General features: G+C 35.6%; 2 protein-coding genes and 3 pseudogenes across 5 annotated transcripts; 1 reads left to right on the forward strand and 4 right to left on the reverse strand.

The window, feature by feature from the left end:
- The first annotated feature begins 5,597 nt into the window (after positions 1–5,597).
- Positions 5,598–6,011, forward strand: LOC119874420 (annotated as a pseudogene).
- A 2,815-nt stretch (positions 6,012–8,826) lies between these two features.
- On the reverse strand, positions 8,827–93,598 carry LOC119874467 (UDP-glucuronosyltransferase 2A1). Of its 4 annotated transcripts, XM_038556238.1 has the most exons (9): positions 93,577–93,598; positions 90,165–90,255; positions 53,408–54,161; positions 41,880–42,511; positions 18,869–19,017; positions 16,358–16,489; positions 13,732–13,819; positions 12,217–12,436; positions 8,827–10,391 (listed from the first exon to the last, which is right to left on the reverse strand). In XM_038556238.1, the coding sequence occupies exons 1-9, from the start codon at positions 93,577–93,579 to the stop codon at positions 10,112–10,114; spliced, it is 2,349 nt and encodes a 782-aa protein (XP_038412166.1). In that variant the 5' UTR covers positions 93,580–93,598; the 3' UTR covers positions 8,827–10,111. The 4 variants fall into 4 exon arrangements, with proteins under 4 accessions (XP_038412166.1, XP_038412164.1, XP_038412165.1 ...); XM_038556236.1 differs by lacking the exons at positions 41,880–42,511; positions 93,577–93,598 and having other exon boundaries at positions 8,840–10,391; positions 53,406–54,161; positions 90,165–90,794; XM_038556237.1 differs by lacking the exons at positions 41,880–42,511; positions 90,165–90,255; positions 93,577–93,598 and adding an exon at positions 57,147–57,268 and having other exon boundaries at positions 8,840–10,391; positions 53,406–54,161.
- Positions 66,730–67,248, reverse strand: LOC475164 (myosin regulatory light polypeptide 9 pseudogene; annotated as a pseudogene).
- LOC100684724 lies at positions 85,704–88,537 on the reverse strand (annotated as a pseudogene).
- Positions 93,599–100,266: 6,668 nt separating the features above from the next.
- On the reverse strand, positions 100,267–114,712 carry SULT1B1 (sulfotransferase family 1B member 1). Its single transcript, NM_001195835.1, is given in 7 exon segments — positions 100,267–100,492; positions 104,473–104,653; positions 108,454–108,548; positions 109,605–109,731; positions 111,790–111,887; positions 113,951–114,079; positions 114,565–114,712. Coding segments are annotated over 7 exon segments (891 nt in total). The 3' UTR covers positions 100,267–100,379.
- Between the last annotated feature and the right edge of the window lie 8,581 nt (positions 114,713–123,293).

Below are 123,293 nucleotides of genomic sequence, written 5' to 3' on the forward strand. Positions count from 1 at the left end.
AAGGTAGACTGGAGGCCAAGACTTGTATTTTTTACCTAAATCTATATAGTAATGTGTAGTGATTATTAAATTAATTAATTATAACAAATCAGTGCACTTAAATTCAAATCATGTCCAAATCTAAGAATTTTTGAAGTGAGTTCCTTTGAAACTAGATATTCAGTGAATTATATAATATATTCTATCTAATGTGAACCTTTGTTTGTTAGTTCATATCTGTGCATACTACTCAAAGATAGTTTAAGTGGAAGCCTGTCTGAGTTAAATGATTCAGATCATACTGAATCATTTAGGAATATTGCAAAAAAAAAAAAGCCATTTTTATCAGAAAAGGCAAGAAAATAAAAGAGAGAATAAATGTATATCAGGTAAGTAAAAAAAATCTCTCTTTTACTGCTAAGAAACAATTTTTTAGTTTTCTAATCACTTTTTTTAGATTTTTTATTCTTTGTGGAACTATCTCCAAGAAATATAAAGCATTCTAGGAAAATTTTCAATGACCAGTCACAATGAAACTTTCCAAATAGGATTTTCATCTTAAATTTATGAGAGAGACAAAAATGGTGAGGACTCTGTTTCAATAGGAATGATATAAGATTGAGTATAATTATCCCCAATTATCAATAATTTTTGGAGCAGATTCAGGAAATTAAATCTCTTTGTTATTCTTGTTGTTAATGTTAACATATTTCAGTTTATTACTGGTGTCAGTAAGTAGGTTATCTTACTCTTTGAATAAATACTATTTTTACCAAGAATATCAACAATTTCTTCCAATATGAAAACTTCTGCTACTGGACTTATATGTCATATCTAAATATGACAAACAATCCATCTTTCAGAGGATTAATTATTTTGCGTATGTGTTGTATTGTTTTGGGTATGAATTTAACAAGTATGAAGGTATCCTATGGGAAATGACTGGATAACTGTAAAGAGTAACCATGGCAAGAGATTTCTTGTCTCCATTCCCACTTAGTTTTTGATAACCAGTTCATTGCTATCACTTGCAGAGTTAAAATAGAAGACAGGGGTTTTCTAATGTATTCCTTTATTAATCTAGATTTCAGTTACATCTTTCTAATTTCTTCTGATAAGTTTAAAGTGAAAACAAAGTCTTTTAGCTAATGTTTCACTATAAAACAGTTCACCAAAATGAATATCATTAATCCTGGATCCAGAAGTAAAAGAAAACAGAAAGCATTGTATTTTTCATTCTTTCCAGAAGGGTCATTCTGTCTGTTAGTCCCGTTGTGTGAACAGATACATAGGAAGACAGAGCTAGAAGTTTCCCACAATATTTTTCCTTCATGCTTCCTACAGAGGCTCTTAAAGTGATCACAAAAGAAGCCGCAAGCAGTTCAGCCATCAGGTCTCCACAGGGCACCAGAGGATCTATAAGCATTGCTTTGTAGTCATTTTCCTGAAGTGTGACTGTAGATTATACTCTCATGAAGGACTTTTATTTTTTCAGTCATTTCAACAAAGAAATCTCTGTTTTATTGTTGACTGCCAGGATGTTTACTTTGGTAAGCCTTTAAGAACTAGGTCTATAAATTTTTATTTGAATTCTCAAATAATGTTTTGTTATCTGGTGAATGGCTTACCTTGAAGTTCAGGAGGGAAGGCTTCTTGTAGTCAACAAGGTGAGTATATGAAGGAGTCAACACTGTTATCTCATGGCCTCTCTCTGTGAGTTTGTTCAGAATTATCTTTACATTAAGCCAGTGTCTCGTGTCACATGACTACCACCAGAATCTTCCTGCAGAATTCATAATCAGAGCAGAAGAGCTGCAGCAGCAGAATTGTCATGGCCCACTTCTCAATTATCATGACAGCAGCACCCTTGCACGTTGTTCCGTAGAGGTCACAGTGTGTTGCTGCTGAAAGGAGAGATAAAATGGCAGTTTAGATATAGAACAAGTTAAAAATTAATTTTAAAGGGAAAAGTTTATTCATTGCATGCAAGTTTTATGTTCATTGAGAGAATAAAACAGGCAAAAATATCTGGGAAAAATTATTCCAAACTTCTAGAACTTAAAATACATGAAATAAAGATACATTTATTCTTTGGATTGGTAATGAGAGAAATGACATCCTAAAATTAATATTTCATACGCAGAACTACACACACACTCTGACACCCATTCCACCCTATGATCAAAGGTGCCAGGTAGTTTAAGTAAACATATTCCACATCTTTTTCCCAATGTGGAATAAAGACTGATTTGCTTAATTACATTTGGATATTTCAGGGAACATTTGATAAGAACGAAATATAAATATTTCAGGGTGTTAAGAATTCCAGAGGAAGAACACAATTATTCCTATAAGAAACTGTTAGAAACAACTTTACTGAGGCAGATAACACATGGGGTGAGATGAAGCTCTGGTAGGCTGTAGACAGAGTGTGGCAAAAAGGCAGAGTTCACAGTAAATAGAAAGATGGGAGCCATTCATGGATATTGAGATGGATATTGGGAAATTATTCCAGTGGATGTGGGTCTCAGATAAAGCTGTGGGCAGTGGGTTATAGAAGAAAGTTGTGTTGAAATAGGAGACATTAAGTTAGTCTCGAGCCATATACAATGAGTTTAGATTTTAATTTATATGCAAAAATTATTTGCTCAGGTTTTAAGGGGAGTCAGTCACAAGATCAAATTTTTCCTTTAGCAAACACTTCTGGCAGCTAAACATAAATTGGCATGTAAAGATAAGATTTTAAAAGAAGGGAAATGATTAAAAATGTGGATTAATAACTTAAACATGGGATCACAATAGCCTGAAACATAGACTGATAATAAGAGATGTTAGAAACACAGTTGAAATTTATATTTGCTGGGACACCTGGGTGGCTCAGTGGTTGAGCACCCGCCTCTGGCTCAGGTCATGATCCCAGGGTCCTGGTTTGAGTCCTGCATCGGGTTCCCCATGAGGAGCCACTTCTCCCTCTGCCTATGTCTCTGCCTTTCTCTCTGTGACTCTTATGAAAAAAATAAATAAAATTTAAAAAAAAGAAACTTGTACTTACTGACTAGATCTGTGACTAGAAAAAAAGTACTAGAGCAAAGATGTATGGTTTTGTAAAAATGGAAGAAGTGTGATTTCTGCCTAAATAACCAAAAGGCTGAAATGTCACTATGTAAAATATCATACGCAAACTCACAGCAGGTCTAGGATCAATATGATCTATTTCAGATTTTTTTTTCCTACAGTGATTGATTTAATAAGAAAACTCTATGCAAATGTTCATATGCCCCTTGGCTATTCAGATTTAGGTAGATGATAATGTTTCAAGATATGTAGTGGGTAATCTTTCACGTACTCATTTATCTGTCCCTCTATGTTAATAATTAATGTACATCACTGTAAATCCTTTTCTTTAACACATTCAATAAACAATTTCTACCCCTACTAAGTGAAAGTTTTGCCCGGAGTTATGATGGGTACTCAAACTGCACAAGCTTTTACATTAATAGATGAATTTGGAAGAGGTGAAGAGTATAATTTTTCTCCTCTTCCATCACTGAGACGACTGTGAAGAATCGTGAACCATTCTGTGTTATATGTACATGCTTCTGAACATCTGTGTGTATTGATGTGTGAAAAATGGAAGTAGAAAAAAAAACATGGAATGGGAGATTAGAGACCCATGATGTCATATCTCACTTTTTATGTCTAATAAACATTGATTCATTACTCCTGCAACAGCAACTCACAATTGAGGTTGGATTGCAATGATAACTTCACTGGGGGAAAGAAGAGGATATTCAGAATCTTGAAATAAAATTTCAAGCATCAATACATGTATTGCCATTAGCAGAAATCAAGAGCCCCCCCCAGGAACACTATTTTACCTTGCAAGTTTCTCAAAGAGATTTTACTCAGATGCTACAACCCAAGCAAAAGATGGCCCCTCTCATGGTCCCTAGTATTAGCTAACTACAATATTGTTACCTTATTTAACATAACCATCTTTTTCTTTCTCAAAACGGTTTCCTTCCCAAATCCCTAACATTCCACATTTCTTTCTTTTTTTTTTTTTTTTGAAAACTCAAAACGTGTTGTACACCTTTCTTTTTACTAAAAAAAAAAAGCAAAAAACAAACAAACAAAAAACCTACCATCATATTCACAAAGAACCAAATGATGTTTAGGTCTCTCATTTCTATAAAGTCTCCTTTATGTGTTGACCCTCAGTTTGTTTCTCTTGCTATTTTCTGAGGTTGAGACCTTGTGTTTTCCAAATGACTTCTCAAAACCTCCACCTAAATGTCACTTTGGCTCCTTGAAGCAAATAAATTCAAAAGAGAGCACAGTATACTAATCTCAAAGAAGTTGCTCCTCCAGTTGTTTCCTATTTCTGTAAAAGCTGACTCTGTTCAAATACACTCACAAGGTGGAAACCCTGGAGTCTCCCTTAATTCTTTCTCTTCCCTGAAGACATTCCTGTCACTGAACTTTTCCCTATGAGAACTTAATATTTAGTAGAAGCTCTTAAAGGACACATATCCAAATTTCTGTTGTTGGTAAATGAATTAAGAATAGCCGTGTTTACGGTAGACAGATGCAGAAAGACATAATGTCCTCAATATCATTTTGTAATTCCTTTGTCTGGATAATCCCTCAATGGCTGTAGCCATTGTTACAGCCCCACTCAAGGGTGTCTCTGAAACGCAGTGGTGGAGCAAAATCTTCCCAATGGGTAGAATATCAAGCATAGATCCAGGTCACTCCATTTTTGTGGGGAAAATGGTGACCTTCTTTGCAGACCTATAGATTCATAGGCAAAGACTAATGGATTGACTGGGTTGTCAAGGATTTGGGACTAACCAGAGGGAAGATTAAGGTAGATTATCATCTACCTAAATCTGAATAGCCAAGGGGCATATGAACATTTGCATAGAGTTTTCTTATTAAATCAGTCACTGTAGGTAAGAAGGTTTCAGGTAGAAGTATGTGAATAAACCTCTTGGTGTTTGCATGGATTATGAAGATACTCCCATTCTGTGGAAATTCCCTCCAGAAGTCATGTTCTACAGACAATTATCTCAATACAATAGTAAGGTGGTTTGGGAATGCTCGAGTGGTTCAGCCGGTTAAGCATCTGCCTTCAGCTCAGCTCAGGGCTCAAGGTCTGGGATGGAGCCCCCTGAGGGCTCAGTCAGTAGAGCATGAGACTTGTGTGTTCAAGCCTTCCTGAGCAGGGAGCCTGCTTCTCCCCCTCCCTCTGCCTCTGTCCCTCCCCATGCTTGTGCTCTCTCTCTCTGTCTCTGTCTCTCTCAAATAAATAAAATCTTTTTTAAAAATGATAAGATGGTTTGGATGATCAGTCCTGTGAATGTCGGTGTCTTTTCCAGACTTTCTGAATTTGATCTTAAGGCCCATGCACCAAGGAACAATGGAGACTGTGGTGGAATATGATGCACAGCATGGACTTCACCTCACCAGGGCTCATTTGGATACTCCAGCTGTTACATGCTCAGATTGTTAATAGCAGAGATCTTGCCCACCCTCTTCCCAATATGGTAAACTCTCAAGGGTTCTAGCCACAAAGTAGAAAAATTGCATTGGTCACCTTCCATCGTCGGTGATGCATGATTTTTCCTTCAGAAAAGTCGTTATCATTTCCAAATGACAGGCAGTTTACCTACGGAAAAGCAAGAGGCATCAAGACGGCCTATGAGCAGGTTCAGAAGGGGCCCCTGAAACTAAAAGGAGTCGCAGAGCTCGGTGTGACCAAGCGGAAGAAGAAAAAGAAGGACAAAGACAAGGCGAAACTCCTGAAAGTGATGGGAATGAGCAAAAAGAACGAGGAGGACTAGCAGCACGGCCTGGACAAGGGAACCCCAGCCCAGGCGGCCTTCAAGAAGATGCAGGAGAAGCAGCAAATGGAAAGAATCCTGAAGAAAGCATCCAAAACCCACAAGCAGAGAGTGGAGGACTTCAACAGACACCTGGACACCCTTACGGAGCATTATGACATCCCCACAGTCAGCTGGACGAAGTAGCCTCCCCACCCAGTGTATGCAGTGGCATCGAGGGGAATTGGAAGGCAACGTTAAGGTTCTGTTTGGTGCCTTTGGTATTTTCTAGAAACATTATTTTACACACACCCTTGCGTTTTCTGCTGGGACAGATGCTTTCCAAAGCAGCGTGCCCTCTTGCTGGAACTTGATTAAACTAAGACTGTTCTTTTACTCCATTTCAGTTTGTTGGTAGCATAGAAGGTAAACTTTTTTAGTTTGGACTGGAAATTTTGTACAGGTTTATTTAGAGATTAAGGTTATTTCTGTGTCACATACAGAAAAGTGCCTTTACGCCCCAGTTGCATCTCATTCCGACAGTCATCCAGGAGCTGTCTTTACCCGGAAGAAACGGACTCCAGAGGCTAAGGAGTTAATGCCAGCATGGACTCCAGTGGATAAGGAGCTAATGCCAGCACAGCCTGAGCTTACAGACCCCACGGGGCCTGCGGGGCCTGCGTGAGCTGTCCTCCCAAGCACCCTTTAGCTTGGGGCTTATTCTCTTCCTTCCAGAGCCTAGGGAATCCACTTAAACCTTCATGGCCTTCAGAATGCCTCCTCAGCCACCTGGTGTGTGAGACAATGCAGCCTGGGAAGCAGAACAACCGCCAAATGCAGGGATGTAGTGCATACCTTGTCCCTGTCTGAGCAGCCTGTGGCCCGCACGCAGTCTCTCCCCCTAGGGTCCCCATTCCAGACATGTCTAGAGGGTATCCCCGTGGCAGACTTCGTTAATCAAGCACAGCATCCCTTTGTAATGGGCCCAGACACAGCCTGCCTCACTACCCTCAACCCTAGGCTCTAAGCAATCCCCACGTTTATTCAGAGTTGGCACAGAACATGTAGCCTGCTTGGTGTTTCTGGCCTAAGTACACCTCAGGGGTGACAGGACCTGGGCAGAGCCCCAGCACCGAGAGTACAGTCAAAGGAGATGACGGAGGTCCTGGTGCTGGAGAGCCCTGACCTCTGAGGACCTGTGTTATACCCACGTGATGAGGATCAAACCATATATACTACTGGGAGGAAGACTGTTGACCTAGGTAGTGGCAGAGTAGTAAAGTCAAAAGAGAAAAACCACGTGTTGGGTTTGGGGCTGTCACGTATGAACAGAATAAAGCAAAAAATAATTATTAAAAAAAAATTTCCAAATGACAGATTTTCCCCCTCCCCTTCTCTGTATTATTTCTGCCAGATAACCAACTATGCACATGAACCCTAAAGGAATATCTTGGTGTTGATGTCAACATCGTGTATAACCAATTAAGGAAATTCAACAAAGCCTAATATTCATGGAGTTTACTGAGTTTTACCAAATTCTTCCTTAACTAATGAGAGTTTTTCAGGGTTTTAGCTGGGAGACAATATCCTATATATTTTATTTTATTTTATTTTATTTTATTTTTAATAAATTAATTTTTTATTGGTGTTCAATTTACCAACATACAGAATAACACCCGTATATATTTTAGAGGCTGTCTTAAATATGCAGTGTATGGGTCAGAGCATAACCTCATATATATGCCTTCTGTATTTTCGTTTGAAAACATGGGTTCAGATCTCAAGGCGTTGAAAGGGAGAATGAGTCCCCTAACAAGTATGCCTCACTATTGCCCTAGACAGGTTTGTTTTTCATTATTACCACTTGGAGTCAGGCAGTTTGGAGGTTACATTTATCATGGAAGGAAGGATTCCACCCAGGAATATAGCCAGGATATCAGATTCTTATTAGATTATTAACTGTGAATTACTTTGAGCTTGATAAGTTTGAGATCCTCTGCTTCAGAATTCGTTCAAAGAAGGCATTACTCTCTTGGCTGTGATCATGAATTCAAAATACTGAAGATTAATTAGGCTACTGACATTTATTTGGAGTGGATGAAGTTTTGGATCATCCTATCAGGTAAAGAACCCTAACCAGAGGAGATGCTCCCTGAGGCTTAAGGGAAACAGGGAAAGTTATTGAACAAAATAAGTAAAAGTATTAGCTGCCGCCTCCTGAATAGCTCCAAGGCCTGAAATGTAAGAGCTGTGTGTCTGTGCTCCAGGTAATGGGAATTGGTTTCTGCTCTTTAGGGATGAGTGTTTCCTCATCTGAGCAGTTTTTTGAGTGACTGTTAAGGAAAGTCCATTCTCACTGTATATGTATGTATGTGTTATTTTTTATCTGTTTATTATCCAAATAGGGATCCCTGGGTGGCGCAGCGGTTTGGTGCCTGCCTTTGACCCAGGGCGCGATCCTGGAGACCCGGGATCGAATCCCACGTCGGGCTCCCGGTACATGGAGCCTGCTTCTCCCTCTGCCTGTGTCTCTGCCTCTCTCTCTCTCTCTCTGTGACTATCATAAATACATAAAAAAATAAAAAAAATATATATATATATATGCTGCAGTTAGACCACTAATGCAGTGGTATCACTCAGGAATTTTTGCCTGCTGCCTTTGGATGTTATTTAGGCAAAGGAAGAAATCAGCAGGTAGTCAGCAGGGGAGGAGAAAGCAGGTGAACAGTGGCTATTGAGAAGAAACAAATCTCTATGTTGTGGGTGGCCACTCTCAGAAACCAAATGGGTGCCTGAATTGGGTGGTGCTCAACACCATGAATGGCTACCCCATCTCTCTTGGATCTTAAGCCACTTGCTATATTCCAATAGGAATAAACTGCATGGAGCAAGCATAAAGAGCTCCTCTCAGGACATAATCAAATTGTAAAAGTCAAAACACATCAACATGAACCACCTTTAAAAATACTAGCATTAAAAAAAAATAAAATAAATAAAAATACTAGCATTTAAGAAATACATCTTTAGCCTTCACAAAAAGATTTAAGAATTTATTTGCATTTTCAGGAATGTACATATTCAAAAGAAACACATATTCCCATATATCACATATCATGCATTTATTTTTAAATTGGAAGTAATTTTCAATATGCCATATTGAAATAAATATGAATTTCAAAAATTTCAGTAAGCCAACGGCTGTAATTTATCACCTCAATTATACACCAACTATTGAAATTAAAACTTTAATTAGAATATGTCATTAAGTGTATAAGGGATAAAGAAAGTGCAGTCTTTATTTGTTAAATTAATGCAAAGCTGATTCAAATATGAATTTTAATTAGTGTTTTGTGTCATAAGTATTTACTAAAACATACTCTTAGTCAAGCAGGTCTGCTAATATCTTACATCCTTGACATAATATTTAATTGATACATTTAAATTTGTAAGATATACAGACTGAAAAATAATATGATGGTCTTACATTCCAAGTAAATATTTGTTTTTGCTAGGGAACTAAATCTTTGATTATAAAGACTGATTACAGACTATGAGCATTAGTGATTTTACAATATAATAAATTGACATTTAAAGTTAATGTTATTACTTGTACTGTTAATTAAACATCTCACAAAAGTACTAATTTTTTTCCATATTTCTTAATAATTTCCTCAATAGATGACCTATTCACCTTTAACATACTGCTGACATTCTCTGTCCCTGAGGAAAAATAATGACTCAATTAATCTCTTTTGTTTGAGGGCAGTCCCCATACCCTTGTTTCAAAAATAGGTACACAGGAGTACTTGTTGATTATAGGCAGGAGCAAAGGCCATGATTATCTATGTATGAAATAGGGATTTGCAGACCTTCTCTAGTATGATGCACCGTTACAGTACTTATCAATTTAGGCTCTGACCCCAGCAACTTTGGGCAAACAGAAGTCCTTATTTTTATGAAAAAGAAACTTTGTGAGTTCCTCAGGATTCAGCATGTGGTCAGTCAGCATACTCTTAAGGTTAAGCATAATGAAAAATAATGATATTTTGACTAAAAGGATAATAAAATTATTAGTATCCTTGTGCCAGGAAAATGAGAGGAAAGGGTAAAGGCACCTGGGAAAAGACAAAGGAATACTGGGGCATGTTCACTAGTTAATGATCATGTTGAATTTTAGGCTTTACCTCTAGGCTAGAGCAGAAGAACGGGAATTTTGAAAATGAGATGGAGATACTGTGTTTTCATTAAGGTCACGGTGGTTAGACTGAACGGGATTGCCCATAGGCCTCTTCCCAGCTTAGAAAGATCTACTCCCTCTTTTTCTTCTTTCCTGCTTTATTAAATTTTCGACAAGAAAACAAACAACATTTTGTGACCAAGAATATAGCAGTCGCCACACAGGCCAGCAGAAACCCAATCACATCCAAGGAGTGGTACTGGAACCAGGTGAGGTCATGGGAGGCTGGCCGCAGGTGCTTGGCTCCTTTGTGGCGCATGACAAACTCAATCCAGAAGACTGCTCGGTCCAGGGGCTTTACAGGTTGATCATGGTGAATCCTCGATAATCTTGTAGCATTCTCTTTATAACTGGCAGGCAAAAATATAGAAATTAGAGCGTTTCTGTTTTCATTACAGGTAACATGTGATACACGTTATAGGTTATGTAAGCCAAAGGCCATAGATACACGGAGAAAAAAAATTCATTCTTGCTGAGACATAAACTTTGTTGGTTGTATAGCATCTTAAGAGTCAGGAAGGGAATATGTAGATGAAATATATTCTTAACAGAATGTGATGAAATGCAAACACAAAAAATGGACTAAGTTTATTGCAAATGTATGTCCTAATTTCTCCAAGGAGGAATTTTGAGATTGCGTAAAGTATAGTTTCCAGGGTTGTTCCAAAACCAAGACTGGGAGTAACCCAATATAGTGGGGAAACTCCCATAAGTAGGTTCACAAGCATGGTCTCTAATATCTGGCTATATATAATCATGATTATAGACAAGCTGATAATCAACATTCATAAACAATTTCTGCAGTGTCTAAGACCCTGGCACTGTGATAATTCCTCCAGTGCACACAGTTGTGTCTCTATGATGCAAAGGACAGTGTCTCTATTGACAATATCAAGGTTGGTAAAGATACTGGGATAATTTTGGAAATGGCAAGGACATGGACTTTGAGTTTTTTAGATGAATAGAAATATCTTGCTAGAATTAAACCCCCCTAATCATGTGGCATGACAGTAGCAATAGTTATATGGAGTTGACAACTCTAATCTCTCAAACAAAAATCGATAGAAGTATGTATTTGAAAGGCAAGTAATATCATCACCAACCATTTCTTGGTTGATGAGCCAGAATTAGTATATTTCCTTTGGGTTTTGTGTTAGAGATAAAAGTTTCGACCAGATGATGTGAAGATGGTAGAATATAAATGACTTGGGAAGAGATGTCCTAGTGTGATTTACATATTATTGGGATTGGAGAAGGAGAAATGTGGTTATTATTCACCAGTGAACACGGTATGCTAGATGCAGTAGGAGAGGATAATTCACTTATGTTCATTTTTGTGTGTGGTGAGAAAGAATATTCTCCAATCGGGTTGAAATGTTAGTAATATATATACAGCTTTTCACTTGAGATATTTTTTTTTTATTTTTTTAATTTATTATTTATTGGTGTTCAATTTGCCAACATATAGAATAACACCCAGTGCTCATCCCATTAAGTGCCCCCCTCAGTGCCCATCACCCAGTCACCACCACCCCCCGCCCACCTCCCTTTCTACCACCCCTTGTTCATTTCCCAGAGTTAGGAGTCTCTCATGTTCTGTCTCCCTCTCTGTTATTTCCCACTCACATTTTCTCCTTTCCTTCACTTGAGATTATATATACATATTTCATCAAAGAAGATTTGATTATATATATATATATAATCATAGTAATAAACAATATTTATAAAATTATTACCTACTCAGTATCTCTCCTCCCTGTGTATATGCATATATTGATCAATGGTATTGTAAGTGTTAATGATGGTTACTTTTGAATGATAGAGTTAATTATCACTTCCAATTTGGTACTTAGTTAATGGTTATAATATTTAAATAACCATATGTATGTGTGTTTATACAAACAAGCATATTGTTCAAAATATGTCTGAGAACTCACATCATTTAATGATTCATTCTGAAAAAAATATTAATAAAATATTTGAAGCACTAGTCTTTTACCCCATTTTCAGCAAATCACTTAGTGTTTAGAAAATGAAAAAATAAAGTGGTTTTGATATTGGTCATGTTATGATTGTTATTTGAAATAAATCAGTTACAAGGCATGAAACGCTGAATATTTCCAGGTGTGATGGGTAGCCTAATCCACGGTAGGCCTTTAAAGCAGTCGTACTTACGAAGGTTCATTAATGACTGTTCTCAGGGCATGGAGCAGATCTGCACTGGTCATTGTGTTGATGTTCACCTCCACAGCTGCTCCTTTGGCCTTCATGTGAGCGATGTTGTCAGGCTGATCAGCAAACATAGGCACTCCCACCATAGGAACCCCGTGATAAATAGCTTCATAGATCCCATTGGTTCCACCGTGAGTGATAAAAGCTTTTGTTTTGGGATGACCTAGTTTGGAATTGGGTGAGAAGTGGATGAGGATTTCATTGTCATGGGTTAACAGAATTGGAGAGAGAGGGAAAAGACTACAGGGGTAACTCAATGAAGAGAGCAGCAGTTTTCTACAAAAGCCAAGAGCACCTGGGCTATGCCTATCTCAGAAAACTATGATCCCAGGAAAGGAGGCAGTAGTTCCCTCTGCATTGTCTGCAAAGACTTTACTGAGGAGGAAATACCTGAACTGAGACTGAAACTTGAAAAGTGATGGGAGTCTCAACTGAAGATGCTCTTTTGTGAATCGAAGAAAGCACCGACTCTCTAAAATGAACTGCCAATTCTTGAATTATTTCTGCTTTAAGACGGCAAGTAAAATGTGACATTTGATTTTCTTTTTCTAGCTTGCTTTATTTATTTATTTATTTATTTATTTATTTATTTATTTATTTATTAAATTTTGTTTTAGATTCCAGTGTAGTTAACATACAATGTTGTATTAGTTTGGGGTGTACGATATAGTGATTCAACACCTCCATACACCACCCAGTACCCATCACAACAAGTGCACTCCCTAGTCCTCATCACCTATTTATCCTTGCCCCGTCCAATCAATTCCCCTCTGGGGACCAGCAGTTTGTTCCCTATAGTTAAGAGTCTATTTCTTGGTTTGTCTCCCTCTCTTTTTTACTTTTCCTTTGCTCATTTCTTCTTCTGTTGTTATTGTTTCTTAAATTCCTCATGTGAATGAAATCATATGGTATCTACCTTTCTCTGACTTAATTATTTCTCTTAGCACTATACTCCCCACTCTATCCATATCCTTGCATATGGCAAGGTTTCATTCTTTTTAAAACTGAACAATAGTCCTTTGTATTCACATACCACTTCTTCTTTATCCATTCAGCAATCGATGGGCACTTAAGCTGCTTTCATATCTTGGCTATTGTAAATAATGCTGCTATAAATATAGGGGTGCATGTATCTCTTTGAATTTGTTCTTTTGTATTCTTTGGGTAAACCTCCAGTAGTGTGATCACTGGATCATGGGGTAGTCCTATTTTTTACTTTTTGAGGAACCTCCATACTGTGTTCCAGAGTGGCTGCACCAGTTTGCATTCCCACCAGCAGTGCAAGAGAGGTCCTTTTTCTTCACATCTTCAGCAACATTTTTCGTTTTGTGTGTTTTTGATTTTAGCCTAAAACGTGACATTTTATCTATTAAATATTCATTGAATGTATTTGCTGCTAAATAGCCACTTTACTTGCCCATTATCCAACTGTACAGGTTTTCTTCCCCTCAGTCTTACCAAGAAGATCATTCTGGGGTATCCAGTCATAGAGCCGAGTATTGGTTCCCAACGTGGCTGGTTTGTTTCCTTTGTATCTCCATAAAACCTGTCAAAGACAGTGCTTTAATTTTGCAAGTAAAAACGCACAGTGAAGGCATCTTAGGGCTGTAGAATTATTTGTAAGTTAGGTAGCCCACCACTACTTTATGTGATAGTGAGAGAAGTGGACATAAGGGGTCGTTTGCAAACACAGAGATATAGGAGGACTGTTTACATTAACCCTGTCAAAGGGGCTTGTACTAATAGTTTATTAAGTATAGTTTCATCATTTTTGCATTTCTCACTTAAAAGTTTTGAGGTGTGACATTATAAGTGAAGAGATATTAAAAAAATAAAAAGACTAGTTTAATCAGAGCATGGGGGTTTTTAAATAGCATTGAAATGAACATGAAAACTGGTAATTTATTAATGTCATAAGGCCATCTTAACTCTCATGTTTCAAACATGTTTTCCAAAAATATACTTAGCTTTAAGTGTTTATTGTATGCTTGTTGAATGAGTGTATGCTTCTTCCCTGCTTCCCTCTCTTCTTCCTTCCATCCCTCTTTATCCTTCCTTCCTGCCTTCCTTCCTTCCTTCTTTCCTCTCTCTCTCCTCTTCTGTAGTGTTTGAGGGAGGAAGAGCTGGAGGTTTGCTTTATTTCACTATTTAATGAAATATCTTGTTAGGATGTTAACCTTTTGTCACATACTTTTGCAGGACGAGGAGCTCTGTAAAAACTAAGTTCAGATTAAATATTATAAAGGAATTTATTGTTATTTATTTTTTATTATTTATTTATGAGAGAGAGAGAGAGAGAGAGAGAGAGACAGCCAGAGGGAGAAGCAGGCTCCATGCACGGAGCCCGACATGGGACTCGATCCCTAGACTCCAGGATCACGCCCTGGGCTGAAGGTGGCGCTAAACCACTGGGCCCCCCAGGAATCCCAGGTAGTGAACTTTTTTTTTCAAGTTTTTAGTTTATTCAACAATTCAATACTTCATCCAGTAGTCATAATGGCAAGTGCAAGCCTTAATCCCCACTGCCTATTGAACTCATCCACCCACCCACATTTCCTCTAGTAACCATCAGTTTGTTCCCTTTAATTAAAGAGTCAGGGCAGCCGGGGGGCTCAGCGGTTTAGCGTCGCCTTCTGTCCAGGGCGTGATCCAGGAGACCCGAGATCGAGTCCCACGTTGGGTTCCCTGCATGGGGGCTGTTTCTCCCTCTGCCTGTGTCTCTGCCTCTCTTTCTGTGTGTATAAATAAATACAATCTTTTAAAAAAAAAGAGATTGTTTCTTGGTTTCTCTGTCTCTCCCTCTTTTTCCCCATATTCATTGGTTTTGTTTCTTAAATTCCACATACAAGTGAAATCATATGGTATTTGTCTTTCTTTGACTTATTTTGCTTAGCATTATATTCTCTAGCTCCTTCTATGTCTTTACGAAGGGCCAGATTTCATTCTTTTGTATGGCTGAAAAAAATATTCCATTGTATATGTATAACACATCTTTTTTTTTTTTCCAATTTTTATTTACATTTAGTTAGTTAACATACAGTGTGATGTTGGTTGCAGGAGTATAATTGAGTGATTCATCACTTAAATAATACCATGTCTTTATCCATTCATCTGTCCATGGACACTTGGGTTGCTTCCATTGTAAAGCTGCTATAAACATCGGGGATGTGTACCCCTTTGAATTAGTCTTTTGGCATTCTTTTGGTAAATACCCGGTAGCATGATTATTGGATCATAGCATAGTTCTATTTTTAACTTTTTGAGGAACCTCTATACTGTTTTCCAGATTGACTGCTCCAGTTTGCATTCCTGTCAGCCATGCAAAAGAGTGCATTTTTCTCCACATCCTTGGGTGGCAAAAAGTGCAGAAATAAATAGCAAAGACTTAACAGCCCTAATTAGTAAAGCTTACCATTATGGAGGTTTATATATTTTAACTAATATACAAACATAAAAAGTTCTAGGGTATTTCATGAAGAGGAATCTATAAAGAGTAGAAATCTAGAACTATAATGACAACAAACTTCAAGTTAATTGAATATAATAAATCAGAAAATATATATTGTTTGATAATAATATTAGGATTTTTAACTGTTTTTAACTGTAGAAATTTCAAGTTAGAAAGATTAGGCTTCCACTTTTAAACCAACTAGATATTGATATAGTCTCAATGAAACCTAGAAATATAAAGTATATCCTTGAGCATAATTCCTGTCTATTCTACGTACACTATCTCTCTTTTCCTGGACCTTGGCACTAACATACTTGACACTTAGGGGGAATAGTCAGTGCAGGTCATAAGATTTCACATAGTAAAAGATTTTTGGGATCTTAACATTGTCGTCTCTATTTCACTGAAAATAAATAATTGTATGAACAGATGTATTTCCATAGTAATTCAGACTTACTCAGAAAATGATTAAATGTGCCCCAGTATACTATTTAATGTTTTAAGAAATTTTTACCTGAAGGTGGTATCAGTTACACTCAGTGTTTCAGAGTTGATCTAGAAAGAGTCCTATTCATCACACTTTCTCTCCAATTGGCAGAGTGGCTATCCACCAGGCCCCAAAGTTGTACTGACCTTCTGTGGAATCTGGGCAAGAGCCGAGGCAATGAGATTGGCTTTTTCATCTGTGAGATTTTTGACCATTGACCCCAGAGAAAACACCACAACACCATCTTCACCTGAACTTTGGACAAATTCTTCCATTTCCTACAGTGATAAAATTATCTTTATTACAAATGTGCAGGATCACAGGGGAAAAAGATTTCACTTATACTTCTAAAATAGACAGTCATGAGAAGTATCCGAGATGTTAGACTGGTTCTACTTTTTGCCACAAAGAACCATCTAACATCTTTAAGAGGAAATAGGTTTCTGAAAACTATGACTTAAATATCTAATGAGTGATTACAAATAAAGGCATAAAACTGAACCATTATACAAAGTGAATAGGCAATAAGAGACATCTCTTCCCATGGCTTATGGAACTCTTATATTCAAGGCTTAATTTTATGAACCAGCAGGGATATTTGCAAACTCAAAAATATTCCATGTAAGGAAACCCAAAAAAGGGTCCTAACTAGACTTTTAAAATGTGCAGGTCAGTTTACATGCGTTAGATTATTAATAAATCAATCCAACTCTCTGTTAGGCCTTCAGGATATTTTTCTCATGTTTATTCTTTGCCTGATGAATTGGACTAAAAATGAATTTGTTTTAGAATTGACACATATAGCAATACAGTTTGTATGTATGTATTTATTTATTTATTTGTTTGTTTTTATTTATTTTTATTTATTTATTTATTTTTAAAGATTTTATTTATTTATTCATAAGAGACACACACACACAGAGAGGCAGACACACAGGCGGAGGGAGAAGCAGGCTCCATGCAGGGAGCCTGACGTGGGACTTGATCCCGGGACTCCAGGATCACTCCCTGGGCCGAAGGCAGGCACCAAGCCACTGAGCCCCCAGGGTTCCCCATTGCTTCTTTTCTGTGTATGCAGTCCCTGGCACAATTTTTTCATCAGAGATATAAGGTATGATGGTGTTCATATTGCCCAAATGTTTGTATTAATAATTGGGTTTGAAATGGAATAATCCCCTCACTTGTAAAACATGTCTGAGTTGTTTTTTGAAATTGTGTGTATGAAAAGTAAGAATGGCATGATGAATATAATAGTGTGTATATAATATAATATATTATAAATATAATATGTAATGATATAAATATAATATATCTTGTGAGCCAAGGAATATGTCCTGTCTCTTTCCATACTTTCTCTTCATATTGGTTTACTATCTGCTATAATAATACTCAATTGAGCTTACATGTAGCTATAACTTGACTGGTAAGAAAAGCATATTCAAAATCCTAAAATAAAATTTAAACTTAAATGTATATCTTACCCGAAACAGAAATCAAGAACTCTCCTGCTAATACTATTCAACTCAGTCTTCTACAGAGATTATGTTCACTCACCTACATCCTAGGCAAATGAGTCTCTACCTCCTCAATTCCTTGATAAAGGTAGTTATTGATAAAGATTGCTAAATACAATATTTTTATCATGCTTATCTATTATTCTCTATTACTTCTCATATTGTCTTCTTCCAGCATTTTTGACTGTCCACATTTATTTATTTATTTAGGTTGTGGTATACAATTTTCCTTTCATTTCAGAAAAACCTGACATCATGGTCTTAAAGAATGAATTCAGTTTGGGGGCACCTGTGTGGCTCATTGGTTGAGAATTTACCTTTGGCTCAGGTGATCACGGGGCCCTGGGATTGAGTCCTGCATCGGGTTCCCTGTAGGGAGCCTGCTTCTTTCTCTGTCTATGTCTCTGCCTCTCTCTGTGGGTTTCCCATGAACAAATAAATATTAAAAAAAGAATGAATTCAGTGTTTAGGTCTCTTAGTTCTGTGACTTCTTTATTTTGATGACTCCTAATCTGTTTCTGATGCTCTCTACTAAAACCTAGACCTTATATTATCCAAATGATTCCTCTAAGTATCCACCTGAATACTCTTTTGGTTCTTTAAAGTTAGTAGGTCCAAAATAAATTCATCATTATTATCGCAAAAAAAGTTTTTTCCATGAATTCTTTTTTATCTTGGTAATGATCGCTTTTATCCAGTAAGTGCTACCTGAGTCCACGTCTTCTGTCAACATTTTCTTCCTACTTACAAAATTCTGGAATCTACCTGAGGGTTCTCATGAAATCATTATCACTCTACCAGTCATTAACAGTCCCAATTCGTAACTCCATCATGTGTGTTAGGAAGACTATTGCAATCTTCTGGGGGATTTTCAAGTCCCTAGCTTCCTGTTACTTCAATTCAGTACCCAAACTGTAGACACACTGATATCATAACTTGCCCCTTGAATTGCTTTTCTTCAGCCAAAATATCAAAGTGAAGTCCAAAAAGGTAATTATCAGTCATGAGAGAACTTTATGACTTACAAAATAGACTTGGAGCAGAAAACAGCATATGTCTGTTATCAAGGAAGTATACTTTAAAGAAAACTCAGCATTATATATCATAAGATACGAAAGAAATCCTCCAATGTAATAGACCTACCTTAGGTAATGGTTTGGCAGGTTTACAGTGCAACCCTCCTACAAACTCAAAATTGGGTAAGTATGGGCGAGGAAATTCAAAATCCCAATATGTCCGGATTAGCCAAATTTCTGCTTTCCCCATAATCTCACATAATGTAGTGGGTCTTCCTGGAGGAAAAAAAAAAAAGTCAAGCGAAGGTTATCCGTATTTATGTTTGTTGGAATACAATCTACACTAATTTACTGACAAGTTATTAAGGAAAAAGATAAATCTGTCTCCTAGATTATTTATCACATCGGGATGTTAAAAGGAAGGGAAAATTAAAATGATAAGGAGGGAAAGAGAAAGAAAAGGAAGGAAGACAGGAAAAGAGAGGGAAAGAGGTGGAGAGAGGGAGGAAGGAAGGGAGACAGAGAAGAAGAGAGGGAGAGCAGGAGGGAGGAAAGAGAAGGTAAGAAAGAGAAGGATGAGAGATGAGAAGGAGGGTGGGTCAAGGATATTTGGGTAGGGAAAGTAATGTGCAAGTGTACTTTCACAAAAACAAATTCAATAAAAAACTTAACCACAACTCCATGTATGATAAATTTAATACTTCTTGCTTCTCTCCAGTTAAATGGCAGGTGATAGATTAGCCCCATTGTATCAACACAAATTCCCTCTCAATGGATCTTTAACTCCCAATTAGTATTGTATCTCTACCTTCCAGTCTGTTATAGTTCACTCATAATGAACTTCCAGCCTGTCTGCTTTACTCATAATGATAAAGAATCCCAGGAGCAGCCCGGGTGGCTCAGCGGTTTAGTGCCACCTTCAACCCAGGCCCTGATCCTGGAGACCCAGGATCGAGTCCTACATCAGGCTCCCTGCATGGAGCCTGCTTCTCCCTCTGCCTGTGTCTCTGCTTCTCTCTCTCTCTCTCTCTCTCTCTGTGTCTCTCATAAATAAATAAAATATTTTAAAAATCCCATCAGCATTTGTTTATCCTCCTAAATCAAATCCCATCACTTTCCACCACAATTGATTTGCCAATATTTCATTAGTAGGAATTCTCTGAATAATTCATACCCAATACAAACCCCTTTGGAATGTGAAATATACATGTACATATCATCAACATAAAACAATTATTTTGGTGTTACCTTTAAAAGACGTTTTTTGAAAGGGAGATTCTAAGTATGAATTTTAGAAGATCTGTAGAGAGGAGGAATGATTATTTGCAAGTGACCAAATCAACCGTATTTAGAAACAAACAAACAAACAAAAAACATGTTTTCCACCTAACCAAATAAAAATTCTTATGAGAATTTCCTTTCCTAAAGATTATAACCAAAATTGGTGATCATATATAACACAGACAGGAGAGCCTCTTTTTAGTCATTACTTTGTAATGTTTGAATTTATGTCTGATGTTATATGGTCAAATGCCTTAATTTGATAATGAAGAAGAATTTCTGAAGGACACTCAACTTGAAATTATCAGAGTTTGGATAAACACATCACTTCACAGATTCCACATCAAAATACTTCTGTACATTAGAGGTCTTGTACCGCATGTGATGTCCTATCTTGATTATCGCCTCCTTAGGTGAAATTATTGCATATAATTTATAGGCCACATTTTGAGAAGTACCTAACTTAAATATTTGCTAAAATTCTATATTTGAAGCAGTGGTGCACAGTTACAAATTTAGAATCAAACAAAAGTAAAGAGAATAAAATTAAAAAGCATGCAAATATTGGCATATAATTTCATAACACATTTTAAATGATATATTGAGGAATTACAAAACGAAAATATAGAATTAAAATTTACCAATCAAACTTCTTCCTATAATTATATGATTCACACACACTGAGTTAGGAACACAGTGCAGAATTACATAAATGAGCTATTAAATTGGAGTTACTATGTAAATACTGCTAATGTTTGAATGGATTATTATAAACCTACATGATGAGTCTACTAAGGTGGCTTTTAATTTCAAAGAGCCTGAATTTATAGCAAAATGTCTTACTATAAGCAAGATAGATAGGAGGGAATTTCAGTGGACAGTTACCAGTCTCTCAGAGGTAAGTCATATTAGCTGGGTTGATACCTAGAGACAGCTTTTCTAGGCTAAGATTATTAATTTCTCTTTGAAGACATGTGAGGAAAAATATTATATCTGAATCACTGTTTAAAAAAAGTAATACTTTACTTATTTAGAGCAGTTTCTGGATCACAGTAAAATTGAGACCAGGAGAATAAATAAATAAATAAATAAGAATAAATATTTATTTATTCATAGGGACTCAGAGAGAGGCAGAGACACAGGCAGAGGGAGAAGCAGGCTCCGCGCGGGGAGTCTGATGCGGGACTGAATCCCTGGATCCCGAGATCATGACCTGAGACAAAGGCAGACAGACACTCCCCACTGGGCTACCCAGGTGCCCCAAGGCGGAACTTTTTCACATGTCCTCACCTTCACGCATGCATAGACTCTCTGTTAGTAATATCCGCAAACATAGTGGTACTTCAGGTATAAGAAATGAACTTACACTGGCACATTCTAATCATAAAGTCCGTAGTTTACATTATAGTTCACTCTTGATATTGTTCGTTCTGTGAGTCTAGACACAGGTAGGATGATATCTATCTGACTATCCATCATTCTGATAACAGAGTATTTACCCTTGCCCTAAAAGTCCTCTGTGTTCTCCCTTTTCATCCCTCTTCCCCCACCCCCTCCCACTCCTAGAAAACACTGATGGTTTATTGTCTCCTTAGTTTTGCCTTTCCCACAATGTCATATAGTTGGACTTCTACAGTATTTATCCTTTAAGGTGGCATTCTTTGACCTAGTAATATGCATTTTAGGATTCTCAATGTCTTTTTCTGGCGTGATAGCTCATTTCTTTTTAGTATTGAATAACATTTAATTATCTAGATCTACCCGTTTCTCCATTCACCTACTGGAGAACAGCTTGGTTGTTTCCATGTTTGGGCAAATATGAATAAAGCTGCTATAAATATCCATGCCTCATTTTTGTACAGACAAAAGTTTTCAGCTTATTTGGGTACATGCCAAGGAGTATGATAGTATGGTAAGAGTATGCTCAGTTTTGTAAGAAACCATCAAAATGTCTTCCAAAGTGGCTATAGCATTTTGCATTCCCACTAGCAATAAATGAGAATTCCTGTTCCACAACTGGCCAGATTTTGGTATTTGTCACTATTCTGCATTTTGGCCACTCTAACAGATGTGTAGTGCTGTATCATTATTTTAATTTGCATTCACCTCATGACACATGATATGGAGCATCTTTTTACATATTTGTTTGCCATCTGTGTATCTTCTTTGTTGAGGTTTCTGCTTCGCTTCATTTTTAATTGTGTTGTATGTCTCCTTATGGCTTTCTAAGAGTTTAATATACACATAAATATTTCGAGAGGGATCAGAGAGAGAGGGAGAAAGGGAATCTTAAGGAAGCTCAATCTCCATGCCCAGTGTGGAGCCAGACTCAGGGCTCAAGCTCACAACCCTGAGATCATGACCTGAGTTGTAATCAAGAGTTGGATGCTTAACCAACTGAGCCACGCAGGGGCTCCTATAAAATATTTTAGATAACATTCTTTATCAGGTATGTTCTCCCGATCAGTGTCTTATTGTTTCATTCTCTTGAAATTGTCTTTTACAGAGCAGAAGTTTTTAATTTTAATGAAGTCTGACATATTCATTATTTCTATTTTGTGCCTTTGGTGTTGTGTACAAATGCTCATTGCCATGTCCAAGATCATCTAGGTTTTTTCCTAGGTTATCTTCCAGGAGTTTTATAGTTTTGCATTTTACATTTAGATCTATGATTTATTTTTAGTTAAATTTTGTGAAGGGAGTAAGTCCTGTACTTATGTTCTTTTTTTGCATGTGGATGTCCAATTGCCTCCAGCATCATTTCTTAAAAGACTATCCATTGTACCACATTTGTTTCCTTGTCAAATATCACTGGACTACCTTGGTTGGGTCTATCTCTGGCCACTGTATTATTTCCTTTTCTGGTCTTATTTCCTTAGTTAGAACCTTCAGTATTGTGTTGAAGAGGTGTGGAGAGAGATATATTTTTATGTCTGGGTAGATTAGTTGAAAATCCCCAAGTCAACTAATGGGCTTAAAACATATTTGCAAGACACACTATAGAAAAAAAAGGCTTAAATTCCCTAAAATATTAGTTGTAGGTCAGTCAGATAAATAAACTCAAAGAAAATAGACATGGAGCAGTGGTGACTAAAATGCCCTGTTAACAGCTAAAGTATAATCTTTGTTGAAGTATAAATTTTTTAGGAAGCTCTGAGATTATCTGGTAGGGGAAAATGTTTATAGTTTATACCTTATTTATCCATCACCAAAGAATATTGAGCATAAATAGCAAATCTGTTTGTATTTGTACACTATTCAAAAGACTAAACAATAAAATTTTGAGAGAGTCACATATAGATGGCAGATGTAAAATTTTCAAAATGTTCACCAGAGTCAGCTTTATAGTTTCCATAAAAGAAGGGTGTTTCTAAGATAGATAACAATCTATTTCCTAACTTACTTATAGAGTACACAGAAGTTTATTTTATTATTTCTTTCAATGGTACACTTACATTTTATATATTCTTTTGTTGGTATGATATTTTCTAAGATCTGAACGTAGATGTGTAATATTTTGAAGTAGATACAAAATATTTTTGTCTGTGTAAATTAGTTGAAAATTTCCATGTCAATTGATGGGTTTAAAATATATTTGTACACATATTTGAAGTAGATACAAAATATTTTTGTCTGTGTAAATTAGTTGAAAATTTCCATGTCAATTGATGGGTTTAAAATATATTTGTACACATATTATAGAAAAAAGGCTTAAATTCCCTAAAACATTCTTACAGGTACTAAGATAAACAGATTTGAGGAAAATGGAATAATTTTTATCCACTTCAGAAAAGGTCTCAGGATAAAGGCTAAATGATTCAGCAATTTTAGAGAACATTGTGGCAAGGATATAAGTGCAATAAATTTAGGACAACTTTTTTTGTAATACCAGAGTTGGAACAACCCAAGTAGTTATCATGACTAGACTAGTTCAATGATTTTTACATCCATTAAAATTAATGCTATTAAGTGAATGTAAAGAATAATGTAAATTTTAAAATATTCTGCAGAAAGATGTCAAATCTAGATTTGGTGAAAAGAAAGGCAAAACTGAATATTTAGTCATTCCTCCTAATGATAAAGAAGAAAGAAAAGATGTATTTATTTATTTATTTTTATTTTTTATTTTTTAATTTTTATTTATTTATGATAGGCACACAGTGAGAGAGAGAGGCAGAGACACAGGCAGAGGGAGAAGCAGGCTCCATGCACTGGGAGCCTGATGTGGGATTCGATCCCGGATATCCAGGATCACGACCTGGGCCAAAGGCGCCTGCCTAAACCGCTGCGCCACCCAGGGATCCCAGATGTATTTAATAAATATGTTTAATGAATATCTTCACGTAAAGACAAGAATATTCATAGTGCTTATGTAGAGAAATACGAAGCCAATTATATTCATTATATATAATTTTGTTCTGTTTAAATTTTTCAGCCATTTTATTAGTTATTTTTGTTACGAGATTGACACGGAAGTTATGGTCATGGTATATTCAGATTTTTCTAATAAAGAAGATAAGAGAATACAGGACTGAAAATCAACAAAAGTACATACAACAAACAAACAAGCCTACTAAAGATGACAGAGTTAAAAATTTGCCATAGATCCTAAGGATTACATCTATTCCATAATATTTATGCACAGAGAATCCTATAACTTTCCCCTTTATGCATAATATGACAAATGCACCAAAAATTTATCGATAGCACTGGAAAAGTTTCTTTTATTATCAGAATATATTTATTTTTCTATGTCTTGCATTTATTTATGAGAATGGAATTGAGGTCAAAATCCTTTCTTCTTTACTTTAAATCCATAGAACCCAACGCACTGTCTGCACCCAGGTTGTGCTTCCTGGTTCTCAAATTATTTGTGGTGAAATCAGCACAGTATAAATTTAAATCATGTATAAAGCTATGGAGTTTTAAAGTGGATTCCTTTGAATATATTGTTTGTGAAACAAGGTATCTATTGGAAAGTCAGTGTTCCAGACTGACTTGTGTTCCTCTAACATTCATGTTGAAATCTGATTATATTTTGAGTTAGATACCTTAAAGAAGTAATTATATTAGAATGAGGTCCAAGAGTGGGGCTTACTCCAGTGTCATTGGTCTCTTTATAAGAAAAAGAAGAGACATTGGGTTTACATAGGCACAGAGAAAAGACCATGAGAGGACATAGCAAAACAAAAACAAAATGGCCACATACAATCCAGGAGGACAGGCCTCCAGAGAAACCAGCCCTAGCAACACCAAGATTCTCAAAAATAGTTGGAAGTGGAAGCCAACCTCAGTTGATGGAATCAAATGACAGCCAAACATATGAAACTTGCAAAGCAAAACCATTCCTTATTAGAAAAAGTAAGCAGTTAAAAATAGAATATGTTAATTAATAACTTAAAAAAATGCTATCTTTCAACAACTCAAGCATTAGGTTTCTTAGTTTTCCATTGAATTTTTCAGGTTCTGTGTAGTACTCACTTAAGGAGTATAAAGCATCTGGAAAACTTTTCAGTATGACCAGCTATGATCAAACAGTTCATGTATGACTAATGAAGTTTCAACCAACATTTAAAAAAGAGATATGAATGGCAAAGACTCTGGTCCAAGAGGAGAATAATATACATTTTAAATGTAATAATCCAGGAGTCTCAAAATTTGTGGGTCAAAATTCAGACAAAGGAAATTATATATGCCAAAGTTAATCCCACTGTTCATATAGTTTAGGCTTCAGTTTATGGCTGTAATGAGGCAAGAGGATTATCTTACTCTTACAACAAATATTGCACTCTTTGACCAATAAAAAGCCAAATCTCCTCCATTATGAAAACTCAGTATACAAGATTCATTTGTGATATCCTATATCTGATAAAAAAAATATATCTTCCATTAGATTGACACTTATTAGTGTGTTTTGTATTTTGTTTTGATAACAATCTATTAAGTATCAGGGTACCGTACAAACTGGTTAGATGACTGTAAAGAAAGGGTAACCATACCAAGATATTTCTTGCCTCACCCCTTTCAATTGAATATGGATAATGTTCATTGCTATTATTTATAAAGGTTTATGTGGAATTGAAACTCTTAAGAATATGCCCTTTTCATTTTCCCAGACTTTTCTTAAACCACCTGTTTCTTTACATGACTATTTTAGAATGAAAAGCAGTCTCTTACCTAATACTTCACTGTAAAACTGGTCCCAAAACTGATTGTTATATTGGTGGATCCATAAGTTAAAGAAAATGGAGAACATTAAATTTTTTACCCTTTGCAGAAAAGTCATTCTGTCTGTTAGTGCCGCCATGGTAACAGGAACATAGGAAAGTGGAGCTGGAAGCTTCCCACAGTGTTTTTCCACAGTGTCACCCATAGAAAACCTTAGTGTGTACACAAAAGGGACCCCCAGTAGTTCAGCAATCAGCTCTCCACAGGGTAATGCAGGGTCTATGACCATTACGTTGTAGTTAGCTTCCCGGAGTTTCTTCATGATTGACTGGTTGTAGGCTACAGTCTCACATAGGAGTTTTAAGTTTCCTGTTATTTGATGAAAGAACTCTTGCAGTTTTAATGCTGACTGCCAGCGTGACAATGTTGGCATAACATTAGTAGCTATGTCTAAAAAGTCATTTAGTGATTTTTCAGCAGCCTCTCTGTCGCGTGGCACAGGGATCACCTCAAATTTCAGTGTGGAAGGCTTGTTGTAGTCAATGATGAAACTCTGTGGAGACACCAACACAGTCACCTCATGGCCCCTTTCTGTGAGTTTCTCCAGAATAATCCTTAGATTGAGCCAATGGCTCATGTCACAGGGCCACACCAGGACCTTCCCACAGAATCCACAGCCAGTGTAGCAGAGCTGCAGCAGCACAATTGCTGAAATCCATTTTGTAGACATCATGACAGTAGGTTCCTTACACACTGCTCTACAGAAGTTAAATGTTTGCTGGGCACAGAGTGAAGAGGCAATTTAGATACAGATCAAGTTAAAAATTAATTTCTAGAGTTAAGAAATGACACTATGTGTAGAGCACTTTGTCATTGTTGACGAGGCACAGTCCTATAGAGTATTTGTCCAAGAGGAGATATGAAATATTTAAATGTTTTGAAGAAATGGCTGCAGTATTTTAGGAGTTCATTTTAAATATATTAAAATAAAAATAATATATTTTAATTGACAATGTTTAAATGTAATAGAAGAACCCAATTAAGCAAGTCTAGTAAATAATGTGGTACATCTTATGGAACATGATGATTGATAATTTGGGAAACAAAAATGTAAGCTTTGACATGCTCGTATATGGATAAGATGCATACATCACGTAGTAACAGGAGGATAATGCTAAATAGTATATTAAAGTACAGTATTTCAGGGCCCCAGAAGATGCCGTCACTCCAATGTGAAAAAATTCACACAAAGCTGCAGGATGGAGGGTGCATTTCACCGGAGCCCAGAAGCAAAAGTGACAGAAGGAGGGTTCTGAAGGTAAATGGAAGAAAAGGAAAAAAAGAATGCTGATATGGGAATCATGACCATTTATGTATATAGTTATCAGTTCAGTATGTTTAGAGTGAAAGCCAACATAGGACACTGCAGACAAGGAAAATATTATTTAAAGCAGGACACTTTGGAGAGCCTTGTGTGCTGTACTTTGGGTTCCATTTTAATTTCCATTAAAGAAGTCTACTCAGATTTGCAAATGAGATTCAGAAAATGATCATATGTGTCCTATAATGAAACTATTCTAGCTTCTAAATAGGACTTGAGGGATGCCTGGGTGGCTCAGTGGTTGAGCGTCTGCCTTTGGCTCAGGGCATGATCCCGGTGTCCTGGGATAGAGTCCCACATTGGGCTCCCCCTGGGGAGCCTGCTTCTTGGTCTGCCTATGTTTCTGCCTCTCTCTGTATCTGTCATGAATAAATAAAAATAAAATCATTAAAAATAAATAAATAAATAGGATTTCCGTGGTATAGAAAGAAAGATTGTTAGATGGCATATTTTTTTCCCCTAGAAAATGATCTTTCCAGAAGCATGTTTTTTTAGTAGTATCTTGGAAGATGCTGAGAAAGGAGAGCTATTCTACCCATTTGACCTTTCAGAAATATTTAAAACTAACAATTTTCCTGAAGAGTAAATAACGATGTATGTTGGAAATGCGTATATTGATAATATATATGAGTAGAGATGGGAGTGTCATAGCTATAGAAATGAACAACAAAGAGGGGCATTTACTTATTGCCCAAGATTTCTCCTGGGGAATAGATTTCTCCGAGAGAGAAGCTTCTGTTTTACTAAGCAAAGAATTTGTATGTGCTTATGTTTGTTTCTGGGTATAATATTTATAGGCCCTAATGCTTGTCTGCAGCATGTATTGGAGAGTATAACATTTTCCAGCATAATAAAACTTGTGTCCATGAACTTTGTGCATATCAAAGCTGGTATCAATGGATCTGCCAAAAGTTATCTAGACCTGACTATTACAGGCTAATGGAAGTTAATTGTTAATTTGTATGTGTTTTTCTAAGCTGGTCATTACATCACCAAGAGCTTGAAATTAGTCAAGGTAGGAGGAGTTACACCACAGATATTAATAAATGCTATATAAAAGTGGTTTATTCCCCTTTTTACACCACAGAAAGCCACTTGTTAAACATTTAGAGCAGATCGCTGGATAACGAAGTGCAAAAAAGAGAGTGCATATGTCTAAGTAGAAGCAAAGTACAGGCCCAGGATTTAACAGATGGAGTATCTCAAAACTAGAAGTCTTTTTTATTAGTTTTCTATTATCAAATGACAGACTTCCCAAAGCCTTATAGTCTTAAAGCAACAACTTTCTATTTAGTTTTGACTCTGCTCACAATTCTGATCTAGCTAGGCAGAGCTATCCTGGGCTGACCTTGTTCATGCTCATGTGAATCTGAGTTATCCAAGTGCTAGCTGATCCTATGGGTCATATGGATGTTTTGGCTGATATCTTTGTGGGTGAGTATTCTGAGTTGTGTGTCCCTCACCATTCAGCATGCTAGAAGTTTAAATCACAACACAAAAAGTTCACAGCAACATGAATGGACCCTGAGGACATCATGCTAAATGAATCAAGTTAGAGAAAGGCGCATACCATATGATCTCACTTATACGTAGAATCTAACAACAACGACAACAACAACAGCAACAAGCCTATGGGTACAGAGAACAATTGCTGGTTGCTGGAGACGGGGTGAGTGAAATGCGTAGAGGGAATCAAAAGGTACAAACTTCCAGTTATAAAATAAATAGTCATGAGGCTGTAATGCATAGCACAGCGACTATAGTTAGTAATCTGTACTGCATATCTGAAACTTGCTAAGGAAGTAAATCTTCCATCACACAAAAAAATTCTGTAAGTATGTATAGTGACAGAAATAACAAGACTTACTGTGGTGATTGCTTTGCAATATATACATATTAGATCAATATATTGTATACTTGAAATTAACATGCTGAATGTTAATTATACCTTAACAAAAACATAAAAATAAAAATGTTTTAAATTTAAAAAAATTATACAGAGCAAGCCAGAATTTGGTCTATGGAATGTTCTTTCAAACCTTACAACTCTTTTAAAAGAAACTTTACAAATATCTTCTCAAATTTGGCAATAATCCTGAAAGTTCAACTGATAGGACCCAAAAGCAAGTTGTGAAGCAGAAAATTTTTTTTCTTTAATTATCAATAGTGTAAAATAAATTTTGATCAAGCATGCTACGGAGCATGTTGAATTATCCTTATTCTCTATAGAAAACAGAATTATAAAATGTCATGTGAATATGGCAATTAAAGAATATTCAGCCAAAAAAGTAATGAAAAATATTATAAAGAAATGTCAGGAAGTAAATTCAAAAATATGTTATTTTTCTGAATTCTGTGATACTTATGGCATTTGTCTTTTTTCACAAAATGAATCCTTTGTGAAGATTTCTTATTCTGAATAAATATTTGCATTAATATACATATTTTTAAATATCACAGAACAAAGAGAGTAAACTGCCACATGTATTACATTCACTAAAGTCACATAGGCCAAAGCAAGGCAAATAGCCAAGACTAGAGTCAGTGTGGGAGATGACTGCAAATGGGAATGCATTATAGGGGAAGCAGAAAAATCATAATAAAAAAGAACTTTAAAAATGTAAAGAAAGAAGATGTAAAGAAGACACTTAAGGGGCTCATGGGTGGCTCAGCTGGTTGAGCAACTCAACTCTTGAGTTCAGCTCAGGACATAGTCTCAAGGTCATGAAATTGAACCTCTCATTGGCCTCCATGCTCTGCAAGAAGTCTGCTTGAGATTTTTTTCCCTCTCTTGCCTCCTCTCCCTCTACCCCTCCCCTGGCTCATGTGCCATCTCTCTCTCTCTCTTTCTTCTCTCTCTCAAATAAATAAATCTAAAAAATAATAAAAAGAAGACACTAAAAAGCTAGTCACTTAAGCTAGAACTCTAAGAAAATATATTTGACAACTTAAAGATGGATAAAATTATATTATCTATCTATCTATCTATCTATCTATCTATCTATCTATCTATAATCTATCTATCTATCTATCTATCTATCTATCTATCTATCATCTACCTATCTATCCTATTTAACATTAACCAAAATTGACAGAAGTAGAAAAAGAAACTTCTAAATTTTAGGAAGTATAAATATTGACAAACACTCTCCTGCAATAAGTTCCCCAGCTCAAGATATTTTACAGAAAATCATAACAAGCCCATAGGTAACATCATCCACAATAGTGAAAGACTGAAAGCTTTTCCTCTAAGATCAGAAGGATGCCTACTCTCAGCATTCCTATACAACATAATATTGGAAGTCCTAGTAAAAGCAGTCAAGCAAGAAAAATAAATAAAAGACATCTGAATTAGAAAAGAAGTAGTAAATTTTTTTCTGCTTGAAGATGACATCCTTTTATATATAGAAAATTTTAAAGATTCCACCAGAAGTCTGTTAAAACTAATAAATGAATTTAATAAAGATGCAGGATACACACTCACCATACAAAAATCAGTTGTTTTAACATACTAACAAAATAGCTGTAAAATTAATTTAAAAATATTATTTTTATGCTATTTACTATAGCATCAAAAATAATGAAATACTTGGGGATAAACTTAACCAAGGAAGTGAAAGATCTGTACCTGGAAAACTGTATTATTTTTCTATTTTAATTTCAGTATAGTTTACATGCAGTATTATATTAGTTTCAAGTATACCATAGTGATTCAACAATTCTATACATTATTCAGTATTCATCATGAAAAGTGTACTTTTAATTCCCTTCATCTATTACATCCATCCTCCCCCACCCCATCAACTCCCCTCTGGTAACCATCAGTTTGTTCTCTATAGTTAAAAGTCTCCTTTTTCTTTCTTTCTTTGTTTTCTCTTTTAAATTCTACATGTATATGAAATCATATGGTATTTATCTTTCTCTGACTAATTTCACTTAGCATTATAGTCTCTAGAACCATCCAGATTGTTGCAAATGGCAAGATTTCATTTTTTTCCCATGGCTGCATAGCATTCCACTGTGTATGTGTATACATGTATTACATTCATTATATGATATATATATATTATATATATATATAATATATATATATAATAAATCACATTTTCTTTATCCATTCATTTTTCAATGGACATCAGTTGTTTCCATAACTTGACTATTATAAATAATGTTTCAATAAGCATAGGGGTACATATATTTTTTGAATAAATAAAATAAAATATTTAAGTAAATACTCAATAGTGGAATTACTAGATCATATGGTAATTCTATTTTTTTATTTTTTGAGAAAACTCCATATTGTTTTCCACAGTGGTTATGCCAGTTTCACTCTTATTAACAGTGCATGAGGGTTCCTTTTTGTCAAGACTTTTTTCTTGTGGTTTTGATTTTAGCCATTCTAACAGATGTGAAATGATACCTCACCTCACCTAGTTTTAACTGGCATTTGCTTGATGATGAGTGATGTGGAGCATCTTTTTATATGTCTTGACCATTTGTATGTCTTCTTTGGAGATATTCATGTTTTCTACCCATTTTTAAATTGGATTATTTGTTTTTGGGGTTTTGAGTTGTATAAGTTCTTTATATATCTTGGATACTGAGCTTTGATTGAATATATTATTTACAAATACCTTCTCACATTCAGTAGGCTGTCTTTTAGTTTTGTTGATTGTTTCTTTTGCTATGCAGAAGCTTTTTATTTTGATGTTGTCCCAATAGTTTATTTTTGCTTTTTATCCCTTTCCTTAGGAGACATATCTAGAAAAATTTTGCTATGACTAATGTCTGAGAAATTTCAAATGGTGCACTTTTCTAGGATTTTTATGGTTTCAGGTCTCACATATAGACCTCTAATTGACCATGGAAAACTTTAAAACATCAATGAAAAAAATTGAAGTAGACACAAATAAAGGGAAAGATCTCTTGTGTTCATACTATAAAAATTGATATTGTTAAAATGTCCACATTACCAAAGCAATCTGTAGATTCAGTAAAATCCCTATCAATATTCCAATCACATTTTTTTATAGAAATAGGAAAAACAATACTAAAATTTGTATGGAACCACAAAAGACCCTGAATAGCCAAAGTAATTCCAAGAAAAAAGATCAAAGCTGGAGGCCTCACATTTCTTGATTTTAAACTATATTTACAAGGTACAGTAATTAAAATAATATGATACTGACATAAAAGCAGACACATAGATCAATAGATCAGAATTGGGAACTCAGAAATAAACCCATACATATATGGTTACTTAACAATTGACAAGGAAACCAAGAATACTTAATAGAGAAAAGATAGTCTCTTCAATAAATGAAGCTGGGAAAATTGGATATTCACATGCCAAAGAATGAAATTGAATCCCTATCTCACACCACTCACAAAAATTAACTCAAAATAATATAAGACCTGAAACCATAAAAGTCCTAGAAGAAAACATAGAACCAAAGTTTCTTGGTATTGGTTTTGCCAATGATTTTATGGATGAAACCCAAAGCACAAACCACAAGGGCAGAAATAAATCATTGGTACCACATCAAACTCAAAAGCTTCTGCAAAGCAAAAGAAGCAAAATGGAAACCTAAACTACAGAATGGGAGAAAGTATTTGCAACCACATATCTGATGAAAGGTTAATATTCAAAATATGAAAGAGACTCATGTAACTCAATAGTAGAAGACCTCAAATAATCCAATTAAAAGTGGGAAGAAGACCTAAAGAGATATTTTTCCAAAGAAAACATAAAAATGGCCAACAGGTATATGAAAAGGTGCTCAATATCACTAATCACCAGGAAACGCAACTTAAAACCATGATGAGTTATCATCTCACACTTGTTAAAATGGTTATTATCAAAAAGATAAGCAATAAGTGTTGGCAAAGTTTTAGTAAAGGAACCCTTATGCACTGTTGGTGGGAATGTAAACTGGTTCAGCCACTGTGGGAAAAGTAAATGTAGAAATGTACCTCAGAAAATTAAATAGAAAATTAATAGGGATACTATATGAGCCAGCAATTTCACTTCTCGGTATATATCAAAAGGAAATTAACTTACTGTCTTGGAAAGATATTTGTACTTTCATGTTTATTGCAGCATTCTCACAACAGACAAAATATGGAAACTACTGAGGTGTCCATTGACAGATGAATGAAGAAGTTATGATTGTGTGTATATATATATATATATATATATATATATATATATATATGCCTCACAATGAAATAAAAAGTAGACATAATAAAAAAAGTAGACATAAGAAAGAAGGGAAACGTACCATTTTCAGTAACATGGATGAAACTTGAGAGTGTTATGTTAAGTGAAACAAGTCAAACAGAGAAAGATAAATTCTATATGATCTCACCTGTATATGGAAATTAAAAAAAAAAAAAAGCCAAACTCATCAGAGAGTAGAATGGTGGTTGCCAGGAATGGATACTGAGAGGCAGAGAAATGAGTGAAGGTGACCAAATAACATGGATGAAACTTGAGAGTGTTATGTTAAGTGAAACAAGTCAAACAGAGAAAGATAAATTCTATATGATCTCACCTGTATATGGAAATTAAAAAAAAAAAAAAAAAAAAAGCCAAACTCATCAGAGAGTAGAATGGTGGTTGCCAGGAATGGATACTGAGAGGCAGAGAAATGAGTGAAGGTGACCAAAGGTTATAAACTTCCAGTTATGAGATAAGTAAGTTCTGGAGATGTAATGTACAACATGGTAACTATAGTTACCAATATTCCATCATCTATTTGAAAGTTGCTAAAAGAATAAGTTCTGGGGGATCCCTGGGTGGCGCAGCGGTTTAGTGCCTGCCTTTGGCCCAGGGCGCGATCCTGAAGACCCGGAATCAAATCCCACGTCAGGCTCCTGGTGCATGGAGCCTGCTTCTCCGTCTGCCTATGTCTCTGCCTCTCTCTCTCTCTCTGTGACTATCATAAAAAAAAAGAAAAAAAAAAAGGGAGAATAAAATGATATACTCAGTGGTTTCTCTTTAAAAAAAAAAAAAAAAAGAATAAGTTCTGGGGATGCCTGGGTGGCTCAGCAGTTTAGAGCCTGCCTTCAGCCCAGGGCATAATCCTGAGGTCCTCGGATCGAGTCCCACATCGGACTCCCTGTGTGGAGTCTGCTTCTCCCTCTGCCTGTGTCTCTGCCTCTCTCTCTGTGTCTCTCATGAATAAATGAATAAAAAATATTTTTTTAAAAAAAGAGTAAGTTCTGGGGACGCCCGGGTGGCTCAGCGGTCTAGCGCCTTCGGCCCAGCGCCTGATCCTAGAGACCCGGGATTGAGTCCCATGTCGGGCTCCCTGCATGGAACCTGCTTCTCCCTCTACCTGTGTCTCTGCCTCTCTGTCTCTCTCTGTCTCTCATGAATAAATAAATAAAATCTTTAAAAAAAAAGAATAAGTTCTCATCACACACACACACACACACACACAACTGCTAACTATATGAGGTGATAGAAATGTTAAAACTAACTTTACTGTAATAATCATTTTACAATATGTTGATCTATCAAACCATTGCTTTGTACACCTTAAATTTACATAATATTACCTGTCAATTGTATCTCAATAAATTTGGAGAAAAAAATAGAAAATTATACTCAACCTTAAAATATCAAAAATAAAAGAGCTCTTAAAGTATTACAGGCATGGGAAAAGAAGGAAAACAGAGGTTATTTTCATGAAATGTTTATGATATGGTACTAAAATCTTAAAGAAATGCCTAAAAGTGGAATATTTTTAATTTTGTTTCTATCCAGCCCTTTGTCTATCAATAAAAATATATCCAGCAAAATATTAATGATATATACAAAAATGATATGAATAAAATTTAGTTATTTCAATTAAATTTAAAAATAAAAGATAAAGACAATTATCTTCACTATTATTTAAAAAGTCTGAATTTATTAGAAGTAACATTAGACAAGAGAAGGGGACCAGTGACATAGGAATTAGAAAGGGAGATGTAATTTATTTCTAGTATCAGTTTAATGAACCTGTGTCTAGATAACTATTGTAAAGTACAGGATAATATGGACAAATATGAGGATATGAAATTGAAATTGAATGATAATTAGGATTTTTGTATACATACAATGGCCAGTGGCAGAGAAAAGGAAGAGGGAACTCATTTATAGCACCACCAACAAAACAAATCAGTTGGCTGAAATTTAACAACAAATATGTAAAACCTTTATATAAGAAACATCGGTAAGCACTCCAGAAGACACACAGATGATTTTTAAAGTAAAATAATAATTGTTATTATTATTAATATATTCTTGAAATGGTGATTCATAAAAATGTGAGTTTAAACCAAATATTTGCACTTAATTGTATGCCAGTGAAAATAATTAGTTCTTTTTCTCCTCTAGAGCTAGTTAAAATTATTTCAAAATTCTTATAACAACATAAGCAAGCAGAAGAGGCCAAGGGTACCCAGGACCTGTATGCTGTTCAATGAAGACAGAGCAAAGTTCTGTAAACTTGAGACCACACACTTCTCTGTGACAAGACAGCCAGTATGTTACCAAAATATTCAAAGATTTTTAACTTGCAAAACAAAATCTGTCAAGTTGAAATAATGTCACAACAGTGCCCTCAGGAAAGTTGGGGGAGAGAATGCTCATAGGAAACACCAGATCACCAAGCAAACAGTGGGAGTTTGGCAGACTTGTTTCTTTCTCTTCCCCATCTATGACTTCTCAATTTAAAATCCTGGAAATTAGGGGGTGGTAATTATTCCTGGGAATATAAATTTCTTTATGTAGTGGATTCAATATACATGCGGTCTTTATCTGGTTAAGTTACATATTTTGTGATTTCAGAAAAGTTGCCTAATCTTTCTGAATTTTGAAGGCTCCAATGTAAAAGATAATGATCATTCTTGGTGTGTGTGTGTGTGTGTATTAGTAATAATCTCTGTATTGTACCTATCAAAGCTCTTGGTACGTGTTTAATAAGAGTAACTTTAATAAGTTAATAGTAAAGATGGTACAATTAGCAAGAGCATTTGCTGCAGAATCACTAAATAGAGCTAGACCAGAGCTGCTTGACAGAGCACAAACTGAACATGAGTGGCAATGTAATCGTGTTGCTTTTAGAGTTCAAGTTATTAGAGAATGCTTTTAAAAAGCTCACAAAAGGAAAATAAAAGTCAATCAGAATGAAGAATGAAAACCAAACGATAGGAGTTACTCACTCTGAAAAGATTTGGAGACCAGCTTTTTTAGAAAAGAGATCCCAGAAATTAATTCATGTGCTGGTTACAGAGATACTTAAATTTGACAAAACACATCACACTGCAAACTTTATGCACTTAACTTTTACCACGTATAAATTAGCTCATAATCTTTTTAAAAAATGAGATAACCCTGCACATTAACCGCATGGTTATACTCTTTTACAGAAGGCAAAAAGAAAATACATAGTGTTGGTGAGAATAAGAAACAATTGGAATCCTAGTAAATGGCTGATGGGATTATTAATTGGCACAAGCACTTGAGAGAAACTAGATTTTAGCAGTATGTATTAAAGCTAAACAAATACATATCCTATGACCTAGCACTCCACTCAGATATGACACACGCATATTCACCAAAAGATATGTACAAGAATGTTCATAGCAATGTTTATCATAAATAGCCAAAACCAGGATAGTCCATATGTTTGTCAACAGCAAAATGGGTAAATAAAATGTAGCATATTAATTCAATAGAATCTATGTAACTTTGAGTATGAACAAACTATATCTATATCCAACAACTTAGGTGAATATAAAAACATTAGCAAAAGAAGCAAAATACAAGAGTACACAATGTGTGGTTAAAGTCTAAAATCACGCCAAACTAACTTGTATTGTTAGAAGTTAAGAAAGTGGTTATCCTTAGGAGTTGTAAGGACTGGCATGAGAAGAAAGAGGAGTTATGGGTATAATGTTTTGTTTCTAGATTTGGGCGCTCGTTGCATGGGTAGTTTCACGCTTTGAAACTTCAGTAAGCTGTAAAATTATGATTTATGTCTTACTTCAAAAGATAGATTACCCAGAGCTGGAACAAATAATCCTAAAATGTATATGGAACCAGAAAAGACCTCGAATAGCCAAAGGAGTTTTGAAAAAGAAAACCAAAGCTGGTGACATTACAATGCTGGTCTTCAAACTCCATTGCAAAGCTGTCATCATCAAGACAGACACATAGGTCAATGGAACAGAATAGAGAATCCAGAAATGGACCTTCAACTCTATGGTTAACTAATCTTTGACAAATCAGGAAAGAATATCCAGTGGAAAAAGGACAGACAGTTTCTTCAACAAATGGTGTTTGGAATATTGGATAGCCACATACAGAAGAATGCAACTGGACCATTTCCTTATACCATACACAAAAATAGAATAAAAATGGATAAAAGACCTAAATGTGAGATAGGAATCCATCAAAATCCTGGACAAGAACACAGGCAGCAACCTCGTTGACCTCAGCCAGCAACTTCTTGTTAGACATGTCTTCAAAGGCAAGGGAAACAAAAGAAAAAATGAACTATTGGGACTTCTTCAAGATAAAAAGCATTTGCACAGCAAAGAAAACAGTCAACAAAACTAAAAGGCAACCTACAGGATGGAAGAAGATATATGCAAATGACATATCAAATAAATGGCTAGTATCTAAGATCAATAAAGATTTATTAAACCCCCAAAGAACAAATAATCCAGTCAAGAAATGAGCAGAAAACAGAACAGACATTTCTCTAAAGGAGACCTACAAATGGCCTACAGACACATGAAAAATGCTTCACATCACTCATCATCAGGGAAATACAAATCAAAATCATAATGAGATACCACTTCACATCAGTCAGAATGGCTTAAATGAATAAGACAGGAAACAACGAATGTTGGTGAGGATGCAAAGAAAGGGGAACCCTCTTACACTGTTAGTGGGAATGCAAGCTGGTACAGCCACTCTGGAAAATGAGATGAAGTTTCCTCGGGAAGAGGAGCTAACCTACGACTCAGCAATTGCACTACTAAGTATTTACCCCAATGATACAAATGTAGCGATTCGAAGGGGCACCTGCACCCCAATGTTTATAGAGGCAATGTCCACAATAGACAAACTGTGGAGATCTGAGATGTCCATTGATAGATGAATAGATAAAGAAGATGGAAAAGAATTTTATTTATAACTTGTTATATGCTTCTTTTACTATAGCATATATATGTACATAATGGAATATCACTCAGCCATCAGAAAGGATGAATACTTACCATTTACATTGACCTGGTTGGATCTGGAGGGTATTATGCTTAGTGAAATAAGTCAATCAGAGAATGACAATTATCATATGGTTTCATTCAAATGTGGAATATAAGAAACAGGGCAGAGGATCAGAGGGGAAGGGAGGGAAAACTGAATGATGACTGAAAGTCATCAGAGAAGGAGGTAAGATTTTTAACCAGTACAGTTAGATATTTCCTTCTAACTTGTTTCCTTCAGAATAGATATTTGGGATTTTCCTGTATCACTATAAACATGCTAATTTTCCAGTCAATTTTTCCCACAGACTAAAGAATAGACATGGAGATGGAAAATTTCAGAAATTTGATGTTATTAAATCTCCTGTGTTCTCCTATGTTTGCTAATAATATCAAATGTAAACTACCTTCTCTATTTCAGTATCAGTTTACAGCTATCAGGTGTCCCTAATACTTTAAAAATGTGAACAAAAGACTTAATAGGATTATATCACCCCCAATGCTTTAATTTGAAATAAAATATCCAAGGCAGTTCCTTGTCCTTCAAGTATGTTTAGTAACATGAGGCGTATAGAGGATTTAAGTAAATAAGATATCTAATCTCTCAGAATGTGAGATTTCTGAAACTAGATTATGATCCTGTGAAAATGAGAAGTTGAGAACATTCTGTTTTACAAAGGCTTTCCATACATTATATAACCTGTCATGGTTCCTTCTGAGAAGGAAGATTTAGTATACCCCAGAGGCCATTTATTCTTTGCATACACACATGCACACACACACACACACACACACACACACGGGCACACACACACATATATGCAAAATATGTTTAACATTAGTGTGGTTCTTTATAATTGACATAAGACATCCATCTATATGGTGTCATATGATCATCCTAAAGGGCACAGTGATATAATTATCCCCTTTTAAAAGAGTAGAAATGTTGTGACTCAGAATTTAAGTCACTTGCCTGAAATTACACAGTAAATGGAATGTGAACTCAGAATCCCAGGTACTTTCCAAGAACCCTCACCACCTTGCTTTTCGTAATTCCTTTATTTAAGGAATAGAGACTGTTAACTCACTCAATACCTATAGTAGTTGGTATGTGATGCATATATGAGCAGAGACAATTATTATAGGACACATTTCAAATGCCTTAGAAAATAATCATAAGTTAATATCTAAATTTAAATCAGAATATGTCATTCAGTCATGAAATTTGGAATCCAGGAAAAAGAAAATGTAGTTATGTGACATTATGATGAATATAAAAACACAGAATTTTGCTTTCAAAATTCTAATCATAGTATCTTCAAAAGTATACACAAATTTTAATTATCTTGCATATATTTTATTTATATATGCGTGGTATGTTTAATCTCTTCCTTCTAGATGACTCTATGAAGAAGTTTAAAAGTGTAAGTGATGGAAAATTGGATGAAGAATATTCCAAAATCCAGGAAAGAAAAATATATATATACAAATTCTGCTTGTGAAAAGTAAGATAAAGGTCACATAACAGTGAGGATATTCCTGCTTCTATGGCTTGCCACAGATTTTTCTACTTGTTCTTATGGATGTCTAAAATACTTTTCCCCCAGGGATCCCAATGGCTCTCATACTCATTGCCCTCAGGTCTTCATTCAAATGTCACCCTTTGAGAACTTCCTTGCTACTGTATTTAAAAGTGTAACCCTGCTCCCAGAACTACCTATTCTTATTTTACTACATAGCATATATCACAGTCTAACACCTTACATTTTATTTCTTTATTTTCTGTATGCTCTTACTAGTATGTAAGCTCTATGGGGAGTGTAGATGTTGATGTTTGCCAACTGTACCTAAAAAAGAGGCAGGTACCAGGTTGGTGTTCAATAAATACTTTTTTTTTTTTTTTCACAAGGAAAGCATGATAGAAGAAAAGAAGGAAGGGGGAGAGGGAGAGAGAGAGAGGGATAGAAGAGAGGAAGGAGAAAGAAAGGAAAATAAATAAAGAGTGGGAGGGAGGAAAGCTGAGAAACTAGTGTTGGTAAGATTAATGGTTAATTTCTGCTGTTAATTAATACTTGTTAATTAATACCTGATAAATCTGAGAAAAACCATTCGGGAGAGAAGAAAATAGAAAAATGAAGGAAGGTTCATGAGGATCAGAAAGAGATCAAAAAGATAAATAAACCAGAGCCCTTTGCATTATTTTATTTGATCCTCATAAGGAATGTGTGAAGCAAGGAGACTTGAGGATTGCTGAAGAATACAGAGAAATCTATTATCTATCTATCTATCTATCTATCTATCTATCATCTATCATCTATTTTTTTAAAAACTTTTATTTATTTATTGATGAGAGACACAGAGAGGCAGAGGGAGAAGCAGACTCCCTTCACGGAGCCTGATTCAGGACTGGATCCCAGGACCCTGGGATCATGCACTGAGCTAAAGGTACACGCTCAACCACTAAGCCACCCAGGTGCCTGGATACAGAGAAATTTAAGTTGGAGCCATGCTAGTGTAAGCACCCAGAGGAGCTTAAGGCTGGAGAGATACTGGGGAGAGAGTGGTGGCTCTTGGGGGGACTTGGGGGGCTGGGGGGTTATAAAGTCAGCTTTCCAATGCCCAGTCCTAGGCTTTTTGAAAGTTTTCTGCAGACAAAGAAGAGAATGAGGAATGACGGAGGGAAAGGAAATCATGTATCACTTCAAAATGTTTGCCAGGTATTTTTTTATCTGTGTCGCGATTCATCCTAGTAGAGGCACTTTCATTTATATTCAAGGATTGATTTACTCATTGAAAAGACATTACCTAAATAGGCACAAGATTATTTGCACTGAAGCATTAGAATACATATTAGTATCACCATTATATTTTCTATATTTGGAATTTATCCAAAAAGGATGATCTTATATGAGGGTTTTATATATAATGTGTGTATTTACTTCAGCCTGGCATGTGCAGTGGGATGGAAAACTTCTGCTGTATTACCAACAAGAATAAATGAAGTATATGGAGACATTAATATGAAAATAGTTTAGAGACTTACCTAGAACTTTGCTGTAGTATGAATTCCATTCTCCCCAGTAGGACTGAAATATGTAGTCTTGCAGAGGATAAGAGATAGTATTTTTAACCCTCTCACCAAAGGTCATCTGGTCAGTGAGCTCTGACAAAGCTGCAGGTACATAGGAGGCAGGTGCTGGGATTTTCCCACAGTGTCTCTCAACTGTGGAAGCTGGAGAGAACCTCAATGTATACACAAATGGAATTCCTAATTTCAGAGCAACGAGGTCCCCACAGATAGTTACTGGGTCTGCTACTAACACATCAAAACCACGTTTCTGAAGTCTTGCCATTAACTTGGGGTTGCTTAATACTCCATCACAGATTTGTATATTGATTCGAAAAAAAGTATCTAGAAGTTTTCCTAGTTCTTTATAGAAACTCCAGAGTGTGAGAGGAGTTGGTCTGTGGTCTATCCATAGCATTATCATGTGTTCAATTAAGGAATCTAAGTTGTCGTTTGTAAAGGAGACAGGTATTACCTCAAAATTCACAGAAGAATCAGGATTAGAATTGATGAATAGAGTTGTTGATGAAGCCAGTACAGTCACATTGTGATTTCTTTGAATCAGCTCTTCTAGAATGATCTTAATATTTAACCAATGGCTACCATCCGTTGGCCAAATTAGCACATTTCCACTTAAAACAATTTCAGTCAAAGTCAAATTAAAAACCAGCAGCTGGACAAACTTCTTAGGCATGGTGATATCCATTATTAAAACCATCCTACTGTAGATCTTTCAAGATAAAAAGAAATTTTCAAAGTATATTTAGGGTTTTTTTTTCAAATAAAATAATGTTTAAAGTGATGGATACACTCATTCATAAGTCAATTGATCTATAGGTTAAAAGGAAAACAATATAATTCAAACCTTTATGTGCATTAAAGTTATTATTTTAACAACAGAAATAAATAAATTCCCATTTGAAAGGAAGTCAATTTATAAGCCTGGTGTCTGTGTACTATGTGACAATAATTATAAAAATGTATCTTTATCTTTCCTAAAATTAGGTTAAACAAAAATAATAGTTCTTACTGCTAAAGCCACTTTCTCAAAACTTATTGTAACTTCAAGATAGATGTCTTATTACAAGGCATTTTTACATACATTATTTAATTCAGTCCTTTCCAGAATCTTGTGTAGCATAAATTACTTGCTCTATTTCATAGAAAATGAAATTATTGTTGAGTTGCATACCCAAAAATATATGACAAAGTAGGGCAATTGGGACTATTATCATAACATCATTTGAGAAGTTGCTGGATTTCTATGGATTATGTCTCATCTTTGTAAGTTTTTGCAACTTTGGCAATGTATAATGACCAGCATTATTATTAATTCCCCATGGCTCATATTTAGGAAGAAAAACCAAAAATAATCTTCACTTAGAAGTTTTTCTCAAACATTTCAAGATGTTTTAGATTAATTGAATTATAGAGCAAATTACTACACATTTGGCAGAGGAGAATTTTCTTCTCTGATAAAGCATATTGATAATCATCTCCTCATTGCAAGGAATTTGTCACTTTCTTTCATGACGTGTCCATATACAGATCAAGAAGATTAGGGCCTAGTACCACAAGCTTTTCACTAAGAGCTATGTAGTAGCCTAAATTAGCTAGACACTAGAATTCAACAACCCCAGATTCAAAAATTTTTCTTTTTTCTTTTTCTTTATTCAAAAAACTGTTCTTTTACAAGTTTTGTGACCCTGGGAAATTACCTTTACCCTTAGCCTTCTCATGCATACGTGAGAAATAATGATGTTAATTTGTTATATTACTTTGTGGATTAGCAATATGATCTGTAAAGTTTCTTTGTAAACTGCTTGATTCAGAACAAAAGTTTGATAATATTTGTAGTTTAATAAATTTGTCGATTGATCAGTAAGCCAATAGGCTAGCTAGAGAATGACAACTAGACATAGATACAATAATAATTATCTGTTGAGATTCTTAGTAAATGCCAAACTGAACAAGGACAACTATGTAATGATGCTATTTTAAAAGTTATAATCATTAGAGATTGCCATTAAAAAGAGAAAATAAGAACAAATAATGTCATTAAAAGGATAGAAATCAGGAATTGAGAATGTAAATTAAGTGGTTTGTTTTCTATTCCCACTCTGTTGTCCTTGAATTGACTAATTATAGGCCTTTAAGTAACAAAAAGACCAGAAAGAGAAAAGGAAAGAGGAAAGAGAGAAGCGATGCTTTTAGAATTATTAAAATTGCATCCTTTCAAGAGTCAGCATCAATTTGAATATAATGTCTATACTTTAGAAATTATTTAGATTTTGAAGCCCAACAGCAAACACCCTGATGACCATTAAAATAGGCCTAATGAAAAGAATTTGATGCATCTTCATAAATCTGTTGCTATCATGACCTTTCAATAAAAAGGAGACAAAATATAACATACAAGGCATAACCAAAGGTTTATCAATAAAATACTTAGACTTGTCCAATTATTGAGGTTCATTAAGTGGAATATAATAATTAAGTAGGGATTAGTCATTAGCAATAGTGACATTAGCACTTAAAATCTTATCAAAATATATCCTTGAATTAAATGCATGTAGGCAGCCCTACTTACCCTGAATAAAAGAAAAAAAAAAAAAACAGTTTAAGTGTGGGCAGCCAGTAGCAGAGCCTATCTGAGAACTGAATCTCCTAATCTTCAACACACTGGGGTTACTGAAGGTCCTAAACACTGACTTTTGACCACATTGTTCTCCAAACAGAGTTCCTCCCCTTCCCCTTCTTGGAGCCACTAGCCTATTTGCCTTTTGAAGTAAATATGTTTTTCTCTGCTTCCCAAAGTCAATCATTCCGATAGCCAACTTGCTAGCTCTCTTAAAAACTGGAGGAACAAAGCCTCAGGCTCTAAGTCTGAGTCCCTAAGATTAAAATTCAGTGAGACTCTGAGTCTTTCGTCCTATCCTCTGACTGTCCGTATCTGTGGCATTCAAGGAGTCCCTTTGTCCCAGTTAAGTGGCCTTTTCAGGACAATAACATAACTATCTAATTTACTGAAGGACAATAGCAGATAATAGAATTTATTAATAGCTAATGTATATGTTTTTTGTTTTCGAATTATACTTGGATGTTACAGTGTTTAATTTCACTGGTGTCAATGTAGGTGTCTGTTTTATTTATTTTCCAATTCCCTGTGTGCCTGCAATATAGCAATGCAAATTCAAACATTTTAAGAAGATAAAAAATAAATTGTGTTTAGGGACATGTAGATATAAGCTTAGATTTAATTTTCCATCAATGGGATAAATAACAACTCCTGCCAAATATGCCTGATATCGTGAAAAAATGAAGTTCAGGGATTTAAAATGATTAAACATGTTTATTTTCTTCATGAAAGAAGAAGAGAGAAACCATGGTTCAATTTGTCCAACTCCATCATTTTATATGTAAGAACGCAGATCGAGGAAGGTTTATATTATCTTGAAGTCACAATTGCCAGTAAGTGGCAGATGAGATGAATGCCTAGGGATTCCAGTTTCCAGCCCAATATTCTTTCTTCTTTCTTTTACTTTTTAAAATGTGAGATACATTTTATAACAGCGAAAATTAGAAAACCATTACGTTTCATAATTGTGACTATTTGATAAGATGACATCTTAAACATGATTAAAGAGCCCAGAAAATAATATTCTTAAATATGTCTATGAAACATCAATATACGAATAGCATGAGTAAAAAATAAGTCAGCCAGAGAAAGTTTGTACTAATTAGAATATTGTCCCTGTACTTTGAATCAAAATTCTCATTCTCACTCTGCTTACTTCAAAAGGAAGTTCTCCAAATAGTAATAAAACAGATAAAGTTTTCAGAATCATATTTAATAAGCCATGTGCTTTTAAAAGAGGCACAGGCCCAAAATGAAGTCATGTTAAGGTCCCATGTCACTAAACCAAGACTTAATACCTAACCTAAGGTATTAGGCTCACCCCCTCATAACTTTTAATCTGCCAACTGAAATCTCTTGGTGAACACCAGAAGGTAATCTGCTAAACTTTTTCTTCCCCTTAGGAAGGAAACTTTGCCTAAACATTGCATTCTTTGCTAGTAATTCCCTCCAACTCACCCTGTTTAAATCTTTCCTTTTCTACGGCTCTACAGAGTTCCCCTCTACTTACTAGATGATATGCTGTCCAATCTCTGAATTGTTTAATAAAGCCAATTGGATATCCATATTTACTCAGCTGAATTTGTGTTGTTTAACACTGTTAAGTGTATATATGTATGTGTTATATATATATATATATATCTCACAGGAGAATGGCTAGTTCATTTATATAAAATTAAACTGAAATTAAAGTTCTTTAAAATATGTATAATGCTATCAGTTTGAATTGAGAATCCTTTTTTTTTTTTTTTTTTTTTTAAGATTTACTTATTTATTCATGAGAGACACAGAGAGAGAAAGGCAGAGACACAGGCAGAGGGAGAAGCAGGCTCCAGGCAGGGAGCCTGATGTGGGACTTGATCCTGGGACTCCAGCACCACACCCCAGGCCAAAGGCAAGCACTAAACCACTGAGCCACCCAGGGATCCCTGAATTAAGAATCCTTAAAACAACATTTTGGTTTGCAAGTTCTTTCTTAGAATTTTTCCCTCATGACGTGACCTGAGTTAAAAGTGTCCTCTTCCTGTGTGCTGCCTGAGCATTTCAATGAATGGCTAGAATTTAATTGTGCTATTCATTTCTCATTATCTCTTGGATTTGGAGGTGGTCCCAAAGGCCATAAAAGCTTGGAAACTATCTTTCATACTGTTTTTAAAAACAGAGTAATCAACTCCTTAGTAACCTTTGAGTTTTAGCTTCACAGTAGAGCTTCAACTTTTGTTTTTTTAGTTCCTTGATTGCATTTAGTTAATTCTTTTGAAAGCTTAAAATTAGATGCACTTTTCCTCCCTCATTGTTTTATTCTATATAAACTGAGTTTCTTTCTCAAACTTTCCTTTTAGCTTAGGGTCTAGCATCAATGCTTCATGACAAATGCTTTATTGTAACCTCAGGCAAGTTATTCTGCCTCCTTATTATAAAATGGTGAAGAATGCTGGAGCCTATTTCTTATCATTGTGAAGACTGAATTTAAAAAATTCATGTAAATTATTCAGAACAACATCCATGCTCAATAAATGTTAGCTATATATGATAATGTAGAGAGAGAATCTTACTTTAAAAATTACCAATTTAACCAGATCTCATCACCTAGACCCATCTCCCTTCTACTTCTCAGATAATGGTCCTCTGGGGTGCCTGAACTTTGGTGCAGCTATTCCCAAACACCACAGGCTCCTCTACAGGTGCCAGTCATGCTTAATCTTGAGGCACATCACAAATGATATCTTACTAACAATGTATTCAGTAACAAAGTTCACTAGTGATTTATTTTAAGAAATACAAACATATAAAATTCAAGATTATATCCATAAAAATGATCATCTCCATTTCCTGTCATTGAGTGGGAGCAAAAGAGTGACAAGGCTTTTGAAATTGCGCATGTCCCATAGCAAATTCATCTTGGATGTTATGTTAATGGCTGTCATCCCACTCAAGGGTCATTATGTAAAGAAGGATGCTACCAGAGGTGATTTGAAAGATTGTAACCAAACAATTAATTTACATTTAAAAAAAAATAGAGGAAGAAAGGAAGGTAGAAGGAAGCCAGAAAAAGATTGAGAAGAAAGAAAAAAAAAGTTCCAAACCAACATGCATTACTCTTCAGGGAAAGAACTCCAATATATTTTTTCTTCTTTAAAATGACTATTGGAAATCAACCATTTTGGAGATATACATTCACATTTGTTTCATTTCTAGCACTTTATCTTACATGAATTACCTGTGTTCAGTTCACATAAAGATCTGAATATTATAGTCATAATTTTTTTAAGATCTATTGTTTTTTTCTATTTAATATATTTACAGGAAAATCTGCTGTTATTATAGATGACATTAGTTCTTGGAGATTATTCACCTAATTATTCATGTCCAACAATACATTTTGTATTCATATAAATACAATATATAAGGATTATTCACTCAAAAAAAGCTATTTGTTTCTATACTTTCTGAAGGGTAAAATTGTTGGTAGCAATAGGTAATGTTTATGGATTATAAATATTTTACTGGTATTAAAATGCTACATTATTCTTTTTCTTAAATGTTCTTCAATCTTGGTGGGTTTTTTGTTGTTGTTAATATGTACATAAAAATAAAATTTACCTGGTTCAACTTTAAATAAATACATTTGAAATCCACGGAAGCCTTTTCTTACTTTCAGTTCAACATTGCATTTTAAGTTGCCTTGGGACCAGGTACTTATCCTCAGGCAACTGGCTGCAGGCAACAGCCACATGGAAACCTTTGCCTAAACAGCAAGTTACCTAGTGATAACATCAGCCAATTAAACTCCAGTTAGCAAACTTAGAAACTTAGTATAAGTAAGAAATAAAACAGTAGACATCAAAAGCTAAATCCACTAAGAGGAAGAGGACCGAAGAAAGTTTAAACCTAAAATATTCTGAGTAATTCATGAATTTGCCCCCAAAATTTTTAAAGGAGAGAAAAGTTTTTCTGGAAGGTTTGGTGTCAGACTTTCATTTGAAAACTATTTTCTTCTATTAGTCACTATATAATTTTATTTTAGCACTTGGTATTTCCCATTGGTGATAGTAGTTTTTCTTCACAAATTCACTGTAAATATTAAGAGATATAACATATGAAAGATTTATTACAGTGTCTAGCACATGGGAAGACATCAACAAATATTAACTGTAATTGCTATCATGATATTGAACCATGAGTTTCAACCAGATACCTTATGCTGAAATAAAAGAAGTAATTTAGACAATATAATATCTGATTCTTAGCAATTAGCAGAGATTAAGGACTCAGTCTGAGATTATTGCATTCCACTGCAGAAAAGTAATCTTACAGAAAGTTATCCTATTTATTTACTTAGGTGTGATAGTTTGAGACCTGAGTGGATATGGATTCATTGCAATGACTTGTTTAGAGCACTTAAACTAAAGTAAAAAAGAAAAGAAAAATCACTTCACATTGGAAAAAAGTGATTTTTATAAGCCAGTTCCATTTATCATTTTCATTTATCATTCTACATGTATGAAGGCTTACACAAAAATGAATTACTCTGTCATTTCAGTACTTTTGCTTCTTACCTGGTCTTTTGAATATGAGTGTTCATGTCTCTGGCATCAATAAGAATAACATCCGTAAAGACAAACTTTAAATAGTCATTTTAAGTCAAAAGAGTGTAATTTGTTTAGAAACATGATATTATCAAAATTGGAGAATAAGAACATTTTTAGAAATCTTCATTACATTCCCATGAACAAACTGTTAAGAAAGATTAGGATCATGTCTTATGACTGGGAAAATTGTGTGGTTTTATTACCAGTATTCACTTACAAGCACAATACAATGGAACATGTGATTCTGAGACTGCCAGCATGAGGAAGGTTTATCTGAGAATAATCTTACCAATTCTTATCTGAGAATAAGAAGCATTGTGATCATGATAATTATTTTTTGGAGATTGAGAACAGCCATTGATAAAAACAAATGTAATGAGATAAAAATGTAAACCTATATCATGACTAAGGTGTTCTCTATGTACACACCCCTTTATTTCATTAAGATGCTGCACTTATTCAGATGTCTCTGTTTACTACACATGTGAGTTGTTGCAGATCCTGACAACTTGATTGTTTCATAAAATGGCCATTTTTAAATTATTTTTCTCATTTTCTTTTTAAAGAATCTATTTATTTATTCATGAGAGACACACAGAGAGAGGCAGAGACAGAGGCAGCGGGAGAAGCAGGCTCCCTATGGGGAGCCCAATGACAGACTGGATCCCATGACCCCGGGATCATGCCCTGAGCCAAATGCAGACGCTCAACTCCTAAGCCGCCCAGGCATTCCTGTTTCTTCATTTTTAAGAACCAGTTTCAGCTCTACAATGTTGACCATTCACTTCCATCTTCATAGGATAGCTTATAATCAACATAGTAGCTATGTTCTTCTCTCTAAGTAACAGAACAGCTCAGTCTTCATTTATATCCCAGGAGATAAACATCTATCTTTGAATTTGGGGACTATTTAACATACTCAGAGGAGATGATGAGCCACTTGTAATTAATGCTTCTCTTAACAATACTCACCAAATAACCCACACTTACATGGCCAATTAATTCATGACAAAGAAGCCAAGAATGTGCAAGGGGGAAAGGACAGCCTCTTCAATAGGTGGAAAACTGGACAGCTACTTGCAGAACAATGAAACTAGATCACTTTCTTATACCATACACAAAAACTAACTGAAAATGGTTTAAAGACTTGATATAAGACCTGAAACCATAAGACTCCTTGAATAAAAAAACATAGGTGGTCAGCTCCATGACATCAGTCTTGACAATGGTTTTTTTTGGATTTGACACCAAAAGCAAAGGTAACAAAAGAAAAATAAACAAGTAAATAAAATAAAAAAGATTCTATACAGCAAAGGAAACCATCAACAAATGAAAAGGCAACCTACCTAATGGGAGAAAATATTTGTAAATCATATATCTGATAAGAGGTTAATACCAAAATATATAAAAAGTCATATAACTCAATAACAAAAAATGGATTAAAAAATGGCCAGAGGATATGAATAGTTATTTTGCCAAAGAAAACATGCAAATGACCAACAGGTACATGAATAAGGGCTCAACATCACCAATCATCAGGGAAATGCATATCAAAACCACAGTGAGATATTGGTTATTGTTAATAATGCTGCTATAAACATACGGGTGCATGCGTTCCTTTGAATCAGTACTTTTGTATCCTTTGGGTAAATACCTGGTAGCACATTTGCTGGGTCATAGGGTAGTTCTATTTTTAACATTCTGAGGAACATCCATACTGTTCTCGAATGGCTGCACCAGTCTCCATCCCACCAACAGTATAAGATGGTTCCCCTTTCTCCACATCCTCGCCAACATCTGTTGTTTCTTGTGTTGTTAATTACCTCATACCTGTTAGAATGGCTATTATCAAAAAAACAAGGTATAACAAGTGTTGGCAAGGATGTGGAAAAAAGGGATCCTTTGTGCACTGTTGATGGGAGTATAAATTGGTACAGTCACTATGGAAAACAGTATAGAGAATCCTAAAAAAAAGTTAACAATAGAATAACCATATGATCCAGTAATTCTACTTCTGGGTTATACCCAAAGGAAACAAAATCATTATTTCTAAGATATATCTAAGAGATATTCCTCACAGTATTATTTATTTATAATAGCTGAGACATGGAAACCACCTAGGTAACCATTGATGGATGAATGAATAAAGAAGCTGTGGCATAAATATCTACAATGGAATATTGAATTATTCAGCCATGAAAAAGAAGAGAATCCTGCCACTTATGATAATGTAAATGGACCCTGAGGGCATTACACTAAGTGAAATAAGTCAGAGAAAGACACTGTACAATCTCATTTATATATAGATTATAAAAAAAAAAAACACACACCAACTCATAGATACAGAGAACAGATTGACGGTTGCCAGAGGTGAGGGGTGGGAGAGTGAAATGGTTGAAGAGGGTCAAAGGCATAAATTTCCAGTTACAAAATAAATCCTGGGGATGCAATATATATAGCATAGTGACTATAGTTAATACTGTATTGTATATTTGACAGTTGCTAAAAGAGTAGCTCATAAAAGTTCTCATCACAAGAGGAAATAATTTATGTATGGTCACAAAGTGTTAATTAGACTTAATGTGGTGATCACTTTTTTATATATAATATGTAGAATCATTATGTTTTATAACTTAAACTAATATATGTCAATTATATCTCAATTTAAAAAAGAAAACAAAAATAAATAAATAAAAAAGAAAACATCTTAATCTCTTTCTCATGCCTCTTAACATGTCTTAACCAATTAGCCATTAGCTTTTATTAATTTCACATGATAAACAGCTAACACAAATTGAATGGTTTCTATCTCCTGGACACCATTGTAAAATCCTTTTATATGTTAACTAATTTAGTCCTCACAGTAGTCCTGTTAGAGATGGGGTGAATAAGTGTGGATATAAAGAGAATTAATTACTTTTCCATGGTCACATACTTGTAGGCGGAAGTTGTTTATCAAGAGCCTATGGTCTTGATTACCTTACTATGTAGTCTCATCTGCATTATTTTTCTCCATTTATAAGCTACTTCACTATTCCATGCTCTTATCACTTCTTTCCTAGAGTTATACAGAAGCCTATGGAAAATTTTCATTTAGGATATGGGAAGAAAGAACCTATGCAATAGATTTTCCTTAAGAGATAAAGATTGTAGAAAGAAGTTTATTTTTGCTTCTGCCTTGACGGATGTACAAACCTGAGAGTGGAGTATAAACTTGATCAGATATTGAGTCTACAATCTTTTCACTCCATGTCCATATCTGTCCAGATATTTTATGTAAGATGCAATTTTATACAATACAGCCCTTTAAACTTTTTCTGTTTAGTAGGTAAAAACTAAAATACTTGGCTTTGAAAATATTTATTGAATTAATTCATTATGGAAATCCTGACATTTCCATGTTTTTTCTCGTACCTCCCCACCTTGCACTTTGACCTTCATAAATAAAGAATCATCAGTAATGCCCAGCACACATATGCTATTTTGATATTCCACAACATTGGGCACAGGTATCCAAAGCATAAATTTGGATGTTGTCCTCAACTACATCTAATTCTATACTCATATTCAGACTTTCTTCCCCCTACTTATTTTGCAGGAAAATTCATATTCACTTTTGAAATTTTTTCTTGTGTATCAACTTCAACTCTAGTTTCTCAGAATATCATTCTCTCCTGTTACATACTGCCTATCTCCTTTAACTATCTCTGTTCTTCTTTACCCACATTATTCATACTGTAAACATTCCCTTTCTTGTATGACTTCTCTGCTTGACTGAAATTCTTGAAGCCAGGAACTTCATCTTAGTCTTTGTTGTAACCTCCCTACCTAAGGGAGTGCCTAGTAAACAATAGGAAATCTATGAACGATGATCAGAGATTATCTGTACGCATGTGTGTTTTTAAACACACGCACACAAACGCCTATATTAGTAATGGACTTATAGAAAGCTTAAACTCTTCCAGTTTTCTTTACACATCATTGAAATTTCTAGGCAATTTCTACTGCCAGTGTAATAATTAAATTAGAATTCAGTCCTGTTTTTAAACTGTCGCTGTATGTTATTCATAAAAGAACTAAGTTGGTATATATGAATCCACAAAATTAGAAAATGACACACTATAGTTACAAAGCATATTGTCTTTCATCTTCCTGTTCTCAAATGATACTAATAGATCAATATGTAGGGTTGAAAAATAATAGCCACAGGGAAATAAAGAGAAGATACAAAACTCTGTTCAAATTCAGATAATAATAAAAAAAATTACATACCCAAAGCTTTACTGTAGTAAGAATCCCATGATTTCCAAAGAGTGTCAAACATGTAGTCCTGTAGACTGTAGGAGATGAAATTTCTTACTCTGTCAGTGAAAGACATCTGGTCAGTGAGTTCTGATAATATAGCAGGAACATAGGAAGGAGGGAATGGTACCTTCCCACAATGCTTTTCCACTGTTGAAGCTGGAGAAAATCTTAAAGAGTACATAAATGGAACTCCCAGTTTTAAAGCCACTATATCACCACAAGGGAACACTGGATCTGATATTAGGACTTCAAATTTGCTTTTCTTCAGCTTGTCCATCAGCTTTTGGTTTTTGAGAACACCATCACAGATTTCTCTAGACAGCATGTGGAAGTTCTTAATGACTTTGGCCATTTCCTGATAGAATCTCCAAATGGTTGAAGGAGATGGCCTATTTTCCATCCATGTCAATACAAATTCCTTGATTATTCCTTCTACTCTTCCTTTGTCAAAGGGCACCTTATATATTTCAAATGTCAGAGATGGGTTAAAGGTCGGTGTGATGAAAAGTGCACCAGAGGCAACTAAGACAGTCACGTTATGCTCTTTTTTAATCAACTCATCTATAATTATCTTAATGTTCAGCCAATGACTACCCTCCATTGGCCAAATCAGAACATTCCCACCAAGGGTGATTCCTAGGAGACTAATCTTGAGAGACAGCAGCAGAATATTCTTATTTAACATGATGTGGCTTGATGTAGAAGATTGATGAGATCTGAAATCTGTTTTTCAAACAAAAAAGAAAGACAAATTATTTTTCAGTTTTGATTCAAAACAATTGATACCCTCAAGAGCATCCTTTCAACCAAATGATATTACTCATGGTAGCATCATATTTTATGGTAATTACAGGCTTGGGTAACATGTGTCTTATCTCTCAATTTGTTCCTTTAGCTTGGGTTATGATTGTTTTTTAAAGCTTGATCCTTCAAATCTTTCATTGCGTCTCATAATTGTGAAATTCTTACTATTGAATTCTTTGAAGCTACTGTATATCTCAAGTCTACCTTCAGGCCTGGGTACTGAAATATCAGATTGGGTCAGAACTTATTCAGAAATGTAGAGATGCCAAGGCTATAGATTTTCCAATATTTAATACATTTAATATAATATCATTAACAACAATTAAATATTATTATAGTAGTTACTATTTCTTAATAGATAGGATTATTACAAGGAGAATATTTACAAGAATGTGAAATACAAGCAAATAAAGGATGTGTAATGTTTGTTACTACTTTAATAATATGTTTAGGAATTTTTTTAATTTTTAAAAGGTTTTATTTATTCATTTGAGAGAGACAGCGAGGAAGAGGACAAATGTGAGGGAGAGGTAGAGGGAGAGTGAGAAGCAGACTCCCTGCTGAGCAGGGAGCCCAACTTGGGACTTGATTCCATGACCCAAGATCATGAACTGAGCAGAAGGCATATGCTTAACCATTGAGCAACCTAGGCACCCCATGTTTAGGAAAATATTTGTATTAAAAATCACTGAGAAAAGATTATAAGTAAATGAATGAATTGTGTACAAATATACATGCAAGAGATGGGTAACATTACTAATCAGTAGGAATTCTTTGAAGAGAATTACTAATTCAAACTTGCTTCTATGGAAAGTGTTGCTCAAAAGCTGCTGGTCTGTGTGCAGTATAACTACATTTAGACCAAACCTTTCATAATTGCTAGTATTTTTTTTTAAGATTTTATTTATTTATTCATGAGAGACACAGACAGAGGCAGAGACATGGGCAGAGGGAGAAGCAGGCTCTATGCAGGGAGCCCAATGCGGGACTCTATCCTGGGACTCCAGGATCACGCCCTAAGCCGAAGGCAGACGCTCAACCACTGAGCCACCCAGGAGTCCCTCATAATTGCTAGTATTAATTAAGCACTTCCTGTGTGTCAGACATTGTGCAAATGTTTTACATATGTTAATCTCATTTATTCTTCTCTAAAAAAAAAAACCCAATGAAGTAGAACCTATATTCTCACATCAAAGAAAGAACCATTGTTTAGAGAAGTTTAGTAATTGCCAAATTCATATAATAGAATAAGCTTTCAGGGTCTTTGGCTCCCAGAGCCTATTGTATTAATCACTAGGATAGATTGTCCTATCAGAGTGTACATTGCCCCTTCATCACTATAAGGAACCCATCCATATAAACCGTAAAGTGCCCCAAACATGCTGACACAATATAAAATGCACAATACCAATTTGTGTAACCCATCCTGGACAATGTAGGATAAATCATCCGAGTAAAATAATCTCTATTAAAATTGTGCATATGTGTGCATATGTTTGTGAATAAGCAGAAATGACTTTTTGTTTTAATCTGTTGAAATTAGAAATCTTATATATGTTTAGTGATATCTTTTCTAAACTCCCCGTTACTGAAGATAATCTATAGTGAAACACTGACTGCTCCTTTAAAACAACTGCTAACTTTTACAAAGTACTATTCAGAGTTTAGCAGACTAATCACACAGATCGTTGTGCGGATTTCAATGCATGCTTCTTTATACTAAGATTTTACAGTATGCAAAAAATTTCTGCCTGCTGCTGCCAACCTGATCGATAGTTACAAGATCCTTTAAAAACACTTGCTATGATTCACTAGAATGAACAACTGGTAAAAATTCACTGTCATTTTACTCATTTTATTCACTATCAGGGAATCAGATTCAGTTTTAAACAATTAAAATAGAGTCTTTATTCAGTTTATTTGTATTTCTATAGGCAGAGAACTGCCTGCTAAGTGAAAGATGAATCAAAGAGATAATTCTTATATCCATTTTATGCTCTCAATGAAGACAATTGCATATATAACTGTAATAAAAATCAGTATAGTATATTTGTGTCAGCATGCTAGCATGAGAAGAATTTAGATTATGATAATAAAAGATGTGCCTCAATTAATTGCACAAAAAGGGAACACACATGGTATTACATTACCAAAATTGATTATTGCCTTTACTACAGGATTTTCTTTATAGAAACTTTAAATATCCCTTTAAAAAAAAAGATTATTTTTTTATTTATTCAGAGAGAAAGAGAGAGAGAGAGAGAGAGGCAGAGACACAGGCAGAGAGAGAAGCAGGCTCCATGCAGGGACCCTGATGCAGGACTCTGGTCTCCAGGCTGCAGGTGGCGCTAAACCGCTGTGTCACCGGAGCTGCCCTAACTATCCCTTTTTTTTTTAATAAATAAATTTCACTTTGCATAAAACTTATTTGATATGAATTTAAAATACATAAATATAAAAAATCCATTATGCAACATTAAGAAAATAAAATAACCACCAAAGGATGAAATCTTCTTATACACATGCTATCTTAAAGACTAGCAGTCACTTGAGAGAATCATTTCTGCTTTTATGTATTCACTTTATGTGAAGGACCGATTCAACTGTCCACTGGTAGGAACTAAAAATAACAGACCTACCTTTAAGGAGGCCATTGAGCTTGCACTGGGATAAAACTTTCACTTGACTACTCTATAATACAGTTCCTTCAGTATCTATCAAATTATCTAAAGTATAACACCTAGATGGGAAAAATTCCCAAATTATTTAAAAATAGGACTGGAAACCTTTTTAAGTAGTAAAACCCACAACCTTGTAATAACTGATATTTCTTTCAGAAGAAAACATGAATCTAAATATACATTATTTACATATTGCTTGTCATAAGATTTTTAAATTTCTTACCTGAAGTTTTCAGTGAGAGCTTTAATAGCACTTGTTTGCTATTTGAAAGTTGAATTTAAGTATATCCTAGGTGGGTAAGCATAATGTGGTGAGAAATATGATCTTAAATAAGGAAGAGGTTGTACAGATTTGTTTACTCCTAAGGCATTCGATTTCTATTACATGACTAAGCAGATTAACCTTGAGTTAAAGTTGTTCCCTTCTATTGGTTTTCTGGCAACTATTTGCATTAAATATTGCCTTTGCTATTATGAACTCTGCAGCCCTTCACCTTCCCCCACCCAGACAAGGATGTCTGGATATATCTGAAATAATGATTGGTAATAATTAATAATCATTGATTATTATTAAGAAGTATGGTAAATACCCCTCATGCCCATGCAACATAGAATTATTATTATCAGTACTAATTATGAAAATATTTTTTAAATTGATTTTTTTTCTGATTTTTTCTGATGAGAGGGATTATGTTTATTCACAGGCTAGGAGCTACAACAGAACTGAATTGCTCTGTATAAGGAAGAAACATCTCAGAAAAATTCCAACATTTTTATTGATCTTTGTATTTATTTTTTTTTTAAAGGTACTAATTTATGTTGGTTCATAACCATCTCAGGAGCTTCCTTGGCATAATCTGAAATTGGCCCCTGTGTTCAGAGGGCAGGGAGAGAAGAAAGAGGCAGCCCACTTCAGGTTAGCAAGTGGCAGTTTTAATAAGCAAAGGAATTTACATATGAAGTATCCTTTGGGTGGCAGCAGTATGAATGGATCCTTGCACCCACCTGCAAAATCTTAAAAGTTTAGAAAGAGATTTTAACTGAGTTCAGTCACATATACTCTGTAGATTTTCCAATACCACATAATTATCTCAAAGCAACGTCCTTGGAACAGTAAGTGGAACCCACATTACAGGGGAGAGGATGAAGAGCCTTTGAGCGTTAAGTTCCAGCTCATAGGTCAACTGGCAGTCATACCTTTTCACTGACTTTCCCTAACATTCCATCCATCATGACTGGATCTTACAATCTCACATGACCCACTCTTCTGCAGTGGGCCCTGGGCAGGCAGCCAGGGGTTTCACTAGCATGGAGTTGCTCGTTTGGCAGCTGTTTGGCTGCACTGAAAGCAAATGCCATAGCTATGATATAAACACATGTAAGAGAAAACACAGATTAGAATAATAATTTCCAAAATCAGTGACAACTTTTTCTACAGAAACCCATGATCTGAACCATTGATTTATCAGTTACCTGAACCTGTGGGTCAGATCATTCAGGGCATTCATTTGTGTCCTCATGAAATTTAATAAATATAATACATTAGTAGGCTCATCTACCAGGCATGAACAAAGAACATTCTGTTTGGATAATGGCATAGCTGTCCTTGTGAGACAGTGATAATGTCTAAGGTAATTTTATTTTGGAGAGATTTTCTCATCAGAGACTTTTCGGTATTCAGTGAGGACAGGCTTTGTTGGCTATCCCTTAAGGCTTACTGGATGAATTTAGTAAAGGCTTCTGTGTGTGTTAAAATGTCCTCCAGGCCAATGGAGGGGGGAAAAGCAGCCAAATTATCATAGTGGTGAAAAAACAGAATGTTTCCGCACTGGTCCTGAGAACAGGGAAGTTGGCAGCTTTAGAAACTTGAGCTGGTTGTACATACAATACAGGTTGGCCAGGGGAGACAACACTGTCAGGCAGGAGAAGATGGACTGGGAGTAGGTATGCCAGATGAGAGCACCCATCTTCTTTCTTTTGATGGCACATGCTACATTCCAGGCATTGGGCATTTTAGCAGGTGCAGCTTGCAGTAGGATAATAGGATCCCAGTAGAGGTTGAGTAGATCCCCCTATCTCAGGAGGGGGAAGTAACACAACCATCTTGGTGGGATATTCCATTGTAAATTCCAGTAGACTTTCCCAAGTGGATGATGGGGTTTGGCTTCTCAGTAGCATACCCCACTGATCCACTGTGAGATTTGGGGCAGTCTGTTTCCCATGATTTCTATAACTTTACAGTATCAGACACTTTGGCAGGGGTCCCTGGTCTGGCACATAGAGCAACAGGCTCTGCTGGTTGATCATTCAAATGTATTAAAGCCTGGAACTGTATTTTAGTTTACCCAAAGTGGTTTTATCTGTTAACAATTTAACTTGCTGCTTTAATATTTCATTTTCATTTTCTTTTTTTTTTTAAGATTTTATTTATTTATTCATGAGACACAGAGAGAGAGAGAAAGAGAGAGAGAAAGAGAGAGGCAGAGACACAGGTAGAGGGAGAAGCAGGCTCCAGGCAGGGAGCCCGACATGGGACCTGATCTCGGGTCTCCAAGATCACGCCTCGGGCTGATGGTGGCACTAAATGGCTGAGCCACCCGGGCTGCCCTCATTTACCTTTTCTATCAACCCTGCTGAGTGTGGATTATAGTGAAGATAGAACCTCCATTTAAAGTCAATATGCTATTACCCACTCTTGCAAAATATGACCTCTGAAATGTGACCACCGATCACTATCCATATATGGTAGTCAGTTTCTCCGATCCCTAGTGGTGGCAGCCTGGTTTGCACGGTGGCAGGGGAAATCTTGGGTTAGGCCAGATACAAACCAAAACATATTTAGAACCTGCACTCAGAGGGAGAGGGCCAATATGATGAATTCGTCAAACCCTCACCAGCTGAACTAAAAACTAAAAAGGATGTCTTAGATTCTTTGGCAGTTGCCTTGGCTTTTGTTCAGAATACACAGGCTCTACTGCATTAGCTAAGTCCTTGAATCTCAAGGACAATATACAATCCTACTCAGGCACTCTGATGCCCCCAATCTGCTGTATCTATGGAAGGGTCAGTAGACTTGTACCTGAGCTAATGGATCATCTTCTGGACTGTCAGTGCCTTATGAGATGTGATGGGAAAAAAGTAAAGGCTGACTCAGGTTCCTGCAGACTCAAATGTCTTTTCACACATTTTTTCCCCCACAAAGGCTTGCTTATGATCATCCATGCTTCGATTTTCCATTGTCCAAGCCATAGGGCTAGTCCCTTTAGAACAGCCCAACTGTCAATGCAAAGAGTTAACAACTAAGCATCTGCCAGATTGCTCCGAGCTCAGCCCACTGCTGCTGCATCCATTGCTGTGTGAGAGGCTCTCGTTGGAGGAACACTCTGTACACTACAAAAAGCTATACAGTTCTATGGAAGTATATCAGGTTTCTGCCTCGTCCCTTGAACACAGCTAGACTAGCATCAAAACATTTTAAACAACTAAGAAATTGACTGAGGAGTCCAGCTGGGTAGGCAGCAGCACTCCTGAGAAGAGGTAGGACAGAAGCCCAGGAGTAGATGGTGCATAACATGGTGTGTAGATCTTCTGGGTCACACTGGGGGAGAATATTCCCCTTACTGGAGTACATTTGAAGAAAGGTATATTGCCTTTCCAAGGACAAGGGCCCTGGAGGGGCGCCACTGAGTGGGCATGCAACATGAGGCATGTGCAGAGGACAGATAGTCTGGTTGCAGCTTTTCGCTGTGCTTCACCATAGACTCCAGGCATCTGAGCAGACATGTGACTGCTTTTCTGGGAGAGAACCATGCCCAGCCCAGTACTGTGAGGCTTTCCTCCAGAGGAAGGGAGCAAGTTCATACCTTGCGGGGTCCTTTAAGATTTGGCATTTTGAATCCCAGCCACCAGACGGATATAAAACACAGGAAAACAGTGGCACCAGATGACGGCCTGGGCATGGACAGGTTGAGGGCAGAAATCTGACTGATTCTTGGGACATAGGAGGGGAGATTGTTCATTTTTCTGTGAGGGCCTCCTGAATAGTGGCAGCCTTGAGTTCCCATCCCCAGGGACAATAGGGTAGGGTGATGCCATCTTCTAACACTCCCCACAGTATAATTGGGCTTCAAAGAGAAACACAGCAGCTCCAGTGGAGGCTAGAGCTGATTACATCAGATGTCACCTCCCTGAATCCTACAGGAGCATCCTTACCAGGGCAGGTCCAACTGTGAGCCTGTACTGTGGGGCTCTCTCAAACAGGAGCAACACAACTCCCCCACCCCACCCCCTCCATGTACCAAGTCTACTGATCACAGAGTGTTCCAAAGCATCAGCTCCAGTTCTGGTAGAAATAGGACGAGGCTCTCCCCTCCCCACCTTTTTTTTCTTTTTTCTTTCTATCAGGCTTATAGTTTTTGTTCATTTGTTTGTTTGTTACCTTTGCCCATTTTTTGAATAAAGCTTCTTTTTCCTTCCTTTTTTTTTTTTTTTTTTTTTAATTTTTCTTTGGAATCAGGCTGACAGTTTTTTTGTTTATCTGTTTGTTTGCTTTTTTATTCTTTTTCCTTTTCTCTTTTTTTGGACAAGGTTTTTCCTATTTTTGTTTGTCTGTTTGTTTGTTTTAAATCAGGCTTAACAAACAAATCAAAGCACACCTCATTATGGTCCAAACACTCCCCAATGCAAGCAAGGAGGAACTCTGTAGGGTACTGACCTGTGGGAAAGAGCAGCCGAAACAAAATAGCAGAGTATATGCAGCATACACCAGAAACACTTTCTGAAGCACCAGGCCCTGGACAGTGTATGACCCTTTTTGATGTAACATTACTCTTAGGAGCAAGAAATATAGCAAGCTTTCATAACATGCAAAAAAGCAGAAACTTAGCCAAAATTACAAGATGGGGGAAATCTCCCCAAAAGAAAGATTGAGAAGAAATCACAGACTTGCTTAAAAGATATAAGCAATATATCTGAACAAGAATTTAGAAGTACAGTCATAAGAATACTAGCTGGAGTTGAAAAAGGCATAGAAGACACCAGAGAAACCCTTCCTGTAGATAAAAAGGCATAGAAACTGGTCAGACCAAAATAAAAAATGTTATAACTGAGATGCAAAACCGACTGAATGTAATCATAACAAGGATGGAAGATGTAGAAGAATGAATAGATGATCTAGAAAATAAAAGTATGGACAATAATGAAGCTGAAAAGAAGAGGGAAAGAAAGCTATTGAATCGTGAATATAGACTTAGGGAACTCAACAATTCCATAAAGTGTAATAATCCATATAAGAGTCCTGGAAGAAGAGCAGGAAAAAGGGGCAGAACAAATTATAGTTGAGAATCTCCCTAATTTGGGAAAGGAAACAGGCATTCAAGTCCAAGAAGCATAGAGAACTCCCCAGAAAATCAACAAAAACAACACCAAGACATATCATAGTGAAACTTGCAAACTACAAAGATAAAGAGAGAATCTGAAAGCAGCTAGGGACAAAAGATCTTTGACCTACAATGATCTTTGACAAAAAGATGGTTGACACATAAGGATAGCAGCACACCTGTCAACAGAAACTTGACAGGCCAGAGGAGGGTGCCAAGATATATTTAACATGCTAAATGGGAAAAATATAGAGCCAAGACTACTTTATCTAGAAAGGCTGTCTTTCAGAATATAGGAGAGATAAACAGTTTCAAGACAAGCAAAAACTAAAAGAGTTTATGAACACTAAACCAGCTCTGCAAGAAATATTAAAGAGGACCCTTTGAGTGGGAAAGAGGGACCAAAAGGAACAAAGACTAGAGAGGAACAGAGGCAATATACAGGAACAATGACTTTACAGTTAATACAATGGCACTAAATACTTATCAATCAATAGTGACTCTGAGTGTAAATGAATTAAATGTTCCAATCAAAAAGACATAGGGTGTCAGAATGGATAAAAGAGCAAGACCTATTGATACGCTGCTTATAAGAGACTCATTTTAGGCTCAAAGACACCTCCAGATTGAAAATGAGGGGATAGAGAACCATTTATCATGCTAACAGACATCAAAAGAAGGCTGGAGTATTCATACTTGCATCAGACAAATGAGATTTTAAGCCAGAGACTGTAATAAGAGATGAAGAAGGGCACTATATCATAATAAAAGGGTCTATCTAACAAGATTTAACAATCGTAAATATTTATACTCTCAACTTAGGAGCACCCAAATATATAAATCAATTAATAACAAACTTAAAGGAACTCATTGGTAATAATACAGTAATAGTAGGGGACTTTAACACTGCATTCCCAGGAATGGACAGATCACCTAAGCAAAAGAGCAACAGGAAACAATGGCTTTGAATTACACACTGGATCAGATGGACATTACAGACATATTCAGAACATTTCATCCTAAAGCAGCAGAATGCACATTCTTTTTTAATGTACTTGGAACATTCTCCAGAAGAGACTACACTCTGGGTCACAAATCAGGCTTCAAATGTTATAAAAAGATTGAGATAATATCATGCATATTTTCAGATCACAATGCCATGAAACTTGAAGTCAATCACAAGAAAAATTTGGAAAGACCACAAATACATGGAAGTTAAAGAACATCCTACTAAAGAAGGAATGGGTCAACCAGGAAATTAAGAAATCAAAAAAAAATACATGGAAGCAAATTAAAATGAAAAATCACAGTCCAAAACCTTTGGGGCGCAGCAAAGGCAATCCTAAGAGGGAAGTAGATAGCAATATAGGCCTTCTTCAAGAAGCAAAAAATGTCTCAAATACACAACCAACTCTGACACCTAAAGGAGCTAGAAAAGAAACATAAACAGAGCATAAAGCTAGTGGAAGAAGGAAATAACAAAGATTGGAGCAGAAATAAATGATCTAGAAACAAAAAAAGTAGAACAGATCAAATAAACTAAAAGATGGTTCTTTTCAAAAAAATAATAAAATTAATAAACCCTGAGCCAGACTTATCAACAAGAAAAGATGAAGGACCCAAATAAATAAAATCATGAATGAAAGAGGAGAGATCACACACAACAGTGCAGAAACACAATTACAAGAGAATATTATGAGCAATTATATGCCAACAAATTAGACAATCTAGAAGAAATAGATAAATTCCTAGAAAGATATTAACTACCAAAACTGAAACAGGAAGTACTAGAAAATCTGAACAGAACCAAAACAAGCAAAGAAATTGAATCAGTTATCAAAAATCTCCCAACAAATGAGAATCCAGAGCCAGATGGCTTCCCAGGGGAATTCTACCAAACATTTAAAGAAAAATTAATACCTATTTTCCTGAAACTGTTCCAAAAAATAGAAAGAGAAAGAAAACTTCAAACTCATTCTTTGAGCCCAGGATTACCTTGATTTCAAAACCAGACAAAGTCCCCACTAAAAAGGAGAATTACAGGCCAATATCCCAGATGAACATGGACACAAAACTAATCAAATCCAACAGTATATTAAAAAGATTATTGGGGATCCCTGGGTGGCTCAGGGGTTTGGTGCCTGCCTTTGGCCCAGGGCAAGATCCTAGAGTCCCGAATCGAGTCCTTTGTTGGGCTCCTGGCATGGAGCCTGCTTCTCTCTCCTGTGTCTCTGCCTCTCTCTCTCTCTCTTTCTCTCTCTGTCTATCATAAATAAATAAATAAATAAATAAATAAATAAATAAATAAATAAATCTTTTAAAAAAGATTATTCACAATAATCAAGTGTGATTTATTCCACAAATACAGCATCCTTTCTTAACAAAAGCTCTCAAGAAAGCAAGATAGAAAAAACATACCTCAACATCGTAAAGGCCATATACAAAAGACCCATGGTGAATACTGTCCTCAACAGGGAAAAACTGAGAGCTTTTAGTCTAGGATCAGGAACATGACTGGGATGTCCACTCTCATCACTGTCATTCAACATAGTACTGAAAGTCCTAGCCTCAGCAATCAGACAACAAAAAGAAATTAAAGGCATCCAAATTGGCAAGGAAAAAGTCAAACTTTCACTCTTCACAGATGACATGATACTCTATATAGAAAATCCAAGACTTTATCAAAAAATTGCTAGAACTAATATATGAATTCAGCAAAATTTCAGGCTAGAAAATGAACATGCAGAAATCTGTTGCATTTCTATACACCAATAATGAAACAGAAGAAATAGAAATCAAGGAATTGCTCTCATTTACAATTGCACCAAAACACATAAGAGACCTAGGAATAAACCTAACCAAAGAGATACAAGATCTGTTCTCTAAAAACCATAGAAAATTTATGAAAGAAATTGAAGACACGAAGAAATGAAAAAACATTCCATGCTCATGGATTGGAAGAACAAATATTGTGAAAATACCTATACTATCCAAAGCAATCTACACATTCAATGTAAACCCTATTAAAATACCACCAGCATTTTTCACAGAGCTAGAACAAACATTTCCAAAATTTGCATAGAACCAGAAAGGACCCTGAATAGCCAAAGTAATGTTGAAAAAGAAAACCAAAGCTGGAGGCATTATAATTCTGGACTTCAAGTTGTATTACAAAGTTGTAATCATCAAGACAGTATGGTGCTAGCACAAAACCAGACACATAGATCAATGGAACAGAAAAGAGAACCCAGAAATGGACCCTCAACTCTATGGTTAACTAATCTTTGACAAAGCAGGAAAGAATATCCAATGGAAAAAAAGATGGTCTCTTCAACAAATATTGTTGGGAAAATTGGGCAGCCATATGCAGAAGAATGAAACTGGACCATTTCCTTACACCATACACAAAAATAAATTCAAAATGGATGAAAGACCTAAATATGAGACAGGAAACTATCCCAGAGGAGAAAAAAGCAGCAAATTCTTTGTCCTCATCTGTAGCAAATTCTTCCTAGACATGTCTCCTGAGACAAGAGAGACAGAAGCAGAAATGAATTACTGAGACTTCATCTAGATTAAAAGCTTCTGCATAGTGAAGGAAACAACAAAACTAAAAGACACCTTACGGAATGGAAGACATTTGCAAATGACATATTGAATAAAGGGCTAATATCCAAAATCTATAAAGAACTCAACATACTCAACACCTAAAAAAGAAATAATCCCGTTAAGAAATGGGCAGAAGACATAAACAGACATTTCTCCAAAGAAGACCTAAGCATGGTCAACAAGCACAAGAAAAAAAATGCCCCACATCTCCTGCTATCAGAGAAATACAAATCAAAACCACAATGAGGTATCACTTTACACCAATTAGAATGGATTGAAGTATGACTTTACACAAATGAGAATGGCTAAAATTAACAAGACTGGAAACAACAAATATTGGTGAGAATGTGGAGAAAGGGTAGCCCTCTTGCACTGTTGGTGGGAGTGCAAGATGGTGTAGCCACTCTGGAAAATTGTGTGGAGGTTCCTCAAAGAGTTAAAAATAGAGCTACTCTAAGATCCACATTGGATTGTTTGTTTGTTTGTTTGTTTGTTTTTATCATAAAGTTTAATTATGGTTCAGAAAAAAATTGAGTGAATAACTTTCTCTGAAAAAATATACTGACTCTGTGTAGACTGCAGTTATTTTGGGGAGGGGGGCTGGTAAGTTAAATTTCTCTATTTTCTATTCTGAAAATTCATAAAATGTCCCATTTCCAGTCTGATTATAGAAATGCATGTGCCCCAAATGGCTGAGAATAAATATAACAAGAAAGGCAAAAGCTGCAAAGCTAAGGGCATGCAACAGTCTCTAACAGAAAGTCTCAGAAATACCCAAAGTGGCAACAAGGAACGTTTGGCTGGAATTTGAAGGTCTTTTCAGTCATCTTTGTCTTTTGCTCTGTGTTTAAGGATGCGCGTGAACTCAGTGTAATTGAAATTCCCCTTCTTGTCCATAGGTGCTTCCCTGTACAGCTCATCCACCTCCTCATCTGTAAACCAGTCTCCCATGGTAGTCAGCAGCTCTCTCAGGTAATCTTCCTGGATGGTGCCAGTTGCTTCTTCATCAAAGCAAGCAAAAGCATTTCTGATGACATCTTCCGGATCTGTGCCATTTAACTTTTCACCAAACATCATGAGAAACATGGTAAAATTTATGGGCCCAGGAGCCTCATTCATCATGGCATCCAGATACTCATCGGTTGGATTTTTCCCTAGGGAGGCAAGCATATCACGCAAATCTTCCTTGTCAATGAAACCATCTCTGTTCTGATCCATCATGTTGAAGGCCTCTTTGAACTCCTGAATCTGGGACTGGTCAAACATGGCAAATACATTGGATGTTGCGTGCTGGGGACGCTTCTTGATGGTCTTAGTCTTTGCCCTTTTGCTTGACATGGTGGCAGTTAAATCCCTGCACAGCCACGAGAATCGGAGCGCTTTGGTGACCCCCTCGCTGCCCTGGCTGCGGCCACCAAGTCTCCTCAACTCCCGGAGCCCCTAAAGCCAGCACTTCTGGCCTCCCAGATTGGATTTTTTAAAAAAGAAAGATAAACTGTATGCTATCCACAGACATTCACTTTATAAAGAAAAACATTAAAAGAATACACACATCATGATAATGTTAATATAATAAAGCTGGAGTGGCTCTCTTAATATCAGATAAAGTAGGTTTTCAGAGTAAAGGATATTATTGGGTATTAAGAGAGTCACTTTATAATTAAAAGTGTCAATTTATCAAGAAGATATCACAATCTTGAATGTGTAGGAAGCTAACATCAGAGCTTCAAAATACATAAAGCAGACTCATGAAAGGAAAAAAAAGAAATAGATCCATGATTATATTTGATGATTATGGTAATATTCTTTTAATAATTGATGGAACAAGCTGACAGAAAATAAATTAATAAATAGAAGAAACTGTAATCATGGCAAAAATATTTATGAAAATTAGGGAACCCTGTCATAGTCTACAATATACAACATGCCTCTTTAGGGTACTTTATCTATGCTTTTTTGCCAGTATTAATTTTGTAAAATCTTTTTCTTTCTAGTTGCTTTCATTTTTTGATACATTTTTGCCCAGGTCATTATTTTTGTTTAAGTTTTTTAGATGAACTTATTATAAAAAGCCTTAAGTTGGATTTTTAACTCTAATTTCAGAGGTATTTTATTTTATTATTTTATTTTTTATTTTATTTTATTTTATTTTATTTTATTTTATTTTATTTTATTTTATTATTTTATTTTATTTTATTTTTTACAAGATTTTATTTATTTATTCATGAGAGACACAGAGAGAGAGGCAGAGACACAGGCAGAGGAAGAAGCAGGCCCCATGCAGGAAGCCCGACATGGGACTCGATCCCCGGTCTCCAGGATCATGACCTGGGCTGAAGGCAGCCCTAAACCACTGGGCCACCTGGGCTGCCCCTCAGAGGTATTTTAAAAATAATTCTAATACTATATTATAAGTAATATCACATATAAAGTGAGATAAGCGAATACTAATCTATATAATGGTCAGCTAAAAAAATGAGATATTTTAAATCAATTCTTTATACTTTCCTTCTCATTTGCCCCTTATAGCCATGAATTCAGTTCTTTGTATTCTCTTGAATTTCTTTATACTATTATTATTTTTGTTCTTCTTGTTAAATAACATTTGGTATTATTTTATATTTTTCAGTCTTTATATACAATTGTTACTTTTGTTATATGTGTGCATATTTGTATATATATATTTTGTACGTAGAATAAAGAAAATTGTTAACATGGGGCTAGATCTAACCATTAATTGAATGAAACATTAGAAAAACCTTCATAAAACTGAAAAACATAAAAAAGAAAGAAATAAAATATTTGATACTAATAGCAGATAAGTTATGAAGGGTAAATGGAGTTAAAGTACCACAGGATAATTTATTGTTCAGGAGAAAAATGATGAATGCTTGGGTGGCTCAGCAGTTAAGCGCATTTGCCTTCGGCTCAGGATGTGATCCTGGAGATCGGGATCGAGTTCTGTGTCAGGCTCCCTGCAAGGAGCCTGTTTCTTCCTCTGCCTCTGCCTATGTCTCTGCCTCTCCCTTTCTGTGTGTCTCATGAATAAATAAATAAAATCTTTCAAAAAAAGAGAAAAATGAAAATGCTGATTATTATGCATTGGTAAATTTAATTATAAAGTTAAATAAAAAGTGAAGAAAGAAGTCAACTAAAACTGATGCAATAAGGAAGAGTAAATCATTTTGTCCCAAGAACTATATAAGAAAGTCAATCAGTAGTTAAATAAATTCCTACAAAAACACTCCAGGTGCAGACCAGATTTTTGAGCAAGATTTACCAAATACTTAAAGAACAGGTAATTTTAAATTTCTCCTCTGAGGGTACGTAACTGTGATACCAAAATATGTACAGTACACAAAAGAGAAATGACAGGAAAATCACATAAATTTAGAGGCTGATAAATATAGAGGCAATTAATAACACAAATATTAGCAACACTTTTTCCATTATGCATAATAATCTTCAAGTACATGTCAGGATTATACTCGGAACTCGACTTTAACATTCAAAAATCAATTCATATAATCCATAACTTTAACAGATTAAAGGAGGAAAAATAATAGAGTAATTTTTACAGATGTACAAAAAGCCATTAGTAAAATTCAACATCTATTCCTGATTTAAAATTAAAAAATATATATATATATGGGCAGCCCCGGTGGCTCAGAGGTTTAGCGCTGCCTTCAGCCCAGGGTGTGATCTTGGAGACCAGGATCGAGTCCCACCTTGGGCTCCCTGCATGGAGCCTGTGTCTCTGCCTCTCTCTCTCTCTCTCTCTCTCTCTCTCTTTCTCTCTTTCTCTTTCTGTCTCTCATGAATAAATAAAAAAATTCTTTTAAAAAAATATATATTATATATGTATATATAGAATACTAGGATTCAAGGGAACTTCTTTAACCTGATAAATGTTATCTACAGAAAACAAACTCTTCTAAATAGCTTTCTAAACATGTAAAAACAAGCAAAATAAAGCTACATTGCCCAGTGATGAATTTGTATTTGGTAAAATCATGAAAAGAAAACAAAAGGTTTATTATCAAAACTTGAGGATAATGGTAACCTCTGAAAGAAAAGGAAAAGAAAAGGATTGGTGATAAGGGGATCTTCTTTATTGGAAGTGTTCTAGTTCTAAAATGAAGGGTGGTTCCATTGATGGACATTTAAGAATTATAATTTGAAATGTTGAAGAAATTTTTTATCTTTATCACTCTGTTCTCATGGGACAATGCCCTCTGCTTTACAATGAAATCTCCCGCCAGATTGATGAATTTGACTTCCTGGATTTCTGGCTCTATTTATTTTCCTGCTCTCAAAATATTTTCGAGAGACCTATAACCACTCCGACACACACACACACACACACACGAACACTACCCTGCAGACCCATTTTTCTATTCATGTGGCTGTCCAGTTTGAAGAGACAATTTTACATTTGATTCTGGCCCACAATGTAATAGAAAGAACAATATATGCAGCCGGTTGATAAATGCTCCAATTATAGCTATGCTATACTACTATACTACAATACTACTACCATTACTACTGTTCCTCTTCACACACACACACACACACACACACACACACACACACACACTTTCTTGGACAAGGTCTTAACATGAGAGCTTTAATTTCTTTACATGTGAAATAATATTTTTGTCATAGAGTTGTGAAACTTATGTAACATGCATATTAAATCTAGTAAAATATCCAAACCAGTTTTTCTGCAATTTGAATCTATTTAAACTCCTAACTGAACAGTTTTGAATTCCTAAGGCTTGAAAATTTTTCTCTTTTATTAAATTGCAAAAGTGAATGATTTCCAAAAACCATATTAAAACAGAATAATGTTAGGAGCCGGATGCCGGGCTCCATCCCAGGACCCCAGGATAATGACCTGAGCCAAAGGCAGACACTTAACCGACTGAGACACTCAAGGTGCCCCAAGTCATTAAATTGTCTGTTAAATATGTTGTTTATGTTCATATTGGTTTTGTGTATCTATGTACATATACAGGCATACACGCATAATTTGATATTACATATTTGTGTGATATTATATTTAAGCATATATTTATATGTTTGCATAAACATAACAAATCTATGGTATACAGAAATACATCTTGAGGAATTTTTTACTCCATTAACAGGTTAGGAAAATCCCAATAATTCACTCATACTATGATCCCTGGTCAGCGTTATCAACTACCATCCACGTGGGGGCAGCATATCCTAAAACTAGATGAACTAGCCACAGGAAAAGAAGTCCTGAGTGGGATCCAGGTTTAACCTAAGGTCCAATAGACTGCTATCAAGCTAAACACATGTGTGAATTTATAGTTTTGAAGGTGCTTTATACACAGTTTCTTGTTGAATCATTACAAATTTCTGTGACCTTTATGTTATAGATGAAGAAACCACAGTTTCCTGACAACTGAAAGGTTTGGAATTATATCTCATTTCCACCAATTACATATTTTTCATTCTCAAGGCCTCTGAATTTTTCTTTTCTTTTGTCTTCAAATGTTGTTACCTTTCCTGTTTGGATTTAAAACTACCAGACACAGGGCAGCCTGGGTGGCTCAGCGGTTTAGTGCCACCTTCTGCCCAGGGCGATTCTGGAGACCTGGGATCGAGTCCTGCGTGGGGCTCCCTGCATGGAGCCTGCTTCTCCCTCTGCCTGTGTCTCTGCCTCTCTCTCTCTCTGTTTCTCGTGAATAAATAAAATCTTAAAAAAAAAAAAAAAAACTACCACACACACACACACATGATCAGTGAAGGATTTCAAAGTTATTTAATGAAAACTGATAGTTTCTTCTCATGTTCTTCTCAAGCTTTTCCTACTCCCTCACCCCTGAGGTAATGTTAGCCATTTGTTGTGTATTTTTCCTGACTGCTTACACACCCCTACACATGTGTACCCACGCACTTTAATATGGATGTGTATATGTGCATATATGTATGATGTATTATTTATTTATAATTTGTTGATGTTGTCGCTGTCTATGATATGTTTTTATTAAAATGATATCAAATAATGCACATTAATCTTGAAACAAAAAAAGTAGCCTTGGGACACCTGGGTGGCTCAGCTGCTGAGTGTCTGCCTTCCGCTCAGGGCCTGATCCCTGAGTCCCAGAATCAAGTCCCACATCTGGCTCCTTGCAGGGAGCTTGCATCTCCCTCTGCCTGTGTCTCTGCCTCTCTGTGTGCATGTCTCTCATTAATAAATAAAATCTTAAAAAAAAAAAAAAAAGTAGCCTTGACAGTTGTCAGCTGATCTCTTCTACCATTATCACCGTGGCCAAATTTCCTATTGAACACAAAAGATTTCACAAAATACCAAAATCAGATGAGGTCTGTCTGTGACTAGCTAAGGGGGACAAAAACATCATCACTCTGTAATTGTATGTAAGCCCAGACAAAAACAAAAATACTGTAGATCAAAAACAATTAAGTAGTCTTCTCTCTCAGCTAATGTGGGTGATCAATAGTTCTCTATCAATGACAGCTCACTTCATCTGTCCCACTACCTAAATAAAATATTAAGTTATTCTTCACAGAATTGCGTCCATTTTCCAACTGGCCCAGTGCAGGACAAACCCCAACTTCCTGAACCCTTTGTCCAAACCACTCAAAACAAACACAACCAGTTTCTTGATGCAATAAATAACATCTCATTTTTTAAACAAGTAATCCCTACACCCAATGTGGGGCTCAAACTTACAGTTCCAAGATCAAGAGTTGCATGGTCTACCAATAGAACCAGCCAGGAACCCCAACAGATCTCACTTTTTTGGCAGGTGTCCCTTAGCACTCTACAATTTGCTTTTTTAATTTGCTGTACATCATGAGCCTCTTCAAAGTCAATATAATTGACTTATTCTGTAGTTTAGATTGACCACAGTTTGTTGTACCAAATCCATACCAGGGGACAATAAAAATGCAATTTTTGTTACCACTGCAAACAATGCTACAATCAATATATACTCTTGCTTCTATTTCTTTCTTTCTTTTTTCTTTCTTTTTTTTTGCTTCTATTTCTTTAGAAAGGATTTCCCAATAATGATACTAGTGGATTAAAGAGAGGCATTTTTAATTATAGTAAACATTTTTTTAAAAGTCTGTTATAGTTATATTCTTAGCTTCAGCAGTAGATTCCATAATAATTTTCTTTGTCAGTGTAGTAGGTGAAATGATCTTGTACTGTCTTAAAAAGCAGTCTTTTATTAGGGTGCTTGAGAATCTTTTTCTGTGTCCATTTGTTCATTCAGTGAATGTGATTTAGCACATGCTACTTATTATTCTACTTGCTGAGCGTATAGTAGTATATAACCAGATCAACTTCCTACCCTCTTGGAGTTTATATTGTTTGGGGAAAAGACAGCCTCTAAACAAATAATGAAATTGATTATGCGAGATGATAATAAGTGGTGTGGAGAAAAATTAAATTTGGTCAAGAGAAAAGGGAGAGTGAGCTACTAAGTTTATAGGATGCTCAGAGAAGTCCATTAATGAAATGACCTTTGAAACAGCTGAAGGAGTGAGTCATCTGGATGTCTGAGGCAAGCAGTTACTTACAAATAACAGAGAAGAGCTCAAACCTGAGCCAGGATAATGCTTAAAATGCTCTAAGAATAATAAGAGGTCAGGCAAGACTGGAGAGGAGAATCAAGGAGGTCTGAGAGATAAAAGGAAAGACACAAGGATCCTTGAAGGTCATTACAACAACGTTGGTTTCTACTCTGAGTGAAGCGTGCAGTGTGATAGGAGGGTTTAAAGCTGGGGAATGGCAGCTTTATGGGAGCTTTCTGGTGGCGGGGTTGAGGGCTGAGGGTTGAATGTAGAGCACAAGGGCTGAAGCACACAGACCAGGTAGGAAATTGTTGTTATAATTGAAGCCATTTGTACCAGAAATTTGGGGAAAAGTATTACTGGAAGATGTGGGGAGAAGAGATCAGATTTGCGATATATTTTAAGGGCAGTGCTACAAATCTTGGAAAAAAGTTGGGAACGATTCCAATGTTATTTTACTTGAACAATGTCATGACAGAGTTGACATTTGCTGAAATGAGGCAGGATGTGGTGGAAGCAGGTCTGGAGGTTGGAATCAAAAGTTCAGTTTGGGACACATTATATTTGACATGCTTATTAAACATTCAGGTAGACATACTGAGCATACTTTTAGAGACAGAAGTTTTAAGTTCAAAGGAAAAATCCAGAATGAAATTTAAACTTGGAAGTCATCAGCCTGCAGATGATTTTTAAAGCGATGAAATCAGATGAGCTCAACTATGGAGTAAGTGTAAATAGATAAGTGATCCTCGAAGTGAGAGCTCTGGAAAACTCCAGTATTTAGAGGTTGTCAGGATGAGGGGAAAGCAGCAAAGAAGATGGGGAGAGGGAGCAGCCAGGGAGGTAAAAGAACCAACTGTGAAAACAGGCATACTTCCTTGTATTGCACTTTGCTTTATTGTGCTCTGAAGATAGAGCGCTTTAAAAAAAAAAATTAAAAGGACAGTTAAGGCATGAAATTAAAAGGCAACCCTGAGTTGGGCACCATTTTATGGCTAATATTGTCAAGTGTATTGATACCATTTTTATAACTGCATTTGTTTTGTGCCATATTTTGATCATTCGTGCAATATTTCAAACTTTTTCATTATTGTTATATTTTTTATTGTGACCTGGGATCAGTGATCAACGATGTTACTATTCTAATCATGTTGGGGTGAGACAAACCACACCTGTACAAGACAGCTTAATTGATAAATGGTAAACCATTCCCCCATGACTCTCCCTCTACTCAGGCTTCTCTGTTCCCTAAGACACAACAGTATTGAAATTAAGCCCATTAAAAATTCTGCAATGGCCTCTAAGTGTTCAAGAGAAAGGAAGAGTCAATCAGTGAGGCAAAATTTATTGACATCTTATTTTAATAAATCACCAAAGGCACCTCAGCCTTCAGCAGCCACCCCCTGACAAGCCAGCAGTCATCAACATTGAGGCAAGACCCTTCACCAGCAAAAAGATGGCCACTCACCAAAAGGTTAGATGATGATTAGCATTGTCTTGTCAATAAAGTATTTTTACTAATTTTTTAAGGATTATATTTAGGGAGAGAAAAGGAGAGAGAGAGAGAGACAGCATGAGCAGGGGGAGGGGCAGAGGGAGAGGCAGGCTTCCTGCTGACTGGGAGTCTGATGCAAGATACGATCCTAGGATCCTGGGATCATGACCTTAGCCAAAAACAGACGCTTAATCGACTGAGCCACTCCGGTGCCTCCAATGGAGTATTTTTAAATTAAGATAGGTACATTGTTTTTTAGATATAATTCTATGGTACACTTAATAGACAATAATATAATGTATATGTAGTGTACATGTAATACGCACTGGGAAGCCAAAAAATTCATTTGATAGTTTTATTTGGATGTTTGCTTTATTGCAGTGGTCTGGAATCGAGCCTGCAATATCTCTGATGTGTAACTGTTGTGTTCCAAATGCCAAATGGCAGTTTTCAAGAAGAAAATAACAATTAACTGTGTCCAATGCTGATAATAAGTCAATTAAGATTTGCCATATAATTTAGCAATGTGAAGGCTTTTGGTGAATTTGGCAAGAGCAGTCTGATGAAGTGGTGGAGGTGAAAGCCTCAGTGGAGTAGGTATAAGGAGATTGTGATGATAGTCGACTCCTTCCAAGAGTTTGCTAAATGAGAAGAGAAATGAGGTGATTGCTAGAGGCTAATGTAGGAGAAAGAGATTTTTGTATTTTTTTCAACGTGGATGAAATGTTCATTTGGATGAGGGAGTGATTATTGTGCAAGACAGAGGGAAATACTGGTAAAGAGACAAGAAGAGTGAGTGAGCATGGGCGCTGGTGCAGTTCTGGAAGGGACGGCGTCATATAACTTCATGGACTGTACCTCCACAGGAAAAAGTAGGAAGAACATGTAGAGTTGCAGGCAGGCTGGTTGACTGGAGTTTGTGGAAATTCTCTTCCGATTGCCTTTGTCATGAAATGAAAGATTGTTTGGAGGTATGAGAACAACACAGACAGTATGAAACTGTTTTCTAGAAGAGTGCTTAATGATCAAAACCAGAATATTGCAGAAGTGTCATCTATATGATCATGATTATGAATATAAATGCTATTATTCAGCATAATTGTATGGATTTTTCCAGTCACCTTCTGCTGCCAAGATTGGGGTTTTGCCATACCAATATGAGGAGGGTGTAGAGGAGCTAATAAGTATATGGTCAATACAACAACGTGATTAATATAATGTACCATGAAATCTCTGCTGTGTAAATAAGTAAATAACGATGTGAAAGGAAATGATGGACAGTGATGAGTGGCAAAATCAATGGATTGTTTGTCCCAGTGTGTTCAAAGATTGCTGAAATTATAATACTAGGGTGAGTCTAATGAACATTTGGATATCTCCTTCTTAAAATTTTTCTAGTCATCTCTTCACATTTTTTAAGAAGACTTTTGTCAATTTTTATATTTTGAGTATATATATATATATAGTATAAAAGTATATAGTCTTTTAACATTCATATATGTTACAAATATTTTTATTAATATATTACATTTACCTTTCCTATTTTAAGAATCCTTTCCAAGCATATTAACATGTATGCTTCATCACTCATTTCATTAGTTTCTGCTCAGCAATGCTCATTTCATCCTCTCCTGTTTTGAGATCTTTATATTGGTTGAGTTGTTTTTGGTATAACTACTTCTAATGATTTCTTCAAAAATGTAAATGAATGGAACGCTATTTTACTTAGATCTTACTACATGAATAGCATTTTGGCAAGGGCTAAGATTCTTAGGGCACAAACATTTATTTTTCTACAAAACTATAAACCTTATAGTTTCCAGTGGTATGGATGAAGAATCCAAAAGTGGTCTGATTTTCCTCTCTTTGAATTCAAAGCAACCAATTTATTCTGACAGAACATAAACTTTTCTCTTCAAATTTTGAAATCTTTCCAGTGTGAGACTTTGTTTCTCAAATCCTGCCTTAAATTCACTGGCATACTTCATCTGAAATTTCAATTCATTTTCAACACAAGTAAAGTATTTTTTAAATATTTTTTTATGATTGATTTTGTTTTCCCATTTCTTTATGCCTCTATCAGTCCTTTGTTGTTCCTTACAGAATGCTCCTTATTTCTCCTCCATCTCTCTAGTATCTTATCTTGTCACTTACATTTTTCTTTTTTTTTTTTTCCTTTGGTATTTTTACTTATAGGACAGTTCTTTCATTTAACTTTTTAAAAAAGATTTTATTTATTTATTTGAGGAAGACAGAGCATGAATAAGGGGGAGGGGTGGAGGGAGAAGCAGACTCTCCACCACCAAGGAGCCCAACATGAGTGGGCTCCATCCCAGGACCCTGGGATCATAACCTGAGCCAAAGGCAGATGTTTAACTGACCGAGCCAAGCAGGTGCCCCTCTTACATTTAACTTTTAAGATAACTTGGTTTCATAAATGTCTATTTCTGTTCTGCTGTTGAATTTTTAAGGTTGGAAATTATGATTTTTTGAATTGTTCTTTGTTATATTTCTAAGAATTTTTTCACAACATTTAAAAAATCTCCTGTTTTTGTTTGTTTGTTTGTTTGTTTGTTTCCCCCATCAAGTCTGCTTAAATAGGATCTTCTTGTTCTGTAGGTTCTTTTAATATTACTTAAGGAAGACCTTCTTGTTGGTATATTTTTATGTGGACTTTCTGCTTGAAGAGACTAAATCTCCAAGAGTGTTCTTTCATAACAACTTACTTTTATGCTAGTTATGCTGCCCATTTTCTTATAGCACCCTCAATAATCACTGGCTAACTGGTTCCAAAAGTGTTTTGCTCTATTTTTGCTTTGAACTCTAAGGACTACTACATATATCTCCTATTTTCTACACTTCTTACAGATCTGTTTTTTTTTTTTTTTTATATACCAAAATCTTATTAGTTTTGTTTGGTTGGTTGTTTTAAAATTTTACAGTTTTGATTTTATCCTAGTACAATTTATTATGGGTTTTTATGACTAGGTCATACTTAATAGCTAAGTGAATGAGCTCTCTGACTTAGTGCTTTTTTTTTTTTTTTTTAGGTTTTTCTTTTCTTTTTAAGGAATTTTATTTATTTATTTGAGAGAGAGGGTGAGAGAGAGAGAGAGAGATCATGAGCAGAAGGGAAGGGCAGAGGGAGAGGCAGACTCCCTGCTAAGCAGGGAGCCTGAGGTGGGAATCAATCCCAGGACCCATGGATCATGAACCCAAGCCAAAGGCAGATGCCTGATTGACTAAGTCAACCAAAGTGCCCTGATTTAGTGTTTAATTGCTTTGTCTTTCTCTTTATAAAATGGAACTGATAATGGACCTATTTAAAAGTTTTTTGTTGTTGTTTTTTGTTTTGTTTTGTTTTGTTTTTTTTAAAGATTAAATGAAATGATACAAGGTCAGCCTGGTACTTGGCATATAGAAAGTGATCCATACTAGTTATTATTGTTACACTTAGGATTTCATTTATTTTTATTTTTATTTTTATTTTTATTTTATTTTATTTTTAAAAAACTTTATTTATTCATGAGAGACACAGAGAGAGAGAGGCAGAGACACAGGCAGAGAGAGAAGCAGGCTCCCTGCAGGGAGCCTAATGTGGGACTCGATCCCGGGACATCCGGGATCACGCCCTGGGCTGAAGGCAGATGCTCAACCGCTGAGCCACCCAGGTGTCCCCTACACTTAGGATTTTAATAACTGTGTCCTGAAGACTTCGTTTAGTAAACAATGATAGCTCATTCTAATCACCCCTTGTTTATTCATTCAGCTTTGTTGCTTCTTTCACCCTTAACCTAACCAGTTTTGCAAAAGCCCAACCCTGATTAAATTTAACATTCCACCTGCTTTGTGCTGAAACAAGACTAGAGAAAAAACACACTACCATCGTAACTGGTACTGTTTTAAATTTAGGGCCACGACCATGCCCCCAGCTGTCTCCTTCTATTTCTCTACCTGCCACTATCCTACTCTTCTGGAAAGCCATTTCACATCTTTTTTGCTATTTTCTTCTGCTGTATTCTCCATTTTATTTTTTAAGCCCCCACTCCTGATGTTCCTTTTTGTTAAAATGTTTCAATTCATGTTATTCAGAGTATGGAGGAGAAGGTGCACTAAACAATATATTCAATCAACTCAAACATGTGGCAAATATATTTACATAGCTTTTAAGGCACATCCAGCCAGGTTCAATTTTGTGAGGACTTCATGGTAATGTAAAACATAGATTATACGTACACATAGGGACTGTTTGTTGACACTTTGAGTAAGATCTTTTTTTTATTATATATATATATTGATTTTTATATATTTATTATATATATACATATATTTGTTTTATTGGAGTTTGATTTGCCAACATATAGTATAACACCCAGTGCTCATCCCGTCAAGTGCCACCCTCAGTCTCTTATCCATGAGGGACACAGAGTACCTTTAACATGCCAGCTTACTCAGGATTCACAGAGGACTGTTGAGGAGAACTTATTTTTGCAATCTTTAGATATCAAGCTACATGCCCTTGAATACGCTCTAGAGTACTGAAGAGAATTAGTTAAAATAAAATTATTATAAATGTTAAAATTTACAGGATGCCTGGGTGGCTCAGTGGTTGAGTGTCTGTCTTTGGCTCAGGGCATGATCCTGGAACCTGCATGGAATCTGCTTCCTCTGCCTATATCTCTGCCTCTGCCTATGTGTCTGCCTCTCTCTCTGTCTCTCATGAATAAATAAATAAAATATCTTTAAAACCCATTTTTTTTTACTTCAATGAATGAAATTAAGGGAAATCAAGATTTTAGCTATAATAGGAAATTTTGTTTCAATTTTTATTTTTGACACTATTGTAGTGGTTTTAGAAAAACTGGATGCAAATTTTTAATACTCATTTCAGTAAGAGTTGTATTCTTTATCTCCCATTGAGTATGTAGGTTTATGAATGCTCTAACGTTAGCTTTTAATGCTAAGAAGACATTGGAAATGACACTATTTAATTTTTGATGCCAAATCATGAAATGATATGTAACCACTACCTTGTTTACTAGAATACTTGTTCTTAAAGCCCTTCACTATCATATAAGAAGTTGAGCTACAATGAGGCTGCCATGCTGTGAAGAACTTCAGTTCAAGCTACAAGGAAGGAACATGTAGTTCCGTGGTTTTGCTTATAAGTTGAGTGTGGTCTTCAAGTTCACACAACCTAGGCTCCCAACTTGTGGTTTAAAATGCCCCAAGGAAATGTCAGCACCCAGCCACTTGAGATTTGAGTCTTCCCAGTTTAATGCCCTAACATCACAGAACAGAAAAAAGCCATACTCTCTTCATCTCTGGATCCTTGATCCACAGGAACTTTGAAGATTATATAGTTGTTTTCCACCAGTACATTTTTTAATAGTTTGTTACCTAAAAATAGATAGTCGATAACAATTGCCTCGGTGTGTATGTGTTTTGAGTATGTATGAATATATGTCTATTATTACAATAAGTAATTCAGCTGTTTATAACTTAATTGTAGAGTCAAATGTATGTGTAGTGAGATGGAAGGCACAAGAAAACACTAACACTAATATTAGTGAGAAAGGAAATTTGAAAAAGAAAGAAGAAACTTTCTTCCATTTTAGAATTTTTACAAACAGCACTTATTCATCTGTATCATGACTTTGTAAATCATTTTACATGGCATTTGAATATCAAGACAAAAAGAACATACATGAACTCAGTTTGAAATCATTCACAGCTCTGTAGTGATGTATTAGATATTCACCTCAAACTTATCATATTGGCCTTCAGAATCCAAGAGTTATTTTGTCTCTGATATGTAAATCATGAAACATAAAGTTCAACATTTGTTTATTTTGGGAGTTTCACTTACTCTTCAGAGGATTCAAGTGGGAGTGTTAAAAGTTGGCTGCGATATCATTGTTTTCTGGCAATCTCATCACATAGTATCTCATTATTGCTCATGTTGGAATGTTCTCACTATCTGGGAAATTTCACTGGAGAAATGCTTTCAACCAAACACATCTTGGTAGCTGAATAGGGCAGATTCAACAAAACAAGCTGCTGCCTGAGGCGGTTCAGAAATGCCTCCCAGTTTTAGGCATGCCTGTGTTTGTCCTCTTTTTTTCTTTTCTTTTTCTTTTTTCCTTTTCTTTTCTTTTTTCTTTCTTTCTTTTTCTTCTTCTTCTTTTCTTTTCTTTTTTTTTTTTTTTTTGCTTTCTTCTTTTTTTGGAAAGTGATTTTAGGTGTACATTTACACCAGATTAATCATATTTAATTTTGTTTTTCATGGTATACCTGTGACGGATGAATTTGATAAGACAATTACGAGGCAATCCTCTCTGTATGTTTCTTTAAGATTTATTTATTTTTCTTATATTTTTTTCAGAATGAAGCATTTGGACATGGTTTCGTGTTAAGGATTTTGTAATTTGTACTTACATATTAAATTTAAAAATTTAAAACACAATTCCATCCATTACAACCTAGTAAGAATTTATTGCTGCAAGACACTATACAAAAACTATGATAATATATCATTTTCAAATGTGGTTCTTCTTTCATAATATAAATTAGTAGCATGGAGATTAAAATTCCTTTTATTTATTTATTTATTTTTTAAAGATTTTATTTATTTATTCATGAGAGACACAGAGAGAGAGAGAGGCAGAGACACAGGCAGAAGGAGAAGGAGGCTCCATGCAGGGAGCCTGATGTGGGACTCCATCCCTGGTCTTCAGGATCAGGCCCTGGGCTGAAGGCGGTGCTAAACCGCTGAACCACCCGGGCTGCCCTAAAATTCCTTTTAATACTCATTTTCTCCATGGGAATCTGCTGCCTCTGTGTATGTGAGTGTGTGAGTGTGTGTGTTTCCCATTCTGCCATGTTTGTTTTAGATATTATTTCATGTTTGCTTTTAGAAAAATTATATTGGTTTCAAAATTAAATGTTTTTGCCAAGCCAGTGTCTAAAGATAGCAATATATTCACTTTCTGAAATGAAATTCCCTCTGAGAATGAACTCACTAATGAGAAGACTATCTAACATTTTTTGAGTCCTCTATGTGTGAATCACAGTTCTAAGAGCTTGACACACATATTTTACCTTCATCACAACACTATGAGTAAGAACTATATTTATCTCATTTTTGCAGAGGAGAAAACTAAGGCAGAAAGATTAAGTCACTTGACTATCATTATCCTGCCAATAGGTAGCACAGCCATGATTTGAACACAGGCACTGTAACTCCAAAGTTTACAATTTTAACAACTCTAACATATTATTTCATTGAATAACTTCAATAACAGTACTATTAGTATTAAGAATTACCATTTCTTACATGCTTTTTATGTGCTGTGCATAAGATTTGATGTATTACATTTGAGGTTTGCATATGTCATATTATTTTATTTTATTCTCAAAATAATGTTATGACATTATTATTTGTTAACCATGGTGAAATGGAATCAGACATACTAACTGGCCAAGGTTATGTAGCTAGTAATTGGAGCATCCAAATGCTCATCCTTTTTTTCTTAATTTCTTTTTTTAAAGATTTTATTTATTTATTCATGAGAGACAGAGAGAGAGAGAGAGAGAGAGAGAGAGAGGCAGAGACACAGGCAGAGGGAGAAGCAGGCTCCATGCAGGGAGCCTGATGTGGGACTTGATCCCAAGTCTCCAGGATCAGGCCCTGGGCTGAAGGCAGCACTAAACCACTGAGCCACCTGGGCTGCCCCCAAATGCTAATCTAAGATTTTTCTTCAGAAAAATCTAAAGACTGAAGTCATTTTACCTTTGTACTTTGTGATTTCTTGTTGTTTGTTTTATATTTGTGTGTGTGTTTCATGATAATAAGGAAGACTTTATGGTTAAATAAAATAATAGGTTTCAGCTTCAAATAAAAAATTAAATTAGATACCACATTGTGCAAATAGAAAATATTGCTTTGAAGGGACCATATATCTTAGAAAAAAATCTAGATGAGACACTTCTAGGCAAACAAAAGGCCAAAATGATGTTTGGGAATTAGGCAAGCCACATAAATGTATAAAGCAACAAGCGGGAGTGATGGGGCTTATATTGAACTGGAGACTATACATTCCAGCTAAAAATATTCAAGTTCATAAAAAAGTAAAGATCAAAGAAACAAAACCCAGCACCAATAATGGCATCAAGAATTCTGCTGGCCAAACAAAATACTTTGAAAGTAAAATTCCAGCCATGAAATTCTAGTTTTCCACTTCATTGCAGGTAATAATCAACATCTCATTTTCTTTTTTTTCAAATAATAAATTTATTTTTTATTGGTTTTCAATTTGCCAACATACAGAATAACACCCAGTGCTCATCCCCTCAAGTGCCCCCCTCAGTGCCCATCACCCATTCACCCCCACCCCCGCCCTCTTCCTCTTCCATCACCCCTAGTTCCTTTCCCAGAGTCAGGAGTCTTCATGTTCTGTCTCCTTTCTGATATTTCCCACACATTTCTTCTCCCTTCCCTTATATTCCCTTTCACTATTATCTATATTCCCCAAATGAATGAGAACATACAATGTTTGTCCTTCTCCGATTGACTTCCTTCACTCAGCATAATACCCTCCAGTTCCATCCACGTCGAAGCAAATGGTGGGTATTTGTCGTTTCTAATGGCTGAGGAATATTCCATTGTATACATAGGCCACATCTTCTTTATCCATTCATCTTTCGATGGACACCGAGGCTCCTTCCACAGTTTGGCTATTGTGGCCATTGCTGCTAGAAACATCCGGTGCAGGTGTCCCGGCGTTTCACTGCATCTGTATCTTTGGGGTAAATCCCCAGCAGTGCAATTGCTGGGTCATAGGGCAGGTCTATTTTTAACTCTTTGAGAAACCTCCACACAGTTTTCCAGAGTGGCTGCACCAGTTCACATTCCCACCAACAGTGTAAGAGGGTTCCCCTTTCTCCACATCCTCTCCAACATTTGTTTCCTGTCTTGTTAATTTTCCCCATTCTCACTGGTGAGAGGTGGGATCTCATTGTGGTTTTGATTTGTATTTCTCTGATGGCCAGTGATGCAGAGCATTTTCTCATGTGCTTATCTGCCATGTCTATGTCTTCCTCTGTGAAATTTCTGTTCATGTCTTTTGCCCCTTTCATGATTGGATTGTTTATTTCTTTGGTGTTGAGTTTAAGAAGTTCTTTATAGATCTTGGAAACTAGCCCTTTATCTGATACGTCATTTGCAAATATCTTCTCCCATTCTGTAGGTTGTCTTTGAGTTTTGTTGACTGTATCCTTTGCTGTGCAGAAGCTTCTTATCTTGAACATCTCATTTTCAAAGGTGAATTATTAATACTAGAGATCCAAGACAGCCTGGGTGGCTCAGCGGTTTAGTGCCGCCTTCAGCCTAGGGTGTGATCCTGGAGTCCTGGGATTGAATCCCACGTCAGGATCCCTGCATGGGGCCTGCTTCTCCCTCTGCCTATATCTGTGCCTCTCTCTCTCTTTCTCTCTGTCTGTCATGAATAAATAAATAAAATTTTTTAAAAAAACAGTAGGGATCCAAAAAGAAGTAGGTGAAAAGACTTTATTATATATAAAAGTATACATTATATATATGTGTGTGTGTGTGTGTGTGTAAGTTCCTCAATGTAGTGAGAGGAATACCAATTTGTTTAAAATAACTTCCTATCTTCTATGAACTAGGGAGAGGGTCTGCTACTTCCCATGATATTCAAAATTGGTAATCATTTTGATTCAAATGAAAATTATTACAATGAAACCTGTAAGTAGAGATTATGTCCATCTTAGGCCACAATAACACAGGGGTAAAGAAAAAGTTGTACACATTATGAAAACACTATTTTTTGTTTTCATCTACTTTGCAAGAACTTTAGTTGCCCTTAAATTCTTCCAGGATTTTTCTGGGAATTGTCAGGGAGTGTCTCTGATCTAGTCGCAGGCTTCTGTGTTAGTTTCTGATTTTCTTTTTTTCATTCCAGCTCATGGAGCCTTATCTCCTCTGATGCCAGGTCCACATTGGAATCATCTACAGTGGCCATCTAAAGGCCATGACTCCTGTATATTCAGTTTGTGGATGGTTGTGAAACCAAGAAGTTGGTTGTATTTGACCTTCTGGTGTGAAACTCTGAATGACAGAGATAAAGGCATATCCAAATGACAATTCCTATGCAGCACAGAGAATTAGCTCACCTCTCATACTTTGGCCCAAACTGCCTAAGAACCAAAGTTTGGGCTTGGATTCTCTTTTGCTCCTGAGTAAGCATATTTAAATCTTTAATGCCACTACAGGCATAACTATGTAACCTGCAGATAAGTCTAAATGCAGTATCAGTATAACCATATATTAGAGGTTCATTATAGTAGAAAGATTTGGGGGTGGGGGTAATTAGTGTCATCTTTTCTTAAAACCTCTACCAATAAAAACCAGGAAACAAAGCTTCCAACTCATGAGTTAAAAGCCAACCACTGGGGCACCCCAGTGGCTCAATGGGTTAGTGCTGCCTTCAGCCCAGGGCATGATCCTGGAGACCTGGGATCGAATCCCACGTCGGGCTCTCTGCATGGAGCCTGCTTCTCCCTCTGCCGGTGTCTCTGCCTCTCTCTCCCTCTAGAGGTGTCTCTCATTAATGAATGAATAAAATCTTAAAAAAAAAAAAAAAAAAGCCAACCACTTTGTGATCCTTATCAACATAAATTTGAAAATATATTTATTCCAAGGTTTAACAAAAACAACAATTGTCTTATATTCTAGAATCAACAAACTATATCCATAGTACCCATACTCACTTTTCCAGTTTATATTTGCAAAAAGTTTTACCGTTTATGTAAATATATTCAACAACCCTTTAATGAATGCTTAGGTTGTGACTTTACTGTGCTAGGAACTGGGGAAAAAAAACAGAGGTAGGTAAGATATACTGTCATTTACAGACAATTAAAACAAATTACTTATGCATCAATGCATAATTCAGAGTGGTAAGAAATACAAGAGATTAAAATACAAGAAATACAAGAAATACAAGAGATGTGCTCTGTGTTTCAACAGGAAATGATAACATAATAAACACACTATATATACATGTATATAGAAACTTTCATGACTTAAGACTATGACTTTCCTTTTATTTCCTTCTATCTATTGAGAAATGTGTATATGTATAGTATGTGACATAAAAAAGATGGGCTTGTTAAATCAATGAGGGAAGGGTGATCTGATCAATGCAGTGGTATTGAGAGAATTATTTAGATAGTTCATTGTTCTGAAAAATTTCATGCTTTAGAAATGTGACTAAAAGTTCTATACAGGGAAAAAAACAGTAGAGGATGTGGGGACCATTTTTTAAATAGTTGTACCTGGAATAATTGGGAAAATAATGCAATTATGGAAACCAGATATTAAGATCTCTAAACAGACCTCAATCAAAGAATCTCTGTTCCTCACCTAAGTTCGGAGAAAAGACATAAAAGGTAAAGATAGAAGCTAAAATAACTTTATCATTGATTGAAACCAGGTCAGTGAATTCAATTTTATGTTTGTCAGACAAATGGGCTTGTTAATACTGGACTTGAAATTAGCAGACTTAGTTGCAGGTAATTCTGAACTGGGGTCTATAGGTCCATTGTGAGGAAAGGCAGGTAGTCTATACCTGGAGGACCAGAGCAGAATATCTTAGTGGCCAGAATAGCTGTCAAAAGGTAGAAGAGAACAGCGGAACAGAACCTGCCCAGTTATTTTCCCCAAATTTACTAATTAGATATATGACTTAACTTCAGCTTTAGCATTAGTAAAGTAGAAGAGGTTTTGAGTAAACTATCAGAATTCCTTCCACAGAAAGAAAATGTAAAGAAAAGGAAACACTTCATACTAATATTCTTTCAATATTTGTTCTCTTTTTAACTTTGGCTTAACCATTAAACTATGATCTACTGGGGATAAGGTCATTCCTCTCAGAAGAGATTAGCAGTTTAATCAGGACTATCCTGTGCCTCCTCTGCAAAACCACTTCTCTAATACCAGTCTATCCTTTGAGAGCTGGTGGATAGTTAGATTTTACCTTTAGATATCTATGAAATTATCCAAACAGCACATGAATTAAGTCAACTGAAAGGCCATTCTATAATTTATTCCATATTCTATTTCTCAGCCAAATGAATCAGCCCTACTGATTATCTTCAAGTTATCAAATATTTCTACAATGAAATTAAATGATATAATTAGGATAAAATGCCAAAAAGAGAATCCTAAAAAATCTTAACAGCATAAAGGTATCCCAAATTTGACTATGTTTTCACTTCTCTTATCAAATTCCTAAGGCAAGTTAAAGGCTAAACATTAAATCCCATTGCAACTCCAAGTCCAAAGAAACTAAATACCAAAATAAAATGTTCTTGCCTTTCTGATAGAAATCCATAATCCAAAGCATAAATTTCTCTCAATTTGTAATTCCCATGAGTCACAGCCAGATGAGTTCTTAGTAATTTTATAGATCCTGGGAATCTTTCAGCAGTTGTAACCTAAATTTTGTCATTAGAATGGACTTAGTTTCATCAGGGTCTCAGAAAATCTAAGGACAGTTTCTGCTGTGCTTTGCATGTTGAAGTTCAAAGAGTTAGTAACACAAAATCCATGACCCCAAGATCAAGAGTCACATGCTCTTCCCTGAGCCAGCCAGGCACCCCTAAAGAGAAATTTACTCACATGATTTTGGGGGCTGGCTAGCCCAAAGTCCATAGGTTGGCAGACTAAAAATCAGACAAGAGCTGATTTTGCAGTCCTGAGTCTGAAATGTAGGTGGCAGGTTGAACACTAGGGCAAAGGTTTTGTTTTGTTTTGTTTTTTTAAGGCATTTATCTTTAATTTCTGTTTGTTTTTAAGAAATAAATGGCAAAATATATACACTGTAGAGCCTGAATCCCCCATCACAGGGTATGAATAATGGTCCAGTTGCGAAGCTCCTGAATATACTCTTTGGCATGGGTGACTGCCGTCTTCCGTGCCTCAGGTGGAGGTGGAGGGCCTTCCACCAACTTCACAAAGTAATGGCAATAAACCTTCTCCATGATCCCAAAGTGTCCTCTGCCATGGTATTGGGTGCGTTTCAGGTACTGGACTCGTCCTGAAGTCGATTCAGCTATATATAAATTGGATCTGAATTCCACATTGTGGTCTCTCACTGCCATATCTTGTACTTCTAAGAGAATCTCTTTAATTATTTGGGCCCCCTTTTTGTCACTGAATTCCAACTGAGCCAAAGCCTGGTCAATGGATATTCCTCATAACAGTTTTGCCAAATACCACATCTTGTCTTTGCTGTATTTTATTTGCCTTCGACAATGGTAGATTTCTGCTGGCCTCCAAGGTTCTCCAGGCAACTGTGGAGGATAAATAATTTTATTCTTCTTTTCCCATTTTCGATTAATGTCCAGAGACCCACTCATGTGGATATATGACTGGGGTAAAACATTGTGAGATGAAAGAAGCCCTAAGGCCAGCTTCCCCCTCAGATTCTGCATCCATAATGCACCCAAACGTTCCAGTATGGCCACCACCATCTTTCTCCTGTTTTTTTTTTTTTTAATGATTTTATTTAATTATTCATGAGAGACCTAGAGAGAAAGAGAGAGAGAGGCAGAGACATAGGCAGAGGGAGAAGTAGGCTCCATGCAGGGAGCCTGATATGGGGCTTGATCCCAGGACCCCAGAATCAGGACCCAAAGGCAGACGCTCAAACATTGAGCCACCCAGGTGTCCCTCGGGCAAAGTTTCTATGTACAGTCTTGAGCAAAATTCTTTTTTAGGGGATCACCTGGGTGGCTCAGTCAATTAAGCATCTAACTCTTGATTTTGGCTCAGGTCTTGATCTCAATGTAATGAGATCAAACCCTGTGTCATACTGAGCATGGAGCCTGCTTAATATTCTCTCCTTCCCTCTCTCTCTGTTCCTCTTATTCTCCTCTCTCCCTGTCAAAAAAAAAAATCTTTTTTGGGGAAATTTAGTTTTTTGTTCTTTAGTTTGTAAACTGATTAGAAACATTAATCACATCACAAAATATCTTCACTGCATCATTTACACTAGTGTTTGGCCAAACTGGGCAACATAGCCTAGCCAAGTTGATATAAAATTAAAGATCACACCATGTTCTGTGAACTTAAATTAAGCTATGAATAAACTCCCAGAAAGATGTTGGTTTTCACACAAGATTAGAGAGAAGTGAGTACATGGGGAATCTATCTAAGCTTCCCCTTGTTAAATAAATCTATAGTCAACTTAAGATCATATCATGGGAGGAGAATAGCCTTGAGTTTGTGTTAGTCACCAGATGGGTCCAAATTTAGTTTCTCTACAGTTCCTTTGTGGCCCTGAGTACAGAATAAAATTTGGATTAGTGGTTCTACTGTTGTTTAGATCCTGCTAGAACCTGATTTCTAAAATAACAAGAAACTCAACTGCTTTGCACTTTGGAAGTAGCCAATATTGTCCTGTGAATGACTAAAAAGCCTAACAGAATCTTTTCTCTGTATGACTTGTCTCAGCTATTCCAGTTGAGGAAAAGCAGGGCCTGCTACAGAGCCTCCAGGACATACTTTATTAAGGCCCTATCTTTGGTGTTCTTGTGTATCTGGCCCTATAACTGAGTCTTTGACTCTACTAAGACAAAGTTAGAAAGTTCTGCTGGCATCTGCAAACTCTGTCTCTCAGACCTGCATGTGTTCTCATTTAGCTACCTTTGGCTTGGGCCTTCTGGCTCTTATCAAGGCCATTTTCATGGCTATACCACCTTTGCCCAAGACTTGTTTGAAAAGAACCACTCAAAGTTAAATCATACATAAGCTACAGTTATTGCTAAGGCCACTCTACCATATGATTGCTACAAAGCTTATTACCAAGGCTGCAAGGGTCAAAATTGCTCTCCCTCCCCCCCCTTTTTTTCTACCATGCAACAAAACTTACATTTTGAACAGTTATTGAAACAACTAGTGATTTAGTTATTACTGAAACTGGTAATTTCTAAGCTTAAATTGGGGCAAATGGCTAGAGTGCAGAGCAATGCCATCATTGGGCACTAAGAATTCAAGACTGAAGAATTAACAACTACCTCTCAGACAGAGAATCAGGTGGAGAGTTGACTCTTAAAGGATGTTTTCATCAGAAAGCTTAGCCATCTTCCAGCTGCTTACCTGCAATGATGAGCCTCTGCTGGTCAGGGGGGATGCTCTCTTTATCCTGGATCTTGGCCTTCACATTTTTGATGGTGTCACTGGACTCCACCTGCAGGGGTCATGCCAGGCAGATTCTTTATGAAGATCTGCATACCACCCCTCAGGCACAGAGCCAGATGGAGAGTTGATAATAAATCACAAAAGTCAAAAATTTCTCCCTTTATATCAGAGATTTAGGAATACAAACAAATGCCCTTTTCATTCCAAAAGCCTCCTCATGTGTGTTTTATCTAAAATTTTGTTATTTCATTTTTCAATGTTCTCAGTCCAAGCATAACTGGGTCCTTTACAGACCAACTAAGACTACTATTCTTGGCCCAACTTCTGTACAATATTAAGATATAAAACAAATTATTAAAGATGAATATAAAATATCGCCTTTAGTATTGACAGAGGCCAAACTGGAAAATATAACTTTGGGTCTTAGCCAGAGAGAATTACTAAACCACAGAATTAGAATTTATCTCTTAAAAGAGGGCAGGCTCACTTGCAGGAGAAGAGAGCAGTAATGAGCAAATATGCCAGCCATTCTCTCAAATTTACTTGTTAGACACTTCACCTTTCCAGGAACAGAGTGTGTAAAGGAGAAAATAGCAACTCCAAATTAAAATAACCAAGCTCCTTTCACGTTTAGGAAATCTCGGAAGTATCCTATCACTGGGCAATACTCATCAGTTCACTCACCTATCGTAGCAGCTAATTTTTTATCATTTTGGGATTTTGGCCAGCCCTAACATGGCACAGGCCAGCCTGAGAGGGTATTTCCTGGTGCTTAGCTGGAAAGTATAAGAGGTACTATTGTTCTGGGAATCACACATTTGGGAGGAGTTCGGCAGTTCAAATATTTCTTGGTTCCTAGTATTACTAAATCCTTGGAAGGATACTTTTTGAACCCATATAATATAATTCTATTTGCACGGTTAAAAAATAGATTTTATGAAGAAAAGTATCTGAAGAAAAAGGTATGGCTAATAAATTCTATTGGAATAAAATAGAGGGTCAAATAGGTCTTCCAGGACTATCTAGCAAAAGAGTTCACATAGACCTGAGGCATAAAGTGTAAGAACTATATGAAATTCCTCAAACTGTTGGTTTTTGTTGTTATTCTTGTGAGCCCATTGTACTAATTATCAATTAAAAGTGACACAGACATCTTGGGTCCAAGATATCAATTTGAGAAATTGCAAATAATAGTAACAAAAATAACAAAGTGGGAGAATGTTGGATACAGTCTGCAGCCAGTCATTAGAGACAGATGGCAGGGTATATAACAGATGGTGACAATTTAAAAAATCTATTATTAGATTTCTCTGAAGAAGAATTATTTGCTTTGAAGATGATATTTCTTACATCTTCAGACTTTCTTCTAACTCAAAGCTCTGAGACAAATTACAAACTACTGTTAAAAAAGAAAGACATAGAAGGTGAGAAGAGTGCCATAAATTCACCGTGGGTGAGGTGGGTATAGGTCTGTTTAGTATATATGTTGTTTTTCTCTTCTGTATGCAGTCTCTAAATTTTCCTTGAAATATAAGTCATATTTTCACTGTGCAAGTGTTAGCTAAGAAAGTTACTTCAGGCCCCAAGTACTTTCAATATATTCTCTATCAGGTTAATCAAGGAAATGATTATTTCCACATATCTTTGGCAAATAAAAACAAAGTTATAAATTGTTATGTGCGTGATCATGTGAATCTGTGTTTACATGTCTTAGCTATTTTCTTTCATAGTATTTCAAAGCTGAAAATTTATTCATCTGAACTTCTATAGACTTTTCTTTTTTTTCTTTTTTTTGGGGGGGGTAATAACATTATCCTTCTTTTATTTTTTTTATATTTATTTATTTATTTATTTATTTATTTATTTTTATTTTTATTTATTTATTTTTTTTTTTTACTTTTCTATAGACCATAGCCATGGGTGGCCTACATTCTGTCTGAATGAAATTATTTTATAAATAACAAAACAGATAAGCCTATGAATTGGTAGATAGACTTATAACTCTTTTGTAGTATGTCTTAAACCTTTGCATATCATATCTGGTAGTTTAATCCTTAGGTTGAACTCAAGAAAAATGCACCAAAGATATGTATACCAAATACATGAACAAGAATGTTCATAGCAGTAGTATGCATAAAAAACAAACTGGAAACCCTTTCTATGCCCATCAAAAGCAAATAAATATTAGTATATTTTCACAATAAAAATATATATAATGAAAATGAAAGAAAGTCCTGATAGTACAAGCAGTGTGATAAATCACTCATTTATAATGTTGAAAGAAAAAAGTCAAAAAATCAAAGAATTCACCTGCACAATTCCAATAACTTAAATTTCAAAAAGAAGCAAAACTAACCTATAATGCTGGAAATCTGGATTTTGGTTTTCATTATGGAGAATATTAACTGAAAAGGAGTACAATGGAGGGGAAGGCTCTGGTATGCTACGATTGTTCTTGGCATATCTATCTGAATACATACGATTTGTACAACTCTTCTGAGTGAATGTTATACTTCACAAAATGTAAAACTGTTGACAATTGAAAATTCACATATTGCCATGGAACCTCTGTAACACTGAACGTTATGCCTTCACCGGTAGACTGCATTGACTTTTACCATATATCTATTGACTTTGTTATGTATTCCTGCCTTTTTCTGGTTTACTTTCCTTGTGTTCTTCTTCTGGCTTTGTTGCAGAAGCCCAGTGTGCTTCAAGCATAAGACCTCAAAACATGTCAATAAGAACAATTCAGGCAAAAAAAAAAAATGCAAGAGTAGTTTTCACACATATCAATCTATTTAGAAATTTAGCTTTTATCCAATGGAAGGAATAATACACAGGAAATAAGCAAAAATGTTAATGAAATGGAATTTGCACCAATTGTTTAAGCTAAAGAATAGGTCACACATTGAGCAAACTGTGTTGGAAAAGTTACTAATTTCTATTATTTTGAAATATAGTGCACATTTGGCTAACGGCCCAAGGTAGAGCTGTGTAATTCATTAAACTTCTTCCTTTCAAATTATATTAAATGATCAGTTTTAAATTTTATCTAGTTAATTTTTTGCATTTCCAAATATGAATCCAGTCAGTACAAAAGAGTGCCTTGACAGTTGTATCTATTTATTATCTATCTATCTATCTATCTATCTATCTATCTATCTATCTATCATCTATTTATCTATCTATTATTATCATCATCTATCTATCATCTATCTATCTATCATCTACCTATCATCATCATCGTCATCATCTATCATCTGATGTACCTTTCTAGCATCTATGCATCTGGTAGTTACTTGGAAAACAAGACTAGCTCATCTGCATTATTTGGAAATAGCAGTCGGTAATATAAGTATTGAATTACCATTGGTGTTGGGACACCTGGGTGGCTCAGCAGTTGAGTGTCTGCCTTGGGCTCAGGGTGTGATCCTGGGCTCAGGGTGTGATCTCGGGTCCGGGATTGAGTCCCATATGGGGCTCCTTGCGGGGAGCCTGCTTCTCCTCTGCCCTTGTCTCTGCCTCTCTCTCTCTATCTCTCATGAATAAATAAATAAAATCTTAAAAAAAAAAGAAATTTAAATTATCTTTGCTGTTTATATAAAATGCATAATCTGGGGACACTGTCCAAACTACTTTACAATCTATAGGAAGAGCCACAAGAATTTTACTTTCTGTACAAATACTTTCATTATGCTCAAGAATTTTGGTACTCCTATTAATAGGACTGGAGGAAGAGGAGATATGAAGGATACAATTTGAAAGAAAATATTTTGTCCTTTCTCTTCCTTTTCCTCCCCCATTCAAATTTGCATGAGAAGTTTCTCAATAAGATTTATTACAGCTTGTTCTCTTCCTCCCTGATTAGGAGAGAACAGGACAGAGTACAGTCAGTCCTCATCTTATGAATAGGCTGCATTATAAAAAACTATCTTGTTAGTCATGTATTTGGACTCTATGCATTGTACCAGAACCATTCCTTTCAATTAGTGAGCTTTTAAATCAACAATCAAAAGGTACATTAATTTAGATGAACTTGAACTATGCTGTCTTTTTAAAAATGATTAAAAAATATCAATTATACCATAGCTTATAAGAGAAAGGCATTCACAGATCTAACCTTTCACAGGCTTACAGGCAATGTCTGTGCAACATTAGGTCTCTGAAAATGGATAGAGCTTGGAACGTTTACACTGTCCACTGGGGCATCTTTACTTGAATATGTTTATGATAGTATTTTGAGAGTTAATTAATATCTAATATCTGAAGGAGATAATTTATATATAATTCTCTATATTGTCAGAATTGTTAAGAATGACATTTTGGAGTAAAACAAACTTAGATTGAATCCTAATTTAAAGTTTAGTTTTCTCATTTTATCTTCTTCCAGTTTTATTAAGCAATAATTGACATAAATCCCTGTGTAAGTTTAAAGTATATAGCATGTTGGTTTGATTACATAAAATGTAAAACTGAACAGTGGGTCCAGCTAAGATCTGTATTCTCATATAGATACATTAGGGAAAAAAAAGGAAAGAGAAGAAAGTGGGGAAAAAGAAGAAAGGGAAAAGATTTGCCTTTGATGAGACTTCTTAGGATACTTTTGATGATGGCCATGCTAACAGACATGAAGTGATATATCATTCTTGTTTTAATTTCTACTTCCTTAATGACTAGTGATGTGGAGTATATTTTCATGTACCTATTGGTCTTTTGTATATCTTTTAGGAGAAATGTCTATTCAGGTTCTTTCCCTATTTGTTATTTGGATTATTTGTTTGTTGTTGTTCTGCTGTTGAGTGGTATGATTTTTTAAATTTCTTTATAAGTTTAGGATATTAATCTTTTATCAGATATATGATTTGCACATATTTTTTCACATTCTGTAGGTTGTTCACTTTATTGGTGATTTATTTTGTTGTGCAAAAGCTTTTCAGTTTGGTGTATTTCTACTTATTTATTTTTATTTTGTTGCTTATGCTTTAAGTGTCATCACCAAAAGATCATTACCAAGACCCATGTCAAGGAGCTTTGTTTCTATGTTTTCTCCTAAGCGTTTCATGATTTTAGATATTACATTTAATATTTAATTCATTTCAAGTTAATTTTGTTAGTGGTATAAAATATGGGTCTAGTTTCATTCTCTTACATGTGACTAACTATCCCAGCACCACTTATTGAAAAGACTGTCTTTTCTCCATTGAATATACTTGGCTCCTTTGTCAAATATTAGTTGAGACATATGCTCGGTTTTAGTTTTGGACTTCAATTCTGTCCATTGGTCTATTTGTTTGTTTGTATGTCAGTATCATCCTGTTGTGATAACTTTAGCTTTATAGCATAGAGTGAAATCAAGAAGAGTGATATCTCCTGCTTTGTTCTTTGTCAGGGTTGCTTTGGCTGTTTGGGATCTTTTTTGTCATTCTGTATAAATCTTGTGTTTTTTTCTACTTCTGTAAAATTTACCATTGGAATCTTAATAGGGATTTTAAATATATAGATAGCTTTTGGTAGTAATGACATTTTAACAATATTAATTCTTCAAATCCAGGAACATGATAAACCTTTCCATTTATTTGTGTCTTGATTTTTTTCATCAATGTATTATAATTTTCAACATAGAGATCTTTTATCCTTCTTAGAAATTGAGACAAAGTATTATTGTGATTACTGGGAAGAAAATTCTTTCAACATCAGGTGGACTTCAGTTCTTTGCTTTCAAGAAATAACAAGGAAGGAAGACCTAATAGTGTTGTCATTCAATAGATTGTTCACGTATCTGATTCTTTTAATGAGTTTTGATATTTGATTTTTGTCATATAAATCAGAACCAATGGGGATATATATGTATACACACACACTACATACATACATACATGTACATATGTGTGTTATACACATATGTGTGTATATACATACATGCAGATGCATATATACGTACATATCAAGAGATTTATTGCAAAGAGTTGGCTTTATGATTGTAGGGCCTAGTTAAGCAAGTCTGAAATCTGTAAGGCAGACCTTCAGACTGTAAACTCTAAGACAGAGCTAATACTGCATTCTTTAAATGGAATTTCTGAATTTCTTCTTCCTCAGGGATATCTCAGTTCTACTCTTAAAGCCCCCCCCCTTTTTTTTAAAGTGCCACATGCTATAAATGGTCACGTTTTAATCCAGAAGAACAGTTTGAAATAAAATTCTATTGATTCAAATGGCTTTGAAACAAAAGTGACTTGTAAAGATATCCCACAGCCCAAGCTAGAAATAGTGTTCTCCCTATAGTTTCCAGAGAAAATGTTTGGCTGTATTGGTTATGGAAGCAGCACAAACTCTGCATGACCCGGTTACATTTTTATGCTAATTGTCCCCCTTCAGAGTAAGTGAGGCCTGAAGGCACAGTGCTTCTCACTGCAGCCAACAATGAATTACGTAGCCAAAATTCATCTGATCACTATTGTGTGTGTCACTGTGTAGCAGCCCTCTGCAAATCAGGTTAATGATTTTGAGAAACCCCACCCTTTGCCAGAACCTCAGATGCAAGTGTCAGTATTGATGAGGGGACTTTGTGGAGCTTTTGCCGCCTTTCCTCAGGGCGAAAATTCTGAACGTGGCCTCCAACATTTTGCAAGGGAGTCTGTGAACAGTCCAGGGGTGAGATGGGGCACACAAGTTCCCTGAGAAGGCATCCACCCTCTGAGCTGAGGGGTCAGTAGGAGGTGTTATGTATTGTGTATTGAAATAGATTGTGAATTTGCAAAAGAGAGGTTTGCAAATAAACTTTCTTAGTTGAGTACAAGTGACTCTAAATGTCATCATTCAGAACATGGAGCCAAGTATCTACAAAGCTTGCACCAAGCATTGTGGAAGTACTAAAAGGTAAAAGTCAATCCTTATCTTCAATGAACATAGCTTAATTTGTTGATTGGTAGGTAGCTCCAAAGAAATAGGGGTGCTTTAAGATAATTACACTTCAGTTAGTGACTGTCAGGTTAACTATCCAGGGGACAAATACAAGAAGACCTAGATGGAAGGAGAAGGTTCTTTGTGAGAGGATGGTAAGAGAACTCTTCATTGAAGTGAAATTCGAATTGGGCTTTTAATCTAGGGAAGTGGTAATAAAGCATTCTGGGTATTTGTGGGAATGAGGTTGGAAGGAAAAAAGACCTGCTGTGAGCACAAGCAACCGCACAGGAAGCACAATAACATTCAGGCACTGATGAAGACAGTTTGATTAGGAAAGCAGGAGGAAGGATAGCGATAGCGTTTTGGAACATAAACCAATTACATTATTTTACAGATAAGAAACTAAAATCTTATTTGCTTGGTTCTCTTCTTCTTCTTCTTCTTTTTTTTTTTTTAAGATTTTATTTATTTATTTGAGAGAGAGAGAGAACAAGCAGGGGGAACAGCAGAGGCAGAGGGAGAGGGAGCAGATTCCCCACTGAGCAGGAAGCCTGACACAAGGCTCCATTCCCAGGACCCAGAGATCATGACCTGACAGGAAGGCAGATGCTTAACCCACTGAGCCACCCAGGCATCCCCTATTTGCTTAGTTTTCTAAAGTTCAAGTATTTCACTAAAGGAAGGGCCTTGATTAAAATGTTTTTCCCTTGGAAGTTTTTGTTGCTCTTTTTTTTTTATCCATAATGGCAGGTTTATGATAGGCATGGTCTCTGACCAAGTGCTAGTACTTGCTTCAAATGCCATGATGTGCAATGATTTTTCAAGACACATATTGGCTTCTTGGGGAAACAGTCTTTGAATTAATTAGTGAAGGGCCATGAATATGGGAGCAATCTCATCATTTCCAGGTATTTGCTATCAAGATTCCTTTTTTTTTTTTTTTTTTGCTATCAAGATTCTTATAGTATTGTTTTGGTAGGAGAAAAATAGAATGTGATTATTCTACATTCTTTTGTTTGAATGTTATATGGGTGATTGTTGAATAAGAAAAATAATGATAAAAGCATTATTTTAGGAACATTAATTTGGCAGCAGTTGTTTTAATGATTTTAAAGGCTATCAGGTCCTTCTGAAACTGGAATTCTAGTAGGAGTGCTACCATATAGTGCAAAGCATGAGTTAGTGAGAGAGAGAGAGAGAGAGATAACAGGATGTTGACATTTGGATCAGAAACAACAATCCATAAGAAAGTAGAGGAAAATATAAATTCTCTTTGTTCCTCCCCTCTATTTCCAGTGCCTGAAAAAATACCTGGGGCATAGTTGAGCTTACTCAAATTTTTTGAATGAAGTCCAGTTAAAGGGGCACCTGGGTGGCTCAGTGGTTGTCTTCCTTTGGTTCAGGTCATAACCAGGGGTCCTGGGATTGAGTCCCGCATCGGACTCCCTGTGGACAGCCTACTTCTTCCTCTAACTATGTCTCTGCCTGTCCTTGTGTGACTCTCATGAACAAATAAATGAAATCTTAGAAAAAAAAAAAGTTCAGTTACAGAAACTTATTTTCACTATGGAAAACTAGAGAAAATAGAAATTATCCTATCCTGCTAGTGAAGGCAATTAGTGAAGTCAATCTATTACCCAGATTAAAGACTAGTTCAGAGAGACACTTCTTTTTTTTTCAAAAATAAACCCTATAATCAAAAGTATGTATCACATTAACTTATTAATCAAAATAATAAATCAAATAGATTTATTTGAAGTGATTGGCTTCACTTCCTTGTTGTCTAGAGTATTCTAGAAAGTCGGAAGTAGTTCTCAATACCCGTAGGTATTCAAGATTAACTACTTCTAAACATATTTCTAAGGAACATACAAAAAAAAAGTTTCATTCTCTGAAATAATTTATAATACATATTATAATAAACCTATCAAAACATCTCTAAAAATCATTATATCTATATCTATTTATATCTATGTCTATATCTATATCTATATCTATCTCACTCCCAGGAGTTTGCTGTTGTATTAGGCCAGTCCTTTGCTGGGGCTAGGGAAGAGAGAAGTTACATGCTTGAGGTGCTATTCCAGTTGCAGATTCACCTGTGAAGGAAAAATACTGTCACCCAAATTATTATAGCTATTTCAGGGGGTCTATCACATGTCAGAACTCTTCTTCAGAATAAGGCCCAGGGCACTGGAACCAAGCTTGAGTTTGGGAGCACAGCATACAACTTGGCACTTGCTGGTAGGATCTGCAGGCAAAAAGGTCTTGCTGCACATGGGGAGATAGATAACTACTTCTAAGACAAAGCTGGCTGAGAAGCAAATGTTCCAAGGAAGCATTCGTCAAAGAGCCCAAGCTAACAGGCACATATATGGACAATACACAGAAGGGATATGGGGTCTAGAGAGCATAGTGGAGATTCAGCCCAGAAAGTCTCCCTTAGGTGCCAGTTTGGGAAATTGCACCAAACAAATTCACAAAATGAAGTATCTGAAGTTCCCCAATTGGGAACAGACCACAGGAATTGGTGATTCTCAGAATCTTCGAAGAGGCTGTTGAGATCAGGGAGGATTCTCCATAGGAAGCAAGTTGCAACCTCAGTCCAGGCTCTCAGAGCAGACACAGCTGCAGTTCCTATGGAAGAACCTTCAGGAGACCAATGTAGAAGAACCTGTGGAGACCCAGAAATTAGACACTCAGCAATTAAAAATTTGATGCTTAGAAATTAGATATAGGAACAACATTTCCAAAATCTGAGCCCCATCATCTGGGACATGAGCTGTGTTATCCAAATAGTGGCACTGCGAGAAGATGAACTCTGACTCAGGGAACAGCTTGAGACCCAGAAGACAGCAGGGATCAGAGTGTCCTGGGTCAAGTTTTCAGCAAAGGGAATTGGGGCAGAGCTAGGAAATGTAGTGTCAGTGTGTAAACAACACTTCTTGGACCATGTTAATAGAAGGGGAACTTCATTCTAAGTCATAACACATAGAGGTTGAGTAAGATAAGTGCTTACTCTGCTATCTGTACTAGTCTAGGAAAAGGTAGGAATATCCTACAAAAACATAACAATTGGCCCTACCCCTACGGAATTTGGAAGCTCAGAGTCAGGAGCAAAATTGAGACCTGATTAATGACACACACACAAATTCATTTTAAAAGCACATTTTCTCCTTCTTTATAAATCCATTTGACTGCCTAATGGCCTCCTTTTTAACAAATTACAGCTCTGTTCTTCCTTCTTCAGATTGGTCACTAGGATCTTTAAATCTCTGTGCGAAACTGAAGGGTGGTTCCAGACATTTCCTTCTTGTAAATGACATCAAATTTCTCATTTTGGGCCACTGTGAAGTAATTCTTCCAGTCACCTGCAATCCCTAAAAATAAATAAGAAAATATATGGAATAACATATTTCCATTATGAAGGAAGCCTAGTATACCAAAAGAAAAGTTTCAAAGAGTTAAAGAAGGACTTCCCTTGTATTTGAATACTATAAAATGTCATTTCCCCTTTATTGGTCATTCCTGTCATCTAGGAAGGTGGCTTAGAGCTAAATAGAACCTGTTTTTTGAAGTATAATTGATATACAATATTGTAATATTACAGTATTATTAACTATATTCCTTATGTTGTACTCTGCATCCTCATGACTTATTTATTTTCTAACTAGAAGTTTGTTCCTCTTAATTCCCTTCACTTATTTTGCTTATTCCCCACCCCCCTCCCCTCTGGCTACCATCAGGGTGTTCTTTGTATTTAGGAGTCTGTTTCCATTTTATTTATTTGTTTTTCTGATCCCACATATAAATGAAACTGCATGGTATTTGTCTTTCACTTAGCATAATACCTTCTAGGTCCATCCATGTTGTTGCAAAAGGCAAGATTTTGTTTTATTTATTTATTTTTTATGGCAAGTAGTATGCCCTTGTGTGTATATACCACATCTTTTTTATCCAATCATCTACTAATGGTCACTTGGGTTGCTTCCATATTTTGCCTATTATAAATAATTTTGCAGTGAACACAGAGGTGCATATATCTTTTTGAATTAGTGTTTTCACTTTTGTTATCATAGTGGACTGCTGGATTATAGAGTAGTTCTATTTTTAATTTTTTGAGAAACTTCCATGTTGTTTTCCACAGTGACTGTACCAATTTACATCGGACAAATAGTGCACAAGTGTTTCCTTTTCTCCACATCCTCACCAACACTTGCTATTTTTGTCTTTTTGATACTAGCCATTCTGACAGGTTGGAGGTGATATCTCATTATGTTTTTTTAAGTTTTTATTTTACTTTAATTTTTTTTTTTTAAATTATATATTTATTCATGAGAGACACAGAGAGACAGAGGCAGAGACATAGAGGAAGAAGCAGTCTCCCTGCAAGGAGTCCCACGTGAGACTCCATCCCAGGACTCCAAGATCATGCCCTGGGCCAAAGGGAGGCGCTCAACCATTGAGCCACCCAGGCATCCCTCTCATTATGGTTTTGATGGACTTTTAAAGATACATACTGAGAAGGCTTAATTTTCCTATCTAAACTTATGGACCATACAATAGTTTCCTGAAAGAGATTGTTTTAGTGTTCCTGTTTGTCATGGGTCATAGGATTACTGTTGGACACTCCATCAGTGATCAGGACAGATTTTATTTCACGAATTAGTTTTAAAAACCATACAATGGACTGGTCATCAGCACAATTAATACATGACTAGGAAATTGATGTATCATTTCCCATGAATTTATTAGTAAAGATGGTGTGATACTTGAAGGATACCATTTTATTTCAGTTCCCTAGACTTTTATACTGTATTTTCATTTTTGATGAGATGAATAGCATTTAAAGTCAAACATATAACAATGCTGAATCATCTCTACAAAAGCAAAACTGTTGGGAACAGATTTGCTTTTAATTTCTTATACTTGAAAAAAAAATTTCTTATACTTGGATGCTTATAAATATTTGAAAAATTCTTAATGCACTGCAAGCGTGCCTGGAGATAAACATTTGTTTTGTTATTTTATGAAATATAAAATATGTCCTGTTGAATTGCAAGTTTCATTAATCCATGACGGCTTGATGAAGATTTCAAATCTTTTAATGAAAAAGAGCCCCATAAACAATGTTGTTTCCTGGTTATTATATTTTTTTCTGTGTTTACCAGATGGTAAGAGCTCTTTGAAATGTGACAGTAGTGTATATTTGAAGTAGTCCATCTGTAAAGATGTCAGTAAATACAAAAAGCACAAATTAAACAATCAAGAGTCATATATGAAGTATTCCAATGATTTTCTATTAATTATATAATATACACAAACACATTTGCTTCACAAGAGTAAGGGAAGTATAATTTTTTTTTTGATTAAGTAAATGCTGGCTAAAGCCTAGATTTTTCTGTTTTGTTGCAATGTGGAACATAAGTATAAACACTGGACATCATCTATCCTCTCCCTACGACTTTTACTATTGTGTGACTAAATTATGACATTGATTTAGCCAACATGGCATCCTTCCAGACTGAGTGTACCCAGCCCTTTGTTCATATATCACTTTGAACCCTGGTTAGCATCCATTTACATGCATGCCTCTCTCATTACATTGCGAGCTTCTTAAAGCAAATGTATGTGTCATTCATCCTTGCATGTTCTAGGAAATATGTGCTGCATGCAGGTGTTCATGAAGTGTTTCCTATACATAAATGAATGAATAAATGGCCATTCTTTAAATGTTTGTTGAGTGCATGAATGAATAAACGGGTAAACAAATCTCGAACTATTTAGACTAATAAGACTTGCTACTTTTTAATGTATTATTTATGGTGGGAAAAAATATTTGAAATGCTTACATGTTATTTACCATAATCCTCCCCCAAAACTTATGCCAGAGATCTTGTTACTTTCTCCATATTTTCAGTGATGTAAGCAGATGTTTGACAGATTGAATAAACATATTCAAAGTCATAGATTCAGGGAGTGGCACAGCCTGGACAAATTGCAGATCAATCTGACTACAAAAGGTATGTTTTTTTCCACTTCTGGAGGGGATGTAGAGACTGTCTCTCTTATGAGACTCAAATGGACTCTTTTCTGCTTGAAGTTTAAGAAACCATAGAATCCAGATACTGAACTTGTTTCATCTAACTCTATGCCCTAATGAAATATCATGGAGTGGTATCAATTTTCACATGACTGGGAATGAAACCCTTCTGAAAGTTACATTCAGATAATCTGACAAAATGAGAATTTGCCTTATTTAATAAAGGTTTTTTTTTTTTTTCCTGATTTTTTTCTACCAGCAAAATATGTGCATGTGAGCATCAGTCTTGTTTTAGACACCATTTACAATGAAAACTTTACTTTCTTATACTGCAGGTTAGTTGTGAAAAGTTAAGTGCAATGTTTTTGAAAATAAAGAACAATTTGAAAGCACTAGGGCAGTTTGCTATTTTGAGAAGTAATGTAGAAAAATATTTTAGAAAAAATTTAACCATATAACTTTTTTTGAAAATCAAGGGTTTTCAGCCATATGTTCATATGTACAGTACATTTTTAGGGTTATGTTTACTTTGTAGCACACCAATTGAAATTCTATCCCTTTTGTCTCTACTTCAATAAAGAATATTGAAAACAGAGGGTGACATTATTAGATGGATAACTTCCCAAATTTGTTTCTAAGTTAATAATTTGTTAAATGTATTATTTTTATCATTAATAAAACATTGTTGACACAAATCATACACAATAAGCCACAATATGCAGGATTTGCATCAGTGGAATCAATATCAAATGCCATATTCCTCTATTATCTTTTTAAGTTAAATTTAGATTCCATGTTTCCTATAATTCAGACAGCATTTTTAGGGAGCAAAATAGGGTAAAAAAAGTGATTTCTCCTGGTGAATCCTTAACAAAGTGACCACTGTTCTCTAAGTGATATGAAGTCTTTAAAGGAAATATTCCTGTATTGAGTGACATTAATTTATCACTGAGGAGAAGAGGGAAGCCTATGCTTATTTAGGCAAAGATTTAAGATTTAGGAATAACAATTTTGGAATGACTCACATCAGAATTGACAAAACTACTCTCATTTAGTAGCACAGTAAATAGAAAAATAAACATGCATCAAATATTCAAGGTATTCAGATAACAAGTTCATAATGCATTATTTCCTTAGTCATTTCTAATCTAGTTCAGCAACTTTTTGTGGTAGGTAGTTTTAGTGTCCTTATATTAGAGATGAAGAAATTGGTACCCAAACTGGCTAAGTAATTGTTAGAGGTCACAAAACTAATCCTCATTTTAGAGTAATTCAGAAGAAAGTGAAAAGGGAAATTAAACTAGGCAAAGTATTTACCTTTACGCATAAAAGATGATTTGCTATGATCCATCACTGTACTTGGTAGATGTGTATAATTCACCAGAGGATTGTCCTTCATCATTTCAAATGAGGTGTGATGAATTATCTTATCCAAGACTTCATCATTCAAATTCTTCTCTAGAAATCTAGCAATCTTCTGGACTTCCCGCTTTGGATTCTATCAGTGGATAAAGAGACATACCCAAAAAAAAAAAAAAAAAAAAAAAAAAAAGAGACATACCCAAGAAAACGATAAATCATTAACATATCATTAGCATATTGTGAAAACTATAATATTTATAATCTGTTTTCTTAAATGTTGGTTCTGAATATCCAATCCATATTTTGTTGGGTCATCAATAGTTTTTAAAAAATTAATCATAAAACTGAAAACATCCATAATTTATATTTGGCAAAAATAGATGAAATATTTTGTTTATTCCAAGTTTCATATTTTTAGCTTATATCAAAAGTAGAATAAGAACAAAGCTTGGGCTAAATATTAACAATATTTTTTAAAAAACTCCAACAAAGATGCAAAGATATAAAGACCTAAGTAATTCATTAACTGTTGGGGATAAAAAGAACAAAATCTGAGAAATAAATAATTTTCCAGATTCTTTTTTTTTTTTAAGATTTTATTTACTTATAATAAGAGACACACAGAGAGAGGCAGAGACAGGCAGAGGGAGAAGCAGGCTCTCTGCAGGGAGCTCAGTGTGGGACTTGATCCCAGGACCTCAGGATCACAACCTGAACCAAAGGCAGATGCTTAACCACTGAGCCACTCAAGTGCCCCAATTTTCCAGATTCAAATGACATAAACTTAATGTTTGTAAATTTTAGGAGGTTAAACTAAACTCTATATGGATATGTCTAGAAATATATTGATAAGGTGATATCTAAACTGAATTGAAAAAGGTGAGTCAGAATTTACCACGATATGTAGTCTGCTGAGTTGTTGGAGAGTGAATTTTTAGTACAGAAATAATCAAAATTCTTGGAGGTATAGGGTCTCATAATATGTTGAAGGGAGGAAAAAAACACAAAGTGGTTGAAGTTAGATTTGAGTTGTTCATACAAGTAAGAGAGGCTATAAAACTGGAAAGATAAGTTGGGGTAAAAATGAGAAAAATCCTTGGATGTCCTGTGAAGGATTTGGGCTTTATCTCTTATTCAGGGAAGAAACATCATTTAATAATATGTCATTAACTATGTGTGTGCTCATGTATACACATGTGTGTGTTTTGGTAGGGAGTTCCCTACAAGGAAAGTTCTGGCAAAATATTATGTCTCAGACCTTGATAAGAGCAGAATGAGCCGACTAATTAAGGGACGTCAGTGCTTGGAATAAGTAAAAGGTCAGAAATGATGATAGTGGGGAAAAAGCCAAAGAAAAGTTAATACTGGTATTAGGAAAACCACAGATAGGCAAAAAGAGAACAATTTCTATTAGGGATTCCAAGTGTTTGGAGAATAATATGGCCACTGCCAAAGTATCAATGCGTGTTAGTTTATAGAGCTGTAGAAATGAAAGTAGAGTGCTGGTGACTACTGAATCTCCTTCTGCTGTATTTCTCTTTCACTGCATTGATTGAGAAATTATGCAGATGCTCATAAACCAATGTAAATTATTAGGGTTCTCCTTGAATTTTATTATTGAACTGTAATTATAATCTTATTCTATTATTGTTAAACTTCTTTATATAACATTGCCTAAAACTGACTGTATGACAGGAGAAAAAGACCATCTATTAAGTATGATGAACTTAACAGGTTTGAGTGGGTTTCAAAATATCTAGATATGCTTATAAAGCTGATTGGGCCAGACTGTAAATCAGTATGAATGAGTGGATTTGAATAATGCATTTTAGCTGAATAAGGAGAGAAATGGTTGACATGAGTGTCACATAGGGGATAGCATGATGTCAGACACAGAATGCAAATACCAAGTAGGCCCAGAAAGTGTATTTCCCCATCCTATGGAGGAAAGGGACTATACCTAGAAGCTAAAATTGCTCTTTTCATAAAGTTATTAAGGGCTACTCTTGTGTCTAGGAAGTAAAGAAAGATAGTACAGGACAGTTTTCTCCTTATGAAGAATTCATGACTTAATTCTGGCTAATCAAATACTCAAGGGATATTACCACTTATAAAAAGTGTTTTCAGAAAACCACTTCTGTTTCACAGCTGCATATTGCCAGCAAATTGGAAATTAATTGCCTCAAGCCCTGTATAAATGGACAGTAGTAAAGTTTAGGCCGTAGATTCTCTATGGGCTATAAACAAGTGTGATGGAAGATGGGATCCTGGGCAGGGCAGAAAAATTCACAGACTCTTTTTGTTAAAATGTGAGAATGTCCTGGGGGTTTCTCAGAAATACTTGGATCAATGGAAATTTTACCTGTGACATGATTTTTGTTATGCAAAGTAAGATTGATGTCTCTAAAATGTTTGTTGTTACTGCTCATTCATTTATTTATTCATTCAAGCAATTAATTATTCATACAAGTGATTCTATGATGCATGTGTAAGGTGCTATATTCTGTACTGTGAATGTAGTTACAAGAATGATATTTCTCAGGAGTGTGTGTGTGTGTGTGTTTGCCAAATTTAAGTAAAATGGCCTCAGAATAGGCCTGGAACTTTGCAGAAGTATTTGAACTGCTACTAGGTCATGTAGGAAACAGATGAATGCTGATGAATCCCCAAACTAGTAGGAGAATAAAAGAGAGGAACACATTTGAAAATTATAATAGGGATCCCTGGGTGGCGCAGCGGTTTGGTGCCTGCCTTTGGCCCAGGGTGCGATCCTGGAGACCTGGGATCGAATCCCACATTGGGCTCCCAGTGCATGGAGCCTGCTTCTCCCTCTGCCTATGTCTCTGCCTCTCTCTCTCTCTCTCTCTCTGTGACTATCATTAATTTAAAAAAATATTAAAAAAAAAGAAAATTATAATAAGTAGGGCATGTGAACCAATGAGATGTCCATAAGATAGTGGAGCTATATCCACTGTATAAAGTCAATGAAGACAATGTATTTTCAGATTTTGAAAATTAATGAATATGTATGTAAGTGATGAATTACCTTATTCTACACCTAAAACCAATATTATACTGCATGTCAACTAACCAGAATTTATATAAAAATTTAGAGGAAAAAAAAGAAAATTAATGGACGAATAACATCATTAACCAAAGAGAGAATAAAAGAAGAAAAGGATTACATGTTAGAGACAGAGAAGCAAGATGAGTTTAGTTTTGAATGTGTTAAATTTAAGGATCATTTAAATAAAAGCCTGGGTCTGAATTAGGGTAGAAATTAAAAAGGGATTTTAGGGATCCCTGGTGGTGCAGCAGTTTAGCGCCTGCCTTTGGCCCAGGGTACGATCCTGGAGACCACGGATGGAGTCCCACGTCGGGCTCCCTGCATGGAGCCTGCTTCTCCCTCTGCCTGTGTCTCTGCTTCTCTCTCTCTCTCTCAATCTCTCTCTCTCTCTCTCTCTCTGTGTCTATCATGAATAAATAAATAAAATCTTAAAACAAATACAAATAAATAAATAAATAAAATGGAATTTTGGGGGGTCATTAGCACACAAAGAGTTTTGGTAACTGTAGGCATGGGTATGATCTCCAAAATGTAGCAAATAGCTTACAAAGAAAGCTAACTAAGTAACAGATGGAAATCTACAGGAGCCAAGAGAGCAAAATAACCTATTAAGTGTAGGAAAGAATTTCAACAACAGAAGGTGCTCATAAACACAATGGTTAAAAAGTATAAGAAGATAAAAATGTCATGGATTTCACCATTAGAAATCACTAACGATCTTAGCAAGATTTGGATAAGCAGGCATGGAGAAGAGGCAAAATAATCACAACATTTTTTTTTTAACTCCACAGATTAAATGGAAATATTTATTAACACTTTACCCCAGGATGTATTGGGGCAATTACTCAAAATGATTTCTACCATTTTACCTCTTTCATATCTTCATAGTACAAGAAAAGTATTGGATGTTCTTCCTTTTTCTTCCACCAGCTCTTAACATGATTAAACCAGGAACCATAGGCCACTAAAACCAGAGAAATAGTCTATTACTGTAAGCATTCATCAAATTGAATATTTATTTCTAAATAGTAAGCCAAATTGTACAAATATTTTGTAGAATTAATAATCATGGAAACTGAATATATAAGGCCAATTAAAATGTATATAATCAACCATTTATGGATGTAGTTAGATTAAAAACTATAAAGTACAAAAAAAATAATAAAGTACAAAGGAAGCATTTCAATTGAAAATACATTGGCCTCCATATGAATTTTACTTCGCCTCACATGGGAGGAAACAATTCTACTAAGTACTCGTATTAACTATTTATCTAAATATTATAAATATATGTATAACAGATCTAACCAAGATTTGGACAACTTAAACAATTTGCATTGTAAGCAGGAAATGAGAATGGATTTCTAGTAACTGAAAAAGACATTTGAGAATATTTTCATTAAGTCCATGTTAAATACCAAATTTATGTATTAATGTCATAGTAAAATATTAGATAGTTGATCTAATTATTTAAATGTTATTTAAATGTGCTTTTTACTGGCTTAGAAATGTGTTTTGGGTTTTTAAAATATATTTTTTATTTTTTTATTATTTTTTTGATAGATTTTATTTATTTATTCATGAGAGACACAGAGAGAGAGGCAGAGACACAGGCAGAGGGAGAAGTAGGCTCCATGCAGGGAGCCGGACATGAGACTGGATCCCAGGTCTCCAGGATTACACCCTGGGCTGAAGGTGGCGCTTCAGCCCAGGGTGTAAACCACTAAGTCACCAGGGCTCCCCTAAATATATATTTTTAAATATTTTATTTAGTAATTCATGAGAGACACAGAGAGAGAGGCAGAGACCTAGACAGAGGGAGAAGCAGGCTCCCTGCAGGGGACCGGACAAGGGACTGGATCCCTGGATCTGGGATCATGCTCTGAGCTGAATGCAGATGCTCAACTGCTGAGCCATCCAGGCGTCCAGAAAAGTGTTTTGGTAGGAAAAGTCACACCCATAATAGTTATTAGTATTATTAAAAAGAAAACTTACTAATTTCAAGCCCGGGCCTACCTACCATTTCCAGTCATGAATCTCTCCAAATACTCCTCCCAGGGACCAGGGGCAGGTTCCAAATTATTCATTAAGTCAAAATGATAATATGAGACTGCAACATCCTTGGCATTTCGAGCCAAATAAATCATCTACAGAGAAAAAAAAAAAAAAGAAAACCACGTGGATTTGAAATCCACAAAGTTAAAAATAGGAAAAATTAGAATTAATGAAACAGAAAGCTGTCTTTAAAAAAAAATGAACAAACTTGACAATCATCTAGCAAGACAAAGAAAAAAGAGAAGACACAAATAACTAATATCAAGAAAAAATAGGTTTCACATCAAATCTGATAGCCACTAAAATTACAATGAGTATGAAAAGATGTTCCACATCATATATCAGAGAAGTGAAAATTAAAGCAACTGTGAGACACTACTCCATACTTATTAGAATGACCAATATCCAGATAACTGGCGCCAAATCCTGGTGAGGATGTTGAGCAACCGGAGCTCTCTAATTCATTGCTGGTGGGATTGCAAAAATGGTACCTTGGAAGACATTGTGGCAGTTTCTTACAAAGCTAAGCATAGTTTTACCTACAATCCAGCAGTCACACTGCTTAGCATTTATCCAAAGTTGAAAAATAAGCTCCACACAAAAACCTGCAAGTGGATATATATAGCAGTTTTATTCATAATCGCCAAAATGTGAGGGGAACCAAGATGTCCTTCAGTAAATGAATGAATAACCTAGGATACATTCAGACAGTAGAATATTATGCACTAAAATCAAATGAGCTATCAAGCCATGAAATGACATGGAGGAAACTTAAATGCATATTACTAAGTGAAAGAATGCAATTTGGAAAAACTACATACTGTATGTTTCTAACTATGTGACATTCTGGAAAAGGCAAGACCATGAAGGCAATTAAAAAGATCGGTGGTTGTCAGGTTGGGAGGAGAGGGGGATGAGTAGGTGAAGTACTGAAGATTTTTAGGACAGCAAAATTACACAGAATGATACTATAATGGTCTACGTTTTCATTATACATTTGTCCAAACCCCACAAGACCGAGTGAACCCTAATGTAAACTATGAACTTTAGGTGATAATGATGTGTAGGTTCATCAGTTTTAACAAATGTATACCACTCTGGTGGGGGATGTTGATAGGTAACTATGCATGCGTAGGGGCAGGGGATATATGGGAAATCTCTTTGCCTTCCACTCGATTTTGCTGTGAATCTAAAACTGTTCTAAAAGTAAAATTGTTGTAAAAATAGTCTGTTCAAAGAAAGAATAAAAATAGATATATGGGGGTGCCTGTGTGGTTGAGTTGGTAAAGCATCTGCCTTGGTCTCAAGTCATGATCCCACAGTCCTGGGATGGAGACCTGCATTAGGCTCCCAGCTCAGTGGAGAGTCTGCTTATCTCTTTCCCTTTGCTCCTCCCCACCTTGTTCTCTCTCACTCATATAAATAAATAAAATCTTTAGAAAAAGGGAGAAAGTTATGAAACACTTTTCATTACAAAATTCAACAGCTTAGGGATCCCTGGGTGGCACAGCGGTTTAGCGCCTGCCTTTGGCCCAGGGCGCGATCCTGGAGACCCAGGATCGAATCCCACGTCAGGCTCCCAGTGCATGGAGCCTGCTTCTCCCTCTGCCTGTGTCTCTGCCTCTCTCTCTCTCTCTCTCTCTCTGTGTGACTATCATAAATAAATAAAAATAAATAAAAATTAAAAATTAAAAAAAAAACAAAAACAAAATTCAACAGCTTAGAATTCCTCATACATCAAAAACAGCAAAAGTTGAAATAGATAATCAGAATAGCCCCACAATTACTGAAGAAATTCAATTTCACATTTAAAAGTTCCCCAGAAGCAAATAATCAGGCACAAATGTTTCACTGGAGAATTTTATCAAACAAGAACTGACATCTTTATATTGAGTTTTCAGAGAAGGCCAGAATATCTAGGGATATTTGGGGAAAAACAGTAGCAATACAGTGCAAAGATGGGGATCCTGTTGCTATATACCTTTGGCAAACTTGATTACGTAAGTTGCTTGAAATATATATTTTTAATTCAAACACTGTCTTATGTAGTTCTCAACGAACAAAAATGTGAACAATCACTTACTATGTGCATGAGCAAAGGGATAGAGAGGGTCACAGTAAAAAAAAATGACTTCTAGTGTAGAGTGTACCTTGCAGTTGTTCTCCCAGAAAGACTTAGGAAGAAGAGCAATTGGTAGATGTGTCTTCACAAGCCGTGGTGATGGATTCTTCTCTAACTGTTCTATTCCTGGGAAAATTTTAGTTTGGTATATAGATACATTAGAGTTCTCAAGGAGCCAGCAATTTCCTGATTTTCTCTAACCTTTTAAAATATTTTTGAGCAGTATATAATGCTGCTAGATTTTGAACCAATCACACAGTGTTTATCTGGATTTGAGGATGCAATATTGCATAATAGTTAAGGGCATGGTTGTGAGGTTAGCCTCCTTGGGTTCAAATCCTAAATCTGTCACTTACTCATTGTGAGACATTCGAAAGATTGCTAGTCTCTGTATCTCACTTTCTCCACCTCTAGAATGAGGAGTAATAGTATCAGCTTAGCAATTTGGAGTTTTATCATACCTTGAATTATTACAAATAATCATGAAAATAGTTTCTGTATCTCAAATGAAAGAGATATGGATTCCTACTCTTTCTCATATCATCTATTGTTTGTATCTGGTGTTATGGTATAAATGGTGTTGCATCTGTAGAGCATCAGCTGCTGCACCTGCATTTTTTCATTATTTCCTTTATGTGCCATGTGTACATATGTGCAAAATAAAAATGTTGTATAATTTTTAGGTGTTAAGTGAACTCACCAAAGGCATACAACTAATATGTGGGAGAACTTTGTTTCAAATCAAGTCTTTGGATAAGGGATATGTGAACTTCCCCGAGACAGAGAATATCCATTTATTTTGTCTATTCAGAGCTAGGATGATTCCAGAGGCCCGAATCTCACAAATATATAAGTGACTTGGTTAGTCTGAAGGCACTTCTGGGATAAAGGCACACTCAGAATTCCTGACATAGATTAGATGAGCGGGACCAACCATTTTAATTTACTATTCTTTTAATGCACTCAGTAGCCTTTATTATATCTTAGATATATCTCTTAATGATGTTATATGTTATAGAGTCACCAACACCTAAAATCTCCTCCAGGTTTCATATCCAATAACTCTTAGTGTCCTATGCATTTTTTTTTTGCAATATTACTTACATCTAGTCTAACATCTAGATTACCTGTTAATCCTACTTTATCTTTCCACCTTTTGCATACAAAGGCACACCTGCTTAAAACTGCATCTGACTCACTCAAAACAATCTTATACTGCACTTATTCACAAAAAGTTATTACATATGCCAAAAAGCCACTCAGTCTCTACTAAAACATCTTTTGACAATGTTCTATATAATGCTCATTTTTGTTTTATAGTCTATTTATTTTTTGTTTTTTGTCAGCTCCCATGCTTCTTCTCCATCCCCACCTGCACCCCAAACACACACTAGAATGGAGATTTCACAAGAGCTGGGGTGTAGCTCATTTCATTACCAATCAATGTTCTGTAGAGAACAATGTGTAGCACGCAGTTGTATTAGGAAGAATTTCTTAATTATAATGTGGATAGGGTTGCCTGGTTTAGGAAATAAAAATAAAAAATCCTAGTTAAATTTGAATTTCAGATAAACAACAGATACATTTTAGTGTAAGTATCATCCATGCAATGTTTAGGATATACTTTTGCTAAATAAGATAGCTACTTATCTGAATTTCAAATTTAATTTGGTATCTTGAATTTTTTCTGAAAAATTTTATCTGGAAACATTAATTATACATTAATTATAAAATTCCACCAACTATTTTATTATGCTACTTCTGACCTGGTAGCTACAGCCACTTTACCCAGCATGTGGAAATGAGAAATCATTGTCTTCCACAACTCACTATGTCTCAATGCCCATGACATGAACTTTTACATTTTTTAAATGAAGTTTTCCTGATATCTTTATCTTTTATTGACTTTTGTTCTGTAGAATTTGATAGATAAGAACACTTTAAAAATTATCATCCAAATTTTTAGTTATTTTCTACAACAAAACTCTTTCATCTTAGGTCATCATACCTGGATATGCATAAATTAAACTACAGTTTATCAATACGTTTTGGTGACTGTACTGCTTCCAAACTTCTATTTTATTACCAAATTGACTCTATTTTCTTTGAATGAAAATCACAAATACAATAATTCATATGCTGTATAAATAATATTATAAAATTGTAATTCCCAGGTGGTTTAAAATTACCTGAAGTTCTTAGTCCAGGGACAGCCATTTCCAACATTGGAACTTTAACTGTTATAAAATCCCGCTTACATTTTTCAACATCTCCATTATTCAGAACCATGTCCACAATTTCACTAACCCAGGTGGTACCTGTGGTGAAAGACAACGTTTTTGTACCCATCACTTGAATCTGGGGGGAAAAGTACCTACAGGTAGTCTGCCATCTGAATGCATTCTATTAGAAACTTAATTCTGCAATTATCCTTTCTGTGCCCCAAATGCTCATTTTAAATATATTCAAAATAGGGATCCCTGGGTGGCGCAGCGGTTTAGCGCCTGCCTTTGGCCCAGGGCGTGATCCTGGAGACCCGGGATCGAATCCCACGTTGGGCTCCCAGTGCATGGAGCCTGCTTCTCCCTCTGCCTATGTCTCTGCCTCTCTCTCTCACTGTGTGCCTATCATAAATAAATAAAATAAATAAAAAAAAAATTTTAAATATATTCAAAATACATGACTAGACTTGCTGATAGGAATATTAATTTTATTTAGTATGCTACTGATTTTATACAGAAGTTGATTTTTCAGGAAACTAATACTGAAGCCAGATCTGCATCTGTCAGACCACAAAACTCACCTGATTTGGGGTAAGTGGCTATTATGATATCATCTGGTCTGCTGTGGAATTGTTCAATATTTTCCCAGTTGTTTGCAAAAGTATAGATTATGGGATAGCCGTGAATCATCTTCAGATTTTTTCTCAGAAAATCTTTTGGCGAAATCATTTTTGTACCAAATTGTACAAATACTTAACAGAATACTTTCTGACAATCTGATCATAGGAAAATAAAGAAAATAAAAATCAGCAGCTTAGTAACTAATGCTATTAAAACACTGCTACTCCATACAAAGTGAAATTGGCCTTTAACTCAGCATGCAGAGATCTAAATACAAAGGGCAGTTTTGTGAGTGTAAAGCTGTAGATTGCAAGAGCAGCAACTGGCTCAGTGACAAGCAGTACAAAGGTCTCTACTGGAAGCTTTTTAAAGAAATGAAACTGCACATCTTAGAACACACACATACACATATATTATATATATTATATATTTTATATAATATACATATGTATTGTAATAAAAATTGCTTTGCCAACTCTTTGATTAGTAACTCTTCTAATCATAATTATACTAATAATACTATCTCTGAATTAGAATCTTCTTGCTCTGCTAAGTCTTCCAAAAATTTTGAGTCCTGGGAGGAGACTATATCATTATTCTCAGTTCTCTGATATATATTATATATACATATTTGGAGAGAGAGAATTTATTATGAAGAATTGGTTCGTGCAATTTTTATGAAGGCTGAAAAGCCCCTGGATCGGTAGATAGCAAACTGGAAACTCAATGGTTTAGTTCTAATTTGAAGGCCAGCAAGTTTGAGACTCAAGAATAACCAGTGCTTCAGTTTGTGTGTGAAGGCAGAAAAAAACTGATGTCTGAATTCAAAGTCAGGCAGGATGAATTCTTCCTCATTCCCAGGAAGGTCAGTTTTTTGTTCTGTTCAGGCTTTAACAGATCAGATAAGGTCCATTCACATTAGAAAGGGCAATCTGAAGTATTCAGCCTACCAATTTAAATGTTAATTTCATCCAAAAATACCCTCACAGATGTAGAATAATATTTGACCAAATATCTGGGCTCTCTGTGGCCCAATCAAATTGACATAAAATTGACGATCCTGGAGAGCTATTCATTGTTTATTTTTTCCACTTCATCTCCACTGATGTGAAACTCTAACTTTGCTTTTACTACTGTTTCTCATTTCACAACCGTCTCACCCTTCCCAACACAGAATATAAACATCCCAGAAATAGAAGGAAATGTAAAATGTAGAAGTTATAGGATCCTTTATAACCTACTGGTCCATTTAGTTTTGAGAATCTGTCAATTAACAATAACACACAATATATACTACATACAAATAGAGTTTGAATTAACAACAATCTGAATTATATAGTATCTTAGATGAACTCTTACAGCTGCTAGTAAAATCTATCTCTAGACTTCAAACATTGCTAACCAGACATTCTTAAATGTATATCTATAAATAATTTTATCCCATAAATATTTTGTAAGGAGCAGGAAGTGGAAAGAAGTGAAATTGAGTCAGTAAGCTCTGCTCTGGGAATGAAGTAGATGCTGAATGAACTGAATGAATGAATGACTGAATCTGCATGTCCCACTTAGAATCTTCTAAGATACATTTTTTTTTAATTTTTAAAAATATATTTTTAAAATTTATTCCTGAGAGACACAGGGAGAAGCAGACTCACTGAGGGGAATCCAATTCGAGACTTGATCCCAGGACCCCTGACATCACACCCTGAGTCAAAGGCAGATGCTTAACCGCTGAGCCACCCAAGTGTCCAGAATCTTCTAAGACCTTGAGGATAGTGTTACTTCCCAGTTTGGATATATACATAGGAATGAGTGACAATGGAAGTCAACATGGTATATGTGGATATTAGACCTGAGTTACATACAATAAATGAAACAGTTTTCTTTGAAACATTTTGGTCTACTAATTTCTTACCTAATTGTTTCTTCCCAGATTATACAAAGGTAAATATTGAGCCCAAATAACATTTGAATGCTTATATGTTCTAAATTAATTGAGGAAAGTAAGTGAGGCTCTCTTTTTCTTCTCTGGCTCCAGAATATAAAATTTTGTGGTGCACTGACCAATTCTTATAATGCATACAGATTAATAGGGAAAAGCAAATAAATATTGAGGACACAGTTCCCCTTCTTATACTATCTACTCATGTATGGCCACACCACCCTGAACTCACCCCATCTCCTATACTGTCTGCTACAAATCCTATGAATAAATCTGCTCCCCACCTAGTAGGTGGTTAACATTATTTTATACATTTATAACATCATTCCTGGGTCCATTCATGTCTTCACTCATCCTTTTTTATTTCTTTATTAATTTTGATTTATTTGTACTATAGTTTTATATTTATATGATTAATTCACAATCGCTATTCAAATACAGTTCATGTACAAACATCATGTAATACTGACAACACCTGAGAGCTTGTTAGAAATGCAGCATCTCAGGCCCCAATCCAGAATCAGAATTTATATTTCAGCAAAGTCCCCGAGTAATTGTATACACAAGGAAATGTGGGAAGCATGACTTTAGACCACTTTCATCTGCTCTCTAACAATATAGGGTGTGTATAAGTGATTTATCAAAATGAATCTACGTCTTCTAGAAAATAAATTGTATTGACTGGGCTACCCACGCTGATGATAAGTCTTACTTTCATTTTGTGGATGAAGTTAAGGAACAAGTTCAGAATTTGCCCAGAGATACACAACAAGTGAGTGGTAACTAGAAATAGACGAGTTTTCCCAGCTCTACACACTTATTTGCTCATACCATGAATCTTGCATGGGTGGGCCTGAAACTGAGTCAAAGTCTCCGTGATTTTCTCTTATCCAAATGAGGACATTCGCAATTCATAAAGAAGTTTTACTTTGACAAAGCAAACTTCCTCTGACAAAAACCTGACTTTTCATGCTGCAAAAATGTTGTCAGAGAAGCATGGATGTGAGTAACAAGATGAAAATAAGGCAGCTGATTCTCAATACATCCTAGTCACATCTAGGAAAGGGTGTAACCAATTCAGGAATCTAGGAGTAGTAATCCTGACTTGCACTTCTCATTTTGACCCATGGATGATGATGAGTTCAGAATTACATGGGCAGATGGATGCCCACGGGTAAGGCTATAAGACATAACATAACTAATGTCACTGAGCCAGATACCCTGGAAGATGGTTTATGAGTGATATTTAAAATTATAAAAATTAGTTTATAAAAATCTTTTAAATCCTGAGGCACCTGGGTGCCTCAACTGGTTAAATGTCTGCCTTTGGCTCAAGTCATGATTTTAGAGTCCTGGGATGAAGTCCTATGTTGGGCTTTCTGCTCAGAGGTGTTAACTTCTCTTTCTCACTCTCCCTCTCTGCCCACTCTCTCTGTTTCTCTCTTCTCTCAAATAACTAAATAAAATCTCTTTAAAAAGTCTTTTAGGGTAATGCCAGGGTCCTGAGATCCAGCCCCACATAGGACTCCCTGCTCACTGAGAGCCTGCTTCTCCCACTCCTCCCTGCTTGTGCTCTCTCGGTCTCAATAAATAAAATCTTTTAAAAAATCTCAAATTCTACCAAAAAGTAACAATATAATGTGGTTATATATGATAGTCTACATGATACCACAGGTCTTCCTAGCTGAACATTAAAATGTCCAGAATTGGCTTTTAAAAAGATCAATGGTAAACAAGAAAAAATAAATGAAAAACAACATCCTTCATAGGAAAAACTAACCGAAATATCTGACATTAAAACCTAGTGGTTCTTTTAATGAAAAAAGTATTTCTTCCATTAGTTTCACCTTAATAAAGTCCAGCTTTATTCCCTTATGAAGCTTACAGTTTCATAAGAAGACCCCCAATGCTTCAGTAAAGTCCAATTGAACCTAGAAAAATAAAAGTGATCATGGGAAGCCTGAGAGATTGTGCATAGCATAAACAACAATACCAAGTTTCCTTTGGGAAAACTGGAATTAGGCAAAAACATTTAAATTGCAAACATGTGTTCAAAATGGGAATCATGGGAGAAGCCCAATGCTCTGCAGATGTCAGACAAAAACTTCCAGAAAAGAGATTTTAAAAAGCAAATTTTACCTCACAATTTAATTTCCTTTTTCAGTTTTCACGTTCAGTCAATGGTGCTGGTGTTGACAAGAACCCTGGGAGCTGATGGTAGTCTCAGGAGGACGGGGCCAGGGGAATCTGAGGAGGCTCAATTCTATCTCCAGGAAAAAGAGTAAGTTCAGGATTTGATCTGGATGCAGCACTCGGTGACTTGACAGGCAGTTAAGACACAAAAAGTGTGAACTAAACACAGGTACACACAGAGGCAGGCACTGCTGTTTCAACAGCTGGCAGAGCCAGGAAGCACTGAGAAGGAAATGGATCAGGGTGGTGGCCAGTAGTAAGCACAGTCAGATTGCCTGGATTTGAAGGTTCTAGAAGGCTTCAAAGGGTCTGAGAGAAATGCACAGGGGAAGAATCTGAAGCATCAGTGTATGGAAGCCTGTTGCTCCTCTGCAGTTTATAAGAATGTCTTTTAACTATTGTGATTGTGATGAAAAGTCATTGTGTGTGTGTGTTCATCTGGAAGAAACCTAAGTTCTAATGTCTTAGAAAGGGCAAATATATACAAACATTTACTAAAGATAATACTAAATAATTTTAGCAAGCAGAAACAGGGGAGATCCATTGTTTCTGTCACTCTAATCATTTCTATAACCTCTCAGTATTTTTTTTTTTTTTTTGCATGCTGAGTCACATATACACACAAAGAAGGATTAAACAAGAAGCTTGTGTGTGGAGGAGAAGAAACTTTGCCCCAGAAATATGCTCCTGTTCTCTACCCCTGTTATCTCAGCTACCTGTGAGATTCTTTTATGGTCAGTTGCTGTTCAATCCTTTAGCTAAGGGCTCTTAACAAGTCAGATATGGCTATAACCACCAAGCCCTTCCCCTGGAGATTATACCTCTGCAGATCTGGGAAATTCAATTTTTGAATTGAATTTCAATTAATCCAAATTGTTTTAAGATCCTCCACTTTACTTACAGATCTTTAAGTTCATTTTAAAAATGCATTTGTGTCTTTAAAATATGTTCCCAACAGATTCCTGGTTTTCTTGGAGAGCTGGAGTTATTTCATTCTTGGTTTGTATGAAGGGTAGGAGTGTGTGAGAGAACATGGAGAAAAAATGTTTCTCTTCAGGGTATGGTATAGTTGTATTTTGTTGCCTGTATAATGGACCATAATCCTCAGTGCATCATGCACACAAATCTGGAAAGCATCGAGATTGATCATAGTAATACTAATCTGGCTCTCTTATCTTTGATTGGGGATCCAGAATTCTTGCTTTTCCTGAGATGTTCTCTGAGTTAGTTTGTTCATTTATTGTATGGGTTTTATGACTCTGTAAACTAAGGTTGGGACTTCTTTTCTTTTTGATGACACATAAAACCACTGACTCCACAAATCACCTTCCCTTCCTGCCAAACTTTATATAATCAAAGCATATTGAAAGCTGTGGGAAGAGAAAAAGGATGGTCTACAGAACCAGACTCCTTGGGCTTTAAATCAGTAATCCAACAGCCTAGTGAATAAGGGTAGACTTTTAACCTCTATATGCCTCCATTGCTCCATTGATATGAATAATGCCATCTTCTTTAGCTTTATTTTTTCTTTAGCTTTAATTGTGAAAATACACATCACATTAAATCTACTATCTTAAATTTATTTATTTATTTATTTATTTATTTATTTATTTATTTATTTTTGAGAGAGGGGAAGAGAGAGAGAGAGAAGGGGTAGAGGAAGAGGGAGAGAGAGACTCTCAGGCAGGCTCCATGTCCAGAGCAGAGCCCATTGTGGGGCTGGATCTCACAACCCTGAGATCAAGATCTGAGACAACCAAGAGTCTTGATACTTAACCCACTGAGCCACCCAGGCACCCCTTAACCATTTTTAAATATACACTTCAATAGTATTAAGTACATTCACATTGCAGCATGACAAAGTCCAGAACTTTTTCATCTTATAAAAGTGAAACTCTACACGTGAAAAAATAGTTCTCCACTTCCCCCTCCCCAAGCCTCTGCACTACTCTTCATTCTGTTTCTATGAATTTGACTACTCTAGATACTACATGTGAGTGGAATCACACAATATTAAATTGGCTTAATTTACTTAGTATAATGTGCTCAAGTTTCATTTATACTGTAGCATGCATGTATCAGAATTCTCTTCCTTGTTAAAGCTGAATAATATTCCATTGGAGGTATAATTCACATTTTGTTTATCAAATTATCCATTGATGAACACTTGTTCTGCTCTTGTCTTTTGCTATGAATAATGCTGCAGTGAACATGGGTGAATACATTTTTCTTTGGAATTCTGCTTTCAATTCTTTTGGTTATATACTCAGAAGTAGAATTGCTGTATTTTCAATAACATCTGCTATCTTCAATAACAGATGCTATTTTCAATAACATCTGCATCATTTTAGATTCCCACTAACAATGCCTAAGAGTTCTAATTGCTCTATAGAGTTGTTCTGATTATCAAATGAGTTAACACAAACAACATGCTTATAATATAGCCTGACAATGGCATCTTTAAAAAAAACTGTATTATTATTAACATGTTTGTTAAAAATTTAGTATTTGTTATTACAGAGATATGAGACCTTGAAACCTTGGTATCCATCCTGTAAAAATTCTCTAAATAAAACCTAATCATACTACTAGTAGCATATAAAATCTAGTTATATGAAACCTAAAGAAAAAATATCACCTGAATTTTTTGTGCTTAAAAGAGGGGGTATCCCTGGGTGGCTCAGTGGTTTAGTGCCTGCTTTCAGCCCAGGGTGTGGGTCCTGGGGACCCGGGATCAAGTCCTGCATTGGGCTCCCTGCATGGAGCCTGCTTCTCCCTCTGCCTCTGTCTCTGCCTCTCTCTCTCTGTGTCTCTCATGAATGAATGGATGAAATCTTTAAAAAAGAAGAAAGAAGAAGAAGAAGAAGAAGAAGAAGAAGAAGAAGAAGAAGAAGGAGGAGGAGGAGGAGGAGGAGGAGGAGGAGGAGGAGGAGGAGGAGGAGAAAGAAAGAATTCAGGTTTAGCATCAATACAAGAAAAAAATGAATTCTAAAAGAACAAATTAAAAGTGAGTAAGTATTACTTGAAATCCATATTAGAATTAGCTCATGAGTTCATACATCATAGGATTACAAGGGAACAGTGAGGCTCCATATTGTAGACATGGGCCAGGCTCTTGGGGCTGCAAAGAGAAAAGTGTGCCAACTAGCTTAGTTTGTTGTGTTAAATATACAAGAAGAAAAGAGTACTGGTAAAGAAAGCTTTTATTATTCTTGTTTATTTGCTTTTGTAAAAAGTGTAAATACTAATAAGTGTGTGTACATATGCACTGATTTAATGAGATTTTGTATAGAAACAAACTGTGAATGAGACCTTTCATCAAAGCCATTTCACACTGCACCAACATTCACTGCATTCCCTACTTCTCAGTGTTGCTCTTTAATAACAAAACCATGGACACTATAGTACACTGATGTTCATTTGGTAAGGGTTTCTTTATTTGGGATGAATTCTCAATTGTTTGGGTTTTTTCCACACACAAAAATAATGTTTGAACTAAGAACAAATTTCTAAGACAACAAATTAACTTGTCTTTACAAAGCATGTTTATTGAACTTTTATTGTTTTTTTAAAGAATAAAATCTCAATCAACTGCTACAATGCAAACCTAAATGGTCTTTGTTTCATTGTTTTTTATGGGAAAATTGCTGCAAAACAAATTAAATTACAGGTATGGAAGAAAACTGATTGTGGAAGCTATAAGAAGTTTGAGATTAAATTTAGAATAAAATGAAGAACTTTATCATCAACGATCTTCACTTTCTGAAAATAATTTTTTTATGAATATTTCTAAAGAAAATAAAAACTGACCCATAGATAACTTTTAGTAACATTAAAACATGCCTGAAGAGTCTCCAATTAATACTCATGCACCACTTCTGGAAAATTCTGGACGTTTATATTTTATATAATTTAATTAATTATATAATATAATATTTTATATATTTATATATAATAATTATATAAAATTATATAAATATAATTATATATATATTTAAAGATTTTATTTATTTATTCATGAGAGACAGAGAGAGAGAGAGAGAGAGAGAGAGGCAGAGACACAAGCAGAGGGAGAAGCAGGCTCCATGCAGGGAGCCCGATGTGGGACTCGATCCTGGGACTCCAGGATCTCGCCCTGAGCCAAAGGCAGGTGCTCAACCACTGAACCACCATATATCCCAGTAGAAATTATATTTTAATTTTTATACATGTATTTATACATGTATTATAATATCAAAATATTATTATGCCCAAATATAGAAGTTAAATTGGTTGGAAGTTTGAATCTGCTGTGTATTCTTTTTCAATTCAATTCAGCCAAATTCTAAAATAGATTCAATGAGATGAGTCATATCTCAATACAATGGTATTTCAACGGATTGAAATAAATTGCATACAATTTTATCCTTTGTCATTTCTTTTAATTTTAAAATATATATTATAATGTAGAATTAAAATTTATGTAGTTTTTTTTTTTTTTTAAGATTCTATACATTTATTCCCAAGAGACACAGAGAGAAGAAGAGACAGAAGCAGGTTCCCCGCCAGAAGCCC

Source organism: Canis lupus, chromosome 13 (genome assembly GCF_011100685.1).
Source record: "Canis lupus familiaris isolate Mischka breed German Shepherd chromosome 13, alternate assembly UU_Cfam_GSD_1.0, whole genome shotgun sequence".
In the NCBI taxonomy this organism is placed as follows: domain Eukaryota; kingdom Metazoa; phylum Chordata; class Mammalia; order Carnivora; family Canidae; genus Canis; species Canis lupus.

Excerpts from the sequence above, each read along its gene's own strand:
- LOC119874467 (XM_038556238.1), bottom strand. Across the intron at positions 54,162-90,164 it reads GCAGAGGCTCATCATTGCAG|ATTTCAGATCTCATCAATCT; the intron begins GTAAGCAGCTGG and ends TTTGAAAAACAG. Across the intron at positions 19,018-41,879 it reads ATACTACAGCAAAGTTCTAG|GAAGACCCACTACATTATGT; the intron begins GTAAGTCTCTAA and ends TTTTTCCTCCAG.